This window comes from Eutrigla gurnardus (genome assembly GCF_963514095.1).
Source record: "Eutrigla gurnardus genome assembly, chromosome: 3".
In the NCBI taxonomy this organism is placed as follows: domain Eukaryota; kingdom Metazoa; phylum Chordata; class Actinopteri; order Perciformes; family Triglidae; genus Eutrigla; species Eutrigla gurnardus.
In genome coordinates, this window is record NC_139917.1 from 25,974,203 (window position 1) to 26,118,381 (window position 144,179).

The 144,179-nt window shown below is 42.7% G+C and overlaps 5 protein-coding genes across 7 annotated transcripts in view; 3 read left to right on the top strand and 2 right to left on the bottom strand.

Moving 5' to 3' along the window:
- Window positions 1-16,974: 16,974 nt before the first annotated feature.
- On the top strand, window positions 16,975-27,512 carry ednraa (endothelin receptor type Aa). Its single transcript, XM_084005751.1, has 8 exons — window positions 16,975-17,269; window positions 18,244-18,762; window positions 20,600-20,727; window positions 22,360-22,558; window positions 23,896-24,048; window positions 24,199-24,332; window positions 24,605-24,713; window positions 25,375-27,512. The coding sequence occupies exons 2-8, from the start codon at window positions 18,301-18,303 to the stop codon at window positions 25,510-25,512; spliced, it is 1,323 nt and encodes a 440-aa protein (XP_083861877.1). The 5' UTR covers window positions 16,975-17,269; window positions 18,244-18,300; the 3' UTR covers window positions 25,513-27,512.
- A 4,211-nt stretch (window positions 27,513-31,723) lies between these two features.
- tmem184c (transmembrane protein 184C) lies at window positions 31,724-37,192 on the top strand. The gene is made up of 10 exons (XM_084003176.1): window positions 31,724-32,270; window positions 33,022-33,152; window positions 33,239-33,275; window positions 33,506-33,711; window positions 34,419-34,493; window positions 34,579-34,672; window positions 34,817-34,929; window positions 35,101-35,200; window positions 35,317-35,488; window positions 35,589-37,192. Exons 1-10 carry the CDS (start codon window positions 32,154-32,156, stop codon window positions 35,897-35,899), a joined length of 1,356 nt encoding a protein of 451 aa, XP_083859302.1. The 5' UTR covers window positions 31,724-32,153; the 3' UTR covers window positions 35,900-37,192.
- A 62-nt stretch (window positions 37,193-37,254) lies between these two features.
- On the bottom strand, window positions 37,255-47,004 carry prmt9 (protein arginine methyltransferase 9). Its single transcript, XM_084003126.1, has 13 exons — window positions 46,601-47,004; window positions 46,023-46,222; window positions 45,788-45,936; window positions 45,468-45,704; window positions 45,215-45,382; window positions 45,026-45,128; window positions 44,049-44,158; window positions 43,770-43,962; window positions 42,756-42,939; window positions 40,294-40,987; window positions 40,054-40,207; window positions 38,139-38,261; window positions 37,255-37,819 (listed from the first exon to the last, which is right to left on the bottom strand). Exons 2-13 carry the CDS (start codon window positions 46,218-46,220, stop codon window positions 37,577-37,579), a joined length of 2,556 nt encoding a protein of 851 aa, XP_083859252.1. The 5' UTR covers window positions 46,221-46,222; window positions 46,601-47,004; the 3' UTR covers window positions 37,255-37,576.
- Window positions 47,005-48,707: 1,703 nt separating this feature from the next.
- arhgap10 (Rho GTPase activating protein 10) lies at window positions 48,708-95,382 on the top strand. 3 transcript variants are annotated; one of them, XM_084003144.1, is made up of 23 exons: window positions 48,708-49,278; window positions 64,266-64,361; window positions 64,608-64,669; window positions 65,843-65,908; window positions 66,027-66,128; window positions 67,069-67,179; window positions 67,343-67,447; window positions 68,068-68,197; window positions 68,595-68,701; window positions 68,866-68,960; window positions 69,658-69,739; window positions 69,934-69,976; window positions 70,101-70,169; window positions 70,534-70,608; window positions 73,841-73,925; window positions 75,510-75,568; window positions 76,981-77,086; window positions 79,296-79,455; window positions 81,723-81,864; window positions 85,222-85,387; window positions 90,464-90,541; window positions 92,048-92,139; window positions 93,895-95,382. In XM_084003144.1, exons 1-23 carry the CDS (start codon window positions 49,125-49,127, stop codon window positions 93,981-93,983), a joined length of 2,274 nt encoding a protein of 757 aa, XP_083859270.1. In that variant the 5' UTR covers window positions 48,708-49,124; the 3' UTR covers window positions 93,984-95,382. The 3 variants fall into 3 exon arrangements, with proteins under 3 accessions (XP_083859270.1, XP_083859269.1, XP_083859271.1); XM_084003143.1 differs by having other exon boundaries at window positions 48,709-49,278; window positions 65,843-65,914; XM_084003145.1 differs by lacking the exon at window positions 92,048-92,139 and having other exon boundaries at window positions 48,709-49,278; window positions 65,843-65,914.
- A 5,282-nt stretch (window positions 95,383-100,664) lies between these two features.
- nr3c2 (nuclear receptor subfamily 3, group C, member 2) overlaps window positions 100,665-144,179 on the bottom strand; it is a 67,517-nt gene continuing 24,002 nt past the window's right edge. The window contains exons 3-9 of the mRNA XM_084005729.1: window positions 127,633-127,760; window positions 119,741-119,857; window positions 115,445-115,789; window positions 113,831-113,975; window positions 109,477-109,607; window positions 103,641-103,798; window positions 100,665-102,996 (exon numbers count right to left, since the gene is read on the bottom strand). Coding sequence (XP_083861855.1) covers window positions 102,841-102,996; window positions 103,641-103,798; window positions 109,477-109,607; window positions 113,831-113,975; window positions 115,445-115,789; window positions 119,741-119,857; window positions 127,633-127,760 — 1,180 coding nt within the window. The 3' untranslated portion in view covers window positions 100,665-102,840. The remainder of the gene's footprint in view (window positions 102,997-103,640; window positions 103,799-109,476; window positions 109,608-113,830; window positions 113,976-115,444; window positions 115,790-119,740; window positions 119,858-127,632; window positions 127,761-144,179) is intronic.

Consider the following 144,179-nt stretch of genomic DNA (forward strand, 5'->3'; position numbering starts at 1 on the left):
TCAATCGTGAGTGAATTTATGTGTAAATGAACATCCTGACCTTTTAATTGCTATTTCCACATCATCTTACTTTATCTTAATAAATGCATTTCAGCAGACTTAACAGGGCTCCTCTTGTTAGACAATCAAACTGTAGGCTAGCCTTTCATATTGGATTCACTAAAATCATTAGAACAATAAGAACATTCAAGCTTCCTCGTGTGGCTAAAAGGTGAACTGCTGTTGTAGAAAGTCGCTCCCTTTGCCTTTATGGCTCCACTCGTGCTGCCGTACGAGGCGCGGCTCCTTCCCGACCATCAACTCTCCCAGGAGACACATTGCCCCCATTTGTTTTCGGGTTAACCCGGAATAAGTTGGCTCCGGTTTTCAGCTTAAGGCCTAAATTTAGTTTTGTCCTAGCTTACCTCGGAGTTCTCCCAAGAACCAGGATCTCTCCAGACGCAAACGGAGAACACTGTGAGCCTGAGCACCATCTGAGCCCGGGCCCCTCAGGCCCCCTGCCGTATCAATAATGCAGACATGACCACACTGATTGGAGGAGACAACTGATGTGTAAGAGGAGCAAACCCAAAAGAGTGATGTGTCTCCACACAAGTTAGCTGGGCTCTCCGTTGGCCGCTGATTTAGATGTAAGCTGCTGCTGCTGGAATGATTGCTCGGGCTTTGTACAAGAGCTTCACCACCATGGACTTGTATGGGCATGCACACACACACACACACACACCTAAGTACATGCACACACTCAGTCACCCAGGTGAGGGAAGGCACACACAACGCCCAGGCTTGTTGATGGGTCCATTGATTTTTGAAGGCCTCACTCCTTTTTCCTCTTTTTCTTTGATTATTAATTCACAGAAGCAAAAGAGAACTGCCCGGTGCCTTTAAATCTTAACTGCTCACTGAAGTAGCAGCTATGGGAAGGATGTGCCCTACAGTGGGTATATGTATGTGTTTGATAAGAGGTCATTTAATTCATATATATATTTATATATTATTGGAACAGGTAACATGGTATTAATTCTTACACAGGTTGGACGTATTGCTAACTATTATCAATATAAAAAATACATGTCATACATAATAAAGAGGATTAATTAGGACATGCATTTGATAAAATCATATGTCTATAGGATACATCAGCAGCAAAAGTGACTTACTTAACAGTTTCCCATTTACCAAAGTCCAGTGATGATGAAATCAAAGTGTAAGTGCTTTGAGTTCTGGCCAAAGCGTAAGAAGTGCCGGCTGTTGGAGGGAATTCAAATGTTCCCCTGGCTGAAGGGTTTTTTTGAAAGTTAGAAATGTTTTTTTAATATATCGGGAGAATATAATATTGTATATTAAGCTATTCACTTCTTTTTGTATTAACGTGTGGAAATGACTCAGAATGTCAAATAAAGGAATATATGTAGAATATAGGACAATGTGTTTGGTGACGTACAAACAATTCCTCCTTTCATGACCAAGCGTCCAGTTTCTCATTTCCAAAATTATTCACTAGAGGGAGCAAATACAAAGCAGTTGAGTCTTTCCACACTCAAAGGCAAAACGTGGCCTGCTGCTTCTTTTACTAGCAGTTTATGTCTCAAATCAAAAGTCTGTGTACAGAAAAGTACTTTCTCTGTATTCCCGTGCACTTTTTACTTCCACAAATTCTTAGTGCTGAGAGAAACTTTTTCATTTTGGACGGAGAACATTCACAAATGTCGGGAGCCACTGGATGTTTGTGCTGCTCGGAGACGATTCCGCAACGGGAGCGCGGTTCAATACTGCATGCCGGCGTTCTTTTTGATCACTTGACTTAGCGGTGTTTGTTTGTCCGATGTTGTGATGCCGCTGATTAGTGAAGGGCGGATTAATGAATCATCTTCTCTGAGGGACACCATCCATTCATCTGCGGAGAGAAGCCCGTGATGCATTTTTCACACTTTGCTGCATAATTAGACGTATTGATGAATATTAACAATTAAGTCTTTCAAATGTCTTATTTCATCTGACGCCAGATAAAGACTGCTGCTCTTAGTGAATTCAATCCTGAGACGCTCCTTGCAGAAACATCTAACATTCACCCAGAAGGCTTTGCTCGCTCGCGCCATGCTAGTTGCTCTGGGCTCCCTATACGCCCCCTCCATGCCTGCATCCCTCAACTAACACCCACCCTTCCACTCCCCCTTTTTCCCCCCCGCCATGATTTTTTTTCCCTTTTTTGCTTGTTTGATATATTTCTTTTCACCCCACCACCACCATATTCAAAGACTTATACAATATACATGCTCCATCTGGTCAAACTTGGTGAACTTTAATATACCTGTCAAGTGCAACTTTAAAGTTTCCCTCGCAACCTCTACTAAGTCTCGCCCAATCCACCAAGGCTTTAATTAAAAAGCAGCCCCAGTTCCAGGATGTGCTTCTAAATGAGGGAGTTTGTGCTGGCAGACGAGGAGCTGGGGTCTTGCAGTGGGACCCGGCTTGTGGCTTTCATCACTTCCACTCCACAGCTCTGAAGTTCCGGAGAGGCATCTGTCTGACTTGAATTGGAAAAGATGGAGAGATGCACAGTGAGAGGAATTTAGACAGAAGGAGAAATTGAAGGAGCAAGAAGGGAAAAGGGGGAGGAGGGGAGGGGGCGATGGAGAATATCATGTGGGGGCTGATACTCCTTTTGTTCTGACTGTGCAGAAGTAAAGTGAAATGTTAAAGGTAGACTTTTCTCCTACATTAATGTTTCTGTACCCATGTTTGAATGATTGCCTGTTAGTGTGACATTTTAGCTCATCCAATTATTCATAATGGGCAATAATTATTTTATTAAAATCACGGCTTTTTATATAAAAAAAAATATTTGACTAAATTCATTAAGTTTTTATGACAAAAACACAGAAAGTGTGGACATTCGTGCATTTCTACAAAGATCTAATTGTTAAGATTTTACATCAATTGTATATAAGTCTAATGAACATGCTTGATTTGGAAATATCTGAATTTTGAGCAGAAAAAAAGTCCGAACAGTGTTTTTGTCAGCAGAGCGAAGGTCTGTAAAGATTTGTTACCGAGCTGCTGGATGATCCTGAAAACCAAGCAACTATGACATCTAGTGGTCATTTCCTTAAAACACAGTGTTCCAGAGAAACAACGTGTGCTCCTTTAAACAACTAGAAATTATGAAGTTGTAAGATATTCAGCATTTAAGAAATCACATTACTGGACAAGAAAGCATAGTATAATTAAAAAAAACATGTAGATTAAAGACTCTATTCTCTTGTTTTCAATGCAAAACCAAAATATGTTTAAAGAAAGTTTATCCAATAATGAGAAAAGCTGAAGTGACCTCACACATCTAATATTCTGTAGCAAACATCCTCCAAAGAGAAGCAGTTACATCTAAAGGGTTAAGAAGACAGGAAAGATGAAAAAGCATGTTGTCTCCCAGTTTGCTTATACTTATTTTCTTTCTTTCTAAATGATAAAGAAAAGGTCAGAACAAGACAAGAAGAAGAAGAAGAAGATTGATTTTCCTTCAGGGGTCAAAAGCCAAAGATGTCAGGGACTACAAACGATAAATACTAAAAACATTATGACTTCTCTAATTCTGTAATTTGTGTCAATGCTGTTTATAGAAACTTCCCATTTACATATTAGAAACCAAAAGGCCTGAACATCATCCAGAGCTTGACGTTTCTAGGCAGCGAGCCAAACTCGACTGAACCCTGTAAAAGGTTAGTAAATTCTCACGCACGTCTGGAGCGGCTCTCCGAGCATACTTTTTTTTAAAGTCATGTGCTCCGGTTTATTTGTCACCAATAACAATAAACGATACAAGTTCATTTCCACGGGGCTTTGGGTGCATCTCGCTGTTGTGCTGCTATAATAACTTTGACGTACAAGTGGATCTGAGAGGATTATCCAAAGTACGGTTACTACAACTCCCGGGACATTACTTTAATAAATATGACGACAGACAGGATTATAAATATACCTTGAACATTTTTGTCCTTTAACACACAGACAACTGGTACACGTGCAGGCTGAATGGTTACGTATCTCCTCTATAGTGTCATTAACAGCAGCTGTTCATATCTGATGAAGGGCAGGGCTCAAATATAATATACGTTTGACTCATACAGACATGCGGAGCCATAATGCAATCAGTCTCAGTGCTACCCCTCTCTGAGTGTTTACTGGGCGACTAATGGAGGCATTTTGTAGCTTCTATGCAGCTTTATGTAGGGTCCAGCTGCTATATGATATCCACCATTCAACCCTGTGTAATCTTCTCAAATGAGGCTTTTGTTTTGATGATGTACCTTTTTCTTTTAGCTCTTTTGATGCATCATTATCTCCACATTACCAGCTTCAATGTACCAAATAATGTTTGTTTTTTTCTTCCCTTTCAGAGCTAATAAATAATCAACTCTGAATAAAAACAAATACTGTGTTTTTCGATTGGAAAAGTTCATCAATGTCACAAAATAAACTCATTACACCCAAATTAAATATTTGCAATGCCAGAGCAGCTCTGTTATGGGAGCACAGTGTTTCATATTTGATCTTTTTTTATTTTTAATCTCATGGAGTCGTGCCATTGACCTGCCAAGGGACCGTTCCATCCTTCAAGCCTTAAAAACAGTGAAGTGCTACCATATGCAGGGTTGAGGGTCCTATTGAAGCCATCACGGGCATCAAGGCATCGTTTAAGGTTTTAGTTATATTATTTTTGGAAAAGAAAACTTTTTAAGCTGAGAAAAATGTATAATAATAAATTGGTGCTGCAGAGATTAATTTTCGGGCTAAGGGAGAGAGACTTCTGCATACTTATGGATAGAAGTTATAGACTTGTCGGCACGTTCATCATCGTCTGCACTCCTCAGTCACAACGTCTGTTTTTATTTTGTATAAGCTCCAAGACTCTCCGCATGTATAATAAATCAGAACAGTCACTAGACTCACTGCTTTTTGACCGGCTGGTCAGCGTGTATGTTCTTCCAGCCATGTTTTGTGCCACTAAGTTTGTTTGCTTTCAAGAAGTTTTGTTTTGTTTTCATCCCTCACTTCGTTTTCTACCATATACACCCCTTGTTCCCCGTTTGCAGTTTTAATGTTTCTAGTTTTGCACTGGGAGGTTTTGCTGGTCAAATAGATCATGTTGAACCAAAGTGCAGCACGGGGACTACTTTGAAAACAAAGGTGTCCCAGTTGCTTTTAAAAATCTTATTCTAAATAACTGGTGGCTTCATTAGATGCATGGAGGATAGCGCCCAATACGCCTTTTAATAGGTGTGTTTGTGGGAAATGATTGGTTAGCTGTGATGCTCATTTATCACAGCCAAACATTCTTAATTATTCCATTTTGTAGGGATTTTTTTTTGTCCAACAGGTTGTAAAACCATCTGTGCCGACCTGTGTTTTTATCTTATTAATATCAAAGCTTAACAGTTTGTGAGGTAACACAACTATTCCCCTCTGTCTGTGTCACAGTGAGATACGTCCACAATTTCTTTGCAGAGTGGAGGCCGTAAAGAGAACCAACAAAAGGGGCACAGCAGTCATAAAGAGACAACGTTTTAACCAGATCAAAACCAGCTCTGATCTCATCTGGGTCCCCGGTCTCTGAAGAAAACATTTTAGAGACATGGACTGCATGGAAATTAAACAACACACGCAAGAAAGAAATAACCCGGTTCAATCATTCTCCGATGCCGTGATCTACACACACAGTTAAGCCAAGTAAGGCAAGTAAAACATCACACACACACAAGGTTTTGTGAGTGTAATTAAATCATTCCATGTTCGGCCGTTGGGATCTCCCTCGAGGATTTGGAGGCCCACACTGACAGTCCCTGCAGGTCACAGGGGTGGCTGTTTTCCTTGGACATGTTTCATGAGACGGCATGTGTTCTCTCTGGGAATTGGGTCCTTTGGAGGGAGAAAAAAAAAAAAGGCGTTTTGAAATCTGGGATTCTGGACATCGGAACAATTGCTGACCACAGACTCATCTCAGTCCTGCACCTTAACTCCACTCGAGACCCGGGTCTTTGATTGAAGAGGATCCCGGCGGGTGGCCTCGGCATCCACAGTATGCCAGAGGTCATCTCGGCTCGTCTCATGTTTGCTTTGTTTATGTTTTATTAAGGAACCCAACAACGGCAATGTTCGTAGGACACGGTGGAGTTTGGGATTACAGGAGCTCTTGATTATGGCTACCTCTTGCTCCGTGGAGGCAGGAGGAGCAGGGAGGGTGTTCCTGTTTATGATAGTCTGAGATAAACGACGATGCATCGTACTGCAGGCAGATAGATCTGAAAGAAACATCTTTTCAGATGTTTGAGTCCTTTGCTATCATCTATCACATCCTACATCAGTATTATTGTAAGACAACTTCCAGCCAGATGCAGCAGACCGGAGCACAAAGCTGTTTGTCTGCAGTCTGTGACCAAGAAAGAAAATATGCACCGTTTTACATTTTTCATAAATTGTATTGATTTCAGATTAAATCACCAATTGGATTACGTTGTTTTTCGTCAATATCATCAAAATATCATATACACGTTTCATATCAGACTCGTATCCTGTAATATTGCAGAAACGCACAAAAACACTGTTGACGTTGTGAAACAGTTTGTTAGAATACAAAACTTCTTGGTGAGGAAAACCATTGTGGTTTGTGTTTAAATAATAGTGCAACAATGCTTCAACAGAAAAGTGTGAACAACCGTGACAACCGTCAATAAACAACCACTCTGAGTAGACTCTCTTATGTAGCGTTAAGTAACAAGCATTAACAACATCACGCAAAACACTGTTATGCAAAACGACGTTATGCAAAACGACGTTACGCAAAACAACGTTATGCAAAACGACGTTACGCAAAACAACGTGACGCAAAACAACGTGAAGCAAAACAATGTTACGCAAAACAACGTTACTCACGCAAAACAACGTTGCGCAAAACAACGTTGCGCAAAACAACGTTGCGCAAAACGTTACGCAAAAAACAACATTACGCAAAAACAACATTACGCAAAAACAACATTACGCAAAAACAACATTACGCAAAAACAACGTTACGCAATACAACATTACGCAATACGTTACGCAAAACAACGTAACACAAAACAACGTAACACAAAACAAAGTAACACAAAACAAAGTAACACAAAACAAAGTAACACAAAACAACGTAACGCAAAACAACGTAACGTGAAACCACTTAAGTCACCTGACAATCGAGGAACGGTTATAGTAGGTTACACAAATACAGGGTGTTTGGTAATAATTAAGAAATTATGAAGATGAAGCTTGCATGTTGGAAGCCCAAAAACATTGCTGTAGAAAGTCATATTAATTTCTGATAAAAAGATAATTACACAATCAGAACCATAATCATACACACAGAGAGCTAAAGAAAGAAAATAGAGATGAGTCCATGAGCAGATTCTACCGCCGCTGTGAGAGATACTGAGAATGGACTTGAAGAACAGCGGACCCCCTGCCGAGGCGGGGCTCCGAGTCCGTCCTCAGGTTAGGCATATTGACGGCTAGCCCATTTGAGCAGAGAGCCAGCAGGCTCGGGTCATTAGCCTCGCTGCAGCGGCTACGACACCAGATGGAGGTGGAGGTATGGCTGTAGGCTGTACTGTGATCCAAGACTTCTAAACATGTAATCCACTCTCCTCTGAGGCTCCCTAACCGCAGGAAGCCTCTCATGCTGCTCCACTGATCTCACGGCCTCGGCGCACCTTAACATGTTTCACCAATAAATAAATATACGACATCACGTTTGATATGGCAATAAAGGCGTGGTGAAATGACTTCCAAAGCATTGGCTTCGTGTTGTTTATGATGTCTGTGCCGTTGGTTCAATATGGAAGACTGAGAGTCAGTGTATGGATTTTTTTTTATGTTGTTAGTTCAACAGGAATAGATATAATCAAATTGTCTTCAATGGGACTATGTAACATGAGAGATTTATGAGATTATGAGTATCTACGAGGAGTGTGACTCAATTGTAAACCAGACTAATCGAGAACAATTAGCTCCAAACAGGAGTTATTACTGTTTGTGTGGATGCTTTGTCCAGGTACACCCGATGTTATAATAATAATATTGTAATAATAATACATTTTATTTATACAGCACTTTTAAAAGGAACTTAAAGACACTTTACATATAATTGTAATTAGTTTGTAGTCACATGATTGTTACAAGTATCATAATTTTTAAATCCCTCCATAAAAGGGTAAAAAGAAAAAGAAAAGGTGGGAATAATTGTAAACTATGATACAGAAAACAATGGAATAATTATGAAAATAACCAAACTAAATGTTAATACTGATCCACATTATTATACACTTATCAAACGTGCATGATTTCAGGCATTACCTAATTATATTTTCCCCTCAGTTATTATAATGACCAACACATAATGGTGAATCATGTTTCCACATCGGAACTATGATGACAGTCATGATGCAGGTTTCAGGTGGTGCTGATACTTGATGTAAATGGAAACACTTTAGATTAGGGAACACATATCAACCATGAACTAGGTTCTTATTAGCTTATTCTTATTAAGTGGTTTACAACACCTCCCTAACTCACTACCAATAAGCAGTGATTAGGAAATTATTGATGGAAAACTCTCACAGTAGTTAACGGCCTAGTTGTTGCAGAATATGATCATGCAGAATAAGGCATTAGAAAGTGATTTATAATGGCTTAAAAACAGCCAATATGCTACTAAAAGAAACTTGTTCATGGTTTAATATGTGTTCCACATTTATTGCAAGACAACTGTTGTTTTCAGGACCAAACAGTTAAAGTCCAAGGATTAGAAGAATCAGTGTACTAATGTGGGCATCGTGTGTCTTTAAGCATATACTATAACAATGCTACTGTAAAGTGACAGATTCTGTGTTTATGTCCGCAATTCCCCTGAAAAATACGTGACTTATAATCCGTAGCTGATCATCACTGTTTCACACACAGCAGCCCTGTCTTCTGGAAGAACATTTCATGTAAACTAACACAGGAAATGATGATGATGCTGATGATGTCCAGACATGCTGATGGTTTTCGGGAAGCCTGCTGTTGCCGCTCAGCTGGTTTCATGTGAACTAAGTTTATGCCCTTTGCAAGTCATCTGAGGTTTGACATTTTGGCTGCCTGATCCTGGTGTGAATTGCAAAACTGTCATCATAGCATGTTGTTACATAACATTTACAGTAAGTGGAGGCTACACGGTTTTCAAATCCCCCCTCCAAATGCCAGTAAAGTAATGATATCCTTCTTAAAATTGTTTTCTCTCCAAATCTTGTATTTTTCACACAAGAACCCCGTTTAAACTGTGCACACTCGCCCGTCATCAGTTTTTCATCAACCCAGTGACCTCACAAACAGAACAAAAAAGAACATATCTTTATAAAAGCACGGAGCCTGCGGTTAATAACCCGTATCTCCAAAAACATACTGTCAGAGACTCGGTAGCCCTGCCCTGGTTGCCTGGCAGTGCCCATTTCCTCAGCTTTGATCATTAAGGGCAGGAAACACCAGCCAATGTGGGAGGCTTACGCAGTATTACTCACTCTGCACGGAGACGGATCGCACGAGCGATATGTGAAGAAGAGAACCAACTCTCTGGTGTTCTGGTAAAACAGTGGACTCAAAAGGTATAAAAGACACAGTATGTTGCATATCGATGGGTGAAAAGCAAAACCGTCTATCTAAAAAATTAAAAAAAAACGTTCTTCCAGAATGCTATTTGTTAAGATACCCGATGCATAATACACTGTTTTTGATTTTCCGATATAATGTGTTAATAAAACAGACTAGGTATTGTTAACCTTCCTTGTTCTCATCATCAATAGTGAAATCCGCTGGAAAATCCTGCAGATGGAGGTTTTGCTTTTCGGCCATCGATATGGTTCGCTATGGTCGATTTCATACGTCTGGGAATAAGTGCATTTCTACAGTAGGCAACAACTTTTAAAAGGTTTATGAAAAGTAGTTGTAAATAATGCATCAAATGACAATGTGAAACGAGAGAGGGGGTAGTGATATGAGCCTCTTAGCACTAGAGAGCATTTTAGCGCCTTTAAGCTCATCGTTTTGGTTTTACAGCGCCAAACGTGACTGTTTTACTGTTTTGAATTCACTTTCACTAATGCCATGTCCAAGATGGAATATTTAGTTTCCAGTTTTCATAACATTTGTTTGCCACTATGACATTTGCAAGTTATTCCAACTTCATGGGCGACCCTGTATTTATGTAGTTGGTGGAGGCCAAAGCAGAGCTAAAACTAAGTGAATGTTGAACCTCCATGAACAGAAACATGGTTTCAAATAAATGCTAAATGTTCTCTCTGTCTGCTGCGAAACTGAAAGAAAAACACGCTTTTACACCAAGCCATCAGGTTTTCAGTAATGTTGGAGAATATTCATGCCTTTTAAGGTTAGTGGGACCCGAGGCTTCGCAGGCAACGAGGCTTTCACTCAAATATGAACTCACAACCTGGTAATGCAAAAGTTTTTATTTATGCATTGTAACCACTTATTGCATATCGGTGAGGCATTTATAAATGATTCAATAACTCAAATAAAATAAATGTTAATTTAGTCAACGGGGAGGCAATTAAAACATTTCACCAGTATGCCTTTTTGAATCATGTATATATAAATTAGTATCTCAGATTTTCCCCATCAGATGCTGCTGCACATTACAATGATCTTCTCAGTGTTGCGTTTCAGTTTGAAAACAAGCTTCCTGTTTTAATTGTCTACACAGGTGGGCCTCTAAGTATCCTTTGACCCTCGGAGCCGAATGAGGGTCCCATTATGCAGGTCAAAAGTCAGTTTAGTGCTCGAGGCTCGGTGATCTCCGCGGCGCTTGATATCCCATGAATCACAGCAGTCACTGCTAATCAGCGTGATTATACGTGTATTTTGACATGCGAGGCCATCACAAGAATTAGCGATTTACATTTGGTGTTAACTGATTTTGAGCCTCATGCTTCATCATTAAACTGCGGGTAAAAAATGGTCACTTTGTTGAAGTCTAAATGGTAAAAACTAAGAGCAAGTTTATCTTGCAGGCCTTTATTCTTTATTAATGATCGGAAGATTAAAAAAAACAAAAAAAACAAGGCGTTCTACACACACACAGGTCACATCCACACAAATACACATTCAAGGCACATCTCCTCCGATATCTCCGCCTGTCATCACAGACAAAATCAGAGCCAGATGGGGTCAGTCTTCTCCCCCGTAACCTTTGACAACCTCGTTCTCATGAACACAGAGGGGGCAGCGATAAGGCCCGAGGAGTCGCTGCCCGCTCTGCTGGAGGAGGAATCCCCAGGAGGAGGTCATACAGTATGAGGGGGGCCAGATGAGGCCAGCAAATCCCTGTGGTCTGTTAATCAACACAGAGGAAAAACAAAATAAAAGGCAAAAGGTATTGTATCACGCCTGAGGGTCTTATGAGATAACCGCAGTCTGCAACTGACAACGTGATGATGTGATGTCAATAAACATTTAGAAACACTGATTACCACCACAGTACACAAGTCTGTGTATTCCAGAATATTGTGATGAATCTGCACAGTTTTAAAGGATAGTTCTGACATTCATTTAGATATATATATATTTTTATTGTTAACAAATCCCATGAAAAGACAAAAAAACAAAAGCGTTTTAGTTCATCTATCAATATTTAGTGATTTCTCGACTCAAGCCCATTGGTTCCTGCTAGCGACATAAAAAAAAAGCCCACAAATAGTTACATAAATAAATTAAAAAACATAGTAATTCACTTTCATTTTGAGCAAACTCAAACAGGAGTGATTCATGCATTTACACAGGACTTTCACCCGGGAGACGGCTGTTCGTGTGAAACCAAAAGCAAACGTTGTAACGCTTGTTATGTAACATTACACCATTTCCATTAGTTGCGTTGTTAGTTTATGTCATGACGCTGTTATTTGAACACAAGCCACGATGCTTGTGTAACCTGAACCAGGACGCGTTGTTGCCGAAACCAAACCAATCATTTCGGAGTGTTTACTACGTGTCATTGAGTGGTTTGATTTATGAAACTTCTTTTGGTGTTTTGCAGGAACATAAACACTTTCATTTTTACTTGTTTTCTGCCAACTGGCTTGCCAGAATTATCTTTTAACTCTTTTTTTAAGCTAAATGAGAAGAAAATGCATTTGCAAATGACAAAAAATAAGCCAACCAACATACACTCGAGCTTCCAATCAGTCAGATACTGTGACAGGTGCCAGCCATACAATGAGCATGTGTGAGTGCACAAGTGTTAAGAATAAACCTTTATTGTGATCATCTCATTATAACACAGAAATAGAACTTATCCTTATGGAGCGGCACTATAATAGTCATGATTATATTTCACTGGCGATGCAGCCAAATATGGAAGGAAGTCTGCTTCAGAAGTCGAGTAATTAAATCTGCTGGTTAATTTTATAATTTGAGGTCAAAAATAAAAGTCGCTCTCGGTGAGATGCCAAGTTTGCGATTTAGTCTTTAATGCTAAAACGGCTCACCTTGAGTTTTACACACAAATCCAACTTCATTAGCTCTTATAAATGTTAAAGTATTCATAGAAAGGAAGGCATTGTGTAGTTTCACAAGGGAGTCTCAGAGAGCAATACAAACAGGCCAAACGCTCCACATCAAAGCGGAAAGCAACACTGCAAGCAATCAAGGGAAATAAGTGGAAGGATTAAGTGTTCTGGAGGGAGGAGGGGGGGGGGGGTGGCAGGAGGTTGGGCCAATTAAAATAGCAACTGGATATGATGGACAGTTGGGAACAGATTTGGAGGAAAGCATGCAGATGGGAGTGTTCCTCCTGACAGACTGCCGTCACATGATATACACATGTCAACACATGTTGTACAAGAATGCATTTTATGAACCACTCACAGCTAAAAACAGAGCCATTTTCTTTTCTGACAAACGCGTTTGACCTCAGAGCGCCGTCATAAAATACATTCAAAACGTGTCGTCTGATAACAGATCTTTAAATCTGGTAACAAGCTCGAACGGAGCCACATCTGGAAGCTCGACAAGGAAACCCCATCAGTCTCTCTTGACTTGATTTGTTATCTTCGCTTTTTGGGCCACTTGGTTTTCACAGCTGTGTTTAGGAGTAGCACGCCACGTCCAAATTACCTACAGATGTTTTTTTTCCCCCCAAACCTACCTGAAGTAGAGACCTGAATTGATCACAGCTCCAGTGGTTAATGCTGAATATACAGAATATACACGTATACAAAACACCACCGAAACATCTGAACCTGTGCTTGCTGGTCTGACAGATACGGAGTTATAATTACGCTCCTGGCTTTTTGAGTACACACTCGTGGGCTTCCTGATAGGGGAAAGCGAAGTGTGATGGGCTCAGACTTTATCGCTGCATTTAGGGTCTGTCCGACAGGAGCCAGATTGTCAGCAGGAATGTACCACGGCTGTGTCGGCCATGTCAAAGACGCCGCTATCAGCTGCTGTGTCGTCTGAGACCTTTAGCAACAGGCATCGTGTGCTCTGTAGAAACGTTTCTTCGTCCCACGGTGTTATTGAATTATTGGCCAGTTATCAGTTCTTTTGCGCGGCAGTGTGAGCCGCCCAAACATATTAATGATATTAGTGAACAGAAAGAAAATGAAAGAAAACATGTGTATGGATTTCTCAGGAGGCCGTGCGTCAGAGAGGATATTGGAAACAGCAAGCTGATAAACCTTAACCCTAAAAATGCAGTTCTGAGATGCAAGTTAGTAAAGATTGAATGTCCTTTAAGTGCAGAATGCACCTCCAAATACCCTTCAAGACAGCTCTGACACTTCAGGTTCTAGATCTAGATTATGTGGTTGATAATCTGGATAATAAAACATGATTTATCACTTTGATTTCAGTCAGCTCTTGCAACTTGATGTGAGATGTTAGTTTTCTACTAGCGTGACATTCTCTGCAGAAACTGACCTCTGGTTGTAGCTCAAGCATAACAAAAAGAGACAGACGCAGACATTTCTGATTGATCTCACGTTTTAATTCCTATGACCTATGGTCTTGAGGAAAACAGTTCCTTATGTAATCAGCTGAGTGCTCCGAGAGCCCACAATTAGTCGTCCCTGCAGGAAGAGTTGCACAAAGAGATAACCTCCCGTCAGTTCCCATTAACCGCACACCTTCGGATGACTCCAGGCCAACGTGGAGGAAGTTGCAGGAACTTTACAGCAGCTAAATACTCCGGAATCTTCTTCCACGGGCTCTTTTCATCAGATATCATCATCGCTGCTTTCACAAGCTTCCCCCTCCTCCCTAATTAAGATAGGGCTGTTAATATTGTATTGATTGATCTCGGATGAAGTCGTGTGCGCTGGCGCTAATCAGGCTCTCGTAAGATTCACGTTTTCTTTTTTTTCTTGGATTGTGTAACTTTTTTTTGTTTGTGTGGTGGCATATGTCCCAAATTAATAAAGCCAGGCAGTAGACTGAACCCTCTTCACTCTGTCACTGCTTGTCACAGTAGAATTGGCCTCAAACTTATTCTCTCTCTCCTCTCCTCTCCTCTCCTCTCCTCTCTGTTCTCTCTGTTTTCGCACAAGTGTCCCAGTTAAGAAATTGCTTACATCCCACTCAGTCTGGGGCTGGATTGAAATTTCCCATAGGGTATGTACCAATATGCAGAGAGCACACTTCGACAGATGCCATCAGAGAACAAGCATATGAATTACCAGGCAGTCTGCCATCTTTGAGTTCAGACAGAATGGCATTAATACCTGATTACGATCCAAACAACAACACAACAACAACATGAAAGCCAAAGCAACTGGGAGCAGGTAAAGGTTTCATCATTTATATATTAATGGATTTACTAACAAAGACTCTACTACCCCCTCAAAAGTTAAAATGTCATAGAAGCTGCCAACAATCAAGGGACTTTGGAATAAAGGGGGGGGATATCAGATGCCGTCAGCAAATCACGTTCCAATAAATTAAGTATTTGCCACTGCTGACCATAACTAATTCAGAAGCCATGATAAATTCATGACTACAATTAAAGAAAACACGATCCCTTTAATTTTAAATGGCTGTAAATATTGGCATTACCCAATTAAGTCACATTTGAGTGTAGGAAAGTACCTGCAAATGAACCGTAAACACTGAACTTCTATGTTGTGGGAGGAAGCGTGAAAGTGTCATTCCAAGGCTAAGAAGAATGGGAATGGTTTCATGCAATTGTTCACTATTGTGTGTCTTTAATGCATTATAGAATATAGTAATCGTTTGGATATTACAAAATGTAAATACAAAATGTGTCCTTACATTTTTTATATAAATATAATAAAATAAATGTAATTCACTCATACTGGTTCATGTAATATGTAACCGTTATTTGGTTTAAGCTGTAATATTTATGGAAGCTCATACAATAGAGTGTAGCTGCTGAAAGGAAAAAAATGTCCTCATGAGTTAAGAAAGAAAGCGTTGGTGGTTTGTTGAAATGCAACACAATAATTTTCTGACCTCAAGTCTCTTCTGTGCGTGTGAACCTAACCAAATATTATCACAGCAGATAAGAAAACTGTGATATGAATGCGTTTTGTAATGGAGACATGCATTTTGCAATGCATTGACAAATGATGTCAGCAGACCAGGAAGTGCTCATTTATGTTCATACATGGAAATCAGTTGACAAACTGCATATTTTGTCTTTTTGTTTGACTTGGTGGAAAAGAAAGAAGCTTGTGACAAAAGGTGTTGTTTCATGTAATGAACAAATATCTCAGCGGTTAAAGAAATACATGGTTTACTCAACATGTAATATGAAATTGCTTGTAATTGTATTTGATTAGAATTGTACAATGTTTTGGTTAACTTTATTGAAGTTCGTCCCAAAAAGCCACATCATCATCACCTACATCTTGTTAACGGACATTGTTTAATGTATTTTTTACCAAATACGTTCTAAATTCTGCCAGACAGGAGTGATAGTATGTGATGATTTTTTTTTAATTGAGTGGTTTTCCCCTTTAAGCAGCTGCTGTGTCAGCTCTTTGTCGGAGGGGAAGACAGATTGTGGTGACTGTGATAGCCCTCTTCCTGCTCTCAGCGCGCATCATGATAAATGGTCCATTTTGGAATCCATAATGGACACTGATGTAGGAGCACTCTCTCTCTCCCTTGACATTGAACCGTCTTCTTCTCTCAAGCATTCAGTGATGTCCGTCCGTCCGTCTGCGTTGTTTGTTTTGTTGTTGTTTTTGTAACGCAAGGAATTTATTATCTTTTGAAGGTTTCTCTCATTTGCTTGTTCAGATGTTTGGTAATTGAAGGGAATGTCGAGACTTAATCACATTAACCACAATGTCATTATCCAACATTTTATAGTGAATATAGTATATATAATTTATAGACTATAGTTTATATATAAAGTTTTATTACAAAGCTGCAGTTGAAGTCTTGCTAGAGAGTCAGAAAGGTGGTCGGCCACCCACGCCGCGGTTAGTCTGTAAAAGTAGAGGCAGTCTGATGGTTTGCTCCCACTTCCCCTCTCTCCATAGGGGGGAAAACACACTGTTACATCACAAACATGGACACCGACTTCCCCAATGCCTTCCTTCCTTTCCGTGTAATCTCTGCTGCTGTCTGTCGTGCGAGCAGACAGTTTGCGTGAAATGTACACAAGACGTCTTGTGAGTCGGAGAGGGATCGAAAAGAGGAGGTGGGCAGGATTAAAGGGGAAAGGGGCAGATTGGAGGGCCCCTGTGTGTGTGTGTGTGTGTGTGTGTGTGTGCCTTAGAGATGACTGTCAGCAGGCGGTGCCTCTGAGAGGAGAAAAGGGGGGGTAGGTGGGTGGTGGTGGTGGGGTTTCAAAAAGGGGCCCAGTCTGTTACCAAAAGGGAGGTGGAGATTTACTATCCCACCCAGTCAAAGTGTCTCACTGGTGCTCTGACACACACACACACACACACACACACACACACACACACACACACATGCAGAGATACACACCATCTCACACACACACACACACACGCTCAGACACACTGCAAACTCTCCACAGGAAACTCTGAGCCATAATGCGAAGGCACCTCAGAGCAGACGGGTGCGTTGCTCAAACCAAGTGGGATACGCTGCGGCTTTGATAGCGCGTTAATTACTCATGTGATGTGATACAGATGTCTGGGGGCTCCAGCCGAAAGTTTGCCTGACGGTTTCCAAGGGGGCCAGGCAGACATTTTAGAAGCGGGTAGGTGAAAAACCAAAATGTATTTATTATTCATGGTTGGATCAGTTTGCATGCTGTCACCGATCCCAGCAGTGTCATGCTGATGCTAAACTGTGATGCTACGTGAAGGGCTGGCTGCTAAATAGTTCTTTGTGTACTTGGTGACAGCTGGGACTTTGAACAGGAAGAACTCCGGGCCGTAAGAGTTGCCTGCGCGGTGACATGATGAAAAGGGCTTCACTATCGATCTGACAGCTTGGAACTTTATCTGCTCTTTACTAAGAGTTTTGTGGAGTGAATGACTCTGATTTCTTTTTTTTTTGTCCAGAAAGTTTGTTGTTCTTTCCTATGCGGATGCAGTAAAGGTGAAGATGTTATAGATTTATAAGTAAACTAAGACTAAACTAAAAAAAGAGTGTTTGGTTTATATCTGGACCCTTCGTGCTTGCATTGACAGACTGATAGGAAATCAACCCTGCAGCACTTCTTTCATGTAAAGAAAAGCTCTTTGTTGTGTAACCACATGTTTAAACCCTTCTAAATTAGAAACAGAGGGAGAATGAAAAAAACGGAGGGAATCATTCAGTGGCAAAGCCCGCGCAGGAGGCGACCCTGTGAAAACAAGCTGCAGCGTTATTGACACAAAGCCGGTAACAGACAGCTCCGTCTTCCAGCGACGACGGAGAGCAAACGAGATGCCCGACGCGGCTCCCTCCGACTCCTAACGAGTCCTGGCGTCTCCCCATCTGTGCCCCCCTTGGCAACCAGCCCTTTTTCTCGAGTCTCGAAGAAGTTGTTCAACTTCCTCACGGCTTTTGACAGGACAGTAATGCCGTCTGACTCCCTCGTAACTGACTGATATTCCACTTTGGTTTGATTTCAACTGGAGGCAAAACGCAATAGAGTTGATGGAAAAGTGTGCTGTCTGAAAAAATAACCACATCCCCCCCCCCCCCCCCCCCCCCCCCCTCTTGTTTGTTTTCTGCTCTCTCCAGTGATATATCGGGACAGTCTTTCAATCAGTGAAATCAAAGCGCCGAGTGTGTTCCATAATGGCCGCCCCAGCTGTGCGTATGTTGGTGCTAATGGCCTGTATGGCAGCCAGAGGAATGTGCCAGATAAACATAGACGAAGCCGAGGAGGACTCTCTCCTGGGCTCTTACGTCCACTCCACCCTCCAGCCTCAAGGTTTCTACAGCACCGTGGGCCCCAGCACGGGGCCCGGCTTCCCCACGGTGGCCCGGGGGGCCAACGCTCAGGCCGTGGGATCTGGCAACCACACCAAGAGACCTCCGCTGTGCCACAAAGCTACGTCCATCAGCTACTACTTCAAATACATCCACACCATCATCTCCATCGTGGTGTTTGTGGTCGGCCTGGTCGGCAACGCCACCCTGCTGAGGATCATCTACCAGCACAAGTGCATGAGGAACGGGCCCAACGCCCTCATCGCCAGCCTGGCACTGGGCGACCTCATCTACATAATCATCGGCATACCCATCAATGTATACAAGGTACAGCTTACACGCTTCGTTTCCAAAGCAGAGCTTCTGAGTGACGGGTCTGTGAGGTCACATGATGAAATGCAGCAACAATGGAGGTGATACGCAGAGATAAAGTGGAATATTACAGACGGGAAAGGGGGGAGGGGGGGGAGGGGTGTAAGGGAGTGTGCAAATAGACGGGAAAGAGTAATCAGTCGGACGCCGTTATCTCCCTCGTGTGGGTAGATTAGTGATGAGAGGAGCAGGGATATGGCTGGCTTAAATAAACACGGGAATCAGACACACACACGCACACACACACACACACGCACACACACACACACACACACACACACACACACACACACACACACACACACACACACACACACACACACACACACACACACACACACACACACACACACACACACACACACACACACACACACACACAGCAGTGGCCTCGTATCGACCTGGGAGCATTAGTCACTGGCCCATATCTGGAGGGTTTTTGGGGTTGTTTTGTATGCTTGTTTACCCAGTACCCAGTCTTACTCCAGTGATACATCACTTGTGGGGTTTGGAGTTTGTTGAATGTTTTATTCACATTAAAAGTGAGATTTTTTAAAAGTTTGAAGTGTAAATAATAACACCCTGTAGTGTGCAGGCATCTCATTAGTTCATATTTGAAAAGTTAACTGTATTTATGGGGCATTCCTGGCGTAAACAAACCTTTTACAGTAACATTTAAAGTTTTTGGTTTAGTGGTTGCCTCTTATTATTTTATTAGAGTGTATTCAAAAGAGCTGTCAATCAGTCTGAGAGCAACGGCTGCTTACAATTTTGTGACACTGTTAAGATTTCGTAGCTTTTAATGATGATAAATGATGCTTCAGGCTCCTGTCTCGTGCTGATTTATACCCATAAATAGTGTCATGCTCTGTATAATAATAAAGAACCGGAGTCATCACTCAACCTGATCTTTCCGATGCGTTATGGGATGCCATTTTACAAGACAGGGAGAAAAAAAGAAGAAAGAAAAGCCACCTGGTTAGAATTAGCTCGGGACTTTGAAGGCAAAGCGACTTTGTAGTCTGAGCAGCACATGTCCGAGACAGAAACAAAACCCCAACCAAGGGAACAGTTTGTGCACAAACAAAGAAAGAGCCACGTCCACGATGTTGAAAAGCGCGTCGAAGCCTCTCGTTTCACTTCCTCGGGGGCCGTGACGCTGTTCCCAAAAATAATCAGCTACTTATACACTGAGAACAGTTTCCCCTCCGCTCTTCTGCGCTCCTGGGAAACGAACACGGCACAAGTAAACAATAGGAGGGCCAGGAAGCGCCGTGGAGTCCTTCCTATGGCTTCAGCCCGGTTAAAACCACTTTGATGGAGACAAAAGGTCCACACCTCACATGACCTTGACTTGGAAGTAATACTGCAGGTTGTGGAAATGTAGATACTCGTATCATTATTAACGTTTGGTCACACGTTTTCAGATGCTTGAAGGGTTTTGGGGATGTTTGCAGGACATGCAAAAGTTTTGCAAAAGCTTTATCGGCTGATGAGCTCCATATGGTCCGTGTCAGACTGGACTCTGACGTTAAGATGACGCAGAGAGGTCTTTCATGTGCCTCCCATCTGCATGAAAATGACCATAAATAGATATTAACGGAACAAAAGTGCGATTAACAGTCGCCTCCCTAATGACTCGTGAAGACGGATTACTTTATTTAAATACTTTGTTTGTACCGATGCGTGCGCCGAGCCAAACAGCGATACATCACGACTAATCATATCAGTGTTCAGAGTTTCATTCCGGTGGGAAAAGTGTTATTCTGACAGCTTTTTTTCCCCCCACCAGCTCCTGGCGTCACACTGGCCTTTTGACGACACGACGTTCGGCCTCTTCCTGTGTAAGATGGTGCCCTTCCTGCAGAAAGCCTCCGTGGGCATCACCGTCCTCAACCTGTGTGCCCTCAGCGTGGATAGGTCAGTGCTTTCCCACGCTAGTTTTATTAGGTCACGCCTGGAGCTTTGACATGCCAGGGAATCAAATGGCAAAAACATCCTGCTCTCTTAATGCTATAAAAAGTCACCCAAGTGCATTATTATTAGAGGTGCTAAATATGTATGATGTGGTGTTTGATTGAATATGAACGGTAAAGTAGGTTCTTAAACAATCAATTTATTCTCTAAAACGTATTTGACATTTAGCCCTTTTCTCACTCTGATGAAGATGGTTTTATTTGTGTTTTTATCATTCCGTAGAGGAAGGTTTAGGTCTTGGAAAGCCAGCCAGAAATCTGGAAGAAATGTTCCAGATATTTGTTTTCGTAGTTGAAAAAGCACAAAAAAATGAGGAGGCAGTCAAATCATTGGGGGGGAGGGAACAAACTAATTTAATCCATATTTTCTCTTAAACTTTAGCTGAATTTATCACAAATGTTTTCTGGAGACTGTCTGAGCCCTCTCACCCAAGCCATTTATCTCTGCTCTTCCATTCATTGCCTGTGTGTTCAAAACCTCTTTTATAAGATGCTCTTTACTCCTTCAATGGAATTATTACATATGCAACATTAAGTTGCATATGATCTATGCACTGTAAAATCTATATATAATGCTTATATAATAAAACATTATGTTGATTGCAAGTGTACACCAACTTTATTTTTTTATAATACCTTAATAGAAATTCCCTATTGAATAAATGATGATCGTGAAGTGCTGAAGCTCAGTGTCATCTCACTTTATGCACTAGACACAACTTCTGAGATAAGAGGCTGCTCTGAAAACGCTCCGGGGTTCAACCAGGCAAACATATTTAATGACCTCTATTATGAGAAAAGGGCTGCAGCGCCGTACAGTTGTGTTCAAGTGCAGATGCTCGCCGTTTGTTTCCAGGAAACGTGCAGCGTACCCGTTAGTGTAACTTGAATCTCTTTTGTATCTTTTCAACGTTGGCGGAAGAGAAAAAGGTGGATACATTACCACTTAGTGAAATATAAATGCCGCCATGTTGTTCGACAGAGAATTTCAAATGTGTCATGAAAAATATATTGTTTTTGCCATAAAATCTTGATGCGGGGGTTTTACTAAAACATTTCGACAAGTGGTTTCCATTAATGAAACAAACAAGCAAACAAGTCTTCGGTGCGTGAGGAGAACACGAGCCAGCACGCAGACCTCTGCCAACATGGGCCACTCTGTTTGGAGCCTTCACAAAAATATAAATATTAGATATTTAAAATAAACTATTGATCATCTCCCCCTCATTAATTTGTAACATTTTGATATTCTTTTGCTGACTGAGCAGTTAGTGTTTGGTGCGCTGCCATGCATAGATAGAGGAGATGTTGTTCCCTGTCAGTCGGGGGAGACAAAGAAAATGATGACTTTACCGATTTCCATTTAATGACGGAGCACCGACTGAAAGCAGCTGAACTCCTGCAGCCCTGGTTTCAATTAATAAATAGTAATAACATGGTTACCAATTTGTATCCCAGGAGTGCTATATCAGCTGCAGCACCTCGCCACCCCCACACCCCCCCCTCAACCTCCATATTACTTTAATCTAATAAATGTAATACGTCTCATCCATCGTGTTGTGTCTGCCCTTCTCAGGTACCGAGCCGTGGCATCCTGGAGCAGAGTTCAGGGAGTGGGCATCCCTCTGCTCACCGTCGTGGAGATTCTCTCCATCTGGTTGCTGTCGCTCTTCCTGGCCGTGCCGGAGGCCATCGGGTTCGACATCGTCCCCTTCCAATACAGGAACCAAACCCTGCGCACCTGCATGCTCAACCCCAAGGGCGACTTCATGTTGGTACGCTATCATCTCTTATCTTTTTTGTGTTTTTTGGGGATGAGAAGCAAAATAATCGACGTTAAAGTGTTTTTGTGTCCCAGTGTTTTTGCTCGCATTGAGGCCACGATGTGCCGTTTGGTGCGTGGTGTCACGGTGCTCATAGGGAGAGGGGAAGAGACAAAATATTATTGGAGTAATGAGATAGGAAAACCCACAAGCATGCGGATCAGCTTAAAGTGAAAGTGCAGCTTCAGCACAATCTTTCCATTGTCTTAAAAGCACGTGTTGTTTGGAGTGGATGAGGGCTTTTAATGGCACGCCGATGTGCTATTTTGGATAATCATATTTTTAGAGCATGAATAAAACAGTAGAGTAAACATTCTCCTGCATCAAATCATCTAAAACACAAGACAATTGAGAGAGCTCTCAAATTTAAAAGTCTGAATTTGACGCAAAAAGAATTTGAGTGGCTGTCGCTTTAAGAAATAAACTCTCCCGTGTGATTGTGGCCCCTTTCACATCCTCGGAGCACATAATTGATTGCAGGCCAAGTGCAATTACTGAGACCTGAAATCGGGGGCCTCAAGCAAAGCCACATGTGTGTCCATTTACTCCATATGTTCAAAAAAGTGGAGTCTCTCAGATATCAGCAGTGCGAACGCCGAGGTCTGAGTGAAATTGGCCTCTTGGCAGCATCATTTCAGCAACGAGCGATGATGCATTTTCCCACCATATTTTGTTTTGTTGGTAAATACGGGGCTTCACGGTGGTTTTAGCGGTTAGCCTCGCAGCGAGAGGGGGCCCGGGTTTGTTTCCTGATCCGGGTGGATGGATGAGTGGATGGGACATGAGGCCAAAGGGTGGAGCGGATCTGCAGACTTAAAATCCTTTGTTTCTGCTTTTCACAAACATTGCACAATGTTTTTTTCAGTCAAGTTTGAAGGGTTGTGAAATCGTGGCATTTTTTTAAAGAGCATACGTATGATATTTTCTTAACAACCACAGAGGGCAAACGGCCCAGAAGTGGATGTTTATTACATGCACATGTGAATTACTCACACGGCCTGCAGTGACACTGGAGTACATGGGCAGTCTGGTGGGGGTTTAGGTCCAGATAGATTCTTGTTAACAGGATAAACTTTACTTCAAATTCAACACAAATTCACCCATGATTTCTCATTTGGACCCAAAACTTGACGACAGACCCTCCCTCTACTGAAAACATGGAAGTCCAACAGGATCCACTGCTGGGAAAGTGAATAAAGTTGTATGAGATCCAGCTCAGAGGAGCGGACGACTCACTCAGTATTTCATGCATTCATTTGAGCTTGAATGTTCCTGTTTCCCGTCTGCAGTTCTACAGAGAGGCAAAGGACTGGTGGTTGTTCAGCTTCTACTTCTGTGTACCGCTGACCTGCACCGCCGTGTTCTACACTCTGATGACCTGCGAGATGCTCAACCACAGGAACGGCACCCTTCGGATAGTCCTCAGTGAGCACCTCAAACAGGTCAGACCGCACTAACAACAAGCCCTCACCTTACACACGATCAGGTGTTTATTTCACTAAAAGCACATTTGTAATGAGACAACATGTAACACGTAACATTGTTTCCTCTCTAATGGCGGATTGAAACCTGGTGTCTCTCTCTCCCTGCAGAGGAGGGAGGTGGCTCGAGCCGTCTTCTGCCTCGTCCTCATCTTTGCCCTCTGCTGGTTCCCGTTGCACCTCAGCCGCATCCTGAAGAAGATGGTTTACTGGGACGACGATAAGAAGCGCTGTGAGCTGTTGAAGTGAGTTACAAAGATGGGAGAAGGTCTCGGCAACAGAGTGTGCAAAGATACATGACATGGCACTGCTGTTGTTTGAAAATGTCAGTGCCCTTGGGCTTCCAAATACCCACTAAATAGACTTTTATTAAATGTATCCTGCTCAATATTTGTACTTCTTATTTTCCAAAAAACAAAGTGTTTACCATTGAATGCTATTGAAAAAGCACCCAAAAAGGTTTAAATGGTCTATAAAATAATTATAATCATCCTCTCTTCTCCTTTCACATTTCCAGTTTTCTGCTGGTCATGGATTACCTTGGTATCAACCTTGCAACAATCAACTCCTGCATAAACCCCATTATCCTCTACTTTGTCAGCAAGAAGTTCAAAAACTGCTTCAAGGTACAGTCCTACAACACATGGATATTAATGCGTGTAACACACTCAGTCTTTATCTCTCTCTCTCTCATACAAACACACACACACGCACACTTCAGATTTCGTCTGGCCAGTAAAGCAAACAGTGAACTCGGGCCTTTTGTCTGTGGTGGTGATGGTGACGTTCCATGAGCAACACGTGAAAAGCAGCCCGGTGATTTATGTATTCACATTGCAGGGCTGAGGTCACACATTGCAAATGTCTAACGGACCTGGGCTGAGATAAACCATGTCTCAGGTTTGCACGTTAAAGAGGGGGGGGGGGGGCAAACAAGGGAATAGCCACACGTATAGTAGAAATTGCGATGTTAAAGAGACAGTTCAACGTTCTTGCTGGATGAGAAGATCTCGATCCAGAGAAGAGCTCTCATCTCGTCTGTGGTAAATATGAACAGCCATCAGCTGCTTACGGATTAAACCAATTACATGTTAATGAGTCAGTTTTAGAGGTGCTGGTAGTCAGAATCTTATCTTTGGACACCAGATTTCAGTCTTTAGAGAAATCTGAAATCACTCAACAATCTTCTCATTTAAACCCACGACAAGAAAGCAAACAAGTGCATCTCATTATGTTGACACCCTCATTTTCTCTCCCCTTCTTCTCTCTTCACATGTGTTCTTCCAGTCATGTCTGTGCTGCTGGTGTTACTCCGACAACCAGCTGAGCAGCACCGGACCCATGAACGGTACGAGCATCCAGTGTAAAAGCCCCGAGCCCAACAACGTCCACACGGACCGCAGCATCCGGAAAGACAGCGACTGATCCCTCACCTCATCTCATCTCTATTTTTGTTTTTAAACTTTTTCCATATACCCAGCAGCTTTTAAAATACAACAAACGCATACCCTAAAAGTACACACACATATCACAAAGGGCTTTTTCCTCCTGACAATAAATGCACATCCTTAGGACCACTGAAGCAACAAATGAGCCTGGCGGGGATGAGTTAGGAAACAGGAGATTTTTAAAAAAAAGAGGAAGAAACAATGGATTTTTGACTTCCTCAGACAAACTCCTGGTGTTCCCACACCCACGGACAGTGTCGCCGTAGCGTGAGAGACGAAGGGGAGAGCGGGATGAGGCGGAGGAGGACTCCCTAACAGGATGCAGCTGAACGGTGACTATAAATTACCCTCAATCAGTAGCAAAAGCGTGCTATTCCTGTAAAAGGGCAGCACTACTGGGGAGGATGGAGCCACGGGAAGGGAAAAGAAGAGCGCCTGCTGTCAGAGGGAATGACGGGAGACGAGCTTGTGCCGTCCCCAGGAGCTCGCCGCTCATTGACGGTGGGAAAACAGGAAAGCCGACTCGAACAATAATTCATTTGCCATTAAACATGCGAGCGGTTGCACGGCGTATCGTACTCACACTCATTATTCATCCAGCTACTTTGTGGTATAATTAGAAGAATGTTTTAGAAGTTCGTTTGCTTCCTACTGCTTGACAAAAACATTATTCTGATCCATCAAGTAAAGATGGGAAACGTCTCTCAACAGAAAGAACCACAGACCTGCAAACTTCTGGTTAATCATCCCCAAAAACACAGAATCATGTCCGGTTTCAGGAAAGGACGCTGGCACAAAATCAAGAACAAGGTTGAAGGTTTTAGAGCCGATAAGGTACAACTCTATATTTCCAAGCAAAAGATAAATATGAGGTAAGGCAGGAATTATCTTCTCCAAACACTGTGAATCTGAGCAAATATAATCAACATTACTTGTGACTTTTATGCTCTTATAACCAATGGAATATATATATATATATATATGTGTGTGTGTATAGTGTCCACTTTTATAAAGTGTTATATTGCAAGTATTTTACTCAGACAACATGTTTAATGACATGGGCAAATGAGTTATAACGATGGTGGCAGACGCTAGAATTATTAAAGGAATAGTTCAACATTTTGGAAAATACCCAAAGAGTTAGCCAGTCTCATGTCTGTACAATAAACTATACAGCCAGATATGGTTAGCTTAGCTTAGCATAAAGACTGGAGATAAGGCTTGCCTGTCTCTCTGACAGCCACAAAATGCTACAATGATAAAATGTGCTAATTATTGAGCTTTAGAGCTGCCGGTGGGTTCTCCAGTTCTTTCCAGTCTTTATACTAAGCTAAGCTAAGCTGAGCTAACCGGTTGCTGCCTGTAGCTTCATGTTTAAGTCGAGCTTAAATGGAAAAATGCCCTTTTAATTGCTTTAAATTACATCCCCGGTCATATTGTGCACCTATTTAACAATAATACCCCCAAAATTAGAAATGTTTCTGTATTTTTATATCAAAATCTGATGTTTTTTCTTCCTGTAAAACAACATTTATAACAATCTAATTCCTCCCAACTTTACGTCCCGCCTGCCGATATTCTCACACTCGGAAATACTAGATACTCTTGAAATGCCGTTTCAGCTCGACTTCAGTGAACAGACATGAGAGTGATGACGATCTAGAAAATGATTTTGAAACTTTTCTTTTTACGTGGAACTCTTATTCAGCTACCAAAAATACACTGCCTTATACGATTTGATATGTGAATACATGTAAACATTTGTGTGTAAGTGTTTGACTGTGTGATAGCATGTGTGTGTGTGTGTGTGCGTGTGTGTATAATTAATGTACAGAAGAACAGGTGATATCTGTACAGTTTTTATTTTACCACTATCCATCGGCGCAGTTCCTAATAATCTTTAGAAAATGGAATTCATGACAATGTTTGTTGTTATCGACGCTGCTGCTTATACCAATAAATCAGTTTCCATCTCCACTGTAAAGGAACGAGGAGGCTTTATTTCACCTTCGTACTGGCTTTCCCCGGGAAGTCCTGGTGCCCCGTCTGTTTTTCATTTGCGTCTGTGAGAACGAGGCGTCTGGGAGTGATTTGAAGCACACTGTGACCTGCTTGGCAACCGAGCCCTTAGGGTTGCTCATGTCAGCGGAGAGGATGTGAACAGCTTGGATGGTGGGAATTTGATCCATAAAACTCACTTCTCATCTGTGTTGCCAAACGAGGGTTAAACGAAAGGAAAGTTTGTCCGGTTTTTAGTCATATATTAGCTTTGATGTGGCAAGAATGCATGTTGCTTATAATAAATGTCAGAATTGTTAATAAATAATACAAATTTAATGTGATTTAATGCAAGCACATAGTTTAGAATCTATTTTTGGTGTAAATCCATTTTTAAAAAAGCACAAGTTGGATTAAGTGTCTACTTTGCTTTGAGCAAAAGTGTCTCTAAAACCAGGATTACGCTCTCAAACCTCTCAAAAAGAGACACTTACCAGAGCCGTGCAATTCCATACGCAAAGTTGAAAAACACCCAAGACCAACAGAACACTGCAGCAGCTGAGGCCTTATCGGACATTGGTCTGTTATTTGTTTCAGTTGGCGGTAAGTCTCAGCCAGGTCATAAACTTTATGAAACTGGTTCATATTCCTCGTATGAAATCAAGCCACAGTCAGGTCGGTACGCTGAAAAACACAGATTTGCTCAAAAGGGTTAGCTGCTAACGCAAAGCAGTTGGTTTAATGAATCAGATAAATATCAGGATGAAACATATTGGAACATATTGATGCTTTTACGGGAAGAGAGAGGGAGATAAATCAGAGTGTGAGGGAGAGTGAAAGTGAGTTTTTCTGTGGAATTTGGTGGGAACCTCGTTTCTTGCCAGCGGTGAATTGAATAAAGCTCAAAAACAAATAATAAAGGCTCTCAAAGGTCCAAAGTACTTCTTCATGCAGAGCTTATTCAGATGTGATTGTTGATACAGAAAATAGGTTCAAGAGCAATCAACGTGCATGACAACGGCGATGGAAAGCTGCTTTAAGAGGCATTCTGTATTAGAAAATAAGAGAAAGCATGATTTCACATTAAGCTTTGTATTAATACTCTTTCTCAGCCAGATATTTATTATATTACAACAGTGGATCTTGTCCTGGTTATGAGGGAGCTCATAATAAAAGAGCATGCTTGTTTTCCCTTTTTTAAACTAAACTTGAAATGCAAAATATGCAACAGTAAAGCACAATATTACTCTTGAGACAGAGTCTGACTGGAGGTCCATGTGTGAAAATATTGTTATTATATTGTCACAGCTCTCAGATTGTGGCACAAACTGGAGTGTGCTAAATGAATGAATGATTGAATACAACCCACAATTTGGATAAACCCCCCGTCTAGACACCAATGGGCTGTAAGGTGTTAAACACACTTCATTAAGTCTCAATATGCACACAAAAGTCGTCGTATAAGACCCTTCATACAAACAAACAAAAGCCATGTTAAACTCACTAAGCTGCCCACGTATAACAGCAGCTGAGAGGCAGCGATTGTTACTTCTATTACAGGTAAACACACCTCCAAAACACACAAAATACACTCAGCTGTGTTGTCACGAGTGCCCCCTACTGGCCAGGTGGAGAGTAGTAAGTGAGGAGTCAGCAGGGAGTCCATGGGAGAATAAAAACAGGCAATAAAAACAGAAAGTGTGACTCATCGTAACCACGAGAGGACCTTGAGCATGCAGCCATAACAAGCCACCCAAAATATTATGCAGTTTACTGCAACAAAATGCAAGATCAGCTTTGGACGGACGGAGACGTGCACGGATATACACACACACACACACACACACACACACACACACACACACACACACACACACACACACACACACACACACACACACACACACACACACACACACACACACACAGTCATACTTTTGTCAGGAACTGTACTTGAAGACTGGAGAATTTCTCAATTTTCCTTATTGTCAACAAACCCCGTGAAAAGACAACAAACCATACGTCTCTAAAGGCTTAATAATATCTTATGAATATTAGTCAAAAAGGAGTAAATAATGTACACGTTGGGGCCTATTTTCAGGCCCAGACTTGGTACCGTGGTGGGGATTTACAGCAGCAGGACAGCGTGTTTCATACCGACTCAAAATAATCTCCGGTGCCTTACGCGACGAGTGTTCATGGTTATGTGGGAATGTGATGCTCATTGATGTATTTTTAATAGTTTTTGGACAACAATGGAGGTCCACGGCAGCACAGAGGAATCGGCTACATCAGCCTTTGGATACACAAGATCCTTTAAAGAGACTCGGAGCTGGAACTCTTGTTTTTAAATAACGACTGCAGCGCGTTATGTGAGCTTCTTTAACTCCATCCCACTTCACTTACGTTGTTGTTCAGGAACAGAAGTGAACACCCTCGGTGAGTCTGAACATTTCCTGACACAAAGGCCTATGGCAGACGTATTAAGATAAATAAGTAATTGTTGAACAATTGCAGACTTGTGTATTCCTCTGACATAGGAGGTGCACTTTGGATGATACATTATATCTCAGGAATCAGACAGTGTGTCTCCTCCTTTCTGGTGCATTGATTGTTATTATTATTCAGACCTATCCGTTCTGTTCATCCTGTCTATGTGTTTCTACTGCAAGGCACATACTGCATGACTTACTTCCACGCTACAGTTACGGCTATGATTCAGTGAGACATAACGGACGCCACATCCTTTATGCTAAAATCTGTTTTGGGTCTGATCAAACACAGCATATGTTTATCTACCCTGCCCTTACATGGCTGTACCCGGTATGCCACTTTGCATGGCAATCCCTTCAAGCTATCCACCATGGCACTCGCTTACACGACTTGTGGCGAAGACCATCTCTAATTCATAAAAGCCAAAAGGATCAATTCAAAATTTATGAACAATCTGTCCTGCTACAACCAGTGATTTCTGTGACTGTGGGGCAGTGGAGACAGGGAGCAACAGAAAGGAAAGTTCTGCCTCCCCTCATTTCACAGGAAGACACACACACACACACGCAATTATACTGAAACGTGTGCACACACACACACGAGAGAAAAAGGTAGGAAGGAGGTTCTTCTGTTATTGTGGGATGAAAATTGAACAAGAAATATTCTATAAACCTTCAACAAAAAGAGGCATTCATGAAATAAATGCTTTTCTGAAGGACACAAACAGTGGATGATGGTTATTATTGCAAACCTTGTTGTGTGGCTCTAAAAGGCCTTTCTCTCTGAAGAGACATGCCACAGTAGGAAAAGCTCAGGTGTAAAGAATAAAATGAAATTCCATTTAGCTGCTTTGGGTTTCAGGGTCCTGGTATTGTGCATGTTTAGTAACGCCTGTGCTTTTCCTCCTATAACATGTCAAAATGTGTGCTCTGGAGAAGGACTGTGTGGATGCAGGTTTACCGTCTTCAACTGGGGAAAAGTACAGGCTGTGCAAACAAAGCCAAATAGACAAGAGGTTATTTATTAAACCATATATTACATTATCTCATGTTTTTCTCTGGTGTATTCTATTTTAGTCCAATGTGGACGAGTCTCTTGTTAAAAAAAAAAAAAAAAAAAAAAATACCCCAAAAATGGTAATGATCATCCTTGTCAATAAACCCTATTTAGGTGGTCAAGTTCAAAGTCTACGGAAGCATTGAGCTGTCAGACATCATACATTGATTACTTGTTATCTTCAGGATAACTCTTGTTGCTGCTGTTTTTAAGTATGATTTAAAAATTTGTTTCAAATAGGCAGAGACTATTTGATAGGTGTCTCATTTTGATGGAAGGCCATTTGATTAATTAAAATAATATAGTTGGAAATGGATATTTAATGCCATCAGTAACCTACCGTTTGCACCAACGGAACAGACAAAGGCCTGTATGAGCCTTAATGTGATCTATAAAACAGTCTGCTACAATGGGGTTTAATCTCTGATATCTTGGTAATTGTTAATTCACATTGCCATCTGCTGGCGAAAGCACAGATCATGTGATCCAGGAAAAATGCACAGCAACCAAACTAGCCGCAAGTAACTTCAGACGTGGGTTAACGGTCTCTCTTTACCGATTGGCCAATCGTCTGCTTTCCACCAATCACATTCGAGATTGTGGGCGGACCCACGAGGCTAACACCCGGAAGTAGACAGGAACAGCATTTACTTTTTGGGGAAACTTTTAACCAGCGCAAACCTACGGCAAATACTGTTACGTGTTTATTCATGTAAATGGCCGATTGATTTATCAGAGGGACGTTTTTTTTATTACGGTAGACATTTGAGATACTTTCAGCGGTTCGGGCGGGATCATTTGCTTTGTTTACATCTGACAAGCTAACGTTAGCAACCTAGCTTGGTAAAAACAGAGTCATATGAGCTGATAATTGCCCAGCAGACGAATGCAACTTAACATTAGCGGGAAAGAGGCAACGTACCTGTGCACCGGAGGAGCGCTGTCCTGGGCCGCGGCGAGCCGTCGGGAGCGTAAACACAATGCTAAGCTAACGTTAGATGCGTCAACGTTGAGTTAAGTTGTTTGTGGTCACTGCACCTGCGGCCAGATTGGAAAGGCCTTCATGTCAAGATGCCTTGTTCCTGTGGGAACTGGAGACGATGGATCCGGCCGCTGGTCGCCGTGCTCTACATTTTGTTGCTCATAGTCGTGTTGCCTCTGTGTATCTGGGAGCTGCAGAAGTCAGCGGTGAGAGCCCTGTTGGTTTAACTGGTGAAATGTAACTAAGTACTGTAACATGGAGTACTATGACGAGCTACTCAAGTAACGTTGTATATACTCGTACTATTTGACCTTTAAAACGAAATATACAAAATAATATATGTACTAAAAATCCAAATCAGCTCCAATGCATAGTGAGGCGTTGGAGGCCTCCTATTACATATCATATACAATTGTGTTGCTTATTAAACCGGCCAATAATAATGTGTAGTGCAGCCTATAGTGCCATGTATAACAGTACTTTGTAATGATGTATGTATGCAATGCTAAGCCATTATATTTACAGAACATATTTTAATTCTACGTTGGCATTTCTACACCACTATTTCACCTCATAACATTGAATAAATAGGAAGATATCGTTTCTTAATATAGGTTGTATTCATGTTAATGTGTATTTTTGGACATATTTACATTTTTGGAAGAAATATAGCTTGGGATCCAATCATTTCAGGGACCCCCTGCATTAACTCTGTGGACCCCGTAGGGGTCACGGACCCCTTGTTGAAGACCTCTGCTCTAATGGATTTACATGTCAAAAGTGACCACTCTGCATTATTAAGTACTATTGAGCACATTTTAATGATAAACCTTTTGAGATGAAGGATCTGAATTCTGCTTCCACCCCTTCCTTTCTATTACATGTATTTAAAATGCTGGTTTCCTGGACTTGAATGCATAAATGTTAACTGTATTGTTTCCTTCCGTGTGATGACAGGTTGGCACTCATAACAAAGCTTGGTTCATCGCTGGGATATTTGTCTTCATGACCATACCCATATCATTATGGGGCATCCTCCAGCATCTAGTCCACTACACTCAGCCAGAGCTTCAGAAACCCATCATCAGGTAAAGATGTCAACGATCACGGCGTCCACGAAGAATAGTCTGAAACTGCTTTTTGATTGTTTGTGTTTTTATTGTCTCTTTTTTAGGATATTGTGGATGGTCCCGATCTACAGCTTGGACAGTGTGAGTGTGTCATATAATTACAGCCATTGTGACACATGCATAAACACATATGCATTGATGTCATATGTATGCATCTACAGAGTAACAGTTAAAAAACATATATGTTTGCTGCCATATCAGATTTCCCTTGAGAAGTTAACTGCACCATTGAGAGAATGTCTTTAAGCGTTTTGATAATTTCATATATCCTCACTTTCCATGCAATTTGTCTCTTATTATTTATCTTGCAGTGGATCGCATTAAAATACCCCCGTATAGCAATTTATGTGGACACATGCAGAGAGTGCTACGAGGCCTTCGTCATCTACAACTTCATGACCTTCCTGCTGAACTACCTGGAGAATCAGTACCCCAGCCTGGTGTCCATGCTGGAGTCCCAGGAGCAGCAGAGACATCTGCCTCCTCTTTGCTGCTGCCCGCCCTGGCCAATGGGAGAGTATGTCTCCTTTACAATGAAACCACTTTTACAATAATATAGTCGAAGTGATACCACATGTTCACCTTACTATATAACGGCCAAAAACACCACCAGCTATACATATGATTAGTCTGCATCCAACACTGGAGGAGCTTGTTGTGAACTTAATCATTATTTACTCTTTACTTCAACCCAAACATGTCAGCGTTACTAGTTATTAGCTGTACTTGGAGATCTGACTGACTTTTTTAATAATATTTGAATTTCTTTTCTTGCATAAAAGGCATGCAACGTTATCCCTTTGAGATTTAGTACTGTTTCTAATAAACAAATAAATGACAGTCATCAGCTTCGGATTAGCTCCAGTCATGCAACATCTATTAATCGGTTAACTTGCCTTCGTCTTATCCACAGCTTTTTTTTTTTTTTAACACGAGGATCCGATCAACAAATGTATAAACATTTGACTGGAGATCAGCAGCATCAGACTCATCGATTAGCTTTGTATTTCATAAAACTACCCCAGTTAAATGTTTTAATGTTTTTGCATGTGGGTGTCATAGTCCATGGTCAAATAGTTGTTGAGGAAAATTAGACAGTTCAATGTTGAAATATCATTACATTTGTTTCAAGAATCCACTCACTCAGGTAGATTTCCCTGATGTAAGCAAACTAGATGTCCAACAAATTTCAATCTTAATTCAAATCATGTATTTCCTTTGCAGGGTTTTACTGTTGAGATGCAAACTGGGGGTGTTGCAGTACACCGTTGTCAGACCCGTCACCACAGTGATCGCCTTGTAAGTGAGCCGTGCTCTTCATTTTTGATATCCATCAGCTTTTTGGTCACTATTTGTGTTGAGGTGCATTTCTTCTTCTCCGTAGGATCTGTCAGCTGTGTGGAGTGTACGATGAAGGCAATTTTAGCTCAACGAACGCATGGACGTACCTGGTCATCTTCAACAACATGTCACAGCTGGTAATACTGCTCTGGTTTCTGGAGGCTAGATATATATTTGCCTCAAGTTACAACTCATATCATCCATTAGGGCTTTCAAGCACATTAAGAGATAAGATGTTAGCCTAGTTGGAAATTGATTCTCTCCGTCTTCTCTTCATGTAGTTTGCCATGTACTGCCTGGTGCTGTTCTACAGAGCTCTCAGAGAGGAACTGAGTCCAATCAAGCCAGTGGGCAAATTCCTATGCGTGAAAATGGTGGTGTTTGTCTCGTTCTGGTAATTCTGTGTTTAAGCTTATTCGCATGACCTGGACATTAATGAAAACACACTTTGGATAAGTTGTTTTCACTTTGCTTGTATTTGTTGGTGATGATTGCTTGCAGTCTCTTGATTAACAGCGGCGTCCGATACTGTGGTAGCTTCTGAGAATGTTTCTTTTTCCTCTAGGCAAGCTGTGTTCATTGCTTTGCTGGTGAAAGTGGGCATTATCTCAGAGGAACGTACGTGGGACTGGAAAAGTGTGGAAGCTGTAGCTACTGGCTTACAGGTAAGCTAAAGAAATATATATTATGGTATGGTATTACCATATGGCCTCCTAAATGTTTCCGTTTAACCAGTATGAAACACAATCAACAATCAACCAGACTGTCATGCTTCCCTCAGGATTTCATCATCTGTGTGGAGATGTTCCTGGCAGCCATTGCCCATCACTACAGCTTCACCTACAAGCCTTACATCCAGGAGGCCGAGGAGGGTTCTTGCTTTGACTCATTCATGGCGATGTGGGACGTCTCTGATGTCAGAGCAGACATTTCCGAACAAGTCCGCAATGTCGGTATGTGCCCCCCCGACTACTGGAGTGCTTACACATGTGTGAATTGTAGATATCACCGCCATATTCTCCAACATCAACATTTTTTTGTCCTCATTTACAGGGAGAACAGTCATGGGACGTCCAAGGAAGTCCTACTTCAGTGAGGCGCAGGATGACGGCGAGCGGTCTGGCCTTCTCACTTCGGGCTCTCAAGATGCCATCGTGGAGGCGGCATCCAACCCCGTGTCACCCAATGGTCAATACCAGGGCCTGGGCAGGACCCTCACACCGCACTCTCAGTCGGCTCCCGCCGGGCTCAGCTCGGCCCCGTGGGATGAAGGATACGAGGCGGGACCTGAAGAGGATCAGGAGGAGGAAAGGGCCGAGCAAACCAAAGAACCGACCGAGGCGGATCTCATCGTGATCACCTAGCATGTTATTAAGGCTGATGTCACCGATGGACTCTACCAGATACGGTTGGGCAGGACCCAATTACAGCCTTTACTAAACTGTTATAAGAGCAAAACAAACTGTTGTTTAAAAGGGCACATCAACCGAGTCATAGAAAAATGCAAAACCAGATGGACCTCTCTGCCGGTGACAGCTCCAAGAATGTTCCGTGAAGTTATGGCACTAATTGACTTGTAGATAACGTGCATTTTATGCAGTTGGAATGTTACTGGGGTGTTCTATGGCTCAGAAGGCTCCCTGGAATGGGTTTTAATTCATTGTAATAGGGTAAGACTTCCTGTCAGCTAGGGCTGTGCAATGGGGAGAAACTCAAACATCACAATATTTTAAACCAGATACCTCGATATCGCAATGAGACGAGTCGCGTTTCTCAAGATGTGAAGTCGGAGCGATCAGCGAATGCACGTGTATCCTTTCCAATTAGGAAGTCGTTCGTTTTCTTGGTCATATCATGATCTCAGATCTGGCAGATATGAGAAATATGCAATACTTTTACAATACTAAGACATTTTCTTCACTCAATATCAGCTTTGAAATGATTTCAGAGGACATCGATTGATCGTAAATGAAAATCTTATGATATTGAAGCACATTAGATGTTCAAATTCATCTTTTTTTTTTGCGTAAGCCAGAGGGAGGGGATGGAATGGACCGAAGGACATGTTCTGGGGATGCACAAGTAAAATGTTACAGTTGGATTTTACAGCTATGCTTGCTGAATGACGTGTTTACTGTAAATACAGCCCAAGTATTAAAACAGTATACACAGTTCAGTCTGTAACAATCATACAGTCTGTTATCCATCCTGGTAACATTTCTATCAATGCTTCACTACCCCACAGTGTTGAATAGAAATGTATGAAATCGTTTTCTCAGATGCCTTGTTCTTTGTGCCGTGGGACTCGTCTGTCCACTTCATCAGTTTATTTTTATGTATATTCCTGGATCAGTTTTATGTGATGACATTTTAGCTGGATTAACTGCAGCTATGGCATCTAAGCCATTTATTTTCCCCCCATAGATCTTTTTTTTTTCATTGTGACTTTCATGAATTTGTGCAGGGATATTAATATGTTTAATGTACGGTGTAGGTTTGTCAGTAAAAAATCAAATCAACAGCAGAATCTGCTTCATGTCCAGCTAGAGAACGTTGTGTTGCCTTACATTGTTTTAACTCAAACTGACAAGATTACATCAGAGCCGATTCCACATTTTCATTCAAGTCCATCTCCTCAATAAATCGGATTAACTACATTTTCTGATGTCTTTTTTTTTCTTCTTGCATTTATTAAGAAAACGTTACTTATTATTTGAACTTCTTTTGACACCAACAAACGTCTTTTACAAAAACCATGCGCCTGTAATCATGGGACATCTATAATTATGTTATATACTTACAAATATATTTATAAATATATAAATGTCCCATGATCTTACGGCGCAATTTACAAATTAAAACATGACTTTACCAATTCTTTATCATATGATGCTCACAAAAAGGTGTGGCTCATGCTGGCTTCTACTAAAATCTCACAACAGAGATTCCTTGTGTCTGGTAAGACTTTGAAGACTGGTATTACACGTATGAAAAACACCACTGGGTAAAGGAAACTAGTTGCACAACTACAGTGCCAGAGATTATTGTTCCATTGGCCCCGGGGTATTCTCTATATGGGCCGACATGGAGATGGTGCTCTTGTGAAGCTTCACAGCGAGGCGGACCCAGTCTCCGGCACGAACCTCCACGGGCTGCTGCAGCACGGCGGCCGCCTGCTTCCAGTGAGAGTTGTGGCTGAGGGTGCTGACGCGGATCTCCTGGTCCAGGTAGATGTCGTACCAGAAGGGAATCGCAGTTATCCTGCCCGAAGACGTGGCCCGGACCTGGGAAACGGAGTACGGCTTAACCAGATATGTACGGTACCCAAGAACAGTGCATTTAATATTCATGAGTTTAGGATAAATAGCTTGAATGGGATCAAATCACACTGCACCTCATGTTAGATCGCTGTATGAATGTGGATGCCTTGTGGGGAGGAGTGTCTGTTAATATTTTAATGTATTTAAACTCAAAATAAATTCAAAAGGTGGGTTTGTCCTGAGACCAAAAATACAAAGTTAGGAGGGAAAGTAAAGTTAAAAAGTCTGTCTCAGGGAGACGTGCACAGTGTTTTTCAGTTGAATTATATAAAGTAATTATTACCTTTACGTCTCTGGTAGTGTAGTTTGCAGTAGAATTCATTAAGTCAAGGACAAAGAGCTCCACAAACTCGCTGAGGTGCCTGCACTCCAGTGTGGAAAAGTCCAAGAACACATGGACGGGTACCTGGAAGACAAAACGCAGTGTTGGAACTATAATAATATGAAAACCAATAAAAGACAATACTGAGATCTGACAGCGATGCGGCACAAAACAGGTACTCCTTAAGTTGACACTAAGTGTCCCCCAAAAAAATCAAGGCCCACTGCTTCATTTATGTCCATAATAAGTTAAAAAGACTTTATCATTGTGGCTACATGATTAAAATAAGAAAAAGAAAAGATCAAGGCTCCTTCAGCTTTATAAAATGTTGTACTTGATTTTTTGTGGGTCCATTCCCTCTCTTTGAAAAACAAAATAAATAAAAAAATAGGTTGCTCTTAGTTCTTGCTGGTACCTTTTCTTCCAAAACATTATTCATCCACATTAGGTTCTAATCTGTAGCGTCACTGGTTAATGTTGGGAAAGTAATCTTCCACCTCAAACTCTTGAAAAGTCGACACGCGGGCCGCGGCTGCAGGCCAGCCGACTTTAAAAGCTGAGGGAGGAACCAGAGCGGCGGCACCGAAAGTGTGACAGTTTCCTTGAGCGTGGAACAAAAGAAATCTTTCCTCCTCCCTGTCACAGTTGTGCAGACCTCGGAGCCGGCTGTTTGATGTGCTTGATGTAATGTATACTGATGGATTCAGGTAGGAATGTCCTGGGCCAAGCTGTGTGTTGTTGCCTCGTGTGACAGTTGTGCTAGAAAAGTGCCCTCCACCGAGGGCTTCAAAGACAACATCTGTTTAAACAAGCGACCGTCCCTTGTGGGTCCTACGAAATTAGAGCACAAACATGACGCTGGGAAAAAAGAAAAAAAGATAATTCCAGACCAAATAAAGAAAAAGAAATCAAAGAGATGTTGCCGTTTCTTGAACACCGCTGGGAAGCAGACTTCAAAGTGGAGTGCACGATAGAAAAACACAGTCCTGGACATCAGTATTGCACCTTGTTCAACAAAACACGATCCGTGCATGGCGGGAAACAAAACAACTCGTTTTGTAGTGTTGCACTATACGTCAATCATACTTAATAAAACTCACGAGCAACACATCGGCACCTAATAGGCAAACTCTAAATGGGAATGACGCAAGCTCACAAACACTGCAGACGGTATGTAAAAGCTGGTAATACTGAGTGTTGCCTCAGTAACATGACACAGAATACAAGATACGAGTGGCCTGTGATGTGCAAAAGGAAGGTTTTGCAACTTGTGTTATGCAGATGGAAAAAAGTTTCAGTGCAACAACATACCATAGTTTTAGTGTGCTTTCCTATTAATTAGTATTTAATGTCATGTTGAAATGAAAAAAAATGGCCTTTTAACCCTTTCCCATCACATCTCCGGTCTTATTGTGCACTTATTTAAATAAATAAATAATATTTATTAAAAAATGATCTTTTTGAATGATCAAAACCTTGTTAGTACGTCACGGTACAGAAGCTTCATAACCACTAATAAGTCGGATCTTATGACAAAGATTAACTTCACAAACAAACCGGAGTTAAGTTACTATAATCAGTCTTGTGTTCATGTTATTCTCAGAATCCCAATACTTTATTAATCCCTCAGGAAACAGTAAAGCTGCTCCATTACAGTTGGAAAAGAAAGAAACGTGCAGTTATTGGAGACTTCCTTAAAGATATCCTCAACTTTGGGACGTTTAAAGATGCAGTTTGTAGCATTAAGAGGTTGCTCACCCCTCCCTTTCCAAGCGTGTCAGGGAACGATTGCGACGTGAAAGGCCTTCTTCTCGTTAGTCCAAACACAGTAAATACGTGGGCCGTGATACTTGGCAGCTTACGCAGGTGTACTTACAGTGAACTGGTTGATGAAGGGAGCGATATTGAATCCCAGCGTCGGCTCTTGACCCTGGACGGCGCTTTCCAGCAGCAGCGTGTCCGACTCCACCAGCATGCCCTGAACCACAATCTTTGCAGGGAAGATCTGTCCTCCGTCCTCCAGCAGACACCTGACACACATCAGGGACAGATGTTTTATACCAAGATACATATATAGTGTGTGTGTGTGTGTGTAGATCTTCCAGCATCCCCTTACCTGGCCAGCGACGCCTTCTCCATCAACTTCTGTCTAATGAGACCACAAGTCTCCACGCAGTCCAGCATGATGGCGCTCCACAGCTTCTCTCTGGACGGCCTCTTCAGCATCCCCTGCTCGTCCTCCGTGTGGTTGAGCCAGAACTCTAGGTGCTCCTCTCGGACGTTATTGGAGCGAGCCAGTCTCCTCAGGACTTCCTGTTGCTTCTTCTTCTCCACAGAGCTGTAGGCTTTCACGCCGCCGTGGCTGGCGGCGATGAGGGAGAGCAGCGAGAAGCCCTCCGACACGTCGAGGACATACAGCAGGTCGCTGCTGTCCGTGGAGTCGGCGAGATTGGACTCGACCCCGGCTCCTTTCGCTGGGTTTTTAACCTTCAGATGGGAGATGAGTTTGGACAGCGCGGCGCAAAAACTCTGGTGGTAGTCCCGATTGTTCAGGAGCGCCATTTCTGCACATTCCAGCATGCAGAAGTCTTTCGTTTGAGTCTGGTTCGTCTGAAGACTCGCGAGCGCACTGCACAGTTCTGCCTCCGGGTTTGAACTGGAAACGGGGTTTCCAGAGTCCTGCCAGTCCGGACGCTTGTCTAGACTGATTTCATGGCCGTCTCTCAGCACGGCGAAGCTGCAGAGCCTCAGGAAGGCGTCTCGGCAGGAGACCTCAACAATCAGCTCGTCCTGCGGCTTCAGGACAAAACCTGAAAAGAATCAAAAGAAGAAGAAAACGCTGACTTGGCGTGCGAACCTCACTAAAGTGAAAAACTGGAATGGATTGAAGCGCAGACAATGGAGTACTTTCAGATTTTTTAAATCTGGTTAACCTTCTGATTTAAAATGAAAATCTTGCCAATTTTAGCCTCTTTTATTGAGGCAAAATTAAAAGAGCTAAAGCTTATTTTGCCTATCAACATTAAAAATAATGAATTATCAACAAAAAAAGTTATTTCTCAAAGTGATGCATTAAAAAAAGGCCTGCTGCTGAAAAGAAAACTAATTAAAACACAATGAAATGGACAAAATATGGGGGAAAAAATGCAGATAACTGCTTATAATGTCATGATTTTATAAATGCTAAGCTAACAGGGGTCTAAGGACAGAGGGTGTTACATGCTGTACAGATTGTTTGTGATTTTATTTAATAAATAGAAATGATTTGACAATTGAAAGACTTTTAAACAGAGAGTGTAGGAGAGGGAGAGGGAGAGCGAGCCCAACAGAGAAATGAGATTCAGGGGACCGGGTGCACAGAGGGGGGGGAAGGATTCCTACAGGAATAACATCTGCTCGTGTCTTCATGTCAGCGCGCGGTTCCTCAGAGGCATTTGGGGAAAAAAAATTGCATATTTATTGCCTATAAGAATTTCATGAACACTAAAGAGAGTCACAGGCAATCACGGAGCACACGTCACGCCGACCGGGGAAACGGATGTTGGTGATCACCGGGAAAAGGTGGCGGCTCCCTCGACGCTGCCTCCGCCAATTAGCGGCGCGGTGAAATGCCGATGAGCCCCGTCTGAGGGATGACGTACCGCGATGCCAACTGGAACATGTCACCTGGTGTCAGTAGCTGTTCAATCCACAGTGGCCCGGGATGAAAGCAGAGTCAAGAATGGTTGTTGCTTAGCTAATCAGAATTTTACTTTGGTGATAAAATGTGTTTAATATTGATTATTTACAGTTGTGGATTCCATAAACAGGTGATGTGTTTTACACACGGCATATTGTGGACTTCAATGAAAGGAATTATTAAAGATCTTTCAGGGAGCTCAATCTTTATGTACCGATAATCCTGTGATTATTATATTCACATTATCATTAAAAAAATACAGTCAGAAAACTTGATCCATAATTAACTGAAGGCTGTAGTGATGAAGTCGTGATGATTATAGGTTGAAATGTTATTTAAGACAGTTAATAATGTTGAATAGTGTATGTTGATGAGGTGTCTCAAGTCTCGAGTGCGATGATTCGGGAAATGAAGGGAAATAAATGTATTTGTGGCACATTTTTTTACATTTTGGAGCTTGGAAGTATCAAGTATTTTAAATGCTCAAGTCCGAGTGAAAACACGAAAGTCTTCCATGATTTTGTCAAGTCTAAAATCAGCAAATGTGTGACTCAAGTCCAAGTCCCGTCACTGGAGTCCACACCTCTGCTATGCTGTCTAGAAGACACACTGCCCTCATCTGATGTAACATGGAACTGCATGACAGATCGGAGTAGAGAGTACAAGCTGAGCAGAAAATAAACCGCTAAGAATGATGACGGTGGAACTAGTCCTGGCCTAACAGGTTCAACAAAGCTACCAGGAAACTCAGCACGGTGTCAATTAATTAGTCCACACACACCCACATATTTCTGAGAAGACTAACGAGCCGGACTGCGTGGATGTACAGAGACTGCAATGACAATTCCCTCCACACACACACTGTAACTGTGTCTCCCTGTATGTCCCGTGAATCTCACCCTTGGTGCTGTGGACAGGGTAGATGGCTTGCTCCCAGCAGGTGTCCTCCTGGGGTCCAGTAGACAGACTGCTCTCCTCATCCAGGTGGAGCTGGAACCACACAGCCAGAGCGTCCAGCTCCCCCTCCTCGATGACAGGCAGCCGGATCTGACGGACCTCCCTGGAGCTCAGCCCTTCCAGTTCCTACAGGTGACCAGAACAAAAGAGATCAAGGAGTTCAAGGAGTTGATACCGGGATACGGGCTAAAAGCAAAAATGCCCAAAAAGTTCATTTAAAGTTGTAAATGTTAGAGGCCTCTGAGATTTACTGGTAGCTTTTCAACCCCAACTTGCCCCAAAGCAAGAATTATGTTAAGAAATAGGTATGCATTTTTCTAATTCTAGACCCGACAGACTACATAGAACTATGATATAACACGGGATTTCTTAGGGACTTGCTTAGTAAGCTGGTAAAGTAACTGGTAATACCCAGTGTCGTAAATGTCAAGGTCTGCTTATATTCTATAGGAGAAGCTCTTTGAAGGAGAAAACTTTTGTTATTTTCACTGCGACTGATTATCCGACTGATATTCTTGGGACTCAGTCACACACTGAAGACTGGACGTGTGGATGAATATCAACCGTTGATCCTCTCAGGGAGACTAACCCGCTGTCTCCAGTCTGCCAGGTGTTCACTGTGAGCTAATAAATCAGGCAAACGACGCCCGCAGGCCTATAGCTAAATAATTTGGCCACTGATCTGCAAACCAATTTAGCCTGTGAGGCAGCCGGTCTGCTCCTTTCATGGGACCAACAGAAATATGGTCAAGTAAATTAATGATTTTTCTCAGTTACATTATTCCGCCTGACTGGAGGCGTCAAATATCCACTGAATATTATGATTTCTCACGTGGCTGCGGATCAGACACGGAAAGGACATAAACAAAACAAAAAGTTAAGTCAAAAACACATTGAATTGATTGCAGCTGAGTGAATTCAATTCAAAGAGTTTTTTCCCGCCCATTTCTGCTCACTTGCACATTGTTGAAATCTATGTTGAGGGCCGTGAAGGGCTCGGTGAGAGCTTTGTATCCCCCCGGCAGCCTGCTGAGTCTCTCTGTGGTGTACGGCTCCATGGAGTCATCCGGCTCAGGGCTGCAGCTCACCGGGCTGCAGAGCTCTCCGGCTGCAGCGATGGAGAGACTTCCCACCTCTGACACACAAAGCCTGCGTAGGACACGAACAGATCTAATGGCGCTGCCGTGCCGTCGTATTTATCTGACCCTCACAGGAACAGAGAGTCCAGCTCCTACCTGTGATGCCTGCGGATCTCCAGGCTCTCCAGAGCCATGCCGAACACCGTGGCTCCGGCCGGGATGACCCGTCCCGTCGCAGACGGATCATGGGATTCATTCTCACCTCTCTTTAGGGCAACAAACAGAGTTGAAAAGTAGTGTAAAGCTGCAGTTGGTCATTTTTATCAAACCAGGCAGCGCTGATCAAATAAGAAGTAAGATTCTGTTACTGCGTTGCTGATTTCTGGCATTAAATATGTTCAGGAACATATTTTCCTGTAGTGGCTGTGAAATGAGTTTGTGCCGATATGTTGAAAACAAGCAGCAACCGACAGTGCTGAAAAATAAAGGCTGTGTAGAAGAGCCAAAGTCTGCAGTTCCTCAAACGGCCACTGGGAGTCAAGCAAGTCAATTTCCAAAGACCCCTCGGCTCTGATTGGTTGATTTTCTGCGGGTTCAGTGGAATTAAGAGCATTGAAATAAGGCATTTTTTCTTCTTCTAAATAATTAAATAAATAATTATTCTAAATAAAGTGTTACACAGCTCTGGCATCATTATTTACATATTTAATGTTGTCTATTAATTTTCAGGAATGTTTCTTTCTTGTGGTAAAAATGAATGATTATAAGACCTTTCATAACATGCAGCTCAAAGTGTTTTCCAAAAAAAATAAATCTACCACACAGGTATTAAAACAGAAAACATACAAATATATAATATATAATAATAATATAATATATACACAGTATAATAGTAGTAGTAACACAAGTTAATAATGCGAAAAGGAAGTATCAATATTTAAAAACAGTAAAAGTGACAAATATTAGGAAAAAAAAGTGGGAATCCATGAATTAATTCATGAGATTTTCCACCCTGTATGTGGCAAACAGCAATAGACTATTATAAACATTAATATTGCACTGTGGCAACTGCAAAAATAAACTTATTGATCGTGTCATGTGTTTGTGTTTAATAAATGAATAAATGAAGTTACCCGTGGAGGCAGCAGGAGGTGGTGCCAAGCATGAATGAGACTCTCTATGATTCCCTCTCCAAACAACCCGGCATCCACCGTCTCCGTCACCACCAACGACACCCTGAGAAAAACAAGATTAAAAAAAATGACATGACAAATACTAGTAGGATCATAATGCAGGATCCATGTGAAATACTTGTGGTGCACCTCTGTGGGATGTCCTTTGGCACTTCCATCTCCAGAGACTTCATGTGGATGATCTTGATGCTGCCGTCCATGCCGTTAGCGCTCACCACCTCGCAGGCCAACTCGTACATCGTCTTCGACAGTTCGCAGGCGTACACCTCGGCAGCGCCGGCCTTCTTCGCACACATACTTCACGGAGAGAATCAGGAAATCAGGAATCGTATGTGGTACCACTACGTTTGGGTTTAAGGAGTTCTAACTACCTATATCTCACCTGAGGATCCCAGTGCCCGTTCCTATATCAAGTACCGTGTTGCAGCCGCTGTGAACGGCCTTCTGGATCGCTTGCTGGTACTTCCGGTTCCTCCCGTGGTCGTTGAGCATCAGGAAATGCCAGCGCTCCACCAGCCAGTTGGCCACGCGGTAGAAGTTCTCCCGGGCCTCTGGGTAGTCCGGTCTCAGCTTCAAGGCTTTATGGAAGTGACCCGCGGCTTCATCTCTGAAGCCCATTCTGGATCAGAAAAGGAAAACGTATAAGCATGTGATTCATAGGAATGATGTAAACTGGGTTGGAAAAAGTATGAAGGAAAATACCTGAACAAGTGTTCGCCCATGCTGTTCAGGATGACCTCATCGGCAGGAAACAGTTCCAGCGCTTGTTCGTAACAGTCAAAGAGGTCCTGAATGCGGCCCACGGAGTCCAACTCTTCTGTCCATTTGAAAAGAGTGAACCTGAAGGACTCCTAAAAAGGGAGATGTCACAACATTTTAGATTTTTCGATTTCTGCTGCGTGTGTGTGATTGCAGAAAACCGCAAAACATTCATTACCCTCGCAAAGTCCTTAAACATGGGTGCAAGGTTGAGGACCAGAAGGTAGTGCACAAACGCGGTCCCATAATCCTGGTTGAACAGGCACTGCTGGGCACTTTCTAGGGAGCTAGAGACCAGCTCGTTCCTGGCGGGGTCCTCCCTGCGGCGCCTTCGGGTCCTCCTGCCGTGTTTCGGCCTGGCGCTGGCATTAGGCATCCCTTGGACAAAAACAAAGGAGAGTCTATTAGGAAATGGTGATGTCATAATACAGTACAGATGCCACATTTAATAAGCCAATAGGTTCAATGTATGACTCTGTACTGTATGGCCTTTAGACTATGGAAACATATTTTTAAATGTGAGATAAGTACATTTTTGCATTTCTAAGTCAAACTTTTGAGCTTTGACTTTCCAAGAAATCAAAATTATGAAACATGATAAACATATTTTGGGCTTTTATACATGCCTCACTTTCGTAGAGTAATAATCGCCTTAACGTCAACATAAATGGTAAATATTACGTGTTACGTAGACTACTGTTTATATTAAAAATACAAACGTTGACAGAATGTTAGGCATGTTACATGTTGACTTACTGTATGCTGTTTTGGATGGCAGGCTGGGTATGTTACGGGTTGTATTTTCACGGATGTATACTGCTGTTTGGTTTAAGAGGCTAATTCACGGTTGTGTCCTATAAAGTCGTTAGCATCGCTGTAAGCGACGCTTCCTCCGGCTGCAGCCCAGCGGCGGATCACGTGATAAACATCTGCTCCGACGGCGGCTACGATAGGTCAAAGAAAAAGACCGCATCGGGGTTTTATATCCACGTTGAAACGGCTAGACGTTGATCACAAGAGTAAAATCACATTTCTGCTACCGTTAAAAAACACGTGTCCGCGCTCTAAACCACCCGGTCAGAAACACGTCACGAGGCGTAAAGGTTCCGCCGGCGCAATTGTAACGAAGTTTCACATGTTTGAAGTTAAAAACGGGGGATTTTAACTATGTTATTAACTGCAGAAAACATGGTGGATATTTATTCACGTATTGATTTACAAATAACGCGACAGTAATGGTTCCCGCCTCTAATCCGCCTCTAATGGGACCAACGACAGGCTGAATCCTGAAGCGCAAGCGAAGAGTAGAAAAGATCGGGATAGTTCCCACCCGTGACAACTCCTGAGGTGGACCATGACGGAAGCGGTCTTAAAAAAGGGTGTGTGTGAATGCAAAAGATTTCATGCGCCTATAGCCCATCAGTGTTGTGTGTTTTGTTTGTTATATTCTGTTAGGTTAAGCTAAGTGCGAGCCTAAATATTTGCTCATACCTCTCCACTCCAAAATGACACACTGTTGACATTGCTTTAGGCTGTGTCCCTCATTTTGGGTGTAGCTTTGTAGCCAGGGGCGTCAGCAGCATTTGATATGTTGGGGGGTTCCCACATATCGTCACCTGTTTTAATACGTCCATGATTCATGATTGTAACATCTGAAATTAAAATATGACCAATGGCCAATGGCCCCTGTTGCTGGCATCAACTCGTTGACCAAGTAGCTGCAAGAAGTAAACTTCCTTTGGTGCTTGTGTGTGCTGCGTATGTGTGTAGGAAACCAGTAAAACATGGAGTGCATTCCTATTGCTGTGGGTATTCCCCAACCCTAACGAAAATCCCAAACCCCAACGTTAACCCCAACCCCAACCCTAACAACTAACAACAACCCTAAACCTAACACCAACCCTAACAACAACAACAACCCTAAACCTAACCCCAACCCTAACAACAACAACAACCCTAAACCTAACCCCAACCCTAACAACTAACAACAACCCCAACCCTAACCCCAAACCTAACCCCAATTTTCACATATCTCGGGACGGAGGGTCGTAGAGACAGACTCGGGAGTGGGCGGCGTCTGACCTAATTCGACCCTTCAAAGTGTGTGTACGTAGTATGCAGCGCTTTGAGTGGTCAGACGACTAGAAAGGTGCTATATGATGCAGGTCCAATTTACTATAACATACTAAATAATTACCATGTATGTCCTGCCTTGTGTTTCCAGAGTTATCCTGAGCATCCAGAGACCAGTTTAACACTCAGATATTATCAAAGTGACAATATATGAGAAACACAAATTTAGCTTGAGCATAGATTTCAGGAAGTGGTGTACTCTAGTGTATTTTTGAATGCCATGTTTACTACATCTTAGAAAGAAATATTGCACTTTTCATTCTCCAACATGTATCATTTTGTTTACTTTACAAATTAAGATTTTACATACAAGAAACATATCATTACTTCTACGTTCTAACAGTCAAACGATACATACACATTAATGCATCATTAATAATGATCAACTAAAAAATATTCAATAATACAACAAAGTAACATGCTATTTACACATTAATGCATAATTCATAATGATCAACTATAAAATATTCAATAATACAAAGTACTTTTATTTTTTTAAACAGTAAAAAACATTTTTCTACCAATCCATCTGCTTATTTTCCTTCATTTAAATTATATTTTACATGTAATATTTATGTGGAATTCGTTTTGGTCCACCTCGCCCTTGAAATAACCCTAATCAGTGCTCGCTGGGCAGCGAAGCGAAGGCGGAAGTAGCCAAGAGTGAACGATCTCGCAGAAGCTACACACTCTTTGGTAGAAGTTTTGCTACACGCACACACAGATGTCAGCAGAGTTTCTCAATCTGTCACTTTGGTAGGTGGAGTACGCTTGATGGAGGAAGGAAAACTTGGATACGGCGACCGTGACTTTCCTGACAAGTCCCGTGAAACGACTTCCGATGACCACGTCGCCCGTTAGCGTATCCTCGTAACATTTTTTTTACCTGTTTACGGCTCCTTTCGCTCTTTGACAACCGGGGGAACAACACCCATGCGCGTGTGTCAGAAGTTACCATGCTAATTACCGTTAGCTGCCGCTACTTCACGTAGCTATGTTCTCTCTGCTAGCGAAAAGAGCGGTAATGTGTTTATAACGGGCTACTTTTTCCTGTAATTTATGTTTTAATAATCCAGCAAAGTAAGCGTCAAATTCGACTAGTTTTTTCCCGCCGTTGAAAAGAGAAGGCTATCAATCTGTCACAGACATGGGACTACACCCGCTGGAATTCAGTGAATGCTATCTGGACAGCCCCAGCTTCAGGGAGAAGATAAAGGCACACGAAGCGGAGCTGGACAAGACCAACAGATTTATCAAAGAGCTGTACAAAGATGGGAAGAACCTCATCAACGCGACGAAGCGTAAGTTTGCAAGAAATAGTCTGTTGGGTGGGGGTGATGATGTCATGAATTGGAAGGGGAGGGGGGCGTGGGACAGGGGAGTTGTCTCTATCTCACCTGTTTGAAGGTCTTTTCCACGGTTTTATGAGGACAGTTAGTCGTGTGTAAGCCTGAACCAAAAGGCCCTGAGCTCTTTTAATAACCCTATGCTCTAGTTGCACACACACACACACACACACACACACACACACACACACACGGGGTTAACATGATTAGATCCTTATCTATTTGAACTCTAGTCTTGTGGGCGGGGCTTGTTTGAAAGTTCCCCCAGTGCTGGGAGCCAAACTTCAACACACTGTCATTACATAAAAGCTTCTTTCATGTAATGTTGAAGTGTTGCGTTCAATCAAAGTGCTGTGAAACGTCTCCAGTCGCTGAAAGATTCACTGCAAAACCCAATTTTTTTTTAAAAGTGCATCAATACAGTAGTATCATCAATGCTGTAGTGTTGACAGAAAGGCTGTCCAGCAGCATTGTGACTCTTAATCCTCCAGACAGACTTACTTCATCGCGTATCTTAGTCACCCTGCCATGTCTTTAAATTTTGCCTCCGGCACAGCCTGAATTCTTGAAGATCCTGAGAGCTTGATCAGCAATCTCAATATTGAAGAGGTTAAAACTCCAGCAGGTATAGAGCGCGTTCAGCGTGTGACCTTCGATGGATCGAAACGGGTCGCCCTGACGATAAAGTTGACAGTAAAGTTTTTTTTTTTTCCTTCTCCTTGCACCTTGGAAGCAGGTGAAGTTGTGCCAGAAACCCCTTTCGCTGCCTTAGGAAATGTCATATTGTCATTTACTATCACATCGTGAGAATGGGATCTGTGTTATCCCTTTACAACATTGTGTTTGGTTTTGCAGGTGTTTCATTGATGGGGTGGAAAGTATACACTCAGGGTCAAAAGGTCACGAAGATGCAATGTTTAGTTGCACTGGTATTCAAATGCAGCATTGACGGAATTTAGGTGCCAAGATAACCAGATATAAACATCCAGTTTTGCTTTTACATTTCGAACAATCACATGATCACATCTGCTGTGTCTCCGTCTGCCACACTGTCCTCCTGTCCTGGGTGGATACTGTTGTGCTCGGCTGTTATTTGCATACTTGTGGTGTACTGTACCTGTTAGCTTGAATCAGTCTTGTCATTCTCCTCTGGCCTTCTCTCGTCCTGAATATTCCCCAGAGACTGCAACTTTATCACATATCTCATACACGCTCCGGAGGGCAGAGCCATGCCATCGTACCATGTGTCAGGCATTGCCTCAATTATTGCAAAAAAACAACAACCATAAGTTGATTGTGGTGAATTTCTATTTTTGGGATAATTGGAAATATCGTGACAAGCGAAGCCGGAAGTAAAAACTACAGCGTACAAAAATACATTTTCACACAGATTTGTGTCTTATCTGTGAAGCAATTAATATAATTGTTTCTTTACTAAACATAAAGTAATTCCAGTATGTTTTCCAGTCACTATTTTGATTTTTAAGCACATTTTGATGACATGAAATGTTCATATGTTCCCATTGCCTCGTCAAGGAAACGGTAATTGAGTATCCTGACCTCGTCTTCATGCTTGATATTCATATTTCATATACCTGCTCTGTCTTCTTTTTTACCAGTTGAACTTCCACAGAGCACTGTGGTGAACTCTGGTATTCACTGTTGCTCACAGATGAGTTGATATTGAGGCTCTGCTATGTTGTAAATTGACACACAGTATCCCGTTTCAGGAGGACGCTTCATGTCTTCTATTTCATGCCTTATATGACTGTGGCTGAACTATAATGTTGATTTTAAGATCATCGGACATTTGACTTATATCACACAGTATCAATATGAAGCGTGTTAACCCCCATCAGGTCTGCGTTCTTGTTTATGAGACGGTGACGGGGAATGGAGAACCCCGGTCATCCACTCCCAGCGGGAGGACTGCAACGTCAGTTCAAATTTCAGGAAGGAACTGATGGTCATGTTCTTATGCACGGACGTAAATGAAGTGCTCTCATCCTCTTTTTTTTCTTCTTTAAAATGAGGCCTGTCCTCCCTCGTCCCTTCTTCTGTCAAATGACTGTTTTTGACCTTCTTTGATAACTGTAATCTTGAGGCGTTTACTCTCATAGTAGTAATAGAGCAACTTAAATGTTATCCAACTGCCACGGCAAAATACATGACCTGGCTGTTTTTAATGTGTCCAGAAGTAAAAACAATAAACTACTATTTCTAAAAAAGGTCTTTCCTACCTCGATATTTAATTCAAGGCGAGGCCGATTCATCCAAACTGGCAGTTACTATCAACTGAATGTGCTTGACTGATAACAGTCATGTGACACGTAGAGCTGAAACATTAACTGTCAAATTCAGCTATTGATTAATGTTGAAAAAATGCCCAAGATTTTCTGCATTTTTGCTACTGTTCTTATGTCTTATATGATATTTAGATCAATATTTTTGGTTATTTGTGTTTAAACAAAAACAAACATTTTGAAGAGATGATTTGTATAATAATAGTTGGGACACTTGAGACCTTGAGAGCACAATTTAACAAGTTCTGCCTGATTAATGTAATGTGGAATTGCATAATGGGGATTGAATTTTGTAGTCATACATTTACTACAACTAATCAAATTCTTAAAGGAGGATCAGACCACACAAAGTGAAATTCTGTCACCTTTTCTCAGACTTTTTCGCAGTATTTTATGGTTCACATTCGTTTTAAATCGGTTATAAAGTGACATTATTGTTAATTTTTTAGCTCCTGCTTTGCTCTCATTACTGGGACATTACTCTGATAGTCTTGTCTCATGAGTGAGTCTGTGTTCGCGTGTCCTCATAGAGACACTGCGACATAGAGACGCAGTAATTCTTCTCCTTCCAAATCTGCCTTGTTTGTAGTTCACGGCTTTGAAGCTCAGACAGTTGTTTTTGATGTGCGGAGCTGATTCGGGGAGGTTAAGCTGTGTAATCCTCTCTGTATACGTCGGTCATGCCATAAGATCTAACACTCTGCGGTGTTGTGAGTAAATGGTTGATCTAGCACTCTGAAACTTTGACAGATTCAGGGCCAATCCCAATTCTTCGTTCTGCCGCTCACACATCGACTTCCCCCTCGGCACAGAGTTACAAGGGGCGGTGGTTGAGATCCCCTATGAAATGAGACAACCCTTTGAAATGCTGATACCCGTCCGTCGTCGGTGATGGCGTTTATGTAAACTGATGCCTCGTCATGACAGAATAGCTACCCGTGTTTCTGACTGTTTCTGAAATGTAGCATGGAAATGTGTCAAATGAGGGACTGTCATGCACAAACCAGCCATGAAACAAGGTTTTAATGTTAGCTAGCTAGATAGACACATTTTCATACTAGCAATTTTTCTTTTAAAGGTCATTAAACAACAAGAAACTAAGATGATCAAATGTTATTATCATTTTTAAACCTTTATTTACAGTGCCCCTCCGAGGTGGAATGGAAGTGGACTTTAGTATTGTTTACAAACTCATAGTAAATCCTGTGGATTATAAAGCCATATGATACAATGCTGTACTTTATGTTTGACCTCAGAACGATTCGGACTGTCAAAGACGGTTGTTGATCTCCACATCCCGTTCCCTGCTCAGCTTTTCAGTGACTGGGAGGATGTTCCACTACGGAAAGTCCTTGGTTCTGGGAGGAAACCTTATAGCGGGCCCCCCGGGCCGGAGAGCCATGACATGGAAGTGCCCACTAGAGGAGCAACGTGCAGATGTGCTTCTGTTTCAGAGGGTTTCCTACGCAGGAACTGTGTCCTGTCTGTACCCTTTCAATCACCTCTCGCTGTTGTCCTGAGCAGAACAGAGATTTAAGGGATTGTTTGTGGAAGAAAACATGAACTCTCTCCATATCTGACTGTCTTCTTCTTTCGTTAGTTTCATCGCGTTTCTTGCATGTTATGTTATTGCTGCAATCATCGGAAAAAACGTGAAGTTGGAGTTGCAGTGGGGTCAGTTCAAGTCATTTTCGCAGCTGGACTTCCTCTGGTGAATGGACCAATTGGCCCCATAAAGCAAAAATGGTTTGTAATTTTTTTTCCCCCCTTCACTTTCAGTTCCACAAACCCAGCCATGTGAAGGTCTTTTTTTTTTCTCATTGGCAGACAGGTTTAAGAGTAGCCTGCCGTGGTGTGCTTTGGCTTACTGCTGCTCTCTCTGTAATCACATTACTGATTCTGCCAAAGAGCCACATCACAATCTTTCATTAAAATCGCATTAGAACAAGACGTGAAGTCATGTGGGAGGAGCGCTTTTTTTCATCCCTCACTCCAGAGAGAACTAGACCTACTATAAAAATGACGCTTGGTGGCACAGCTATGCTTTTTGGGCTCCTTTTTTGTGTGTACAGGCAAAGTGTGGAGACCTATTTGAATCATATTTGATTGCGTGATCTACCGTGACTTTTTTGGGGATATGTGCCAATGGGAGACCCAGATGCAGATATATCTTTCATTAGCCAAGTGGTCGTTATTGACAGGATACTGCTCAGTGCAGCCTCACCCTACAGCCTTGTTTTGAGAGTCAGGAAGCGATGAATGAAGTAATGCATGCTTTGCGGGCAGGGAGCTGGGGGGGGAGAGGGATATTGTGGGAGGGGATGGGTGGGTAGGCTCTGTTGAGGGCAAAGGTGGGAGGCGAGTGTGGAGCAGGGATTTGGACTGGAAAAGATGGGAGAGTGGAACAGGAAGGACAGTGGAAAAGGCTCGATATATAAACACTGGCCGCTGTTTGAGGGCCTGGACCCTGCAAGCTCTGACCTAAGTGGCACATCTCATGAGTGCAGAAATCATAACAAGCATCGCTGCAACTGGCGCCAATGAATACACCGTGGACATCTTCAGTACCTGAACTTTGACACACGCATACCTTTTCTGGTTTGTTTTGGTGGGGAAACACCTTTTCTGCAGCAGCCAGAACATGCAAAGTTGAGATTCTTGCTTTAAGATACAGTAAGTAGAAGAAAAGGTTCAGGAAGTTAATGTCAATTATCCCAGGCTTGTAATGTTGAAATGACTATTGCATTACGACATGTTGCAAGTGATGTGAGGAAACATTGCAAAAAGGCTGACACGTATCAAATTTTATATGTAGCATTTAAAGTCCAAGCAGCCCGAGGTAGAAAAGGTAAATTCACCTCAGGAGGATTCGCAGTAAAAATAAACAACCAAGCCAGTTTTTGGGGCTTGCCAAGAGACTTACTTAATACTTTATTGCTTATGATTTTTGTGCTTTTGGGATTGAAAAAGCAGTTTCCTACAGATATGCCAAGAATTAAACGTTTTTGAACCCTTAATTATGTGGAAATAAGATTTGGTGTATTTTAACCAGTTGTTTAATGTACTTTGTATGATTTTTAAGGGGAGAATTGTCAAAAGAGCTGACCATATTATGGGCCATACTTACGTGTGTCCAATAAACCTGCAGATTTTAACGAGTGCCCCAATGTCTCTTTATTTTTTTGCATGTAATATCTTGTTAGCGTGTAGGCGTCAAGGTGGTGCAGTGGTTAGCACAGCAGCAAGAGGAATCCGGGGTCGAACCTGTGTTAGCTTAGGTTATCTCCTGGTTCTCCAACTTCCTCCCCCACTCAGATGACATTATTGTTTTATTTGACATTAATTGTTGTTTTGCATGTAGCAGTGTTGTAAAATGGCCTCATTGTGTACATGTTGTGGTACAGTTTGGTCCCAAGATCACTTTTGATCAAACTAAGTAGCTTTTAAAAAGGAAAACTAAAAGTTTTGGCCTCTTGAGTTAAGATGATGCCCTCCTTGAACCGACACCTTACCCCTCCTTGAACCGACACCTTACCCCTCCTTGAACCGACACCTTACCGTGGTGGAGTGGTTTGAGTACCTGAATGATCCTAGGAGCTATGTTGTCCGGGGCTTAATGCCCCTGGTAGGGTCTCCCAAGGCAAACAGGTCCTAGGTGACAGGTCAGACTAAGAGCGGTTCAGAAACCCCCTTATGAAGAAAAAACATAAAAGGAAGTGTACGTCGCCCGGATTGGCGTCACCGGGGCCCCACCCTGGAGCCAGGCCCGGGGTTGGGGCTCGCAGGCGAGCGTCTGGTGGCCGGGTCTGTGCCCACGGGACCCGGCCGGGCGCAGCCCGAAGGAGCGACGTGGGCCCGCCCTCCTGTAGGCCCACCACCCGCAGGAGGGTCCATAAGGGGCCGGTGCGGTGGGATTTGGGTGGCTGTCCTGGGCGGGTGCCCCGGCGACCCAATCCCCGGACGGTGACTCTAGCCATGGGGACATGGAATGTCACCTCACTGGGGGGGAAAGAGCCTGAGCTAGTGCGGGAGGTAGAGCGCTACCGGCTACAGGTAGTTGGGCTCACCTCCACGCACAGTCTGGGCTCTGGAACCCAACTCCTTGAGAGAGGCTGGACTCTCTTCTACTCTGGAGTTGCCCGCGGTGAAAGGCGCCGAGCTGGTGTGGGCTTGCTTATAGCCCCCCAGCTCAGCCGCCATGTGTTGGAGTTTTCCCCAGTGAACGAGAGGGTCGTCTCCCTGCGCCTTCGGGTCGGGGATAGGTCTCTCACTGTTGTTTCGGCCTACGGGCCAAACGGCAGTGCAGAGTACCCGGCCTTCTTGGAGTCCTTGGGAGGGGTACTTGAGAGTGCTCCAACCGGGGACTCCATTGTTTTACTGGGGGACTTCAACGCTCACGTGGGCAATGACAGTGTTACCTGGAGGGGCGTGATTGGGAGGAACGGCCTCCCCGATCAGAACCCGAGTGGGGTTCTGTTATTGGACTTCTGTGCTAGTCACAGTTTGTCCATAACGAACACCATGTTCAAGCATAAGGGTGTCCATCAGTGCACGTGGCACCAGGACACCCTAGGCCGGAGGTCAATGATCGACTTTATGGTTGTGTCATCTGACCTCCGGCCGTATGTCTTGGACACTCGGGTGAAGAGAGGGGCTGAGCTGTCAACTGATCACCACCTGGTGGTGAGTTGGATCCGCTGGCAGGGGAGGAAGCTGGACAGACTTGGCAGACCTAAACGTGTTGTGAGGGTCTGCTGGGAACATCTGGTGGAACCCCCTGTCAGGGAGGTCTTCAACTCCCACCTCCGGGAGAGCTTTGACCAGATCCCGAGGGAGGCTGGGGACATTGAGTCCGAATGGACCTTGTTCTCTGCTTCCATTGTGGACGCTGCTGTTCGAAGCTGTGGCCGTAAGGTCTCCGGTGCCTGTCGTGGTGGCAATCCCCGAACCCGGTGGTGGACACCGGAAGTAAGGGATGCTGTCAAGCTGAAGAAGGAGTCCTACCGAACCTGGTTGGCTCGGGGGACTCCCGAGGCAGCTGACGGGTACCGGCAGGCCAAGCGTGCTGCAGCGCGGGTAGTCGCTGAAGCAAAGGTTCGGGTCTGGGAAGAGTTCGGGGAGGCCATGGAGGAGGACTATCGGTCGGCCTCGAGGAAATTCTGGCAAACCATCCGGCGCCTCAGGAAGGGGAAGCAGCCCTCCACCAACACTGTTTACGGTGGAGGTGGGGAGCTGCTGACTTCGACTGGGGATATCGTCGGGCGGTGGAAGGAATACTTCGAGGATCTCCTCAACCCCACTGACACGTCTTCCATTGAGGAAGCAGAGGCTGGAGACTCGGAGGTTCATCCACCCATTACCCGGGCTGAAGTCACCGAGGTAGTTAAGAAGCTCCCCGGTGGCAAGGCACCGGGGGTGGATGAGATCCGCCCTGAGTACCTCAAGTCTCTGGATGCTGTGGGGCTGTCGTGGCTGACACGTCTCTGCAACATCGCGTGGCAGTCGGGGACAGTGCCTCTGGACTGGCAGACCGGGGTGGTGGTCCCTCTATTCAAAAAGGGGGACCGGAGGGTGTGTTCCAACTATCGGGGGATCACACTTCTCAGCCTCCCCGGGAAAGTCTATTCCAGGGTACTGGAGAGGAAAATTCGGCCGATAGTCGAACCTCAGATTCAGGAGGAACAATGCGGTTTTCGTCCTGGCCGTGGAACACTGGACCAGCTCTATACCCTCTGCAGGGTGCTCGAGGGTTCATGGGAGTTTGCCCAACCAGTCCACATGTGTTTTGTGGACTTGGAGAAGGCATTCGACCGTGTTCCTCGTGGCATTCTGTGGGAGGTACTTCGGGAGTACGGGGTCGGGGGCCCTCTGCTAAGGGCTGTTCGGTCCCTGTATGACCGGAGCAGGAGCTTGGTTCGCATTGCCGGCAGTAAGTCAGACCTGTTTCAGGTGCATGTTGGACTCCGGCAGGGCTGCCCTTTGTCACCGGTCCTGTTCATTATTTTTATGGACAGGATTTCTAGGCGCAGCTGTGGGCCGGAGGGGATCTGGTTCGGGAGCCACTGGATTTCATCCCTGCTTTTTGCAGACGATGTGGTCCTGTTGGCTCCTTCGAGCCAGGACCTCCAGCATGCCCTGGGGCGGTTTGCAGCCGAGTGTGAAGCAGCCGGGATGAGGATTAGCACCTCCAAATCTGAGGCCATGGTTCTCGACCGGAAAAAGGTGGCTTGCTCCCTCCAGGTCGGGGGGGAGTTCCTGCCTCAAGTGGAGGAGTTTAAGTATCTTGGGGTCTTGTTCACGAGTGAGGGAAGGATGGAACGTGAGATTGACAGGCGGATCGGTGCAGCGGCTGCAGTAATGCGGTCGTTGTATCGGTCCGTCGTGGTAAAGAGAGAGCTGAGCCGAAAGGCGAAGCTCTCAATTTACCGGTCAATCTACGTTCCTACCCTCACCTATGGTCATGAACTTTGGGTCATGACCGAAAGAATAAGATCCCGGATACAAGCGGCCGAAATGAGCTTCCTCCGCAGGGTGGCGGGGCGCTCCCTTAGAGATAGGGTGAGGAGCTCCGTCACACGGGAGGAGCTCGGAGTAGAGGCGCTGCTCCTCCACATCGAGAGGAGCCAGTTGAGGTGGCTCGGGCATCTGTATCGGATGCCCCCTGGACGCCTCCCTCGGGAGGTGTTCCAGGCATGTCCCACCGGGAGGAGACCCCGAGGAAGACCCAGGACACGCTGGAGTGACTATGTCACCCGGCTGGCCTGGGAACGCCTCGGGGTCCTCCCGGAGGAGCTGGGGGAAGTGTCCGGGGAGAGGGAAGTCTGGGCGTCCCTGCTCAGGCAGCTGCCCCCGCGACCCGGTCCCGGATAAAGCGGAAGAAAATGGATGGATGGATGGATGGATGGAGTTAAGATGATTTTGTCCCACACGTGTGATTTTTGCTGTCTTGTTTTGACAGTGGTCTTGTGCTTTGGTCTGTGGTGCTCCTATGATTCAGTAACCTCCCCATTGTGTCATCTTTGTTTTTCTTCCCACCTCCTCTGAACAGGGGCACAAGTGTTTATGTCACAGGGTTAGGCATTTTTCGTGTTTTTCCTATTACAGAACAATCTGGCCGGTAAGGTGGGGTCCGTATGACTCACGCTAAAATCAGTAGACTGGGGTCTCTGGCTTTCTGCAGAGAAACTAGCCAAGTTTGACGGTTCCCAGGTTTGCTCTGAAATGCCTTGCTTTAAAAGGCAAAAAGCAGGAGAAGCCTTTTGCCTTGGACTTGTGTGCCCCAGCGTGTGTGTGTGTGTGTGTGTGGTATTTCTATCTTGTGATGGTTCTTTCCTTCGGGACGGCAGCTATCGTTTCGATCTGTTATGCAGACCTCTCATCTGACACTTTTGTTTATTGCTCCGCTGATTGTATCCAGTTGATCTATGCTGTTTTAACTAGAACTGACACTGCACAGGGACACGAAGGCTGCCTTCTCTGAATGTTGCCTGCCATCGATTAACTCCGGATCTTCATGTGACCGGATAACATTCATTCTTCATGTTTTACGTAATGAAGTCCACACAGCTTGGCCTCATATATTCTCGTATTAACTGTCCACCCTGCAGTGAGTGAAACGTGCATGCAGCCTACGTAATCGGATTGTGGATGGGTGAGGTCTGTGCACCATGCGCACATGTGGCTCCAATAAAGAGCTGCAAATCTATCCCTTGACATCACTGTTCTTGCAGTACACACTAATTGTCCGTAGTGACCTGAGCCTTGATGCTGTCTTTGCTGAGACACCCTTAATCTTCTCATAACGTGCAATACTAACGCGTACAAGACCCACATTCGCTTTAGATATATCTGTGGATATTAATAAACAAAAATAGGCTGGCACATTTAATTGAAAGTATGAGATGACATAGCAATGCAACATTCAACAACCCTATTACATTCCTGCATTTATTATGCTCTGGAGTAGGACAGTAAAATCGCTGGACTCTTATCTCACCTTGAACAATGCTTTAATAGTATTGATTTTTACTCTCATAATACCATGGCCCTTCATTGTCTTTTATGATACGGTGACGTTGGAGACTGCCCCGGCTTTACGTCAGACACAATATAGTGCAGTGAGGCCTTGTAAAGGTGTGTCAAGGTTCAGCCTAATGTTGTTAAAACATGTTTTTACTATTTGGCGGAGTAGCTGAACTTTCCACTCAACATGGCACCGTGTTTTGGAATCATTTGAGCTCGGCAGTTGACTAACAGTCCATAAGGGTCGCAGATTACCCATCGGGCTTATAGAGAATTGAGGCTTAGGTTATGTGTGCATACTAATAATACTATTTTTACTAACAACAATAACAGATTATGTACTTTTTTTTTGTTTTGCATGAACACGTGCTGTGGCTGAAGCTTCATTCTTGACTGGCATGCAGGTGGAAAACGTTTGAAAGTAAAAAAGAAATAGTGCTAGCAAATACAAACACTATAAAAGACATGAGTAGTAGAGACACAGTATGAGCATAACAAAACAATATACAACCTCTAAGGGATTTAAAGATGACAGACCCTTACATTCCTCTGGCAGACCGCTTCAAACACAGAGACCTGCAGACTGCAGGATCCTGGTCACTCTTAGTTTCAAGGCTGGATGTGAGGATCATTAGAAGGCCCCCAAAAAACGATTGAGTTACAGCAATTGAACCACATGTTATATTTTCAAACTTACGCAGATGGGGTATAGTGATGGAAAACAGCAATAGTTAGCAAACAGTTGCCTAATTATACATTGAGCAGCATTGGTTTTCATTTAGAGTCGTGTTTCCGGCCACCCAACAAATGAAAGTCCAAGATACAGCATCCTTTAAGCTTTAATATCCGTCTTTGTAGCGTTTACATCCTCCGATATGTTCAATAGCTGCCTGCTGCAACTGGAATCGATGCAGATGACGGTTAAACCAAAATAATAATAATAATAATAATAATACATAAGCTGAGGTGAGCTGGTGATAATTCTCTATGCGTCGACACTACAAGGGACACCTCTTACATTACCTATAGACCTTTTGATCCACTGGAAATTAAAAATTGATTAGTGCAGCTTTAAATAAATTGGTACTAGTATTATGTCACTCAACCTCAGCCCCAGAATGCCATAATCAAAAGTGTCTCGCAGTCAGCTTAGCAGGGCTGAAGAGGTTTTTAGTTTGGCTAGATAATCTAACTAATGTGTGAGCTATAAAATCAGGTTGATAGAGGATGTGATTTGATTAAAGGTATATTTGTTTTAATATGTTATTAGTGGCTTGGTATAAGGAGCTTTCCATGCTGAGCTTGAGCAAAAAAACATAAATGAGTGATGTGGTGAGTGTTACCCAGAATCTCACCACTCAAGGACTGTATCTTGCATTTTGTTTGACAAGTGGACAATAAAAACACAAGCCGTGGTGAAATATGATCATCGTGGTACACTTGGCACTGCAGGCCTTAGGTCAAGAAATCCTGCCAATTTAAATTTAGGACAGAAGATGCTGTATCCAATAAAAAAAAATGCCTTGTCTCCATCCTGCTCACTGAAAAATTATAGTTTTTGATAGACCACATCAATATAGAATTGTTTGTGTTGTCTCCAGTCATTCCACATGCTGCAAATTAAGGACTATTGCCTTCACCAGAGTGACCAGAATCACCTTTTATAGACTTGCACACCCTGTTCTGGATTTTTGCTGTCTGTGTGGTTTGGATTCCTTCTAGATTTTACAATTAGTCACTTCAAAGAAAATTCCTATGTCCAGCATAGCAAGTGTTTGCTTTCAAAATAATAACCTGACAGGGTTATATTTGCAATACCTTTATTTTGAAAATGCCTTTAACCCGCATTAAATACTCCCACATGTTTACACCAGTTAGAAGTCACCTCTCTTGACAGAAACGTGTTGGCCAAAAACATGTGTACATTATGTACTGGTCGTGTATGAGTTATATGACTTCCAAAATGAACTGACACACGTTTATAATAAAACTTTTATACGTTAAACTGTTGTCTAATTCATTCTTCTGTCAGATCTGATTTATAAGCTGACAATAATAAGGCATCTCATAATACTCCTCCCTCCTCTGATCTCACCAAAATACTGTTAAAGATATCCCTGCTATTGTTTCTCTTAATGCTGCTTGTGCAGTGTCCTGCTTTTTGTTTACCATCTCTCTGGTATCTGAAACAAGGACCCATGCAGGCGTTCTCCGGTCTTGATTAATGATCCAAACTTAGGTCTGTGCAATGCCTTCCTGAAGTTCATGAGCCAAGAAATGAGCACTTAGGAGCCATAAACAGGTTATGAACACGTTTGTTTTGCTTACTGTATATTTGCTAGACTCCTGTGCAAAAGCTCTATCCGATATCTAATTTTAGTGAGCTTGCCTTTGTAAGCTCTTCTTTTGCCTCTTTATTTTTTTTAACAACAATTCTGTCACCCACCAGCTAAAAAAGACCATTTCCTCCCAGTGATATATTTAGACCTACTCAAAGAACAACAATTGTAAATACTTTGCTTCGCATCCTTCAGCTTCCTGTAGATTGTTGATTCAAACAAATTGGCCAAAGGAATCAGCCACAGGTTTCTGTTTGCCCATATTCCCCTGTGTGCTTTTGAGATTGGAGATTTGAGATTGAACTGAAGAGCGACCAGCAGAGGATTTCCAACTGTTTGAAATAAATTATCGAGGCAGAAGCTTTGCCCTTTGTGCCAAGCTCAAGCAGACCTTGTCCAACACCTCTCACATGTTTAGGCTTTGGGCCTGACCGTAGATTTAATCCATAGCATGTGTACACACACACACACACACACACACACACACACACTCCTCAGAGAGTGTGTAATCAGCAGGATAGACATGGATAGAAATGTGATGTGGCAAACAGCTCAATTGAATTAACAAAAACTGAAAAAATGCTGTTATCTATATTATTATTATTACTATATCAATATTAGTATTATTATTGGTATTATTGTGACATTTTATTTTTTAACTACACAAAAACAAATGTAAACCATATTTAAATGTCTAGTAAATTTGAATATCCTGAGTATCCAGGGTGTTTTCTTCAGAGACTGGACGAGTCTAATTTTGACAATTTCACACAAATGTCTAATTGGACGTGTTGACATGGATGCAAACTGCAATTTGACTAGTTGGCAGAGGCAAACAACCGTGAGGCAGTGATTCAAGTTTAGACTTAAAAACAATTTCTAATATTTTCTCGGTTATAGAATTGAATCATTAGCTGGATCCTCCACGTTCCAGCTATCTGTTGGGTGTTTTCGCAGCAGTAACAGATGCTCAGCAGAGTCAGAGCTCTATCCAATGGTGGAGCTCAGTTGATTGTTCCCTATGGAGTCGCAGCTATCTGCCAAATCTAATGACACTGCTCCTCGGTGTACTGCTCACAGCTCCGGTCTTAAAATACCCTCGCTGCATTCTGTCATGCTTCCCCCGGGGACTGCCATGGGTCAGCGCTCCCACCTCGGGGAATCTCTTCACTGTTTGGAAATAGATTTGGTTTGCTGTGTATGCTGGTGTGCAATGTGTGTAATGGAGGGTGGACTTGAATAGACTGTATATCCACCTCAAAATCTGAAATAGTTTTAATGCAGAACTAGGGAGCATTTATGCGTAAGCTATGAGTAAGTTTGCAGAGAGTAGTCACCCATCTTAGAGGTCACCTGAGGTCAGGCTTGGCCTTTTTAAACCTTATAGTTTGTCATTTATGAATGATGTTGGCATCAACAGGATTAAATGGATCTTAATTGACTTCCTATCCTTTTTGTTGAGGCGTATTTTCTTTTGAAATCAGTCTCACGACTACTTGTAACAGTTTGGCTTTTCCTCAGAGACGTATTTGTTATATTGGAGATATTGATGGTGTTTATGGGTATTAGGGCTGGGCACTACACTGGTTTACTGATTATAACTTTGCACTGCGATTGCTACATACTGTATGTATATTTACACACTGTAAATTACATATCGCACTGGTAATAGGAAGCAATATCTGGTATTAACCAAATAAGGATAGACTTAAGCCCAAACATATCAGTTTTGTTGCTCATGTTATTGTTACTTTTATCTGAATAATTTCTAAGAATTAAGACTTAACATTACATTTAATTATATTATAATATATCCTTAAAAACAGACCTGATGTTTTGCTGAGAATGAACAACTGTAGTGTCTACTGTCAGCGTGTTTCTGGGGCTATTCAGCATTTGGGCTACGATTGCTAGTACCACACTTTTTCTTTTCTCCTTATTTGTGTAAGCTATGACCGGCCCACGGATGATTAAATATAGCCGGCTCTGTTTGTATGTGCTAACCTGCGGTACCTGCCCTGCTGGTACACTAAGGTTTGATGTGTAACAGGATGTAGCAGACCATAGATCAACCGGATGTTTGCAAAGTGGTTAACTCTGTGATGTATCAGACCCACTCTTCGTGACTGCTGGCATTGTGTTATGGTTTCACAAACTCTTCCTCGGGACAGTCAAACTTATCGTTCTGAATGACCATGTCAAGCATTCTGCCCCCCTTTAAATAATAATAATAAATGCACTGCTTGTAACAATTGTTCAATTTGCCATTTTCTTTCAGAGCTTGGGATGGCGCAAAGAAAGTTTGCCCAGAGCCTGGGAGAGTTTCAGTTTGAATACGTCGGCGATGCGAAGACCGATGATGAGAAATGCATCGGTAAGTGTGGGTCTCCTCGCGTGACGGAAAACTAACCACTCGTTTTGTTACCACCACCATGCAGACTTGCACTGTAAATGTGCAGTTCTTTCTCCACCAGCAAATTAAGAGCAGCTCTGTTTTAATGTGCACCTGTGGTGGCAACAGCTGTTAATCATAATGTATTTTAAGATGCTTGTGTGTGAGAGAGTGAAGCAGAATGATTGTATTTATTACTGTTGAATTCTTTTTTTGTTTTTTTTTCAGATGAATCTTTACAAGAGTTTTCCTCATTCCTCAAAAACCTTGAAGACCAAAGGGAGCTGATGGTGAGAACAACTAGTCAGAACCTGCTTGAACGTCAGGGGAAATACCTGTGATTTTCTGTCTGTCTGTCTGTCTGTCTGTCTGTGGTGTATTATGTGTCTGCGTGCATATCCATCCAGCCTACACCTATTGCTGCCCATATTTGGTACTTGCATCTATTAATGTCTGACTCTGTCATCCGTCAGAGATCCAGACAGGCACTGGTAATATAATTTTCTCCAACATACAGCACAACCACAGCATAGAGCAGGCACGGCAAACCTATTCCGCTAAGTATTGATAGTGTTCACACAGTTTCTCCCCTTGTGCATGTCTAAGGGTCACTGTTACAGCACTTGTGCTTGGGAGTGGCTGCAGAGGGGAAGGCATACATTATATTACAGCCAAGCTTTAAATACCAGGACGGATTCACATAAGCTACTACAACATGGTCTACGACAATACATTACGACACTAGCTTCTGCACCAGGCAGCGTCGTTAAAGTCCCCATATGGAAGAAGTTACAACATTCTTAAAGGATGCATCATTTTCATGGCGACAAAGGGTTATAAACTGCTACCCTGAAGCGTTAAAAGTGATTTATTTGTGAAAGCTGTCAAGGTTATGAAATGGATATATACTAGACAAAGCTCCTCATTTGAAAGTTCATTGTAAGGCAGTTGTTTGGAAAAATACTTTCAAAATAAATGTATTCCTCTTCTTTGGACACAATTAAGTGTTTTCGACTTTCTATGAACAGCCATTCTGTTGTAATATCTGTCTGTCTGCAGTGTCTGAGGTTAGGGAGTGGGCCCATCATCATCATCATCAGCTGACTGAGCTGAGATGACTGTTTTAGAGCCTGGCTCAGATTGTAATGGTAAACACTGCTCAGCAGAGTGGGATGACATCACGGTACACAGGAAGGAAAAGTAGGATGGTCATGCAGGCACAGACATGTCCTGCAGCAGAAGCACTGGAGGAGGGACGGCAAAGACGCCGACTTTATGACTTCATAATCGGGAGACAAAGACATTTTTAGAATTATACTTTGCAGTTGTGTAATTTATCACTAATAGCCTCTCATCACTTGAGTCAGCAAACACTCAACTGGAAATTGTTGCTGTGTCATGACATATTGGGTTTGTCAGTAAGTTAAACCATAATGAAGGTTTTTTTAATGCTTTGTGTCTAGATGAGAAACATCACAGAAACCTTAATGAAACCCCTGGAGAAGTTCAGGAAAGACCATCTTGGTACAGTAAGGGTAACGTATGATGGCTTCTCAATCCCAGCATATGCTGTATTTCTCAGTTGATCTGTTTGTGTATCCTGCTCTCCTTTATGAACCTCTACTCCTTCCACTGTACCTTCTCAAGGCGGAAAGAAAGAAGTATGAGAAAGAAACGGAGAAGTACTACAGCTCTCTGGAAAAGCTTCTGAACATGTCAGCAAAGAAGAAAGAGCCACAGCTACAAGAGGTATTTATCCTTCTCCGAACTCTCCGACAGAATTGCAACATGCAGATTATAGCAGTTTATGATGACAGCGAAACGGATGGGAATGGTTATTTTGTGTAGCTTGAGAATCCCTGTTTTGGTTTTTGCCTTTGGTGCCATGAGGGGGAGGGGGAGGGGGGGAAGAGCCTTGCTGCAAAGCCTGTTGGACCATGCAAGTTTCCACTGTGTTGCAGTAACAGTTTTCCTGGCTTTGTTTGGGAAGGAAATGTGTGCTCATTTGGGCTGTACTATCAAAATAAACTATCAAAGTCAAACCTGTCTGCTGAATTTTGGGGAGAATCCATTGTACAGTACCTGGCAGGGGTATTTTATATTGTGGGGAATTTAGCAACCTCTCACTGAACAATGTTTCACTTTCATTTGTTTGCCATGTGGCCATTTAAGGCTTACTCATATGTTGTATACACCAACCAGAGAGGACACTTGAAATTGTTGACATTATGTCTGTTCTGTTCTCTGTGACCCTTGTGGTACCAACACTGATTTCTTTCAGACTCGAATGAATGGACTCAGTGATTCCTTCGCAGCCACAAGAGTCATGAACTTCATTGGTTCCTCTTATTAAGGCAACAAAAAGAACAGTATATGATGAAAAGCAGCAGTATGCAAATGTTGATCTTAATCATTGCAAAGTGAATGAAAAGTTGTCAGTAGTTGATATTTAGAAGGAAATTGTATCCGCCAGTAAAGTTATTATAGTAAGAACGTATATCACATATTACACCTACAGATGCCTTAGATGTGTTGCATTGCAGACTTTGTACACTCTCATATATGCAGCTTGGGTGTTACTTGAACTGTAGTTCTTGGACGCCAAAGTGAAAGCTTTTTTTTCTTTGTTTCGACGCATCCGTCTGTCTCTATAATCATCGTGGTGTGTCTGTGTTCTCCACCTTCGCAGGCAGACGTCCAGGTGGAAACCATGAGGCAGCACTTTCAGGAGGAGTCACTGGACTATGTGTGCAAACTGCAGGAGATCCAAGAGAGAAAGAAGTTTGAGTGTGTGGAGCCGGTGAGTCACTCACCTTAGCGACTGACTGTGGACTTTCTTTCACTTTTAATAAAGGCCAATATAAGATGTGTCTCATGGGGTTTACCGATTTATGAGTTTCTCTTTCACTTGCAGTCTCTTTAGATAACCAGCTCTAATCTGTTTTTTCCTGTTGTATTTTTAGATGCTGGCCTTCTTTCAGACGGTCTTCACCTTTTATCACCAGGGCTTTGAGCTCGCCAACGACTTTGACCATTATAAAAGAGCACTGCAGATCAATATTCAGAATGTAAGAAATATTCATGTTTCATGATTTTATTCTATTATGTTCTAACCATGGCAACATTTTCTTGTTTGCAATTTGAATGTTCTTGTTCTGCTCACGAATAGAAAACATAATGAACGTAATGGGTGGCTGAATGAAGTAACAACAAAAAAAAACAAAAAAAAAAGCTGACATCTGAAGGGCAGAAAGGCCCATGAAACAAAACCTTGATATACTGTCGATTTATGAAGTTCTCTTCTCTTTGAAAATCATTGCCTACTTTACACAGCAACTGAAGCTAAAACAGAGCATCATGGGTCGGCCTCTGTGGCTACCTATCCAATAATTACTTGCCTTTTTGTTATGATTTTGCGACCAACCTGTGAGAAAAATATCTCCCTCTGCTTCACGTTTTACTTCTTCAGCCAACTGCTTGGTTATCCTGCAGTGCCATCACGGTTTTAGCTCGGTTTCATTCTCTGTTTTGGATTACTGCCATCCATTCACTGATTTCATGGAGATAAAGCTGTTTCCGAGGGAAGCTCATACATTTTGTGTGCCTATTAGGAAGGTCTTTCTTCCTAATCACTGATTATCAAGAAGTGACTTCCTGGATCCTGTTTGATTCCTCTCCCCCCTCCCAGACAAGGAGTCGATTTGAGGGCACGCGGTCAGAAGTGCACGACCTGATGAAGAAGATCAGGGAGGCTCCTCAAGAATACAGACAGACCAGCCCTATCAGTTATGAAGGCTACCTCTATATACAGGAAAAACGTAAGACCTCTATGTAGTTCAAATGTGTTTTTTAATGGGTGTCATATTACAACCTTTTTTAACCGCTTTCTTTCGACTCCTTTCTGTACCTGAAGAACGTAGGTGACATTGTCTCAAGGGTTGCAGGAATGTTTAATCTCTATCATCTCCATTCAACTCTTCCATCCCTATTATGAACAAAACATAGAGGTTCAAATGAATTTGTGAGCAGCAGCGGCAGTGATGCACCTGCAAAAGGTTGTCGAAATACAGACTAATTGAATTGTTCTTTGTTGATGTGGCTACACTTCCTGACCCACATTTTATATGCAGATGTCTTCCAGTGCCGAGATAAGCAACACTGATTATTACAATGCGAATAGTGTTGAATATCTGCGTCACACCCTTGTTTCTCCAGGGCCACCTCCCTTTGGCTCAAGTTGGGTCAAACGCTACAGCACATTCGTGAAAGAGCAGAAGATCCTGCACATGGTGACCTTTGACCACAGATCTGGTGGAAAGATTGTGAGTAATCCTGGAACACAGAGCAGCGGGTCATCGATGCCACGCCATTATTATGACATCTCAACCACATTCTCGATGCAATCTTTTACTTTTCAGAACTATGTTTGATTTTATTATTACTTGGTTTGTACAATAAAAGCGTAATTTTTTTTTTTTATTTTCAGGGTGAGACAGATTCCGTCACGCTCAAATCCTGCCTCCGCAAAACGACAGACATGTTGGACAGAAGGTTCTGCTTAGAACTCGACATAACGGATCGGTACAACTTCACCCAACACTGTATCTCAATCACATTGTAATGATTTCACGCACACGGTTGCAGATTTCATTTCACGTTCAGTTATTTTTCAAATTGCTCCAGGACAACTCTTATATAAACATTCTCCACAGAGCCCATAGATTATCTGCCTGTGATATTCCAGGTTAACAGCTTTGCTGCAGATCTTAGCTCCAGACACTTACTGATTGCGGTTTAACATGCTGCTCTGTGTGTTTTGGGTTGTAGAGGACAGGACAGCGGGATTCGTGTTTGGAGGGCTGCCCTCACACACTTAGCTGAGAGGATTTGTCACACCCCGCTGTGCCCTGTAGTAATAGATATCTCATTTTGTCACTCAACTTAACTCTGCCCTGCCCTCCTTCTCTAGTATTAATAGAAGAGCAATACCCCAGTTTAGTTAGGAAATATGAGTCCACACATCCACCCGATTGGGGTGAGTAAGTTGATATCTATCTATGTGGTTTAGGGCTGATAAACCAGCTGGGATGACTAATAGGTCTCATGTTTGTAGTTACTGCAAATCCAAGGTGCAGGTGCCCTTAGCAGAGGGTGTTTTTTTTTTTTGTTTCAAAGATTGCGAAGCATGTTTTGTATTGACACTGACATCCCCTAATGCCGTACTGAACTGTACCTCTAAGGCTTTCCCTAGTGCTGATGTGGTATTCCTCTCTCTCAGGCCAGGCACGGTGTTTACAGTACAGGCTCTGTCAGAGGATGACCACAAGTTCTGGATGCAGGCCATGGGTGGGAAGGACCCTGTGAGTCAGCCGCCTGCACTATGTCATCATCAACCGCTCACACTTGAGTCATGTAGCACCGCTGTATTCTGTTTAACCACCATCTTATAGTGTGATATGCTTCCATACACCAGCACCGTTGCTTTATATCACAAGGTTCAACTATTCTTGATCAGTGAACTTTGAGCTTTATTTTTTACTTTTTACTCTAACAGATTAGCCACTATCTTGGAAGGTCTTATTCTAAAGAACGAGGAAGTAAGTGATCTAGCTGTACCAGACTTTTTATCTGTAAAATCATTAATCAATCAATCATTACATTTCATGAGGGTAATGCTTCACCATATTTAAAGTTGTTTTTTCTTCTTCTTTCGCTTGGCAGTTGATGCCCAGTTGGATGATGTCGGTTTGAGTTTTATGAAGAACTCCATCAGCGCCATCGAGAACAGAGGTGAGCTTCAGATATGTAAATATACAGAAGCCCAGTTGAGAGAAGGTGATTTGTTTAACATAAGAATTGATAGATCATAATGGGTAACATGGGTGCAGTGTTTTCATCTGTACACAAGGGGGCAGACTTGCTCCAACATTGAAACAAAATGCTGTCTGGCAGGTACTGCAGGCAGCATGTACTGCAGATAATACTAATGCATTTTATTGGTCTAGTCCTTCTCAACATTTCTTATTCTGGTTTGTTTGTTTGCCTTTTTATTTATCGTTTGCTTTGTCTGGTCTTTTCCCTGTTAAGTACTGTACTCTATGAAGAACAGTGCTATCCATGCCATGCAAATTTCATGATTGTTATTACCCATCAGGTATTAATGACCAAGGCCTGTACAGAGTTGTTGGGGTGAGCTCCAAGGTCCAGAAGCTCCTCTCGTTAATGATTGGTGAGTTAAAGTCTATTCTTTTATCCTTCTGCTCTTGAAATATATTTTGTCACTGGTAAGAGCCGAATGAAGTTAAAATTTTAATTTATATGCAACTGCACTATCTCTGTGATATTAGGTTCCCCCCCCCAGTTAGTTGAATGTGCTGACGCAATGGATGTGTCTGTCGGGACGATATTAAAAAGATAGTGACTGACAATCAGCCCATGACTCAGCCTATCGGCACCATGTTTCTCTGAAGTGCAACAAGTGCCGGGGTGTATCTTTGCCTCACTTCATTTCAGTGTTATATCTCCCAGACAAGCAGACAGGCTCCATCACATTCACATCCTTGCAATTTTTTTTTTGTCTGTCTTTTGCTTCATTAACACACCACTGAAACGGCGCTCACTGGCACACTTCGTCTGTCAGTCGCCTTTCTTCTTTTCCGTTTTTTGCCTCTCGCTTGTCTTAAATCCCTTTCACTAAACTTCTTCTCTATAGAGCTTGTCCTCTGTCCTTTACATCGCTCCCCGTCTGCTCTCCGGTTTCCTGCTGTCTCCAGCAGACACCAGCTCACTTTCAGATCTGTGTTCGGAATGACAACAAACTCAGGCAGCCGTCAGCCTGTCTCGACTTCCTCTCCAAAACCTTCCAGCCTCCCATCCTGCCAACTCATGCTGTGGACTCCATTAACACTCTGCTGCATCATTCTTAGAAGTTTCTTGAGAACCTGAGTCTAGTGAACGAAGCGTTCGTCTGTGGGCTTGACATTCCACGTATTATTGTGAACGAGGGAAAACTTGCATTGTTTCTGTGATTAACCATAAAAAATAGGACATTTTCATTAAGCTGCCTAGAACTTGACTGATATTTTATCCCTGGAATGAAAGAGGTAGTATTACTTCTACACAAACCAACACATTCACAACATTTCATGCATACAACAGTTCACAGTGAGTGGGTGAAGTGGAGCTTTAAACCCTTAAGAAAGACTTTGGATCCTCCCACTCCTCCTCCTTTTCATCTCTCACCCACCAACATGGCCAGCATCCAATCAGAGAGGACAGAGTGATGGAAAAACGCGTCTCCCATCATATTACAGTACAATCAAAGACAGCGGCACCTATTGAATATCAGGCAAAAAATATAACCGGAAGAAGACTGTAAAAGTGAGCCGACTCCGTCTCTGACCTCTCCCCTGTACAGTATTTGGTGTGTGGTGTTGTTCGGGATATGGCTATCACAGATGCTGAGCTAGACTTCTTACTTCTATAGATATAATTGCAGAGTGAAGCAAATCTGAGCAATTTCTAAAGATCTGCTCAAAACATTAGACATTTTTAAGGTGGAAATGACCTTTAATGGTTCCAGAGAGCTAGCTAGATGCTTAAGATGTTTGGTACTTCAACAAACTATTAAAAACAACTCAAGTCACTTCAATTATACACTTCGCACTATCAAGGACTCAAGGATAAATTCTTGTCAACGAAATTTAATTGTAGCCTATTTGCTACACAAGAAAAACAAACAAAAACAGTGGTATTCCTGTAGTGCATTTTTTAGGGAGAATGCAAACAACAGCAACAAAAACAATTATCTGGGCAGATAACAAGGCTGGCATACCTTTAAATAGTTGTGTTACACTCAGTTGTCCACATGCAAAGTGACAGAAACGGTTGCATGAAGAAAGAGCAAGAGAGATAAAGAGAAAGTTCAAACTCTGGCTCCTTTGTTCCCTCCGTACTGCTGGCCAATCACAGCGTCACGTGGGGGTGAAAGTCAGAAAGTTGAAGTCATGGCCAGACAAAGGGGCCCTTATCAGTCATTAGAAACGCACCTTAATGGGTCAGGAAATGATTTAAACGATAGGAAAGAAAAATAAGAGTGGAAGTGGTCAAAACATAGAGGAAGCAATCAGTGCAAGTAGGATTTGCTTTTTTTCGTGAGAGATCAAAATGCCAACATTTTGGAAAGCACTGCTAGGCTGGGAAAGCAGACACATTAGCCTAAGCTCTCTTCGTTTTAAAAGTTGGCATCCACTCTGCATCTTCTCCTTGTTTAAGTGTTATCCATGTATGACTTTCATTGATGATACTGCAGGTTTCCTCAATGCATGATATTCAGTTTTAAGGTTATCTGGGAACTTTCACACTGACGGGGCCAGTTTGTCAATTCGCCTCGCCCTTTTTGTTTTTTTGGAAATGTGTGATTGTCCAGGACATTCTTCTAATGTAACAGACCTTTGCCACACAAATCCATTACGCAGGAAAGTAGTTCTACATCTAAGGGTGTCATGGGAGCTGCAGTTCTGCCTGTGGCTGCTATGCTACAGTCACCACACAGCACAGTTATGTCCCCACAGCCTTAACGCAGATAGCTAATGTAACATAACAAAGAATTATGTCTGTGAACTTGCTGCTGCTTTGTGGTCAGCAATTTCACAATCAATGCTACTTCAGGTGCCAGTGCCAATCATTTTTTTTTCTTTGTGTCCTTGACCTGACCGAGTCCAAGCCCGTCTGCGCTAGAGGAAGACTACAGAGCCTGTGCAGTCCCCATTAATCTCAACACACACTTGCAGAGGCACAGCTTTGGCTACAAAGACTCTTCAAAAACATTTGCTCTCAGAAGTTGATATTGGACACATTTTGCAGACAAAGGAGGCAGAGAAACACCACCTCCTGGCTGCAGTGCTTAGATGAAATACCCTGAAGAAATCCACGTAACACACAGACCACCTACCACCCACAAAGCTGAAGTCCGCGTGTTGACCCGAGCCCTCTTCTAGTACATGTTACTGACTCGCTGACACGTTACAGCTCCACATCCTCTGTAATTCATCGGAGGATACTTAGGGCGGTGACTGTCATGATAATGTGCCACCTGAATCTTCAGCACAACACAGCCCTGGAGTCCCGGTGGAGCCACTGAAGTAGTGAGGGATTAATTAAACTTGTAATGAGTATGGAACCAGCAGCCCTCTACAGAAGCTGTAACTTCCTTCCATATCCACTGGGGCTAGACTAGACTCGACCCCCCAAGGCTAGTCGCACTGCTTTTATCCTCGCATGGCTAATTACAAGTTACATATTTATTCTACAGAATTCTGTCTTTCTAGGCTGCCCACAAAACCACACAGGATATTTGGCTGCTTAATGTGAAAATCAATGTTTATCTGGTACTTTTGTGTTAAAACCCCAGCCAATGAATGTTGCAGTAAGAGCATGTGTGACTGTTGTGATTCATTCAGATGAGAAGAGCAACGATGTGGATCTGTCTGCCACCGAGGACTGGGACGTCAAGACAATAACAAGTACACTGAAGCTTTATCTGAGGTAAGGATCGCACAAAACAATAAACAAATGTAAGCCACCTAGAGCTGTCGAATAATCAATTAGTCCATCGACAGAAAATCAATTGGCAGGTCATTTTATCATCAATTAAGTGTTTAAGTTATGATGCAAGCAAACATTCACTAATATCGACTATTTTCTGCTATTTTCTGCTGATTTTCTGACTGATATTTTCAGGGGGGTTCTTGCATTTTATCGGCAAAACAGTAGAATTGTAATAATGGAAATAATCCTTACTTCCAGCCCCCGAACAATCACGTTTGACCTTACCTTGTGAGCATTGATGATTTTGTTAATGATGTTGTGATCTTACTGTCAATCACAACCAAACTATTTGGTTAAACCTGCACATTCTGAGTAATGTGCCTAATAAACGCCTTCCGAGGTGTACGTTAAGTTGCAGTAAGTAAGTTTTAAGATGCATTCAAACAGATGACGTGACGTGACTTCCTCGGCGCATAATTGTTTTTTAGAGTTGCCATGTGTCTAAGCAAATCTACTTCTGACCTGAATCAACCCCAGCGGTTAATGGAACATTTTCTTTGCATATCTCTTTTGATGAATACGATAGAGGCTCTGTTCGCTTGCATATGAAACATTCAATCTATTGTCGTCTCTGTCTTTTATATGAAATGAGTTAATTATGCAAAGGGCCTCTGCATAATTACCTCCTTGCGAGGTCAAATTGCTTACTGTATGCCTGTTCCACATTCACCGACTCCTTCCTGGCTGAAAAATAGAGTGGGTGAAGTTCAAAGATTAAAAATTGAGTTTGGTTGCAAGAAGCTGGAGTTTTTAATTCTGCAGTTTTCATTTAAATGCCAATTTGGTTTAGTAAACATGAACAGTTAGCAACAAATTGAGTTGGCTTCACTTGGGTTTCATTTACAAACACAGTAAAAAAAAAAACTAACAAGAAGCTCATACTTATATATTTAAACAATTAACGTTTTAGACTCATCATCTTCCATTAACCTGCACAGTTAAACCGTGTTCATTTTCATTACTGTAAATATTGTTTATGATCAAACTATAGCTGTTTTTTCACTAATTGGCAGTTTAATTGACGGAGTTTAAACGCCCAATAAAGAAAAACAACATCAGAAAGGTTGATGAAATTTTCCCCTGGTGTTTGACACCTTAGGAGCTCAACTTTTATTATCAGGATGTAAATGACGAGTTCCATTCAAAGGGGTTACGGCTGTGTTTTAAGCTTTTCATCCATATTGTTATGCTACGTGAAACCATGCTAGGTGTTGCTTTGACTTGTCTTCTACTTTGTGCGTGGCCTGCTGGAATAAAGCGGGGTCAATCTCCTCGCTTTCCTCTGAGGCTAAGTACCTTTGGCCACTGGCCAGCTGCAGTGTGAAAGTACCTTCAGATGAACTTGGTTATCTCAACGTGTGCACCATCTAATTCCATCCCCTGGCTCGGCCACATTAATCATTGCTGTGTGCAGACCCTATAAAACAGTGTGCGGGCTATTTTTGTCCCCCCCCCCTCGCTCACTTCAACTCTCACTTCTCCATCCAAACCCCCCAACCTTCTCTCTCTGTCTCTTTGAAGGAGCCTTCCTGAGCCGTTGATGACCTATGGACTTTACAAGGAGTTTATCAGCCCTGCGAGTGAGTTTGACCGCGTCTTTCACCGTCACCTGAGTACAAACGACAGTGTACGCATGATTTAGGCTCTGGTTTCTAATAGTGGGAAATGGTTAAATTACGTTTAACTTTTTGTAAACTTCTGACCAATTCTTTTAAGTGGGTAATATCGGCCAATCCTCTTAAGTAAAGGACTCATAGTCTGAAAGCTATTGGTCTGCTTGTGTCTTGAATGCTGATTAGGATCTATCCACAGTTGTCCTCATCTTTAGACTTTTAAACACTTGACAGGGGTCCCAAAAAACTGTAATATGTAATCCTTGAAAGCTTTATCGTGGGACTTCCTTTAGGTTTCGCCTCCCATCCAAAAGGCTTCTCCTCCTGACTTCAGTTTTTCAGACTGTTTTCCAACACTGCGTTTCTGACATTTATTAGCCATTCAAGAATCCCATGGTAGCTTACTGCCCATCTTCATCTAATTTCTACCTGCGGCCAAATTATCCATTACATGTTAAAGCTAAAAGCTTTAAAATGATAAATATGCTGTAATTTTCATGCCCTCAAACGGTCCAGTGACTGACCTTGAACAGCAAAAAGACACCATCTTTTCCCGCCCACATAACATCATTTATGTGGGAAATGTTTTTTAAAGCAAGCCAAACTTGAATCTTATTACAACAAGTGCTATAATTGGATCAGGTTGACATTTTTATCAGGCGCTCGCAATGCCCTCATAACGAGGGGGGAAAAATGGATTAGCAACGAACATTTTTTTTTTTTTTTTTTTTGATGGATGACAGCATCCATAAGCAGCTTTTTCCATGTTTAAATCCTTGTCGTTCCCATAGTAATGATGTTTTGTGTGTCTGTGTGTGTGTTTGTGCGTGGGCGGTCAGATGCCCATGTGTGAGGAAAATGTTTAAGAGATGATCTTTGGGGGGTTTAACACAACCCTTTTATACGGTAGCAGCAGTAAGGTAAAGCTATCTCCTTCGCCAGCATAGTGGTCCCCGCTGCCAAATTCTGGGAGGCTTCAGACCATATATCACTTTCACACTCCTTCTTCGCTTATTTAAACTGGAATGCATCCTCCTCCGATCCTTACACTTGAGGGTGAAAGCCTCTGATCATTGTGTCCTTAAAGGTCCACTAACTTCTGCTCAATTTCTAGTTTTACAGAATGTATCCAAATCGCTTTTAGTGACTTTTGAAGTGGTGGATGGTTCAATTCTTCTGCTAGATTATGTGGTGTGTTTGTGCCTCAAATTCTGCTCAGTCCAACAGTATATGAAGTGTATCGTCGTCTCTTTAAATTTGCTGCTTACTAATGTTCTACAGTACTTGGGCGCAGCTGTGTTGGCTCTTTGCCACCCGAGGAGCACAGAGAAATCGTTGTAGTTTAACGCCAGTGCATGGCTGCTTCTGCGTTTGAACAGAGGGCGGTAGCCCAGAGTCTCGCATCCAAGGCGTCCACTGCCTGGTCCACAAACTACCGGAGAGGAATCGAGAAGTCCTCGGGCTGCTCATGAAGCATCTGGCCAAGTGAGTGTTCATAGTTCCTTGGTCATAGTTCAGCCAATCTCCACCCCCTCCCTCTCTCAGTTCTCTCTTTCTGCTCTTCCTGTCTGTCTCCTCATTCTCACTCCACATGCTTTCTCTCTCTCTCTCTCTCCTTCACTCCCACTCTCTTCACTCCCCCTTCCCTTCTGTCACTCCATCTCGTCTCCGTCTACTCGGTGACTGCTGGGGAAGAAATTTGACGGCGCTAGCATCTTAACATTCTTTTTCTTTTTTCCCTTTTCTCATTTTAAAATGATTAAAAAGTTGTTTAGGGGGTGATTGTGTGTGTTCAACGTGCCGTTGTGCGGCCCACCGGTGAAGTGAAATGAAATGGACCTCTCAAATTAAGCCCTCTCTTGAGATTACTCTGTACACCCCAAGGATAAACCACTATTGTGCATCACTCCATTTGTGAGATTAGATAGGAAGAAAGATTTAAGAAATAATGTTAGCTAACATTACAAGGTTTTACCCCAGCAAGCTTTTTATAAACTAAATATGAGCAAATTGAAGATAAGTAAATAATCCCTCTTCCCTGAGGCAGTGAAAGTCTGGTGGATCTTATTTCATAGAAACCCGCTGCAGAATCAGGCGCTGGTAAAAAGGCAGCGCTATTGAAATTGAATTTGGATTATCCAGCGTGAAATTCTCCAGACTGGAGAGACTCGAATATTTTTCTGAAGTTGGCGTGTGTGCATGTCCTGCAGGGGAAAGAAGCAAAGCCAGAATTTCACACTCCTATCTGAAATGGTTTCAGAGATGTTATAAATGTGAGTTGTCACCAATGTTTTTGTCTTCAAAGGCATCCTTTGAAGCTATTTAAACTGTCTCAGCTGCTCTGCTCCGTATCATCATATTTCTGAGTGTGAAATCTCTTCACCTGTCCGTGTAACTTTTTCCCCCATATTAAGGTTTTCTCTCCACTTTTACCTTTTTGAGATTCAGTTTCATCTAATGTTCCGATTTCAAAACTGATCCTAAGAAAACTCTTCGTTAGCGACATGTAAAATAATCACAATATGAAGTGCTAGTATTCATAGTTGTTGTTGGAATTGATGTGGCAAGTATTCAGTGTAGGACATGATGAAGAACAAGCTGTACCTGTCTGATAACTTAACGATTGGGTGTAGTGGCTAGGATTTTGGCTAATTTGAAATGTCATGAGATGTGCTTAAATCCCCCATTTTCAGTGTATCTTAAAAAGCAGTGGCCGCTTTACGTATTCACAGGATTAAGTGGCTCTTCGACGTGAGTCACAAAACTGTTGATACGCTTGCTCTTTGTGAAATTACCGTGTGCATTATCGGAAGAAACAATGCATACTTGAGGGTTCCCTGCAGTGCTTTTTTAGCAGAAGTGAAAGTAAAGCAAAGATCACCTCTTTTAACATCATAAGAGCAATTACATTTCATTCCAATTTCACGAAATGAAACCTTGACATTTAGGGGAAACGAGCAGAGGAGCAGTTTTACACAGAAAATGCCTCACGGTATATTTAATGATTGAGGCTGTCATCCAGAGCAGGCTTGCCACCTCTTTTAAACAGTTTTCATGGGGGAAACATCTAAGTGAAGGGTGTTTTTCAGCCAGCAGCCAGTGTTCCAACCGAATTCAGCACCGAAAATAACCTTTAATATTTTTAAAGAAGGGAAGTCAATAAATCAGTCTGATTATTGAATGTTGTTGAATCCTACAATATCCGCCGTCCACAGCTGCTTTATATTGTCTGAGATGCTTCCCCTTCAGTTCATCTCTGCAGCATCTGAAGGTTGCAGGACACACATTTTGATAAATCGGCAGCCTCTCAGAGGTGCCGCGCTACAGCGCAGAGCCGTTTTGCACAGTGTTAACCTCCAGTAAATCGCCTGAAATTACACCAGGTTGCTACAGTGTAACCACACAGACATACACACACATCAGGCTGGTCGGTTAAAACTCCATGATCTGCTTGTTTATGAACGAGGCGTCCGGTTCCCAGACTGCATTATAGCTTCTTAATAGTTATAGTTATAGTAATAACTTTCAACCAGCAAGATACTAACTTCTGGAGTACATCATCCCCGCAGCATCCTATATAATACAGCTAAAGTGTAGTAAAATTGTACCCTGTCTTATTCTTATAGTCCTATCCGTGAAGTTGAGTTAGTTGCGGTAATGTAAAGTGTTTAATGCGATGTGATATCTTCCTCAGCGTGGCGGCTCACAGCAAACACAATCTGATGACCGTGGCCAACCTGGGTGTGGTGTTTGGCCCCACATTAATGAGGCCACAGGAGGAGACGGTCGCTGCCATCATGGATCTTAAGTTCCAGAACATCGTGGTGGAGATCCTCATTGAACACAATGGAAAGGTGAGATTATTCCTGACACACAGCAGAGTATCGACTGTGCCATCGCAGAGTAACTGAACATGCTGTCTGCTCGTGGAAATCATTAGTACCATGTCTATAGGAGTAGACAGAGTTTTCTCCCAAAATATTTTTGATTGGTCAAAAATTCACTGCACCGACTCCCTTGTTATGATATATTTTGTCAGTTCAACGCTGTAAGTATAATTGCGTTTCCACGTGGAGGAAACACAAGGTATATGATGATCTGAATGAGGGGACACACAGATCCTCTAGTGTTTATCTACCTGGGTGGCATGTAATTACGAGATGCTGAGGGATAATAAATGTGCAGGCGAAGCAAAAGATCAAATACTTGGAAGTCTTGTTCTCTCTGCACTGAGCTCTTTTCTTTCCATTGTTGAGAAGTTTTGTATATTTTTCTTCTTAAGTTTCCATTTGGCAGTTTCTGTTGGCAGAGGTGCATACTGTACTGTGCGTGACACCCTGACGTAGGGACTCAATTAGGGCGGGTGTGGAGCTCCTCTCTTCTTTAGCTCTTGTTTGTTAAGACTTGTGTATACTCACACACACAAAATCACAACTAATCCACCTTAAATTCAGCTTCTTTGACCAAATGCCCCAGCAAGGAAAATCTGTCTGTTTGAATATATGTTTACTGTGTTTATTGCCTGCTTTACAAAATAACAAGCAGAAAATAAAGCTTTCAGATAATGAAACCTGCACCACGTTGAGCTTAAATCTTTGTGGCGGCATACCCTCCTCACAGTCGTTAAGGTACAGAGGAGTAAGACGGCAGTCTAATATCCAGAATATTTTATTTGGCCAATAGGGGGAGCCCCAAGTGCTCGCACCAGGATCAGAAAACATTTTCATTCCGTTCGTTTTCAGTAGGTTGATTATTCTCTACAGTTGATTATATTTGGAAGGTCCTTTGCCTGCCTAAATACATTTACTCTGCTTTTGAGTTGTTTCATAACCTGTAGTTCATGGGATCATGTAATCCCCCCCAGAATGTCATTAATCGGTGTCAATCCTCAAAGAGAGGATAATTGTCTGTGTCAAAAAGAGAAAAAGGTTTTGAGATTAGTTTTCTAATCTGTTTGGAGCTGCACTCGTAGAATCAGATGAAAACCAGGAGCTTTTAGTGTTGGGGGTTTTTTTTCGCTCCAGCTTCGTTAAATGAAATATGATGTGTCCTGTGAATTATAGCTCCTCCAAAGCTCACAAATATAAAATGGGGTGCGAGAGAGACTACAGAGGCCTGGTGGAAGCCAACGGGGGTATACAAATGTGCCTAAACAACACAGCTGCTAGTCCCTGAAACTACCCAGAGGTGCCCAACACCGTCCAGGTGATAAAGGATGTAGTGTTAGAATGCAGCAAGAGCATTTGGAAAGTACAGCGTGTTAGAGCAGGGGAAAAGTTGAGCAGACAGACAGGCAGGCATTAACTTCCCTCACAGCTTAGTCCCACTCCAGACTGTTGATACCCCCAGATACCAACAGTAGACTCTGTTTTACATTCACCTCCATCTGCAGAGAGGGAGGCAGCAGAAACTCTCAGCCATATCAGATTTCTCACTTTTTCTATCTTGCTTTCTCCTGCAAACTTTCTCTCCCATGCCCCCCTCCTCCGTGTCTGCCTCTCCCGTTCACACTGTCTCACTTTCTCTGCCACTCTCTCTCTCTCTCTCTGCTCCCTTTCCTACCTCCCTCCTCTCCTCGTCTGTGATCCTTTCTGAGGCTCTGCTGAGACTTCCTCTCCTCTGCAGCCCTATTCTCTTTTAACTCCACATCAGAAGTTTATATGTAAACACGGCCCGGTGTAAACAGGCTGCGCCAGTTGGCCGGCCCTCCTCGGGTCCAAATCCTGTTTATTTTGCTCTCCGCTCTTTCGGGGAGTGGGTCAGTTTCGCTGAGGAGAAATGTCACCTTAACCTAGACCAGATTTCTGGACGGGGATGCGATTGCGTTACATGTGGAGCTGCTCTTGTTTATTTTGGCACAAACAAAACAAAAAAAAAATCTTCTCACATGCAGTTATTAGGGGTCCAATCAGTGAGCTGCTTGGCGCTCCCTAGGAGCACATGCTGTGGCTGCAAATGGCCTCTTCCATTCATCTACCACTCCATAAAGCCTGTGAGTTTCAAAACCTGTTCACTTAGTGAGGTCAGCTGAGGACACGCTGCTCCTCCTCCTGCTGCTGCTCCACTCTCACTGTGTGTTTACTCCTGGTAGAGTCTTACTGTAATCACGTTGTGTATTCAGATCTTTGCAGACGCTCCGGATTCATGCCCTCTTTCACCTGCTGCCCCAGTATTCTCTGCTCCCACAAGGCAGTCCAAGAAGCTGAATCGACAGAATCGGCCCCTGGCTGTCTACAATCCACAAGCCCTCGACATGCAGAACGGTGAGAGACGTACACACATGCACCTGTGTATTTATAAGGGACTAAGTGAGACAAAGATCTTATTAGTTCATCATCACAGCTGAGAAAAAAGCCTTTTTAGAGGTCAACTATGATCCAAAAAATCTTGTATTTTCATTCATTCATGTGCAGAGTATCGGGGGGGTGAATTTGTTTGGTAATTTGTGCGCACTTATTCATAAATCATGTTCATAAATTAATAATTTGTTTGCCCTAACTTGTAAAATTGGTTCTTGACATCACAAAGCTAGCTAGCTATGTTTTCTTGAACCAGGCTTAAAGTATTATCACTCCAACAAACAAAACTGTATAAACTATAATGTATTAAATCCAGCTTCTCCATTTAGTTTTCTCCCCTAACCCAACAACTGTGTGTGTGTGTGTGTGTGTGTGTTTTTGTGTGTGTGTGTGTGTGTGTGTGCCGTCTTTTGTGATATTACCAGCGGGGAGCATCACCAATCCCACACATGGTGGTTTAAAAGAGAGCACAACTTTAGGGTAATTCGAGGGTATGAATTTTTTATTTGTGTACACAAGTTGTTAGATCACAACTGAGAAACATTTGTGCACTAATTATCAGAATACGCTCCGTTGCCAGTTTAATATTAGATACACCTCATTTATTTTAATAAGGGTGGTGGGCTAAATAACAGAAACATCTCTCTGTATAATGTAATACGGTTCAACAACACCGTGGAATAACTCCTCCAAAATGATCATAAAGTTGGATCAACACCTCTCTAACACGTTTACAGCGAAAACAGCGTTTACGCTTTCATAAAGGTACTGTAGTTTTAGCTAGTGATACCAAATAACCTGGCAGCTGACTGTATTTACGCCTGATTCCCGCTGGGCTCTGAATTAATGCACTCACTTATGTTTAGCCTTTCTGTTCCCACTATGAACTGTAACAGTGTCTGCAAATGACACGCTGAACTCAGTCACCTACTTTGTGGAGAGATCGGCATCTGTGACTTTGTATGTCTGCTTCTACAAAATGCTTAAAATTAACTTTGCTCTGTTACTTGATGAAATGGGAGCCAGTGATGGGGGGGGGGGGGGGGTCCTCCTGTGCATTAGTCGAGCTGATCACCTGACCCGGTGACCCAAACAATCTAGCCTCAGTCATTTCTGATCCACAGCCAGTCAAATCCCTTCCCCTCCACGCAGAGGGAATATAAATCTGCTTACCAGATTGCCTCTCTTTTACCTCCCTCGCTCCAGCTTTTAGCACGGGGTATTTTAATATCGGGGATGAAAGGCGTAATCCTTTTTTAACCTTGGTGTCTTTTATGAGTCCCGCATAATAGTTTTAAAGTAAGTTGTCTCGGTACTCAGCGGGGGAAAAGCAAATTTAAGAACAATGAAGTGGGAGAGTGTTTTTGTAAGCATGCAAGTCTTCTTGTGATGCTGCATATGTTTCTTTGTGACAACATACTGAGGGGAATGCATTCATCAGAGTTTGTCTCATGAAGCCTTCCAACAGGTACCGAGTTGGAGAAAAGACATCTGCCAGTAGATGATTTCAAATCAGTTGTGTATCTATTATTGATTTGCTTAAACCCTCGAGGGCAACAAGAAGAAACTTCGGAGTCTATACGGCGAACTTGTTGGCAAACAGTTACCTCGTTCATTTTGAATAATGTTTCTTTGTATCGGGCAAATATTCACTCTCATTAAGCTCCATTTGTGCTCTTTACCAACTTCTTACGCTGTGGAATGCTCCACTGTGTTCACCAGCTGGTCATCTGTCTGCTATTTGGTGTTGAGCAGGTAGTGTACTATGGGGTTTTTTAGAGCGTCCTCACTGAAAGCAGATGGCTGCTGCAGCGGAAAAACGATGGGAACCAAGCGATGGGAACCATGAGAGCGAACAGTAAAGATGTGGGCTGGATTGTTAAACAATGAGCTGAAACTTAAGCTCCTTAAAGATAGATAGATACTTCATTCATCCCCGTGGGGGAGCTTCAGGTAGCGGCGTAGCTCATACATCCAGGTTAAAACTAATGCATGTATAAATAAATAGAGGCAGCGGGAGCTGTAGGTTTCGGTGGAATTTTGTTACATCACTACAGGTGACTCATTCCATATTATTTCCACATTATCATAATTTACATTATTAATATATTATATATTGAAATTATAATGGTAAAGATGTGTGTGTTCCAGCAAGAGCTTCAAAGTCCCAAACAAAAGGGCCTAAAATGTAATTATTATAGCAAATGAAACATTAGGGCCGTTAATGTCCGTCTCATCACATGTTATGAACTGTGTTTGATCGGCGTCTCCCTCATCCTCCTCTTGTACCTGTAAGGGTGGGACAAATCACACCCCCATCATTCTCATTGGTTCATGAAGTTTGATGACATCACATTATCCTCAGCATTGCTCCACCGTATTAAACCTGAGCTGAGGTCTAATTAATCAACACCTCGTTCGACTAAGGTAACCACACAGTTTAAACAAAATAAAATAATCAAACATTAGACCAACGATGCCATGTTGCGTGTATGGATCTGCCATCTTGGAGGTTACCTGGCAACCATTGGGCTGCAGATACCGCATCGTGATACAAGTAGTGACGAGGACACGAGCGGAACACAAAACTAGAGCAGAATCAGTCAGGAAGGAGAAGGGGAGAGTAAAAGTATGTCGTCGCCACATCAAAACCATTGCGTTGCTTTTGCCTCCATTTGCACCTGTTGTCACTTTCATTTGCACCAAAGCAGCTGAAAAGTGATTCACAATCACGTGTGCTTCCTATATGGACAGCTTGATATCCCTGATATTGAACTGACTTGGTGTTATACTCTGATGATTAAATATTCCTGTGTATTATTACATTTGATTATAATTAGGCCAAAAGCCAGGCCGTAGTTCAATACGATGTCGATTAAATATGGACGTTTGGTGTAAGTGCTTTGATATGTGTTTGCTGGGGAAGAAAAGGGATGGCCCAAACAAACTACATTTTTAATATTAGCGGTTGCCTCCGTGCCTCCCCCATATCCCAAAAGCAGGATCTTTACTTGACAGTAAAATTGAAATAAAAGAGCTTGGATCTCCCTGGTGTTTCCTGTCTATGACTGCAGAGGTGTGTTATTATGAACAATACAAACTTGGTTGTAAGTCTCGCCTGTTTTGACAGCAGTTTGATTTATATAATCCCCCCGTTGATGCAGCATTGCCTTGCGTATTGATAAATTATTCAGCTGTTTTTTTTGTTTTGTTTTTTTTATCAGGCGAGCTATCATCAGTGAGACGGAATGGGATGAATCTTGTACAGTAGAATACAATTAATGAAAAGATGTAAGTAATTAAAATGTCTTTTCATCCAAGCGCCGCCAGTGGGAGATATTTCCAGCCTCGCTACGGATGAGACGTCCATGGGCAGCAACGAGTCGGTGTCGTCCCAGTCGTCGTCCGCCTCGGCCTCGGAGATGCCTACGGAGAAGGGCGACCACGTCCCACTAGGCACCAGCCTCAGCTCAGGCAGCAACTCCGGGTGAGTGGTTCACGACGCCGAAGTCCCAAACCAACATGTGAGGGTGCAACACTGACAATGGAGGTGTTTGTTCTGAGTCATACATGAATGGGCTGTGCACACTGTATGGAGGGCAAATGGAATTTAATATGTTTTAATATATTATTATTTTAGCATCTGTCGTTAAAGTAGCTCGGCTGCTACATCAACGCATTACTATCATTATTCTGATTATGTGAGTTAACAGTAGTACATTTGTACTCTCAGATTTGATTTATACTTCCACACACTTTTCTGTGTTGTTGAGGAAAAGTTTCAACTTTTTTTTTCACTCTGGTAAAAAAGAATTTAGCAAATAGAAGCTTTGTCATTGTTATTATTATTATTATTATTATTATTATTATTATTATTAATAACGAACAAGAATCGATTTTTCAACACAGTTAATTGACTTAGAATCGTTACAAATAAGCATCTCGATGCTCGTGTGAATCATTAAGAGTTAATCAAAATGAAATAAAAATGAAATGGGTGTGCAATTAACTTTTAGTGTCTGCCCCGATGTTAATTCTTCTTTTCTTTCTACTCTCCGCGTCTTCTTCTAATACCAGACGAAAAAAATGCTTCAAAACTGCACGGAAAGCAGTTTGCTGCTCTGCCTCTCTCTCCGGCTTCTCCTTTCTGCTCCGTCTCTCTGCTAAGTCCTTGGTCCTTTTTGTTGTTTCCAGCCCCATGACTTGTCTTGAATGCTGATGTGCGAGAGATGAATTATTGGGTTATGCTGCAGATGTTAGACTCTCGGCTGTGTCATGTCTACAGCTTCACCTTGAAATAGACTTTTTTTCCCCCTCATTCTCCGTCCCCCAGCTCATTCGCCAGATGCTGAAAAAGAGATGTTAAATAAAAACAAATCCACCTCGCAACTTGACAGAGGACAATGTGATTCCTCTTCTCACTTTGACCTCTGTGGGTATGTGCCCACCTGTGTGTGTAGGCATGTGCGTATCAAGCAGGATTAGATAGACATGGCTCTACAGTATTTTACTTATGTAACCAACTCTTTCCCACATATGTGGCATCATGGTGGAGGACGGAAGAAGCTACCGGGAGGAGGTCGTAAATCTCACCTCTTATTTGTTTGGGAGACAGGTGGCCGTGCGTTGGCCGTGTAAATCGTATTGACATTGGGGATATATTCATCTTGTTTACCCTTATAGCTGCAGCCCCTGTCCCTTTTATGAAGACTTGCGCCATATGTCACAGGGTGTCGCCCTGGCTTTGTTCACTCATAAATCTTAGCATGTGAGATGGTGGAGACCTGTTAGCACAGCACCTCTCTGGCCTGGAACGCAGGGATTCGGCTTCGCTCCGTGCCAAAAGGAGCAGTAGGGAAGGCAACTGCTAGATTACTTCCAGCCACTCTCAGAAATGTATTATCTGCACTCTGGTGTGTGCAAAAGTGCACCTGGAAAACACCTTCTTTCTCTTTTTTTAAAATTGGTTTCCTGCAGCAAAAATTGTGCCAGGTCATACACAAATGCATCCTGACTCGCTAGCTCATGCAATGACTCTTTGGTGCACTGTGGTATGATTTATCATCTCCGTCATTTTTGATGTCCCGCCTCATTTCTCCTCTTCTCCCTAAATTCAGTCACAGTTCCTCCCAGTGGTACCGTTGCCTCCAGTCCTGCCCAACGAGGTTACATTCTTTCGGCCACTTTTCCATCTATGCCCCCCCTCCATGCCTTTCTCGCTGGCAGACAGCTGTGGATCATAAAATGGCGGATCAGTGCTTATTTCCTGCCCACCCAAACGGCTTGGCTGTTAGTTTGATCCCACTTTCTACTAGAAACACCACGAAATCCCACCGCTGCCCTTCTTTCTTTGGTAGAAAGGCAGTTGATAGCCCCGCTCATCCCCCAGTTAGCTCCATTCCAGCATCAACATGGCTTGGATGCTGCGGGGTGAAATTCCAGCACTAACGAGAAGCAGCAGTCCACTCCTGTTGATGAATCTCTCCCTGCTACTAACCTGGCAACGTGGGATGATATACGATAACCCTGATGGTTAAAAGAATAAACCAAATGACCTCCAGTTGCACTTTGGAATTTAATACTTTAGATATCATCATGTGGGTTTATTTATGATATCAATTATCTTGCATATTATGACATATATATAAAAAAATCCAACTTAATAGTCTTAAAAACTCAAAATCTTGAGAGGGATTTTCATGTTGGCCTCACATACAGTGCGTTTTCACACGAGTCCCCATTTACTGTATTTAATCATGTTTGCAGAAGAAGCTTAGCTAGGCCTGTGATGGGTGAAAACAACGGATGAGCAATTCAAAGCTTGATGCTATTTTTGTTTGAAGAGAAATGGCAAACGATTTCCCTCGGTTTGGCTTAGCTATAATTGTGAAAGCAATTTTGGGATGAATCCATTTACCTCTGGTACATTTAACAAGTTTCTAGGGCAGCCATGTGGCATTCTCTGATTTTCCCCTAACTGTTTGTTCCATAATTATTTAGATAGGTTTATTTTAAAGATCTTTGCAGATCTGCATAATCCTCTTTCAACCAGAATAAGCAGTTGGATATGTTGACTTCTCGGTGGTTCGGGGTTTTCCGTCTGTATCTGAGTGAGTTCACCTGCAGGTGGGTGAAGTGTTGGTGCTCCTCTGCTCTCCCCCTTGTCTTGGCTGTGACCCAGGCAGACATTGGTCGTGCCTGGGCCCAGGTTAATGAGTGGATTTGCTGCACTGCAGCGCACTATCCCCCATGCTGATGTGGAGCAGCTGAGCACCACAGTGGCCCGACGCTGCTGCAGAGCTATAAATCACCCACAGTCAGGCCGGGCCCGAACGGAACAGCCACCGCTGGGGATGGACAAGCGCACTGAGAGCGAGGCAGGGGGAGAAACGGAGGGGAGGACGTGATGCAGAGAGTGGGATAAAAGCGTGAGCCACGTGCTCACCTGTGTCCACATAAGATCACCAACCCTCTCCCCCTTAGGGCCGTCTTGCTCTCTCGCCCATCCACCAAGCGCCAATGTAACCACTATTCACAACATCCTCTCAACATCCAGCCCCTCCCCAGCTGCTCCCTCTAATTGCCTTTATTAACGTCTCTATGGGAGCGGCAGCTAGGAGCAATTTGCTCATTATGTACTGTATTAGCACTGGCCCTGGGGCAGGCATGGAACACAGAGGGATGCCTGGCTTAGACTCCGCTCCTCTCTGCCTTTATCAGGACCCCTACCTCCATCCTGTAGGTCGACCGTAGACTCGTTGGCCTTGACGCCAGCCGGTGGAAAGTACAGCTACTACTGTAGAAGGTGACGTTGTTGGTGAGCATACAGAAGTTCTATACATTCCTGTATGAACTGAATCTATATGCATGGATGACAACCTTTCAGGAAAGCAGAGGACAACAGCCTCCAGAACACTTATTTTTCATCCGTCAAGATGTTTTTAACGGTGTTCAATATCAAGTGGCACGAGCGTAATTGTTCCGTCAGTTAGGTTTATTGTTTTGATGCCACTCTTCGTCGGGGTTTCACACAGGTTTGAATCGCAATTTTACTTCTGTTTGTTCTCAGCACAGAGGAGAAAACAACTGGCCCCGATACAAATATTCCTCCAGAATCCACGGATTCAAATTCATGACTGTTTGCACCGCTCATTTTGAATCCACCTCCTGATTGCAATCAAATATTAGTATTATTAGTAGTAGTATCTCCACCAGGGGGGTCGTGGGATCGGTTCTAACTTTGGCTAACCGCTAATAGCTAACACAACTACACACACAGCTGTACTTCGCCACAACTCTGCAGCTGCGTAGCAGGCAGACAGCTTCTTGGATTTAAGTTTCTTTCTGGCAGGATCGTGAGAAGTGTATTATACAACAACTGTGATTTATTGCATAAATCGCTGCCTGGTTTTTGGAAAATTTGTAGAAAATGTCTTCCAATCAAAGCATCTTTTATGGCGCCTAACATTTCATTGGTGTCACACTGTTGTTCAGTCACATGATCCAGCATTGGTCATTGCAGACGCACCTTGTGGAGATCTGCACTCTACTGAGTTTGTTTGTATTTAGATCCCCATTAGCTTTTTGCAAAGCAGCAGCTTTTCTTCCTGGTCATATTTCAGTGTGACAAACACAATGTAGAAATACTGTTAACTTCACACAAGTTGACGGATCGTTGTTGAGCCAGTTAATCTTCCAGAAATGTTCGTATTTGGCTTGAGACACAACAAGTTTATACAGAAGGTCAAATACATTTCTTTGTATGAGTTTTACAATTCGGGCTCTCGGATAAATATCCAAACGTTATCTTGATGATTACTTTCCAGTTAATATGGACGGCTGTCGAGAGCCCGCCTCCTGAAGAGGCTTTTTGGCAGATGGAGTTGGATGGAGAATGGATTAATTGATTTATGGAAGCCTGTTGTCCTTGTTATTGGGATGAATGTACAGGCTGCACACAATGAGAATTCAAAGTGCAACTCCCTGTGTGGAGCTGCTCCACAGTAGAATTAGATAAGATGGAACTTCTCTTCTGAACTGTGTCGTGTGTGATATATTACTCAAATATAAAACATGTTATTACCATTAAACATATTTGACTTGACAGTCACGGAGGCCACAGAATTGACGGAGCGTGCGGAGGCAGCTGCCTTAAATGATGTCCACATCTACCACTGACTTTGAAATCCCCCTCTCACAAGTGCTCTGGATTGATGTAGACACGTATTCTCACCTTGTCTCCATAACAACAGGTTGCTCAGCTGAGCCCACCTGTTGCTCTGATACCAGCACTTACAGTAGTTGCTACCAGTAGGGATCCATCATAACGGTGTGTGAGACCACAGCAGCTGTTTGTCGTGGTGAACGTCCAACCTTCTCCACTTTGCTGAAAACTCACCAGGTTCATATTATATTTTTTAACATGAGGCCACATCTTTTCTTTGATTTTTCTGACTGGAAGTCATAGTTGTAGTGCTACAGTCTGCGGGGGGGACTCGCCATGTTTTCAGTCAATAGACAACACCATGGTGACTAAGGTGTGTGTGTGTGTTTTTATCTGCAGGGCCCCTCTAACAGGAGCCTCCTGGTCCACTACTGCTTCCACCACAGCTGCCTCTGAACAAGAAAAGCCAGAGGAAAGGTAAGGCACAGCTCCCTCTCTCTGGACCGTCTGTTTTCCTCCCAACTGGATTTTGTGATTGCAGGTGGACTACTTTTTTATCTCCGTTTCATGTAGTCATTTTCACACTCACATATTTTCTAAATGTCACACTCTGTGATTCCTTCACTCTCTAAGTTTTTCCCGCTCACTTTCTCCATTACTCGCTCGCTCTCCTTATCTTGCATGTTCACTCAACAGAATCACCGGCTCCCTCACTCGTCGAACATCTACCTGCAGTCTCGCAACATCAGTATTTTTTCCTCGAACTCTCTCACATATTCACCAGCTTTGGCTTTGGTTTACCTTTTTTGAGGGGTGTGAATGCAACACAAGCCTTGGGTGTAGCAGGGGACAGCAACCTTCTCCTCCCTTTCAGTCAAACCTCACATTCACACAGAAGTGTCTGAGCCGAGCGGATGGGAATGTGTATACAGTCTGCCCATTACACTGATCTGTCGCTGCGCTTCCCTGAGACTATATGATGAATTCATTTTCAGCGCTTTCAGATGTTACCGAGGAAACTTGTAAACAGCTCGGTCGTTCTGTGGGCAATCCATTAATGTTATTTTCATAGAAATACAAATCCTCTTTTCTTTTTTTTTTCCCCAAATGCGGTTCCACGAGAGTGCTTTCTTCTGAATCTGAATTCCAGACTCGGCTGAACATTGTTGTATTGACAACTCTGTGACCACAAACTTTTTTCTTTTTTTTTTTACGTTTTTTTTTATATATATATCTTCTTTCTCCTCTCTCATCCAACATTGTTGCTGCTCTGCAGAAAGAATATGAAATATTTATCAGGGCATCGTGTGTTGAAGGCACAATTTCCACATGGTAATGTCGCTGGCATTCCAGATAACGGTTTGCAATGGCGGGCAAAACAACCTTTCTGTGGAAAAAGTTTTTTTTTTTTATGTTCTCTGGAGCGCAATTGCATAAATACGCCCTTTTTACTAGCGTTTTCAGAGCGGTGAATACGGTTCCTTTGACGGCGCCCCCTTTTACATCAAGCTGATTCAAAAATGCAGCTTCTAAGCTCACAAATGTAAAAGCTGAAGCACTGTGGAGAGAGATTTCTATTCCACCTCTGTTTGTGTGCAAACCCACTTTAGAATCCCCCCGCCACTTTTTAATTATCTCACCATAGTTGGTTGTCTGCTGAGCGGACCTGCCCTTTTTTTTCTTCTTTTTTTTTTTGGCTGCACGAAACCTGCTACAAACAGCACTGCATCTCATTGTGTTTGTGCATGCACGCAGGTGCACGTGGGTCTGTTTTGACTCGCTAGCCGGTCTAGACTGGAGATAGGAGAGGAGTGTGCAGCGGCACCGCATCTCTCTTGGTACTTTTGCTTGTACTCCAGCTTGGCCCATTTCTGCTGTTTCAGGCTAGTGAGTGAATGAACAAGCAGGCCCCGGGCCCAGATTGAACTGTGCGGTAATCCTCCCCAAAGCTCCGCCAGCTCACTGATTGCCTTCATTTTTCAGTGTCACCATCAGGAAAGCCAAGGCAGTGTACCCATGTGAGGCTGAGCACGACTCTGAGCTCTCCTTCCAGGTCGGCGCAATATTCAACGCCGGTAAGTGTTATCGCCTACACCAGTCGCTCACTCAGAACCAGCCCTGGCATATTGGATTTGGAGGAAAAACCGAAACACCCAATCTGATCTTCAATCGAACAGAGAGATGAGACGAGGAGGAGAAGGAGAGAGGGGAGGGGAGGGGGGGCAGGTTTGCTCTTCAGTGTGTCTGGAAGCTCGACTGAGCTTTAATCACTCTCAGAGGAAATGACGATTTTGTGCTTCGTATTTTTTCACCTTTTTTGTTGCGAGACGCTCTAGATGCTATAGTCTTTACTGGGAGACCTGGTGATGTCTCTGATAAGATCCTACAACACATCGCAGTTTGGTTTGTTCCTTTTTCCTTCTGCTTTAAAAGTGCAATCACCTCTTTTTAACTCTCTGCCATTTTTTGTCTCCGCTGTCCTGCAGATATAACCATCTTCCTTTAAAGATGTAATATGATCTAAACATTGAAATCTGCCATTCATGAATAAGGATCGATATGGATAGAGTCCCTCATATGTTTTATCACAAACTCCATTCCCTGTTTTTGAAGCCTGCACATGAAAGAAATCCACGTTTCACTGGTTGAACGAGTTCACGTCAGAATAAATGCCTTAAAAGGCAACATTTAATTGACTAGAAAGTAGATTTCCAACTCGTAAATATGAACTCACATTATCTAAAGAATAGTGATAAACACAAATGAATGCAGTATTGCAAATTCAAAAACTAAATTAGATTAGGTTCTAAAGGCCATTCTCTTATTCTGAAATGTTATTTGGAGCTTAACTGTTTTTTTTTTTTCTGCTGAATGATGTTTGTTTCTCTTGGATCTCAATTTAAATCTCAGAGGTGAAAAGTTTAAGTGCAGTTTGATTATATATATATATATATATATATATATATATATATATATATATATATATATATATATATATATATATATATATGAGGAGCCTTGACATTTTTTATGTTTAGCATTTGCTTATTTCTTTTTTCAAGAGGTCTGAATACTTTAACAAGCTTTTTTTTTTAAATATACATTATGTTGATGTTTCCTCAACCGTTTAACTGAAAGGTTAACTCTGCCTTACTAATCATTTCATCTCACTTGTCTTACTGACATACTGAGCCATGGATGCACCGAGCTTCGGTTCCTTCTGTTTAAACGTGTACAGTAAAGAAGTAAAGGAAAACAGGTTAGCGTGTAAAAATGTAGAATATCCAGGGGGAAAAACATTTTTGTGTTAAATAAAAAACTATTTGGCATCCTGAGGAGGGCTGAGCCACATAACTAGAAAAAGTATTGAATACGTTCATGTCTTGATTTGGCCATAGAAGTTCTCACCAGCAAATCTATCCGTGCAAATGCTGACTTGCAAGTGCACCAAAAAACTGGAAATTGCCTCACTTTGTAGGCAAATCAAGACTCCTGACAATTTTGAGAAGGCATGCTGCGGAAATGTTCTGCTCTCTGCCACATCTGTCACACGCGGCAGCTTGTGAGAGCGGTGCAGAGGCTGTGCTTGGGGGGGGAAATCTTTAGAAAAAAAAAAAGGGGGGGGAATCCAAATACAGATTTGAAATGTACAGTGGAGTTTGGTGTCACCACGTAATGACTGTATCCTCTTCAGACCTGCTCTCACACATGCTGTATACTCACCGCGAGCTCTGTGTCCTCTGTCCGTCCCCCACCCTCTCTCCCCCCCCTCCCCCGTGCTGTCCTCCCCCCCCCTCCTCCCCCCTGTGACGCCGTGTCCTCTCCTGCAGTGACCCAGTCGAGAGAGCCGGGCTGGCTGGAGGGCGAGCTGGAGGGAAAGAGGGGCCTCATCCCTGAGAACTATGTGGAGATGCTGTAGCCACATACGGGAATATTTATGGACAATCACCTCCACCGGGAGAAATATACGGAGATGCATGTGCCTCAACTCTGACATTCACCACAGAGCCTTGTTTATCCAAGTCCCTGAATATGTTATAGCTGGTGGACCATTCTTGAAACCCAAGTATGTGCATTTTTTATTTTTTTTTGCTGGCAAGTAGAACTTTTGCGACGCACCGTGCAAAAGCATCTTTGTTTGACTTTGGTCGAGTGTCCATCATGGATTTCTGCATTGTAATTACAAGAAAAGAAAAAAAGAAAATGGGTTTGCACTTATAATATTCTGCTGTATACAAAGACGCTGTAGCCTCGGAACATCCCGGTAACTTTGTAGCAGCGGCCAGTTATCCATGGTATCCATGAGCTCCCGAGTCAAAACAACGATCCTCACAAACTGTAAGAATGTAACAGCACTCAAGTCACTGTCATCAGTTTTTTTTCGACGTGTTTTTTTGAGTCCAGCGGCTTTAGACCTTCTCGACAATGATGCACAGTTTTGTTTTCAGCTTTTAAAAGATTGGAGATACTGATCTCACCGTGCCTTAACCATCAGAACGCCCAGTGCAAACGTACGTACGGGTATGTATGACGATGAGTTGGAGAGTTCCTGCTTTCACTTTTTAAAAAAAAATGTAGCTTTTTTTGACTCTCTTTGCTGTCATTTTAAGACTTTTCAAAATGAGGCCCGTCGCTGTTGTAATTTTATTTTTGTTTTATTGGCACATTGATTGCATGACTTTTGAATTTTGAATGAACTCTGTACTGTTTTGTTCTTGGTGCACTCCTTCACAGAAACACAGCGAAACGCCTCTTTGATGACTGATGAGCCTCTCGTGTTAAACGCTAGACAGAGTCGGCAGGTAAATTTAAATCAGCAGTAAGAATTGAAACCAAGTATTTTTTTTAAAGCTTATTTTTAACGGCGCTTTGTTTCCTCTGAGCAGAGAGAGATGAGACACTCCCACAAAGTTGACATTTTAGTTTAGCTTCATTTTATCTTCATCGTTGGTGGAAAAAGTGATTAGTGGTTTTATTCTCACTTGGGAAACAAAAATGCAGTAAAAGTTTTACACCCGTTCAGTGTATATAGCCTAATTATTGAAAGTTATGTTGTATGTAAGTATGTTTTACAAGTTGTGTTTAGTGATAAACAGGTTTTCATATGGATTTGTTTTTGCATGTCCCATTACGATTCATCCCTTAGCCGTTCAACAGGACTCTCTGGTTCAGCACCATGTTGTAAGTTAAGGGCCTCGACTTCTCTCACTTTTATCCCTCTGGGTCTTGATTAAGCTTAAACAAATAAAGTTTTTCCGTTTTTACTGTAATATGTATTCTTGCCATAAAATAAATGCAATGATAATTTAAAATTGGAACAGATTGGAGTCATATCACTTATTTTGACTGATTTAATTCGCAGCCGTTACTTGTGAGACATTAAGACGTTGTTTTACAAACTAAGGCACTGTCGACGAAAGAAAATTAAAGGAAAGCGCCGAAACCACTTTTATTGGCACATTTCCTTGACTGAGAGTTATAATAAGTGTCCAGTGTCCTAATGTTTTTGATGACTCATGTATTGTGTCAGTGAGAAAGCCCACGGTTTCCCACAGACTGGAGGAACGAGGAGTCATTCTGCAGCCGTGTAGCGTAACGTTAGCCTTCCTTCCACATCTGACCACAGCCAATAGGAAAGCTACCCCCCCCCCCTTCCAAAAGGGGATTAAAAAGTAGATGGATCTCTTTAATAGAGGAAAACACACAGTGGTCCACCTCTACCTCCCGGAGCCATTAACATCTCAGCCTCACGCATGTTAGATGGATGGAAATTCATCATGTGCCGTACAGGGATCGGATAAATAAACACATAACTATGACATCATCATCATCATCATCAACAGCATGCAGCAGCATCCTCACACTCACAAGCTCAGCCCTGAGTGATTCAGAGGGATGGCGTCTCATATAGCTGATGGTAGATCATTGTCATTGGCGTTTATTATCCAAAATACCATGAATTAGAAGCTGAAATAATCTCCACAAATGCATCAGAAGAGGAGCAGCATGTGTCTGACCAGGACTTTTTAGCTTCCATGTGACTATCTAAACCCTGCGGATGTTTCTTATCCATCAACATCTAATGTTACTGAATAATTATTGAGTCATATAATACTCTTCTCATTAATAGTCCTGGTTGGTGAGCGTTGTTAACCGCTTTTCTTTGTGTTCAAATGAGGACAACTGGACCGGCACCAAACCACCAAACTGATCTGCCCAGTTAATTCTTGGCCTACATCTGTGTAATTAATGAATACACCCAATGGCCGCCAGACTAAGTGCATCGGCCTCGGGAAACCTAATTGCCGTGAGTCCACCACAACACTTAGACCTCCAGTCAGTGTGCTGCTGCCTTATTTAGAAGGATAAAACACGCACGCGTCGTCCTATTTTGAGAAAATGGCAAAGGTTAAAAAGCTGCACGCGGTCGTCCACCAACATCCTGAAGCAACAGGCAGAGCTAATGAGATGGGCAAACCTCCCCCCCCCTACTATCGCCCTCAGTATACCACCATCACCATCCAACCCCGGGACCCTTCATCCTCATCTTCCCTCTGCCAGAATACTGCTGAATCATTGAGACATCCGGCCTGCCTGCCTCTCATTCTGCTTTGGACTGCCTGTCAGAGAGCGCACCATCATCCTCCATCTCTCTTGCCCTCCCCCCCCTTTTTCTTCGACCTTACCTGTCTGTGTCTCAGGAGTATTTCAAACTTTCTCTCTCCCCTCCGCTGACTTTCAACTCAGTTGGCGCTCCCTTTCCCGGCGCTCTTATTGTAATTTGCTCATGAACTCCGTTAATCTCAGTGCAATTTATCTTTCCTCCTAACTTTGGTAGAACAACCGTGGTAATGTGGTTGGCCTGAATCTCACTCCAGACCTCCCCTGCATGCATTATGCATCGGCGTCCGTCGCCGTCACCGTGGCGATTCAGACTCCATGTAGGTGTGTTTGAGTCAAAATCCAGATGGATGTTTTTATTTCTCATTAACCAGAGTCTTGGCCGCGCGCCAGCTGTCCTCTGCCTCCCCGTGACGCAGTGTCCTTCAGCCGCAAGACGTAGTCCCGCACGCCCGTGACTCAGCTCCCATCCAAGCCCACAGCAGTTTACCTCCAGGGCGATGAGCGAATTACACAAACCCGAGTGCCACGAAATGTGTCTGGATTTCCCCCAAAAAAACGTGCACGTCTGGATGTAACACAGACTTAATACATTCCTGTGTCTTCGTCTGTTTTCCTGCAGTGAGTGCAGAGCCTCTGAAATCTAATCATAATGCGACTTGATGCTGTTATTGGAGGGGGTGAAAACTGAGTGGGGAATTTGGAGGAAAGTGAATTTCAAACATAAACGAAAGAGTGTGGAGGGGAAGGTGGTGGTGGTGATGGGGGGGGAGGAGAAAAAAGGAAAAAAAAATGGGCCACAGAAGCTGCCATGTGCGCGGGCGCAGCCGTGAAATCAGCCTGATCCAATAGATTCTGTTTATCTGGCACGACTACAAGTGAAAGCAATTGGAAATCTGGGGGAGATTTGGAGAAGGCTGTGGATTCAGAGAGAGAGAGAGAGAGAGAGAACCAGCTAAAAAGTAATACTGTCTGCTCTACAGTCTGGCAGAGCAGGCGTGTTTTCAGATCAGCCTTTAACAAGGTTAATGGTGATTTTTCCTCCACAGGCACCGTTTTACTGTAAAAGCCTCATCCTCGCATGCTTTATCTCTGTCATTCTGACTCTCTTTTCCGTTTCACTTTGTTCCCTTCATCTCCCTCTCGCTGTGACTGCTCTACCTGCTGCTGCTCCACATCATTCTGTTTTCATGCTAACTGGTGTGTGTGTGTGTGTGTGTGTTTTTGTTTTTTTCCTCATTATCCTCCCCAGCCACCAAATGCTGCTGTTTTGAATTCACCCAGATCAAACAGCTCTTCTTCTTTTCTTTTTTTTAGGGCACATCTCCCTTAGCTTCTGTCTCATGGCACAACTTTCATCACACACACACACACACACACACACACACACACACACACACACACACACACACACACACAAATGACATCACAGCACATTATCAATTTAACAGTTTTATTAGAATCTTGCAATAGTTTTGCAAACACAATTATGGCAATATTTGCATCAAGATATACAGTAGTAACTGGTTTTATTGGTTTATGGTGAGGGATGTCTACTGTATGTTTGCTGGATAGTTGCTGAGAAATATTGTACAAAGCATCTTGAGTAAAAAGTCATTTTTGGAATTGGAAAAAAAAAAAGAAAAAAAAAAAAGCATTTGTATATATTTATATATTAATAAGAAATGCACTGCCATGGCTGTGGAGATATGGCTTAGTCTCTCTTCACCCCCCGGTTCATCACCGTGAACAGGAAATGGCGATGGCGGGACTCCACATAGTGTGCTGTGTAACAGCAACGCAACACATTCTGAGTCATTCGTGCCTAAAAAGGAGTTTGATCAGAGAGACGGCCGAAGATAACGTTGCTCACTTCGTTGGGGGAAAGGTGTTTTTTTTATTTATTTTGCAGTGGGTAGTGGTTAATGAGCAATAAATAATAAGAATTCCTTCATTGTGTTCTGTTAAATGAATGGTTTTCTGGGAAACACACTCCTGGCGATCGATAATAAGATTGATATCAGCTGTTCAGTAATCATGACGCTATATCCAGGTGACAGTTAGCTTAGCTTAGCATAAAGACTGGAATCAGGGGGCTTCAGCTAGCCTGGATCCGTACTAAAGCTCTAAACAAGTGACGCGTTTTATGTCATTTATGTAAAAGAGAAATTGTGAGGGATTATGGGCTGGATTATTTCTAGGCCAAACCCAGTGATTTAATAAAGTTCTGGCACATTAACCCCAAAACAACTACAATTTACTTTCTCCAGGTTTGATGAAATAAATAGTTTTAATCTTCGTGTAGAATAAGGCTACTTCTTTCCTGCTTCCAATCTGTAAATGCAGCTAACAGTCTCTTAACTGTAGATCATATTTAGTGTACAGATGTAAGCAGAAGTGTGTTTCCCAAAAAGGAAAGTTAAATGAAATAATCAAAGCCAGATAGTTCTGGAGTGCAGAAGTCACACGGGGGCTTGAGAACAGAATTATTCGTGTACACATTTTTAACATTTTCTGTTACAATTCTTTGGGTCAAATTTGTTTCTTTTTTACGATTTAAACGTATTTTAGTGCAATAAATCCAGCGACAACTGGTCCAAGACAGTCAAATTTGATTTGGCTGAACTTCACTACATCCGTCGTTTCATTCCAGTTTCCATTTTATGACCGAAAAGTCAAGAACTTTCTTTCACGTGTCCCAGTTTGAATAGAATGTGATTTTCTTGATTTTTTTTTTTTTATTGTGGTGCTCGTCAACAATACCGCCACGGGTTAGGAAATCATTTCAACAGCAACAACTCAAGGATCCATCACTTGATACATCTTGTTACAACAAAAAATAAAATAAAATACTTTTTTGATTATTATTATTTTTTTTGTTTGAGCCACTTGAACAAAGATGCAAAAAGTAAAAAAAAAAAAAATGAAATAAAAAGAGCAAAATCAAATAACTTTACTTAATAAGATAAGATAATACATGTACTCTCTCTAACATTCAGGTAGTAAGTTCCATAAGTCTCTCACAATGTATGATACATTCATTTCTCTATTTGGCCCTTTCTGGCGCCAACCCTTACTGTAAAGTCTCTCTGTGATCCAACACACAGAACATGGCGAGTGGGAAACACACATTTTTTTCTCCAATATTCCAACAAGATGGTTAAAGTAGAAATGTTTTATACTATACCCAACATAAGGACTTGCTGTATTATTTACAATATATACTGTAAAATTGTAAATCAGGTGAGATAAAAAGGCACAAGTTTCCCTTTTTTAAATACAATGTAAACATCTCATCAAAAAAAGCATGCATTAACATTTCATTTTACAAAAAGGATATCATTTTTAGACAAAGTACTTAAATATTGTTTTCCAGCAAAATATAATTCTCTCAAAAATACTTTCCCATTCATCCTATGAACCTTTAGACAGTTTTTAGTTATTCTTTAAAAAGGACACAAAAAAAAAAGGGGGGCAAAATAAAGAAACGGTGAGAGATTAGCTTAAGGGTCCTTCACAACTTGAACACAATAATGCACACCAAATACAGGCTGTGAAATCAGGCCTTTCTGACATCGGGGACGGTACCAAACGTAGGGAAAACGACTATTTTGGAGCAAAGAGCTGCTAAATGAATGGGTTTCTAAAAGCCACTGAATGAATCATCTGATAAATCATGAGAACTGATGGACTGCAATACATTTCACCCAAACACTTGATTGTGGACAGCCCTCCCTTGAGCCATAAATGACAAAAACAACCGTTTTCCAGTCATTTTGGTACAGTCCCCGACGACAATTGCGATCATGCCGCCTCCATCGTTTTTCACAACCAATCTGCACACAATTACCACCACAGAAGAGACCTCACATCGTAGCGCCGCGTCGTCATTACGAGGGCCCGGGCCACGAGTACATTACACGAATACACGTCATGTTGTCTAACTTTAGGCTGGGTGACCATGCAGAAAGCCCCCTCCCCTCCATCCTTCCTGCATCATCACAGTTGCTTATCAAAACAGACAATTCCTGCTAGCTGCACTAATGCCTCATTTCACATTGTATCTCCTCCATGCAAATCGAAATGTGGAAATGGGATATGGCTAATCCTATAACATAAATGCATAATACCCACACTGAAAAGAGCAGATCGACTATGCACATGCTTGCCAGGAAAAAAAAAAAGGGAAAACAACGCACACAGACACGCAAACTTAAGCCATTCTCGCTCCATACACAAATGTAAATACACACTCACAGGGCACCGAAAGAAAAAGACAAATAATCACACGCCCCCACTGTTTTTCCTCCCCAGTGGCTCTATCGCTTTTCAGTAGCATCGTAGCAGTGTTCCACAACCACCCAGGAACCAGTGGGGTGTGAGACGAGTTAATGGTCCAGATGACTGGGCTTGCCATACCAACAAAAAAAACAAAAACAAATAGTAGTTCTTGGCCCAAAGAGAAAGAGTAAGGAACTCAATTAGGAAAAGGTGATCAAACCCACAGTTTCTTCATCAAGCATTCGTCCACACGTACCTCAAAATATCTGTACAACCGCTGAATAAATGTGTTTTAAGAAGTTGTTAATACCTGTACACATTTTGCCTGGTTTTTTGATACATTAGCCGTTTGCTGTAAGCACTGCACTCGGATTATAATGGACTTTACAGAGTGTGTGTGTTGTTTTTGAACTGCGTGTCCACACGGTTTTTACTGTACATGTTATATGGTCTTGCCCGGCTTTGTAGAAATGAAGCACCTTAATGTAAAATGTCAAAAAACTAAACCTTTGCAACACACTTTTATAAAACGCTTTTTTAAATTTTTTTATTATTATTGTTATTATTATTATTATTATTATTATTTCTGGGAAGAGAATATAAGTGTTGGTTCACAAAGGGCTGGTTTTGCTTCATTGTGAGTAAAAACAGACATTTGGACAGCTGCTCTGGAGATAACACAAAACACAATTACTATGGATGCACCTCAGTCAAATCCATTACCAGCGGCCTCCACTGCAAATCTGTCTTTCTTTTCGTAGATGCATGATGCTTTCATTCTGCTCTCACTGACCGTTTCTGCACAAAAAGGTTAAATTGCCTTAATCCTACACCACGATGCCTAATACAGTGACTTCATGAACATGGGAGCTTCACGTGCAAGCTTTCTTTCTTTTCTTTTTTTTTAATTGATTTATTTCAAAACAGCTTTAGCTTTGGACTTTTTTTGCATATTAGTTTTGATTGTTTTACTACATATTTGATTTTAAAAAGCACTCGGTATGTGAATGTTAACGATGGCTGTCGTGAGACTGATTGAGATTCAAACTTAGGAACGTTAGATTTCATGTAATTACTCAGCTTATGATGATGCTCGTATAGCCCTTGGATTATATTCAAATAGAACTCGCCGTCTAGAATTTCTGCCTCCTCATAATGTCCTTTTTGCCCTGTTGTCTTGCAGTATGCAAAGCGAAATATTGGCATTTATATATCTTTTTTTTTCTTTTTCTTTTCCTAGTGCTATTATTTGTGAAAGACTGCATAAGCCACATTTAATATTTTGCAAAAAACTTTTCTCTCAAGATTTGTAAGGGAATCGGATTTTAGTGCATGTGGAGTGCATCTGTGCGTTTTCGTGTGAAGGCATGTGGGACAGCACGTGTGTGTGTGTGTGTGTGTGTGTGCACGCAGTGAATGTATCTAGCGCATCCTAAGAAATGTATGGCTTTATCTCCATAGAAAATACTGTTATCGTCTTTGGGGCAGGGGGGGGGGGCACACAAGGGGGCACGGAGGAGGGGGTGGGGGGGGGGGGGGGGGTACTTCTGGGATGCTTTTGTCACATTTGTCAAGTCCTTCTCGGCGTGACGTGCTCAGCTCCACGTACTATTCACAGCTCGGACCCGCTCGTGGTGACCGCAGGGTCAAATGAGTTCTCCCCTCGTATTTCTTTATTTTTTTAAACTTCTGTCACCACGTGGCGTTAACCCTTCCCATCCAGGACGAGGACGCTGGCATACGGGGGGCGACCGGGGGCGCCGGGGGGGCCAACTGGGCCGCTTCACGCACACCTTCACCTCTCCTGCCGAACTTCCTCCTCCCGTCTTTTTCCTGGTTCTTAATGCCGCTTCTTCTCCCGACCGTTAAGTGAGTCACTTCTTGTGGAAGTAGATTGTGTGAGTGAGGCCCGACTCCACCTTTGGTATCTGGTCACTGATGATCTCCACCAACATCTCGGGGAACTCCACCTTCAGGGCCTGGGACTCGCGAAAGGTGTAGAAACAGAAGTCCAACAGGTTCCCCACCAGCTGGACAACACAGACAGACAGTTTGATGAGAAACATGCTGCCAACATGGGACGTTTTTATGGCTTTATTCTGATTTTTATAGCATGACATTTCCTTATAAATGTAAGAATTTAAGTACTTTAATTTGGGACCCTTTTACAATTCCTCCCAGCTCACCACTTGGGGGCACCACCCATGTTTTTCTGGACCACCCTCCATCACAGCAGGGTCATCTGCTCAGCGATAACCCCATTCCACCCCGGGTCACTGAATTCTGGCCGTTTCTATCTCTGATCTCTCACAGCGGTCGTTATGTCACGCACCGGTTGACCCATGCGTAAAAAAAGAACAGTGACTTGGCCCATTTGCTAACGGTGACCACTGTATACTCTGCTCCAATAAACCGCCAGCTTGCATTGATCCCCTTCTGTTCCATTTACCAATACAGGCCAGTCACCGCCTCTTCCAAAATAACCATCCCCCCAGGAAGAGATTGGGATTTAATAATGTTTAGTCCGAGCCACGTCCCCCGTTGAACCCGCACGCCGCTTCCATTTGACTCAAAACATGTCCGGTGACATTATATATAGAGCCGCTGGTGTGAGGCCTACTGACAGGTTGCCAGAGGGAAGCCTGTGCTGTACTGTGGGTCGACGGGCACTTACATCATGCATGGCGTCCAGTAGCTTGGTGAGCTGGAAGAAGCGCTGCCAGGTCTGGCCAGAGTTGTTGGTTGCTTTTCCCACCGAACGCCGGAGCTCCTTAATGTAATTAACCCTCATCTCCTCGAACGCCGCCTGGCTCTTCAGACCCTCTTTGGGAACTGGGAAACGAAACAAATCCGTCTGTCACCAACTGGATTTAATGAGTGGACAACAATACGGCTTCACATGTCATGGCAATAAAAAAAACAGCTGATATGAGTCTTTTATGGATACTGTGCAGATTTATTAGAACTGACTTAAACTTAAAAGCATAAAATCATCACTATTGTCAATTATATACACATAGAGCTCTTTTTATCTTCTGTATTAAAGGACTATACTGGAAGCTTTGTATGCTTTCCAAACCTCATGTTACTGATTAATCTGGAAGACTGTGATCCATCACAATGAGCATTTAACTGGAAGGAACGGAACCATCATATCCCATATACATCACAATGTGAAATAAACAAATCATACTGTGATAAAGCATTTGATCCATTGTACCTGCTGCTAGCTGGCTGTGAGTATTACTGTGGGTTAATGGACTTAAAATCAGGGACTATTTTTAAATCTCTGTGTTGAATGTTGAATTAAAAAAAACCTCACAAGATAAAAACAGTAATTCATTTATTATTAGTTATGTTGTCTGGGTGTCAAACCTGGAGGACAAATAAATAAAAATGAACTAATTTCAAAATGTATATATTTAATGAAGGAGTTACTGCTTTGCAGCCAATAAGTAATGCTTTGAATGTAAAACAAATAGTTAGCAGCAAATAAAGGGACTTAATGCTCACTGTGTTGGTTTCGTACCATACAGAAGTATGTTGTAATGTAATGTACGGCTCACTAATGATAATGCACATCAAACACCATTTCCTGTTAATGGGCTAAGCCATGCGCGACCACCGGTATGTTCCTTTAATACAGAATCATGTGACCATAAAAGGTAATTAGAGGTGCTGAATGAATTACGCTCCGACTCCCACACGGTAGCCTTTCTTTCTTTCTTTCTTTTTACATTTTTCACATGTTTTACAATCCAAGCCTATTTAGCGACTCATTACAACCAGTTTCACCATTTCAAGAGCTAATTAGAATGCATGTGTACTGGTGTCTACTGGTTCATGAAAGTGATCCACTGGAAGGCATTGATTAAAGGTTATCTCAGTGACGGCAGGAAAAAAAAAAGGGGGAATAAAAGGGCTTATAAGTGTTAAAGAGCTTAATCGTTTTGTCCATCAAAGCTCGTTGATCAATGACCAGAGCTGTTGAATTACTGCAACCTTCGTTCACATCATCGTGACGGACGATTGGTCGGTGGCATCAATTCATTTAAAATAAAAAAAAAAGGGGAGCGTAATGGGAGAGATTTAGACAGATGTGAAGGGTAAAGATACAGTAACTGATGCATCCAAATGTCTACAGTATCCCTCTCCCTCTCTCCCTGTGCAGGGGAACAAAGTCACAGATATGGAAGTCAGCCAAAGCACTTCAATGACATTCGGCTGCTGGTCGACCGGATTAAGAGACACCTCGCTTCTCAGAGAGCACACCTCCAATCAGTCTGAGGGTCCGCCTTCGGTCGCCCTTCAGCCGACACTAAGACACCGTGATGTACAGGATCCCATCATGAGCCACACTGTGACTTTGTCAGCCGGCAAAGAGACATTGGTACCAAAGCTGCTGTAATGTAATAGCTGCGGGTGTGTGGGGCCGTCTTATGCAATCAGCTTCATGGAAATCAGATTTTAATATCGGTTCGCCCAATATTCGCACGATAGAACAAAATCCAGAAATTATCTTAGTATCGCGTATTAATTGATGATCAAAATAGCCTAAAATATTCTCAAAATAACACTTATAGCAACCATAATTAATGTCACTGAATGAGCTTTTCCTACGATGACCAGTCTGAAATAAAGAAAGTAGTGTAGTCGTCACCGAAGGCACAGCCATCAGACCCCTCTGTGTTCACAGCACAGCTAAACATGTCTCATTCCCTTTTTATAGTGTTTTTGCAACCGTACAAAAATATCTTTTACAGCAGCATGTGACATTCAGAGCCTTAATGGTTTAAAAACAACCTCCCTTTAAAAACCCAACATGTGCTTTCTTCGGTACGACTGCGTATCGCCCCGAGCGGAACAAAAAGCAGCGACTGACGGGACCTGTTTTGGGTTCCGCTGAATTAACAGCCACGAGCAAAAAATCTGCTGTTTGTCAGTTATTATTGCATCTTTTGAGCGCAGATCATTGTAAGGTCAATAAATCAGAGAACATGTCGGGTTCCAAGTCGTGCTCTTCAGCGTACGTTGAGCATACGTGATGGGAGGGCGAGGAAAGCAGGTCTGGAAACAGATTGGACCCCGGTGCTTTATTTCATGGCGGACATGATGAGAATGTGCTAAAACCCGCGGCCGCATTTGGAGCTTTTGTTTACCTCCCACTGACCCACATGCGACCTGATTACAAACTGACCTGCCATTTCAGGGTGTTATCGTGACTTGCCCCAAAAAAACACGGCGTCAGACGGTTCGCCACAGGTAAAGAGCTTCTTTTTTTTTATATTTCATGCAGCTGTATCAAAAGCCCAGGATGGCTTCTTTTTCTAATGCTCGTAACATAAAGAGGCGAACACGACTCCTGCGGCTCGGAGATGCCATCAGCATGTGTGTCGTTCAAGGACATGCAGCTTCCTGCTGTGGGTTTCTGCTGCATACCAAACTGACAGGATGGCTCTCGGTTTTAGATTTAATACCTGGGAATACCATCAAACCCCGAGCGTGACTACAGTAAGGAAAAAAACGTCAAAAATCTAAACCATCAAGGCTGTTGCATAACTAAAAAACATTTCTCTCATCTCAGCTGACATACTGTACGTTTGCTCCACCTGGAATGAGCCTGAGAACAAATGAGCGAGATAGCCTCGCAGCGCTATCTCCACGTGTGTCGAGGGGAGGCGTGGAACCGGCTTCAGAGGGGCCCCGGGTCCCGGACTAAACCCAAACGGGGTCATGTGACACCACAGGCTGTATGAAACCTTAGCCAAGGTCAGAGAGGAATAGCAGCCCTTCTCTCTTTCCTCTTTATCCCTCTCTTTCACTCACCCCTCTGTGTAACGCAACATTTTTCCCACCAGCCCAAAGGCACACACACACACACACTCGGTGACTCTGTAGTATTCTCTCTCAGCTGACAAGTTCTGACAACTCCTCTGTAAACATTTCTGCCGCTGCTCCTTCCACGAGGTCCCAGCATTACAGACTGTAACGAAGGCAGCTTTCCACAGAAAAATCCAGAGGCGGACTGCTTTAAAAAAAAGGTGCTTTTTACTGAAATGTTTGCCAAACCTGCATACAGTAAAGTACAGCTGCTCGCAGTCACAGGAGTGTCTCTGCTGCACATTAAACACTACCAACAAGAATGATTATTTCCTTCTCCATCCCTCGGATTTCACAGCTATATTTTGACGCAATCCAATAACCGGAGCAGGTTGAAGCTCCTTAAATTCCCTATTTCAATTCTGTACCCCCAGCTTCTTTTATCCGCACCCTCTCCTTTCAAAATCCCGGCTCTGGGTTTTTGAAGGAAGTAAAGAAAAAATAGCAAGTCTTGGAGAATTGCCTGGTGCTTGACTGGCCTTTATTAAGTACAGCAGGACTCTCTGGAAAACCTCCAGAGGACCAGCGAGGAGAGGAGAGGGAGGCCACAGCAACAGAAGGACCAGAGCTGCCAGCTCCCCTACCCCCTTTTGTATTCTCTTTCTTTCTCCCCATAGCTATGCACCTGTCTCTTTCTCACCAACATAAGCTCTCACTGTCAACATTTGTCTGATTTCACTCTTTGAATCTCCCCTTTTCCCCTCTTGGGTTCTCATCCTCTCCGTATTCTCTCTCTCTTCCTCATCCCCGAGTCCAGCTGGAGCTCCCCTGGTTCCAGATGACTCAACCACACCGGGTTTATGTCAGGTAAACGCACTCACTGCACCTCTGAAGCCGGACCAATCTTCTACCATTGGTCAGGGATATATTGTAGGTTCCACTACTCCTGACAGAAAATATGTAAAATAACGTTAAGGACTTAATTTGTGATGGTTTTAATAGTCGCAACTCACCAATCATTCAAATAACACCCTTTTTTAGTTATGGTTAGGGTTGGTCTGCAGGGATTTTTAAAATATATATGTTTGGGCTTCAGCATTTGAAGTCTGATCTATTATTTTTAAACTGTTTTAAAAAATGGATTTGAATTCGGGGCGATGATCGCAGACCGAGCTGGAAACGGAAACGGTTAAGTGCCTCAAACTTCATCGTAAAGGTCGTTTGATAACATCCAAAAAATCAAAATGGCATTTTAATTGCTTGTCATGCAGAACTATAAGCCGCTTCTGTGGTTGCACTCATTTTTGGATAATGGTGTCGGTTAATTGGTGAAAATGCAAATGCGAAATTGAAGAGCTCGTACGCTCCGACGAAGTTCAGTTTCCCACAGTTGTGTGTTATTTCGCCTATCGGAGCCCAGCGTTCACACACACACACCAGCCTCAGAGGCCTTAGTAACAAGGAAAAAACAAAAAATATGCCAATGAATATTTCCTCTGATTGGCACTGGTGCAGGAGTTCAAAGAGTTTGAAGTCTGGCCAGCATGCAGACTCTTCAAATAGCTCCCCTCCCACTCCCCCCCTTTATCCTCTCTCTCTAAATATCGAACACCTATTTACACAAGGAAACACACAGCGATAAGCGGCCCCACGTAGATGCACGCATAAATACATGACTGCGGCAGTCATGTGTCCCACTGCTTTCCCCCTTTCTAGTGGGTGAGGGGCTGTGAAGTGACGACACGGCTGCCATCATGGAGTCTTTAAACTGTTACTATTGAACTGACAGCAGCAGCTCACAGGGCGTTGAGGTGGTGGAAAAAAAAAAAAAAAAAAGAAACGTGCTTTCAGATTCCAACTTGGTCCAACACATCGTCTGTGTGAAGCTGCAGTGCCTGTGGGCTCGGTTTTGGAAACACGGTGGGACCTCCTTTAGTGAGTGATGGACACATTTTGTCTATCCACGGGCAATTTAAAAAATAAAACCCTTTTTTCCATTTGCATGTGCTGCGTTTTGCAGGTGCATGTGAAATCAAGTCTATTTACACGCTTGTTATGCATGTTAGGTTAAAAGGCACAATGGTGGGGTGCCAGGAAGGCGGCGAGGAACGCTGCCAAAACGCTCTCAAAGGAGGAACACGCGTCATCGTCTATACATTTCCTGCAGGTTGAGGGATGTGGCAGATGTTGCGTGGCTCAGGCCCATAAAAGGCTTCACACCTTTGGCTTGTATGTGGTGTAAAACACACAAGTCTATCTCCTGTTCACAATCAAACCCTCAGATTATCAGCAGACTTTGGACATCAGCGCCATCACCTCGAAAAAAAAGCGCCGCGTCACAGAGGATGACGATGCCGTCGGCGTGACTTTGAACGCACCTCTCAACGTTACTTTAAAAATGCTGCCTGCATGGTCTGCTTGAATGGATGCTACAGTCATTCCCATGAAACGCAGCATTAATGTTATTGTGTCGTTAGTCAGTTTAAGTTCACTTAATCCTCGCCTGGAATTTATGTAGACTACATCAGGTTGTTTTTATTTTTCAAATAAATTATTTCCAAATGACGTTTCATTATACAGTAAGTAATTTGTGCTTGCGGCATGAAAAAAAAAAAAAAAGCCCAGCGTGAGCAGGTGGTTATATAATGAATAAATCAGTGTTCTCGCCGGGCCTGGAGCTCGCTGCCTACCTGTGCTGAGAAGCAGAAGCACCTTCATGGACAGGAACTCGTCGTAGCTTAGCTGCAGTCGTAGAAACTCCTGGCTCACCTGCCTCATGCCCAGACACAGGTCGTACATGGCCGACTGCTGCATGCGGTCCCTGGAGAGAGAGAGAGAGAGAGAGGGGGGGAGGGTGAACGTCACATTTGAAGCTTCACAGAAAGTAGGGTTTCCTACAGAAATCCCTGTAGTAGTTTTGGCTACAATACATCAGTCTGATTCAATTGTCCCAATTTTCATTTCATGCAACTTGCTCATTCACTTCTACCACACAAGTTGGAACGCAGTGAAACACTCTGGGCTAAGAGCAGAATACCAAATCCCCCCAGATTGCAGAGCGTACAGTATCACAGCACAGATGCACCACTTTTCTACGGCTGAGGCAGCCTACCAGAGACTCTGTATCTAACTTATGAACTTAAGAAAGGATGTGGAAACTTCCATGTTTACGTTGACAAATATGACATATATGTACGAGATAAACACGTTTACCAAACAGGTTTATGTGTAACGCTTAAATACATCAGCGAGCGGTGTGTGCGCCAATCTTGCATGCTTGTCGTGCATAACATTTTTATCGCTCCCCTCCTCTCTCGCAAATGTTTTATCAGTGAAAATAATCTCTGGGTTACGTCACGGAGTTCACAAAAACAGGAAAGAAATATTAGGAGGGATCAAGCATGAGCCAATCAGAAATGTGCTCTGCAGATGCCACAGATTCAGGGGAATCTCTGGCTTTAGATGCCGCTTGTAAACGCATACTAAATGCTCGTGGTGTGGTTCGACCGGCAAGAGATTGGAGTTTTTTTTTAAATTTTTTTTTTACCCACAGTACTGTGGAGCCGCATCATTACGTCGGCAGCGAGGGTGGAGGCTACGCTCTGATAACAACTAGACTAAACATTTCGAGGAGCAGAAACAGCCAATTGGAGATGAGTGTATGATACTCCCAGTAACGCCAAAGGCAGATTTGACGGTATTGACTGTACATCTCTGTCTGCCGGCCGTCTAAATAACTGATAAACTGTGACAACGTCTGGGAGAGCAGACCCTGAACCCCCCACCACCACCCCACCACCCACCTCCTCCCGCTGTGGATGTGAGCCGTTTCGCAAAATGCAGCATAACATCATTTGATACAACTTTGGGCTGGAGTTTCTAAAGTCTCCACACGTTCTCTCTCTCTCTCTCTCTGTCTCTCTCTCTCTCTCTCTCTCTCTTCCTGAAATCAATTTTGCTGAATCACTGCCCAAAATGAGCTACTAGTTTTGGGGAAGGAAAGAAAAAGAAAAAAAAACTGGCAGAAATCTCTCCTTCCCACCTTCTCTCTCTCTCTCTGTCTCTCTCTCTCTCTTGCTATATATCTCTCCATCTCTGTCTCTCTATCCCTCCGTTTCTCTCTCGGTCTGGAACACAGGTTTCTATAGTAAAATATTCAGAAAGGAGCAGAGAACCGCGGAGGAAAGGAAAGTTCGCATTCACCTTTGGCTTGAAGAAGCCAACAAAAGTATCATACAAACAAGTCACTTCTAGTCTAACTGAAATCACAATTAGTCATTTCCCTTTTTTCACAGCCAAACACTGTATCCAAACAACGTAGGTATTTCTGTCATAGCCCAAAGGTGAGACGGATCAGAAATCAGCCTTCGAGCCTCTGAGTGGGCGGGCCGGTCCGTGTGTGTCTGATTGACAGCCGGGCTGACAGGTGAACGGCGACACAAAGTAAATCATCTGGTGCCGCCTAGCTGCAGTTTACAGGCCAAGGACAGTGTTTTGTTGGCAGTGTTGTTGACAAATAAGGACCAGAGCGAATAGTCTGACCTGACTGATGTTTACACCTGCGGGGGTAAAAATGTGAGCTGTTCACTGTGCTACAGCTGACTGACTAATTATCCATTTGGCCTGCAAACATTAAAAGTGCTCCTTTGAACTGCCGGCGATAGAGCAGCCGCACACTGATGTCTGCGACAGTACACTTAGTGTTCAAAACATAGATTACAATGTAGGGATTTGATTGGCTGTACAAACAAAAGTGGTCTCTATACAAACTGAGAGTGTCCTGACCGTTAAAGGCAAAAACAAGCGGGCAGCCTTGAAACAAACAAATATCAAACTTTTCTGCATTGAGTTGGTGGACAGTAGAATGATTCATTAAATTTGCCGAATGAATCACGAGTGATTGCCCACAACCTTTTAGGGAGAATAGTTTTGTTTATCTGTTTGCACATCAAAGACTTTTTTTGCAGATTCTGCAGGCTTGGTTTGTCTTTCATGTAAAATGCACATCTGTCTTTGCAGTGTTTAAGCTCAATCAATGACAGATTCCCAACAGCTGAGTGAGCAGGCCGCCTATTCAATAAACGCCTTAATGCCCTGGGGTCAATAAGCACTAAGTAGCTATGGAAACAAGCGGAAGCTGTGCAACCCGGTAAAAGACAGAGTGGACTCGGCAAAAGTTATGGACCAATTTTGTAGTGGGTCATTTTTGACTGAATTATCAATTAACTAAAGAACAGACAGACTGCAGCTACAACAAAACAGCAAGCAGCACACTGACGTGGCGTTTACACGAAGGGAAAGCCCAGATATTCACTCGGTTTGGCCTCTTATTTACAAGAAAATGCAGTTTTTATCACAGAAAACGATTATTTCTAAAAACTCCGGCCAAAGTGGAGATTCCGGATAACGTTGGTTATGTGTTGTCGTGTGGGAGAAACGGGGTTTTAGGTTCTCAAGCGTCACAGGAAGTCGATGTTGTTGATTCTGAGGATTCTGATTGGCTTGCATGGCTTTATCCTTCTCCCTACACTGCCGCCCATAGGTTTGGCATAGTTATAATGGTTATAATGATAACGGGTTGAACGATCGTTGTGTGCACGATGTTATTTTTTAAAACGGAGGGGGGGAAATATTCGTTCCTCTAAATACCCTGCTCCGTGTAAACGAGTCCTGATAAGAGACCCAAAAAGACAGCAGTGACACCCGGACCATCTCCAGCCAGTCTACATCACATCCTCCTCTGTCACGATGAATACCGGGTCCATCTGTCAATGACAGGCCTGCTGCTGTGAATGCATGACATGCAGCAACAGCAGCACGCACAGCAAAAAAACCTCTAATTATCTTTCTCTGCATTATTATACAAATGCATGTGGAATCCCAATATTTTTCTCTTTCTGTCTTCTTCATTCCAAACCGAAATTTGATTTTCTCCCAAAGCTGTTGTCATCTCGCAGAAGAAAAACAAATAATTCTTAATAAACTGTGATCCACTTGGCAGTAAATTGATTAGAGGATCAGATGATCTCTGGTGTGGCAACCTTGTGCTTTACCAAGTGCACTAAGCCCACACTGATACTACAAAGGCTTACAGAGTCTGCAGCCATGTTGCACAATGGCATTGGCTCAGCTGTTTATTTATTTGTGTATTTGGGACAAACTGACCTACTGACATTGACTTACACAAGCTATTAGTTGGAGCTTTTAAAGCTGCCCCAGACTGAACCCTCTCGTCTACAGGAGGCTGCCTACAGAGGCTGCTATTCTCATTTTTGATTCATTCAAATCATCGGCGACCAATGCAGCTCCGGCAGGCAAAAAGGCCCACATACACTTCCTCTCCACTTTCTCTCCCTTTACACATGTTAACACGGAGCTTTGATCGTCTCTGCCCGCCGCATCTTAAAGAACCATCAAAAAGTACTAAAAGTCAAGTGATAACGACTTCGTTGTAAGTAAACCACGACTTCCTGACGACGACGACGTCATCGCCGCACGCACACAATATTTTGTCCCTCTGAACAGCTTTCAGGTATGTAAATGTGACACTCAAAAATAGTACGGCAGGGAAAATATGCTCCTCATCCTCCTCAATTCCACTCGCAAATATGATGTTTATGCATACATTTGCATCCGATGAGCAGCTGAAAATAGCAGAAGCGGCTAAACACGAACACAAAGCCTGACTGTTCAACCAATTATTGTATCTGCTAATTATGTATTCTGAAAAACAAATGATTCTTTCTCTCGTCTGTAACAGGGAGGTTTGTGTGCTGGGGATCCTGCAGGACATCAGACAACATTCCATGTATTTCATATTATGTATGTTTTATTCACAGAAATGCTCTATATTGGTAAAAAAAATAAGTGAAGCGGAATGGGGGATTTATCCCCTACTCTTTGTTACATTTGTAAAATGAGATAATTGTGCATGACAGAAAATAATAGATATCTGGGCCACTGCTAGGATGTCAGGACCGATTCATCCACTTCAACAACATCGGTGTTATGTGTTGTGCTGCAGATGTGGACGTGTGCACCTACTCGTTAAAGACGAGGTCTGGGGCAAAGTAGAGCATCTGTCCGTTGGTGTGTTTGTAGGAGCGCCAGCTGAGGCAAAAGGAGGACAGACACATCCACGAGTACTGGATCAGGGTGATTTGGTCCTCAATGGGCAAGCCCCGGAAACCTAAGACACACAAGAAGAAGAAGAAGATGAGGAGGAGGAAGCAAGCAGATGATACTTACGCTTTCGTTTAAAGCACTCAAGCACCAACATAAGAGGAATTTGTTTTTCCGCTTCAGGTGTACCTGTGTGTCTGCTGACGTGGCACTTCACGCCTCCACGTCGCTATGCAGTGTGCTCATTCGTGTCAATATTTGTTTCCACATGATAAGCACCGAGTAGTATTCACCCATTCTTGTTTTTGTGCAAATCCCACAAGGCCTCCAGTTATTGGCCTGTTGTCTATGGAGCTCCAAAAATAGAGTCCAATCAGAAACTTGCCAAACTCTCAATCAAACTCTGGCAAGAAACTCCGCCTCATGCAAAACATAGGCCAACCGAGGACACACAAGTGACTTATCAAGGCTTAGGGACTATTTTAGGCAATATGCATGTCAATCTGCAAAAATACGATCATTAGAAACAATATATTTGTAGAAAAGGTTTGCCTCACTGTGATTTCACTCCTGGGTCGGCTGAGGATTGAAATATGAATATGTTGTAGATTTTGATGTCTGTAATTTTTCATTTTCTGGGCAACTTTAAAGATATAAAAGTATGTGCTAATAATGGAACTCCAATGAACAAACCGGTCTGAATTCCCTTTGAATATATTGCCAGAACTCACAATATTGTTCCATGTTGCTCTGTGTTTTAGACCTGCCACATCCAATTGTTAACTGAATGCAGGCAGTGGCATATCTGAAAGTCGAAGGTACTCATTTTGACCCTTCTGTCTGGCTCCCCTTCTATTTATACGTCCGGATATGGCAAGCAGACACCGTGGAGGTATCAAATATTTGCAATACTGCAAATTAAACAGCCTCAAAGAGCTACCTGTGAGGCATCTTTCAATTTGTCTCCCACTGACTAGCATTTTTGGGGGAACTTATTTTTTGTTTTCTTCCAGTGCTGTGATTTAAATGGAAATAGGTAAAATTAATGATATAGATATTGGATCTGTTCAACATAACATCTCACAACGACGATGCAAATGAGTTCTGTTTCAAAATCTTAATCTTGATTTGATTTAATGGTAAATCAGGATTCCTTTCCTAATCTTATTGAAGCTTCACAGAATAATTTCCTGACCTAATATTTCAAATTAAAATCGTGTACCCTGACAAAACTGGCAGCGTTGCAGTCTCAAAAAGTAGATATTCAGAGGTGAAGACGGAGGTTTGTTATCTTCATTAAAAGACAGTCCACAATTTCAGTATATACTCACGTGATTTGTTTTTATCACTTTCCATTTTCAACAAATAAAACTGAATTCCTAATGAATCAAATATAACCTTTTTCAACGTGATTCACACCTTATTTTCTTGACACGTAACCTGTGAGGACACTTTTTCCAACTCCTTTAAAGAAAAAAAGAAAACTCTCTGAAAGCAGAATTTAGGCCTCAGCCCACCGCTCCAGTGGTCACTAACCTGGAAGTACTTTGGCCCACTTCACCATGCGTACCATCTGCTTTCCGGCCAGGCGGTTGAGACTGGACAGCAGGTGGTCGGTGGTGTCAGGCTGCGTGCTGTCATAGCCGGAGTACACCTCCTCAGGCTCGATCAGCTCCAACACACTGCAGATGGAGGGCGGCAGAAAAGGTGTGACCACCCCGGGCCCGTGGGGCACCAGGGCATTGGCAGCGCTGGCAGTGAGCTCCTTCTCTGAGGACAGGTAACCGCCTCCAACGCCACCTGTGGCAGTTTGGCCATCCTTTGAGCCCGGCAGGTCCTCGCTGACCCCCTTCATTTTCCCTAACTTTTTGGACTTTCGTGCTGTGGGGGAAAAAAAAAACTCTCATTAACATTTTGTTGTTATGAAGTTGTAATTACGTGACAGATACTATACAGGTATAATAATAAAAAATAAGAAATATAGATTCATATGAAGTATCTTAATCATTAACAGTGTATTGTTAAATTATTTGTATTTAATTTCTCACTTCAATATTTAAGGTACAATTTTTGAAGGACGCCAGTGGATTGGAAATTAGAAAGTCAAATAAATGCCCATGTTTAATTTCCTTTATACAGTTTATTCATACACAGATAAATTGGGATCTGTAATATGATATACAAGCATTCAATTCAAGTCAATTTATTTAGCAATTATCTCAGCCTGTCTAGGCTGTCAACTCCATGTCCTCTGCTGCACTTCCTCACAACGCATTGTAATTTTAACAGACCCTATGCAACAAGGCCTCTTTTAAGTATTAAAATATATATTTATATATAAAAACGTTAATATATCATGTATTTTGTACACTGCTTCAGTAAAATCTCTGCTATTGATGTAGCATCTCTTCTTCTTCTTCTTCTTCTTCTTCTTCTTCTTCTTCTTCTCCAACTTCAACAAGCTAGCATGCTATTATGTGTGCTAACGTTAGCTGCTGCTGCTGCTGCTGCTGCTGCTGCTGCTGCTGTTACCGGGATCCATGAAACCCGTTTGTTGGACGTATTATTCACTGTTGTCTACAAACCGTCGACCTCGAGGGTGGAAGCTGACGGTGTCGTCTCTCCACCTACGGATGTTCCCTGCGGCTCAAAGTAAGAACCGCTCGTTAGCTAACGTGCTAAAGCTAAATGTCAATTAAGCTATTCGGCTAACGTGACTGTTGGCGGCTGTTTTTTTTCTCGCGTTTGTTGTGGCGGCTTGTTAAACAGCTTCGTTAATGAGCTGGTCACTGCGTTTGTCGGCTGCTAAGTTTCTGCAGTTATCAGGATGTCATTTGCATTTTGGTGGCTAGCTGGTGAGTGAATGAGTTGCTGCTAACGCTTTTTGTTTTTGTTTTAAATTATGCTAATCCGTTGAGTTTTACTGAACTGGTTTTACCTGGCAGGTCCAGTGGTGGAAGACATAGTCACAGCTTTTACTTAAGTGAAAAAAGAGGGTAAAACAATGTCGCTAAACACCTACATCAAGATTATCCCTCATTAAAAGTACAGTATCAACTATATACTTAAAGTGCCAAAGGTAGAAGTAGGGCCTACTCATGATGCAGGATGGTGCAGAATAATTCATATCCTCATATTACATTGTTGGATGATTTGATGTGTTCATTACAGCATGTTTTACACCTTCAATATGGATGCTTGTGTATCTATCTGCCCAGGTAGAGAGGTGTTTATTGGCAGTAAAGTAAACAACGACTTTGTCCTTTTACACAGCACATTCACTAAATCATGTTTCATTAATACTGGCTTCAAGACAAACCTGGCTTGACATACTTTTTTTATTCTTTACCATTTGGTAATCCTGCAACTCTCTTTACTCGTCTTTATATCAACATGAAATCTAAACAGCTGATCTTCTGTTTAATGGGTCAAACTGCTGCTTCTCATACATACAGCGTAAGCTTTTATTCATGACTCACATCACCTGCTGCTTCTTTTTTTTGTTTCCGTGTTTATAATAGCTTACCGGTATGTTCATAATATTGGTTAAGTCGTTAAGTGTGTATGTAATTGGCGAATGGTGGATTGTTGGGTTTTCATTTTCAATATTGGATGTGCATCGTCAGAGGATGGTGGCTGGGCCCCAGGTGTCGCTTACAGGTGTATGTAATGTTGTTTTTCATGGTTGTTTCCTGTCACTCCCTGGTCGCCTTTGTGCTGTGCTCGATGTGAGCTTTAGAGGAGTGACGGTGTTATAAACGTGTGATTGAGTGACGCCGGCCGCTCTTTTTAAAACGACTTTGTCGTGCCCACTCTTTTGCTCTGCTCTGCTGCATGCACACCGCTTCAAACTCCACTTCAGCACTGCTGCTGCTCTTATAGTTTTTCACGAGACCGCCCCTTCATTCCCAGCATGTCACTCTCCAATCTTCTCCGTGCATGAAAAATGGACTCTGTTAAAACTCTGTATTATTCACTCAATAATACATCCCTTCCACATTAGTTTTGTTGACTGAGATATATACGCAAGTCAAATTGGCCGTGAAAAAATAAGCGTTCACACATTCACAGTGCAACAAATGCATCATAAAGTGCTCTTCTGGAAGTTATTTTTCCAATCAGTGTCCATTTGTTTATTTAATGTTGTGCTATCAGAGATTGGGATTGGTTCCAGGACAAACGTGTTAGTTGTAACATTTGGAGGCACGGGCCTCGAAAAGAATGTAAAATATCCTCACTACTGGCATTTCCAGACATTTTGGCCTCATTATGAGCACTTTACTCGGTGTAATTTATGGGACTGTTGACAATAACCAAGCAATCTTACTGCTGTCTTAGAAATCCCTCCAGATAAAATACATTTTATATGGCCCCGATAATAGTAGCCCTTCCATATTTGTTTCAATGCATCATTATTGAATGTCTTTATTTTCAGTGGGCATCTGGGGTTTCTTCTGTACATGTAACCTTGCATAACAACAAGTGTTTAAATTATTATCTTGTTAAATAAAGCTAATTAACATCATCACTTCATCAGAAAAACACTTATGGGGTAAAAATAAGAAATTAGAACCACAACCATTTACTAAACCACGGTCCATAAAGGACTTGAGCCATAGAGAGCCTGATATAGGTTCGGAGCCGTTGCGGGCCTGTAAAGCCCTTTAAATATTTTATGTGATATTGGGCTAATTAAACTTGATTTGACGTGACAGCAGACAGTTCTAGTGCATTTCCACATGACAGCATTTTCATAAGCCAGTAGCCTATACTGTACAGTACTGTAGATTAGTCACAGAATCTGTCAAAAGTGCTGAAATATCCCCAAGGATGAAGATATTTAATATTCACTGCTTTTACACTTTCATCTCATTGCGTATGCAAACAGATAAAAACGCTAATAACACAAAAAATGGTTTGTTGTATCATATAGCACAGATAAAACTAACGCAAGATAATAAGGTGACAATCATTATAAAGAAATCCATTCACAGTCATTACGGTAAATGGTTTCCAGAGCAAGTAAAGGAGTCTTGCTTAGACATTACAGTGCACAGCTGTACAGCTAGTCTGGGTCTAAAGTCTGAGGACCAAAGTTTTCAGAAGCATTCATTTACTCGTCTCCCCACTACAAGAGATCCATATCATTCCATGTTTCAAAGATCTCATTCTGGTTTCATTTAGAAAACTCACAAAGAATTCACTAACAGGCATGAAGCAGACAACTCGGGCTGCTCTTTGGAACTGCAGCAGCTGAAGGGGGGCCTGTTTTTTTTCCCCCTTTCCCTTTGGCCAACTTTATTTTAGTTCATAATTTGACAGCGCTAGCAAATGTTTCCATACATTTACATTCACGTTTGAATTGAGTGTCCTGCAGGAGCATACAATTTGTAATTTCAATAACTCTAAAGGACTGAAACCCCATCAAGTATGCTTTTAGCCTCATATATGCCACTGCGACCCTGAATTGAGATAAGCCAGTGGCAATAAATGAATACATCTCATTCCACATCCTTCTCAACTACAGTGTCGTCTTTCCTCATAATACAATACTGTAACTGTTCTGCAGTTTTTGTCAGCTGGCATCGTATAGACTAGAGTAATGTCTACACCTTCGGGAGATGCATTATGCATATTGTGTTCAGATATAGGCTACTATATGCATACACATACACACAAACAATCCTATGACTCAGCATCCTCGGGCCCTTCTGTGACTACAGCCAGAACCTACTTTTCCATATCTATATTTTTTTATAAGCAGGGCCAGGCCAAATGTCACATCTGGGACACGTGACCGGGCAAATCTGTAATTGGGGTGCGACTCCTCACCTCCGAGGTTCATCCCGGCCTGGAGACACTTCCGTACGCGACACGCCGGACAGTTTTTCCTTCGGATCTTGTCGATGATGCAGTCGTTTCTCCCGGCACACAGGTAGTTGTGCTGACCTACAGAAAGACAACACATGCAGTTTGATTAAAAAACAGTAACCGTGATATTTTCAGCAGCAGCAAAGATATTAAAAAAAAGAGCAATAAAGCGGAAGAAAAGGATGCAACCCGGAATAACATTTGTGACTGTGATCACATGAAGAGAAATGAATGTTTGATTCTACTATAGAGTCTCTGTGGGTGACTGTTTTGTAATGTAGGTCAACACAGAAACCCATGAAATGTCTGACGGTATCAGAGATCTACATTTCACGATAATCACCGTGAAAATGATTGAAAATGTGATTATTCCGCTCTCACATTCTACAACGCACGGCTAATGGTGTATTTTACAGTATATGGCATGAGGGTATTAATATTTGCTGGAACCAGGACACTGGCTACAGCTAGACTATTCCTGACAGTGATGCTAACATGGCGAGAATCCCTCCTGCCTCCTGCCTAGCCCTTAGCTAAACCCAATGATCTCCCATTGCAGAGCGCTTCCTTCCGCTCCACTAGGTCTTCACTGTACAGCTCCTCTCCTCCTCCACTCTTTCTCCTTCTCTGCGCCTGCGTCTCCATCCCTCTTTTTTTCCCTTTTTTTTCTCCACACGTCCGCCAGGCTCAGAGCGCCATACGCCCACACACAGGCAGGCTCATGCTCGTGCACACATGCAGTCATTCACTCTCTCACTCCCGTGCACACACACACACACACACACACACACACACACATAAAACATGCGCACACAGTCAAAGCTGCTCCACTTGGCAATTTTTAAAAAAAAACTGCAAATGTTATATCGGCTTTAACAAACAAATACACATGCAGGGAATTCACAACCCAGATGGAGTGGTATATTGTGGTGTAGTGACCCCAATGACCCCAATGCATGGCTTAGCTCTATTAGTGTTGATGTTAAAACAGTGTGTACATCTCAGATGGTGTATATGGTTTCGCAGCAGCCGCTTACAGGTCTATGTATATGTATTTCCCTGCTTGTTCGTATTGTTTGTTTCTTTTTTGGCTTATACTTGTCTTTTAGCATGAAAGCCTGTGCGTTGTTTGCATGCTGTTTGCTCCGACATGTACATTCTGTGCATTGCGTTTGTCGCAGCTACAGTACAGTATTTGTATTTGTGTGTAGGACTGAGCAGAAGTTGTTTTCTGAGCTAGCAGGAGTAGTGCGCAGTGTGTCTGTCTGGCTGCTGCCAAAAGCCAAGGAACCAAGCTGCAGGAGGAGAGGCAGCAGCTGTAGCCCCACCACTATTTCTGGCTAAATCACATGACCGTTACATAAGCCCATTTTTCTTGCTCTAAAAAACAGTAAACTGCGACACAGGAAACACAACGCAGCCATCCCCTTCCCCACCCCCCCTTGTGCACGCAGAAACCCATGCATACACACACACACACACACACACACACACACACACACACACGCTTGGATAGGCCGGACCAATTGGTAAATTCTGAAAACTCTGTAGCCTTCCTGACAACAGTTTTGCTCATTCCCGTGAATCTTGTTAATAATTGTTGGAGTGAAATTCACTTCATGAGACAGGCAAAGTCGTAGTTCGATGGCATGTGTGTGTACGACTGTGTGTGTGTGTGTGTGATTCTGTAAATGAAGAGAAGTTGTTTATTTATGCACTGTGTGTGCATGCACTCGCATGCCCTCACACAGCATGTTTACTTCTCTGAATATGTGCATTTTCTTATCAACCCAGCACGTGGCGGACTACTGATGAATGCTACTTTTTGGCTGAAAAAACCCCCTCCTTTCATCTCTTATGAAGATAGTTCATTTATTCACACATTTTGAGTCATGTGCATTACAGCGAAAAATCTATAACTTTTTTTTTACAGTTAAAAAATCCAAATTCCCTCAAGATATTTTTTAATAATACACCATGAAGAAGATAAGATTCCTTAGATGCTGATTATACATTTGACATAATACTAAAAACTCCTGTCTGCTGGTACAATGCTCATTCTGTCCGTATTATCCATTTCATGGCAAACCTAAGAGTTTTTTAATGGAGTCCACTCACGTCCACTTTTAGCTAATGATCTCACAATTTGGCAACAACCCGCTGAGTAGTCTCTGTTGTCTGTCAGCTCCAGCTTACATCAGTTATGAGGACATCCTTCTGAAGGGAAATACTCTTTCCTAAAGGGACTCCACTTTAGGAAAAGTAATCTGTCCTGCAGTCCTCCTGCCACTGGCACAGCTACAGTGCATCTGCTTTACAAACGAAAAAGTCCGATAGACTTCAAGCCTTTACTGAAATACAGCCTTTAACTTGACATTTTCAGAGAGCCACTAGACACAAGTGGTTAGGCCTCCAATTGTGTAAAGCCTCTGAGATACCAACGTCAATATTACTTTTTTATAGTGAATGCAAATTTCTGGATTGTCCTGCAGTCGCAAGGTGGCTTGTAAGTAAAGGGTCTGCTCCAAATTACATCATTCTCATAGGTTAATGCCTTTTAATTATCCACTCTCAAAGCATTTGGTCAATTCTGTGATTTTCATTCATCTGTATTTTTTGCAACCTAAATTACATAGCCAACAAAAATACCAAATACCAAAAAAAAACAACCTTTCAACATCTTTCAAAGATGTAATTGTCGTTACCTCTTGGCCAACAGTATGCAAATCACTGGCTTGCAATAGCACTGCTACTCCATTTCTTTGGACAACTCACAAACAGCTGTGTTGGATGTGGCTCTACACAATTAACTTTCCTTGTCTGGATTATTATAATAAAAAACTAGCGGGTGCAGAAGTTAAAGTAGGATGTAAATAGAAGCTGTTATTGTGTTTACTAATCTCTCTACTTCTATAATAATCTGCTATATCTCAAACCTGTTTTCTTGTGCATTTCCTTCTCACAAAGATTTTCACCATCTGCTGCCTTTGCACATAATGCATTAAATAATTATTTAGGCCTCAATATGGTATTTGGAGGTGTCTAAGGCACAAACACAGCCACTTATGGCAGTGTGAGTTTATGATAAATGCAGTTTAAATCGACAGTCTGTCTTAAAGAACTCTGATCCACAATACATTAACGTCATTCCAGCACTACACCTACGTTAACAGTCAGATAGTAATTGGTACAAATAAAAAACATTAATATGGTCTTACAACTAGAGGTTGAAAACGCATTTGACCCTCTTCCAAATCAAATAAATCAAAGTGCGCTTGGCTGTTTTCCGATTAAGGGGTTACAACAGCATGCCCCCTCCTTTTTATACCTCATTTCTCATCAAAGCTTTTTGAAAACATTACGTCTATGTGTCTATTGAAACACTACTTGAATGCCTATTTGAAAGGCCTAACTCATAGTGTGCAAGTAATTTATTTTAATCATGTAACTAAGCATTTTTTTTCTTTCCGCTTTTGCATTTGAAGTGTGCATTTACAGAACAGTATGTAGCACTAAAAGCAATGCCACACACTCGTACAGTAGTGCTGTAACTTTTACTAACTAGTCGTCAGTGAAGACACTGATAAAGCCCATCAGATTGGCACTGCTTATTTGGTTGAACACAAAAGGTGTAACCCACTGATGCCATTCTTTTTGCATTTTTGTCAAAGAACAAAGGTATCACTAGGGAGAAGGAAGAGATGGAGGTCTGATTGTAGGAGCCATCAGGCCTGCAGGTCAGCCCAGGCCAGGGGAACTGAGGGCTCAGAGGAAGTACTGTGTCTCCATCATCAAACATGAACCAATAACGGCAGCATACCGGTTACTGAGCTTTCATATAGTCGGCACAATACTGTCAAGAATATTGTAGTGTTGGAATAATTAGTCAATTAACAATTTATTTGAAAGTATGTTAGTTATGCTAGTTAGTAAGTATGCTAGTTATTTTTCAAGCAAAACACACAATTATTTGTGTCTCTCTACTTTACGTAATTGTAAATTGAATTAATTTGTGTCAAAACAAGCAATTTTGAGAACTTACAACTTAGCTTCAGAAGAAATGTGAGGGGCATTTGTTTTAAGAATTTACTGGCTAAACATTGTATACCATTGCCCATATGTCTATTTTTAAAGCTGTTATGATGTCAAACATACACACTCACGGTGTCAGTAAGTGTATCTAGACCCTTCCTCAAGCTGCATTCTCCAACCTAAATGCCTATTAGCAATGTGGGTCACACACATATTTACAGTTAGCTTTGCTGACTGAATTTCTACCGAATGCTGTTGTGGAGCTGGGATCAAGGCAACAACGCTGCTAAATGGCTTCACTCCAGCCGTTGTTACATGAGCCTCTCACACACAACCTGAAGCATTCACTCCGGCAAAGGAGGCAGGCCTTTTATTCCCCTCAGCCTGAGCTCAGAAACATGCGAGTGGACGGCAGAGCTGCCATTCAAAGCAGAAACAGTGCGAGACGTGTCCTCGGGTGACCTCTCTCACAGAGGCGGTACGGTGGACCGGGTTTTCAGATTGACACCAGCGCCTTGGAAACCACGACCCAGTCACATCGCAGAACAAAGTGAGGCCGTAACAAGGTTGACTAATATCCCTGTAAAACCCTCTCAGTTCAATAAGAGAACGGCATAAAAAAACGGCTAGTGAGCTAAACGCAGGGCTTAGTATTATTGCAAAGAGCAGACATGCCAAGCCACTGATGACATGTGAATAATGAGCAAGCATTCAAGTCTTCAAATGCGCTCCACATGGAGCCATTTATTGAGTGCAGCTGTCTTGTATCAACAAACCAGTCTTTAGCGGAGTGGCTGCTGGAGAGAAGCACATGTGAATGCATTCAGCTATTTCCACATTTCATTAGCGGCGATAACACGTATTTATGAACTGTTGTTTTGTGTCAGAAAGCATTTTCCTGCAGTGCGGGATAAACGTTCGTACTGGATGTTCACTCATTTCAATAGAGCCTATAAATCGGCGGCATGTTTGCGCGTGACAGTTAAGTCAGCAGTGGCAATACAACTGCAAAACTTTGTGGAAGTTATCACCCTTCTTCTATGTTTGTTGACTGAATGTGCGAGTAGCTGGCATTCTGTATCAGATAAACTGGATGGCTTGTAGTGAATAGCAGAGCAGGTGGATGAATGTTTCCTTTACGATATAAGTGTGCGTGGACGTGAGCGCTTAAAGAAAGAATCGAGGGCTTTTTGAAAAGCTCACAGTCGGTACTCTGCACATTATAATCTACATACGTTTGCATGGTTATGAGCTTCAGAGTGTACAGTAGGCTGCGCCTTGCAGTTAACATAACAAGTGGAAGGAATATTTGTCCTCTTGAGGAGGACTGTAAAGATTTTGGAAGGTAAAAGACTCATGTGGCCAATAGTTATTCCAAACAGATGGTCTAAACGTAGACTTGCTTTAGAATAACCGTGCCAAGCTCCGACGGTGTAACATAAAGCTGCCTAACAATGACTTGTCTGACTCGGATAAAGGAGGAACTAGACCCTCCACAGTCCGAGGATTTCATCTCATTTGCTGATGACTCTGGAATGCTTACTAGCTCTGTAGTAAAGGGCTGTGAGCCAGTTAGTCGTCTAATGAGCTACAGCCGACTGAAAAGTTTTGTCCCCCGAGGCAGGCGGTGCCAAAGGAAATTAAGCGTGGGGCTGGATTATTCCCCTTCTACAGATGCCCACTCTCTGCGGTTGACTTTTATATCTCACATGCCAAGTCTGAGTTTTTAACTTTGAAAGAAAAGAGGAGGAGAACGAGGAGGAAATACTGGGAGAGGGGAGGAGTGAAACGTCTTCTCACGTCCTAACTTACACCTCTCCGGCGCTCGCTGCTGACACATCGTTTTCTATCCCTATCCCCGTTTCTTACTCGCTCTCCCGGCTCCTCCTCTCTTTATCTCTCTGTCTGCGTCTCTGACTTTTTCTTTGTCCTTCCCCCCCCCCTCCCTCGCTGTATCCGTTTCACTGTCCTCTACCTCTTCTTCACTTTGCAAAATCCTTCTCTCACTATTTTCACCCTTTGCCTCTCCACCTTACTGCTCTCTTTCCATCTCAGCAGCAGCAGCAGCAGCTGTGGAGGGGTCACGTAAGGTAACGGCTGGCTTTGCACATCAGAAGGGCGCACACGTCGCACGCAACCTTGGTGCCATCGCACCATTGCATGGGTTGCCCTTATTAGGCTTTCACGATTTGCACAGTTGCTGCTGCACTGGGGTGCAGAATGACAGAGGAAAGAGAGGGATGCTCCAAAAGTCCACGGCATTAAATCAGGCAACGAACAATCAATGAGCCGCTTTCTGTATAGTTATACTTTATATGTGTGGAAAATGTCAGTAGGCTAATGGCATAGTAAGATCTGAGCTCCTCAGTGTCACCTGACTAACACACAAAGTCGGATCTTCATCTTCTGCCGCCGGCTCTTTTCTAGCCGCGGTTCAAGCAAGAACAATGGCATGTCTGATTCGATAACCCCTGACACATAATCTGGTTTCAGCTCTCCGTAATGATGGTGTGTAAATATCATCAAATCACGGCAGGATTTGATTGGGAATAAGTGCAATTCCTCCAACGGACAGGAAAACACCTAGAGGGCTTGATGGCTGACTGGCAGGCTTGTTGGCTTGTTTTTTCTATGCCTGCACCGGGTCTGTAAGCGGGCGTTTTGCATTCAAACACTCATCTTAATGAGTGAGGCCAACGCCTCAGGCACAAAATGAAAAGCACATTATGGCTGCTTGTGATTTCCCCTCAGCTAAATATAACATAAAGCACTGCTGCAGGAGAATTACCTCTTGAATGATTTAAAAAAAAAATGTCTGATGCGCCACTCAGTCTATAAATGTACCAAAGGTTTTTGGGCATTTAATGATCATTTAGAAAAAATAAATATGCTGAAAGTCTGCTAAGATTACAGCAGTTTGTTGCATAAAACGATGTATTGCAAATAAAACCAACATCATCCATCGGTAAATAACTTCTGCAATAATCGTTGGTGATGTATGCTGCCTAAATGGAAAGTACGGTCTGCTTCACGTCTGCTTCGTCTGAGTAGGCTTTTCAAATCTATCAAATTTGATGATCTGAAAAATGAATCAATTTTGTGGCCATGCATTTCTCTAATTGCTTGTGTTTTCTTTGTGTTGTCAAACTGACAAATTAGTTTGATTTGCTTGCTCCTTTTGTTTGTGTAAATTGCAGCGTGTTTAAGTTGCAGTGTGTAGGATTTGGCAGCATCTGGCTATAAGGTTGCAGATTGCAACCAACTGAAACTTCTCCTCCGTGCCAAGTGTGTCGGAGAACAATGAACAGAACGGACCCAGTATCAGAACCCGTTGGCTAGCGGTCTGATGACAGATAAGCCTCAAGGCTTCCTGGGGTTCCGTTGTATCTAAGCCAAGACTTCCTTTTCTGTGTGGTGCTCATTGTTTACATTATTACAGTATAAAATTAGCAACTCGGGATGCGAGACTGGAGTCGAAGGCGAGAGACGCGTGACCAGATTGGTTCACAAGGAGCAAGTTTACAAGTTTATTTTAAACCAAGAAAAAAGCGAAACCATCATGAGACGATAGTCGTTCGGGTCTGAGATTGTGTTTAGGGCCAGTGGGTTCATCCTTTTACCCTCAACATGGACTGTTTACCTGCATTCAATCACGACCTGCTCGGACGTAATCAGTCAATACTACTCAGACCACACATGGAAACCAGCATTGCGATTGCCAAAAGTATTGTCCCATCACACCGTGCATGTGAATGCAGAATCTGTTCATAGAGATGAGAGCGGACCCGAGCAGCGATGCCTTGTTTGAGTTAATGCCATACCTTCCACGGCTCTTTTGAAGAACACTTTGCAGCTTCCACATGTCACCACGCCGTAGTGGCATCCTGATGCTTCGTCTCCACAAACCAGGCACACTTTGGCCGTTGAGGACGGTTGTCTCAGTGGCGAGCTGAAAGGACACAAACGCACGCAGGTTTTCAGACATAAATCAACAAAGAATTTTCAAAAGTCAACAACAAAGCGGGGCAGACTGTCCCCTTCCTCACAGTGTTATTGGCCCGATACACATTGTGAAACATTCTTGTGTTTTTACGACCCACTGTACAGTAGCAGCACTATGTGGCTTGCCATAAAGATGCCTGCCAACCAAGAGAGTGGGCTTTGCATTCAACTGATTTATAGCTTCAACAGGCTTACAGAGAGGCCAATGACAGAATTATAGAGGAGATTATTTAAATTCAATAAGCAGTGGGACACAGAACACGATGTCGAATTTAAGTAGGATCCAAAAGTCTTGTACCCTTCTCTGGAGTAAAAAGTGTGAGGCACTGGATATGGTATGGATCGATAGCCAAAATGAATTAAAAAAACAAACATGATAGAGCAAAGATTTGACTGAGCAATAGTGTAAATGGCACAACGTGTTCAGGGTCAAAGATCAAAGGTGAGGTGCTGATGTGTGCTGATGTGTACGTAGCATGTGATGTTTCCATTATTTACTCTGGGCAACAACCAACAGAAGGCATTGTTTACTTTGGCATCATTTAACGTTTTCACTACTGACTGACTTCTACAATTACTCTACCATTCAAGCTCAGGATTTACAATATCTTCTTACTCATGCATTGCTAAACGGGAGAATTAGTTACAGTTGGTTACAGTTTACCTATTCCTGCAAATGAGACCATGCAGGTCAGGGTAATAGGTGTCCAAGGTCGAAAGTAAATGGATGATGTCTGTCTAGTTAATCTATTAACAAAGGAGGCTCAAAGCAGGTTACTGGCAAGTCTAAGACTGAAAGGACTTAAGTGCACACAAATTAAAGATGTAACATTATTCCTTTTTTCATAATCAGTCCATGTATTTCCTCTCTCATATATATGGAAATTCCATTTAAATAAATACATATGCCGATTAAATCAATCCTAAAATAAATAAATGAGGCAATAAATGTTTAAATAAATGTAAATATAAATACATATTTATTTCTCAGGACTTTTATTTCATAAACATACATTTATTTAGTTATTTCATGGAACGTTTATTTCATTTTTAGTTTTTAATTTAACCTTTATTTACAGGTTGTCTCATTTTCAAGTGAGACCTGGTTCATAATGCCTGTTGGCCCATTAGTTGGTTAAACATCTGCTGATTATGACATTCATAACCGATAAATAATGTTTGTCAGTGCAGATTGACAATACCATTGGTTGATTTTGCTTCTTAGAGATGATGCGCAGGTAACATGAGATTGAGGGACAGAAATGCCAAAGACATAGTTTATTCTTCAAAAATGTTTAATATTGGCTTTAAAAAAATCTGAATCTGAATTAGTCAATATAGTAGTTTATAAAAGAAGTGCCTAAATAATAATGGCAAATAAGCCCTGAATAGTTAATTTTAAATTCTCAAAGAGTGTACCCTGGCCTCCTGTCATTTTGCAAAAGTGGCCCCCGAGCAAAGCTTGAGTTGAGTGTCCCTGCAGTATACTACACCCAGATTCCATGCTAAGCCATACTGTATATTAAGCTCTTTAAGCATTTATATCCAATGCGTTTCCATTGGCAGTAAGACTAAATCTATTATAAACAAGCTCTGCTAAATGGAGATGGGAGGGAGGTAGAGTGGGAGGCAGGTACATTTTAATTTTGAACATGCCACCTCGTACAGTCTGGGTCTGAAACATGACGTGGTCTCACCCGTTTGCCAGAGGAAGCATGTCCTATATGAGGCTGAATGATTATATCGTTAAGGTACTTAATGGAATGTCACTGAATCAGGCGGCTCTCACACGTAATAAAACATTTAACATACATTTCCATTCTGAGTAGGTTAAAAGCTTTGTGCATTTAAGGCTAGGTCTACACATACAGAAACATTCTGACTGATTTTTTTTTTTCATAAAACATTTCCCTTAATATGCATACACACAGAGAACACAACACGTAGATGGTACAAAGAGAGAACACCTTGTATCAAAACACTAAAAGTGGCCTCAGCTTCCCCTTCTTTTCTGTTCTAATTACTTCTCTCCCATCTCAATCAATAACATGCAAGGTGATTGTCTGGTTAACATTCTCCTTACATCCTTCATCAAACCAGCTGCCAAGCACTCTCTCCCCTCCTCTCTCCGTCACTCCGCCTCGCACGCTCTCTCATGCACACACATTTCCTCCAGGGGACGAGCTGGAAAGGGGTACAGCAACAGCACACTCAGATACAATCAGGACCACTGATCTAATTCCCGCTTGTCCATCTACACACACATTCAATTTGTTAGGACGCTTAGAGGAGTCTCTGGTGAGGTGTTTGTCTGACTAGATCTTTCTGGCACCCGGCCCCATGGTTTCAGCTAATATGAGTGTGTGTGTAGGTGTGTGTGTGCATGCACAAATCCAATCCATGTCAAGATGTGTTTTTCAGCATGTTAATCTGCTGAATACCCCCCCCCACCAAATACATTTAGACTTTTCACACCATTACAAAGCGGTGTTAACAAGAAAGCAATCCATGGCAATAAAAACAGCCCCAGAAAGTTTACAGCCAAGAACAGCACACGAGAGCTCTAAAGTATATGCTTCTAATATGCAGTCAGTGGTCCACTCTTTATTAGTGCCGCACATTAAAACCCTGTCGCTGCGTGCCTCCCTGCCTGCCCGCTGGTCCGCCAACAAGGTGACTTCCCCTCCCTCAGAGAAGTATATAGGTCATTCGCTCTCTCTGCTTATGAAACCAGAGCAGACAGGCCAGGCTGCAGTGACTGTGCACCAACGGCTGCCAGTAGCCCAAAACTAAACACAAGCTACCAGACATTCCCAAATCAGGCTGTTTCAGCAGAGATGGCAGCTGAACAGTTTGTCGGCATACAGCATGTGCACGAATGATAATGCGATGTGTTTTAATGAGCTTGAGAAAACAAGGGGAACGACGTGCGACAGAGGTTCTCCAGTCAGAATCGAAACGGGGACGCTGTGGTTCTGTGGTTGCACGTCTTTGACCACGAGGACACGATAAATAAATTTTTTCCATTCTTTTTGGCTTGTCATTCTCCTGGCTAAAAATATTCAGAGGCTGCAATTTCTGTCCGTTACAATAAAAGTTTAAATGATGATGTAGCACTGGAAGAAACAAAGATACTCAAAACACAAAGACAGACTGCAGAAGAAGCACATTTGTATTGATATTGTTAACTTGGTACAGATATTGTTTTTATAAAATTGGGATGTAAAGTACAATAAACAATAGAGAGGGTGGATATCTTAAATAGTCCGTCACAATAGCTCGAGAAATGTGGACGAAAAGCAGTTGTGTGAAGGCTAGTTCAGAACTTTTTTTCTCAACCCCCGTCTTCTCTATTTCTGGGTACAATCTCAGACTAACTCAATGGGACTGACTGCACAGATCAAAGGTCTCATTCTTCGCTCCAGTTGTTGCTTTTTTCTCTTCCTACAGAAACCCCAGGGCAGCGGTTTCATTGTTTCCAGTGTCCTTTCATCTTAAAAGATAACACACAAAGCTAACAACTGATTTAGTTGCTGTTTATTTCCCATGAGGATACAGATGAGTGCGAGTACACAAAGCCTGTTTCTTCCCACCAAAAAAACGTACCAAGCAGAAATTTGGATCTTTTACTAACACTTGCTGCCCTCTTTACTGCTCCCCCCCGCCGACATGCTGCTCAGGAAAGATATTAATGAAATGACAAAAGGAAAATAAATGTGAGAGCTTGAAACCAGACGTAGCCCACTGTGCCCACTAAAATGTGTGAGGACCAAACCACAGGACAGATGTTTGGGCTCAAAATTGCCGCAGGCTTTTTCTACAAGTAATTCGGATGCAACACTGGGAGCATTCTCCAAATGGTTCAAATATCTCCACCCTCTCTCAGCTGCAGAAGGAATGCTACATCAGCGAGTACTAAGACCCGAAAGGATGGCCAAAGAATCATCAGAATCCGGAAATATTGCACTAGATAACAACAACAGCAGTCAGTCAAAGCTGACTTCCTCTGAGGTCATAATCAATCAGGTCAATATGGGTCACGAGTAAAGGTCAGAAGTCATCCGAGCTCCGCGCATCTAGAACAATTTGTTACCATAGAAACGGAGCATGAAGTCAACGAATATGACAAATTAGAGCTACAAGGGAAGTCAAGGGGGCTGTTGTTATTGAGGTTATCAACATAACATCATTATGGGTGAATTATGGGCCGCGAGATGGCTGTATGAGGTCCCACGTGGTAAGAATGAACCCGGTGATCTGCATAAGTACATTAGCATGACGGAGTCAGTAAACAAGGGGCTGAACTATAGAGTTCTGTTCAATCTAAAAAAAAAAAAAACAAGGTCCTCCTCACGCATGTAACACACGGCATGTCTGTGTGGAAATGTCTCTAAGATACCACAGTGACGAGGATGTGGACTTAAGTGCCTTTCACACAGACTGCGACAACGGCACCACTGCAAACTGAAACCTATCATTTACAATGGCTCGCGACACACGCAGTCTATATAGCAACACTTGTCATTGCGTCGGGCAAAGCGTGGGCTCGACCAGGTTGACCTTTTCAGTGCAGCGTGCAGAACCCAGCAGCACAACCCAGGCTCTGTGTGAAAGAGCAATTATTGGCCGTCACGCTTCCACGTTTCTCTCCTCTCATCTCTTCATCTTGGACGTTTGTTTCACCGAGGGCGGAGGCGGAGCTTACACACACTGTATATGTACAGTGTGTGTGGAACTGAAAGATAGCTAGCTTGTTGCTCTTGCTACTAATATGAGCTGCTCTGTTGTCATCAGCGCTGGGCTGAAAACATTGCACGCGGGCTGAAATGCAACTGTGTTGCTGTCGGGAAATGCAGTGACGTAATAACAGTGGTAATGTTATCAGAGCTATGAGTAAGGGTTCGCCGGCTAGCCGCTAGGCTAATTCATGCAGTGGGAAATTCCATAAGCATTTTGTGCCCCGTCTTAGAGCTGGGATTTAAAACAAGGCGAACAATCACAGCTTGGCCACCAGATTCCACCAGAAAAGCAAATTTGCCATATCTGTGGTGAACTAGACTTTATTTGATGGTGAAATCACTTTATTTATCCTGTATTTAAAGTCTTTACCAATTGTGTTTTAACATAAAATACAAGGTCAATTATAAACTGTGAGACAGAGGGATTTTTTTCCTTAACCATAAGAGGCAGCCGGTCAGAGTAGATTATTCTGTAACCTTAACACAAGTGTTACACAAGCCTGACAAAGAGAAAATCTCATATTTCTGTATGCTCAGGTACTGGATGGATGGCTCGTAGCAACACTGAGGGTCACGGTCATAAGCCTTCGCCGAGTCCACAAAACACATGTATGATGATGGTCAAACTCTTATGACCCTTCCAACAGACCTGCGAGGGTAAAGAGAAGAATATGGCAATGCATAAAGTAGTAGAGTAGCCTATACAGCCGACTTTTGACAAAACTACACAGGCCAGTTTATCAGCTCCAAACCAGTTGATGGAAATGCACCTAATTTGCATTTCTTTGATGCAACATTTTAAAAGTAGTTTAAAATTTGCCTGGCAATTGGAATTGGAAACACGACGTGTCTATCACAAACAACCACACTTCTGCACTGTCCTGTGTTTACAGTGTTTTTAGAGCCAGCTGCCCACTGTGAAGATACGTGTGTGTGTGTCTGTGTGTGTGTGTGTGTGTGTGTGTGAGCAGACACACTGATTCGTTCATTCTAGAGGCTGTTATCATCGGGATCAGACAAGTACTACAGCCTCCCTGAACCTACCCCTCATGAAAGAGAAGCATCCTTGACTCTGCAGAGAAAAAAAGAAAAAAAAAGAACACAACTTCCACAGTACAGTGCGTCTCTACAGTCTGGCCTACAATATTTATGTAATACACACCTTGGCATGCTGAAAAAACTTAAGCTAGTCCAGCTCAAAGAATATTTATGTAACACACAACTTGGCCTGCCGGAAAGGTAAAGGTAGATTGGTTTAAACAAGCCCAGGGAGATGGAGAGGGAGAGAAAGAAGAGGACAAAATGGCTTACATAACCATGAGCAGACAGTATAAACATTAGGTTGACACCCACTCACCGCCTCTCAAAGGGAGAGAGGTCTTATGGGTAGTGTTGTAAAGCCACCAGGGATTTATTTTTCTGGTGAAGGTGACCCTGGCATTGGGCAGAGTACCTGAGCATACAGAAATATGAGATTTCCTCTTTGTCAGGCTTGCATTACACCTGTGTTAAGGTAACAGAATAATCTACTCTGACCGGCCGCCTCTTCTGGTTGGTTAAGAAAAAAAATATCGGAACCTTGAAATGATATGCATGAGGATCACTTTCTGTCTCACAGTTTATAATTATCCTTGTATTTTCTGTAAAAACACAATCTGTAAAGACTTTAAGTACGGGACAAATAAGGTGATTTCACCATCAAATAAAGTCTAGCAAATGGCAAATTTGCTTTCTGGTGGAATCTGGTGGCCAAGCTGTGATTGTTTGCCTTGTTTTAAATTCCAAGCTGTTGTGTTGTCTCCCATCCAAGGCTCATGCCTACAAACTTAAAGTGACCTTCCCCATAACAGTAAATCACGATAATCTGTCTCCTATAAATGTACTGTTTTGAGCGTAAACAAAGAAATGAGACAAGTCGTAGAAACATGTGTGCATGTGGACACACAGTTCATAGAGGCTCGGGCAATGAGTGGAAACAGACTACGGTATCAATGTGATCCACATCCAGTTTGTACACGTCCGAAGCTGTATCCGTCTTTGACCCTAAACTCCACAAGCCCACTCTTTTCGTCGCACTTTCACCTTTCCCTCAGTGTGCAGTCGAGGCTGAATTGCCTCGGGGTCGTATGGAGGAAGTGGATACCTTCAGGGCAGCAGGAGTGTGACCGGCTTTCAACTAAGCAGAGTTATGTGTGACAATTTTTACTTCACCTAAATCACTTACTGTCACACATGGTGAATGAAATTAATCACCTGAGATATTTTGGCTAAGTTGCAACGCATGCAGGCATGAATCTCAGGGAGATGTGGCAGGGTGTTATTATCTGTTGGGGAGGATTATACTGGCTGGAAACTCCCGTAATTCATGCCTGTCAAGGGCAGCGAGAAACCGATCACATTCACGCAGTATAAAATTAGGCATGGAAGTGGCACTGCATGCCCAAAGCTTCAGACATAGTTTCTGTGTAGCATGACATGCTTAAACTGTGTGAACTCTAATTTGCCGTTGATAAAATGCGTGCTTTTTTCATACTTTTCAAACTGCACACAAAAACTTAAGCGCAACCATATTGAAATTCTCCTTTATGCACAACGCCACAAGAAAAATGAACAGTTCCTATACAGTTTATGGGGTCAACACACCCACTCGTTGATTTCTGACTGTAAGAGGTGGGTTCATTTATACACAAAGCATGAACCAGGCCAAATATCTCCAATACTGCAAGGAACTCAATTTAGACCTTGCATGTGAGCTTTGGAAATAATGAATCTGTACAAGGTAGAGACGTGGGTGTAAATCCCACACATTTAAGGTACTGTGAGGAACTTCTTACTGATAATGGAACACTTTAAATTTAATACTAACGCCTCTATATGACCTCCATAAGTAAACGAGACAATCAGCGAGAAGACCAGGCCTCCAGGTTTGATAATGCGCAGAGTCAGACAAAATCATGCAGGTTCACCAGACTCCAGCAGGGCCTCCGGCAGCGATCAGTCCCACCAAGGACAGACACTGATCGGGTTTCGCTGCTGCCTCCAACCTGCAGTCGGGGCTCCGGCGGGAGGTGGAAAGCTCCGCACCTGTCAGCTGTGACTTCTTCTTCGGTCAGGACCAGAGGTTTGCTTCGTTGCCCCGCCAGGCCAAACCGTGACACCACGCTGCTGGAGGCGCAGACCGCATTGTTGAGCCCACCGGAGGGAAGGGAGGCATGGGAGAACCAGGACCAGGACTCCACGGGAAAGACTGTCAGACCATGCTGCAGTGAAATGAGAGGTTTTCTCAAGGGAATCTGGTGCTCAAAACACTACCTCTTCTGTCCACAGGGACCGCCAAAATCAACACAAAATAAAAAGTTCCTCATAGTTACTTTAATTTGGTTGCCTCAAAACATTTCTCCATCAAGAGAGATGTTATTCAGAGCTACAAAAAACACCAACATTGAAAATGTTGGGTAACTGTCAAACAATAACCCTGCAATAATTCACAACCTCCCACTGATCAATTTCTGATTTCAGCTCCAAGTTTCCAAGATCTTTTGCAGAAAACGGAGACACAAAAAAGCTGGTAACAAAGTTCAGCTGACATGTTGAAAAATACTTTGTTGGGCATCAGGTTGATTTCCAGGCATGGGAAATAGAGAAATTATGCAAACAAGAGGCCACTGATCAACACAATGTTAGACACATTAATAAACATGAAATACCAGACAAGTGTCTTCAATCAAAAATCCCCTCCTGAACATAAACCTACATGATAACAGCAAAAACAAGCACGGTAGTTGGATTAAATCTAACTAAATACACAAAAAGGAGCCTGTTTTTCACCACCTTTGTAAAACATGGCTCAAAATGGACTCTAATCTATCTTGCTGCCACGAACATAAACACGAGTGGACCACTTCAAAGTTATGCTGTTAAAACTGGTTTTGTTTTTGACCCAAATCCTTTGATTTCAGTGGCATGGATGAACTCTAGACCTGGACCTCCCCTGGTGTTCATGTTTCGACTCTATTTACTGCTTACTTTGCTCTCTTCCACCAGCTCCATGCTATACCTGGCTCCTTACAAATGTGTCTCTAGCCAGGTTTGGGTTATGTTGCCTGTACAGCAGGTGACCTCCAAACTCAGCTTAGAGGCCCTGGGACAAATGAGAAAAACAAATCCCTAGAGAGGGAGATTATCTTTAAGGGATCAGCCGTGACCTGAGCCACCTCCACACCACACACTCCTTATTCCTCTGTTCTCCACTTTCATGCAACAGTTAGCGCATAGCCAACTGCTGTTTTTTGTACAAGGGTCAATAAGAGCACAGAATCTATAGGATTAAGGATTACGTTGGCATCATTCTAAAAAGGTATTCATTAATTAAACAAGCATCCCAGTCCAGAGAAATTAAACATGGCAGAATCATATTCATAAGGTGGTCTTTTTCCGTTCCCATGTGATTCAAAAAGGCCTCACTCTGAATGTAGGTTAATGTACACTGGCGCTGACACATGTTGCCAGCAACCCTACGCATTAGCTGTCACATGCGATTATCCTCAACGCCCACCAGTCATTTACAATTCTACTGGGACAAACATGGAGGATGAGCAGGCAGGGAGTCCAGCGTGTGCAAAGAGGAAACACTCCTCACACAAACTATAATGTGTGTATATATATATATATATATAAGTTAGTTAAGGGGCTGCCAAGTGGATCTGCTGGGAGTGTTAATTGTATATGTAGTTTATAGTCTGGTGGCTCCCTAAATTCACGGGGGTATGAAACCACAACCTCAAGAAGTGGGCTAAGCATGACAGTCAAAGCCAAGTCTCTGGTTGGCTCCGATCCAGGTGGTTAGCACCACGGCAGCACATTCTGCATGTTAGCTCAAGAACGGCTGAGAACTGCTCCCCGGTCAGCCTCTCTGTAGTGTTTGACAGGTTCAACAGCAGAAGAGCAGTTTTATTAGTCATACACCCAGAAGTCTTGATTGCACTCAGCCACTTTGTTCAAACCGCTGCTGACAGCGGGAGTCAATCAGGTGATCAAAAATGTGCCAAACGTAAGCTATAAAGGCACAGAAATATGGATTTTTTTAGAAGCTTTCTGCTTCATATTTCCACAAATATTGTTTGAGTTCATCCTAGTCGCAGGTGGAAGAGGGGAGATTAGCCAAAGCTCCAATATCCAATTTGTAGAAATTCGTTCAATTATACGAAACAAAATATTCTGCCATTATGTGAATCCGGTGGTGCTGGATAGGAGGTGCTACCCATTAACCCAGAGCGAATACAATGAATGGTCCAACAGCATCAAGGCTGCTCACTGTAAAGCTCAACATTATTTTCCCAAAAGGTCAACTTTAAATCTGACCTCAAAAGTACAAAAGGTGCCGCACAAGCGGTACAAAATGCAAAAGAAAAAGAAGGTTAGAGGGCACGACGTGCACACACACGCACACACACTCACACACAATGTCAGGCCAGACTAAATGTGTCTGTGCAATGACCTTTTTCAAATTCAGTGTGTTCACCTCCAAAGGATTACGAGCCCAGATGGCCACTGGATGAACAATGCAACACCTGTTGAGGCACACGGCGCAATTAGGTTCTCACACAAAAATGACAGCAAAAAATGACAGCAAAAAAGACAAACTTCAATCTATCATAAGACTACTCGAACTGATTCTTACTACAACCACGGTATAATCCGACTCTTTAATCCATACTACAGTATATCGTCAGTCAATGTCTGTCCACATTGCACATAGACGTCAATGGTTTTCTCAAATGATTATTATAAGCAGTACAACATTGTATATCGCAAGAGATGGTGGTATTTTATCAATTGTTTTCAGAATAAAAACTTAAATCTCTAAAGTCCGAAACTTTCTGTGCATTCAACTTGCACTGAAATATCTGGCGTTGTGTTTGTGAAGCCGTTTCACCTTATTGTTGCTGTTATGCAGTTAAGATGTTTTTTTTTTCAACCAAGCTGTTACTGTATATCATTTGCAGAGTTGATGACATTGGCCTGCATCTACTGCGTCACGGGAACTGGTGCAACCCGACAAACCCGTTCAATTGTCCCATTTGAGACGAAGTCACGCACCCAATGAAAGTTGACCAGGTTGGCCTTAACAAAGAGGAAACGCAACCGCTGACTGGTGCCAATTAGTGCTGCTTTCTTGTAAAGGAGATGCAGGGAGCTGAATATTTCCACAAATGCTCATGAGCGCTACAGCGCGGACAGCACTCCTGCATCTCTTTCATGAGGCATGCACCATGGTAACTACACCATGCCCGGACTCTTATTGTGTCGTACAAAGAGTCATGTGCAGAAAGAATGAGACGGTGAAGGGAAGAGACACTGTGTTTACCAACTGTTGCCTCTTGCCATCATTGCACTTACATGTACCAGATATTGTAGCCTGAAACATAATTTCCTGCTCAATATGGGGGATGAAAATAACATCAGTCATCGCAACCTTGGCTCGGGTGAGAGCTTCCTCACAGGTATGACTACTGACTATTGATGTTTATTTAATAAGGTGAAAGATTTGCAGTGGTGCATGTGACTGCCCTTTCAGAGCGGGCGCCCATGTCACCCTTTTTTGGGGGGCAGGCAGTTCCAGGGATGTCAGCAGCGGTGAGGCAGACTGGGGGAGTACGTCGACTAGGGGGGGCAGAGGGCAGATGACTCGGTAATGACTCGTTTGCTGGCTGATTCCGACGGGCTTCAAAATATATGAATTATTTAAAAGAACTATGAAAAGAAGAATTCCAAATATATGCAGATCTTGCCCATATAAAACAACGAAACAGACTCGTTTTCTGAAAGTGCATCATATAATAATTGATTTCTGCATGTAAAATAGGTTAAATATGGTAAAAATGAATATAATGAATATGGAAAACGTGTCATTTTCGGCTTTAGAAAATTGTTATCGTGCGAAAATGTAATTTTCTCATGTTTTATAGACCAAACGATTAATTGGCGGATTAATAGATAATGAAAATAATCGTTAGCCGCGGCCTTAAAATTTAATTATCATTACTACTAATAACTACTTCCATGTACGTCCTCATAAAAGTTGCCTCACTTTATCACATTCACAGTATCTGAAAGGAGAATAGCAGTACACATCATGGAAATGAAATGTTGCGTTCATGCGCTATCATCTGACTGAACTGTCCTCGCCGTCGGGCGACCAGTCACATGCGCACAAATGTATTCATCAACATACAGTTCCAGGCACTGCACACACAGACACACACACACACACATATACATACTGTTTCCCACCACGTTATAATTCCCTTCACGCTGCACTTTTAATAAATCATAACATCAGGCTTTGCCGCTAAGACGCCCTGTTCAAATAAAACATTGGCCCAACCAAATACTCCCGGGGCTCAGAATATCTCCCACATTTTCCATCCGAGTGAAATACTGTCGATTCAGAGGTTTCTCTCCTTCCTCTCTGTCTCTGCTGCTCTTCCCCTCGCTGTCTTGTGTGTACACTACATCTCATTGTTTGAGGTGTAGGAAACTCTGAAGATTAGGGTAAATACATGACATCTTGAGCTTATGGCATAAATATTTTAAGAATGGGAGACAGGTCTCGGGTGGGGAAGGGAGGAGAAATAACTCATGGATGTATATTATTTGAAAGGTGTACGCATGGAAGAGGAAAAATAAAGAAATAGTATTTTCACTGACTTTTCTAGAGATCGATCTCTTTTTTTTTAAAGGAGAGACCACTCAAGGTCCAACCTGAATGGATTTTTAAAAAATATTTTAATTGCTTTTTTTTTGTGAGCAGGAGTTTAGTCTCAAGTGAGATACTGAGCTCTTAAACGCAAGGCCGTGGGGATTTACACGGTGAACAAAGGATTCCCCATTGAAATGCGGGCTCCGTACATCAGAAAAGCAGCTTGTAGCTCGACATTTTTCTATCTGTTCGCTGTTCTGCTCCGTGTTGCGAAACCCATCAGTGCTAATGAGTAGCTTCTTAAGAGGAAATAGAGCGGAATCGGGTTTTCCGAGCAATAGAAAGACTGATGTGCATCCCATAGCAATCGTATATACCTGCTACCAAGACCTGAGTGAATCCAGTCTTCTGATAACATGCAGTATACTGTGGAGCACACTGACTACGTTTGCATGCACACTCATATTCTAGTTATTCAGAATATTATTCCGATTTTGTAAATATTACTTTGAGATATTCTGAATTGTGAATTATTCTGAGCATTGTCCGTGTATGTGCCAATATTAGTTGGCTTTTAGTGGCTTTCTTTGGACATGCATTCAGCACATTTGGAAATTTACGTCTCAATTGGGTTTTTTTTTTATAGCATCGCCCGTGTACACAAACCAACCAGCCAACCGTTTTTATATTTTGACGATATACCAGGACTATACTTTTTGGATATGCACAAATATCGCACCGCCAACCTTTTAAAGAGGGTGGTTAAAGGAATGGAAGAGGGAGAGTATTTTTGCACGGTCAAACAAGTCCACCACCGATGGAAAACTTAAAAGAAAAAAAAACTGATTTTGACAAAGAAGTAGCAACGTGGCACAGGTAGCTGTTCCATGAGGATGCTGCAGCAAGCGACTCAAGTGGGCCAGATGATGCTGATACGCATAGGGAAGACAACCAATCGGAATATGCTCCATATAATGAGGAATAATATTCATTTTCGTCCGCCGTACAAACCGCTCATAATGAATATTGTCTTCTTCTGAGTTTGGTGCATGTAAACGTAGCCACTGACAGCTTCTCAATATGGCAGTGACTCCTCTTTATGTACTCTGCCCCCAGGGTCTGTCTGTCCACAGCAGCTTTATATGAGAAAGCCTGTCATAACAGCCATGTTACAGTGCGAGGCATGCCCATTTCACTGGGATCCCTGGCCAAAGCATACAAACTCTGGTTACTGTAAATTTAAAAGACGTGCCAGGCTGCTCTGAACAGATCTGTCACCACCAAATCCCCTTGGGAAACACAGAGGTCATAATTTCCATTTAGCACCTACTGCTCCTACACATACATGTGACGGTTTAAAGCCTTGCATGTGTAGAGTAAATCTAAAAGAAGCATATTTTTCTGTGTTTTATAGCTGTATGTTTTATAAAAATAATGAATCCGTATAAATCCATGAAGGCCCAAACCTGAAGCCCTGCTGCTGTGCCGTAGATGAAGGATTATCTACCGTTCTAGAAAATCAGCAACTGGCTAACACATGTCGGATGTACAACCCCCCTGAAAAAACAGGGATTTGTATGTTTTTTTTATATTCTTGGATCTTATTTGTGTCCCTGTGTTGCTGCAGAATCTAATTTAGGAACCTCTTCAGTAAACGCAAAATGCAGTCCTGTTCATAAAATCTACAAACTTGTGTTCTTGACGATATTTTGTTGACTGTAAGCACTTATTCGTAGTGTTTGAGCTCCTCCTTCTACCTTTTTCTGCTGGTTTGATTCAACCTTGCGCCACCTTTGTTTCGTGGAGGACTAACTCAGCATGCAGCTGTAAGGTCCTTACTCCAGCTGCTGCTTGCTCTTATTCCATCTTGGTCAACGCGCCTGTTTTTTCAGGAACCTCGTCAGAATTTTGTCCAATTTATGTGAATTAAAGCCGTTTGTTGCAGACGTCAAAATGTGCTACCGTGGAGCCAAATATCAACATTAACCTCATGCTGGAGACTTACATCTTCCATTGTATAACGGAGGCATTTAAAAAAATCAATACCTGTTTAGTTGAACTGTCTCTTTAAAGTCATTGCACCCCGAAGCCCTTTTGTGCCCGGGTAGAAAGGACTATTTGAAAACTTGTTTTTGTTGTGATAGCATCACTTGTTATTAACAAACGCTGCGTAAATGAATCTGTCTGAGCTCCTCGCCCTCGGCCATCAATCAGAACTAATATGCTCGCTCCTGATTGAATAGGGTTAGAATGGCTGCCATGGTGCAGTGAGGTTGTAAGGGGAACTCCTTAAAGTAACACGGGCCGTAGTTGGAAGTTGACATCACACTTGGTTCCCTCCACCAAAAATAAAAACCCATTCCATATGTTTTACATGTTTTGTTCAATGAAGATAATCTTTTAATCCACTTATAGTACAAATTACAAAATTGTACGGTTGTATAAATTCACGTCACCACCTTAAGGCGGACTTGTTGGAGCGATGATGTCACTGTTAACACCTTGTATGTTATGGGATATTTGCTGACCTATTTCCTTGTCAACAATTCGTTCAAATCTCTGGCGCTCATGTTGACCTTATTTCAGGCACCTGACCAAAAACCCATAAAAAAAACATGACTTGGACCATGGAACCGGAGGAGAAAAATTGTATGAATTAACGCGTGGCTATACTCCATCTATCGACATCCATCAGTCCACACATTTCAATATCCATCGATGATAGACAGACAGATATCACAAACACCTACAGTATCTCTCCAACCATCTATCACGGATGGAAAGAGATGGATAGATGGATATATAATATCTACGCGTACCATCTATCATCTATGTATCGATCTTTCCATCCCTGATAGATGGATGGTTAGATGAGGTATGGATGGATGTGTGGTTATCTATCATATGATATGAAGGTATGCAGATGGGTGTATCTTATCCACTACTTTAAGGTGCAATTGTTCATTTGCAGCAGAGATGTGCCTGTTGCTTTAATAAAAACAGAATGAATCCAACTCAAATATTGTTTTAATTACCCAGCCAAAATGGGTTCGGCCCTCCCCCCTCCGACGCTGTGATGCTATTTGTTAACACAGGGCCCGTTCTTGCATTCATTTGTCCTCTTTCCGTACCTGCGTTTGGAAACCAAATCATGCACGGGGGAAGAGGAGTGAGAAAGCGGTGAAAGAGTTAGCCATCCTTTGCAGTCACAGCTTATGAAGCCGCTCCAACAGTCTCGCCCCCCCGCAGGGAGCCATTCTAGTGGCCAAATCTATCCAGAGAGACAACACTGGACTAACAGTAAGCATATAGGCTGCTTCAGGTCTGCCTGTGCAGCATTAACATGTATTCCCTCGGCCTTTGGCCAGGGTAACGGGAGATTCAATCCCCCCCCCCCCCCCCCCCCCCCCCCCCCCCGTTTCTGGTCCACTGGCATCAATTGGCGCAGTTAGGAACAGCTGGGTGTGAATGATACAGACTAATTCTCTTGGAGAGGGAGGTTAATGTGAAGTGCACAAGGTCAGTGTATTTACAAAGGTAACTTTGGCTTTGCCTGCGACTTTGCCTTCTGTGACTCCCCCATCCTCCCCCTTCTGTCTTTTTCTTTCTCTCACATGAACACACACACAGCAGCAGAGTCCCTTAGTGGTTTCTTTCTCCTTCACTCGTTCACTCGCCCCCCATCTCCCTCCCCCGTCTCCCTCTCTCTCACACAGTTTCTCTCCAGCTCTCCTCCCTCTTTTTCCCAGTTTTTTACTCCCGTTTCCCTTCTCCTCTCTTCGCGCATGCCGAGTGTCTCTTTACACATCACAGGAGCTCGGTGAGAGAGAGAGAGAGAGAGAGAGAGAGAGCCGCGCTGCAATAATTGGATTATTGAGCAATCAGCAAACAAACATAAGACACAAGGCGGAGGATCAATGTGGGG

What these genes read in the sequence shown, in the direction of transcription:
- arhgap10 (XM_084003143.1), top strand. Translation starts at nt 49,125, where the DNA reads ATGGGACTACACCCGCTGGAATTCAGTGAATGCTATCTGGACAGCCCC. An exon ending in CTCATGAAGCATCTGGCCAA is followed by an intron (nt 77,087 to 79,295) that starts GTGAGTGTTCAT and finishes TATCTTCCTCAG; the next exon opens with CGTGGCGGCTCACAGCAAAC. An exon ending in TCATTGAACACAATGGAAAG is followed by an intron (nt 79,456 to 81,722) that starts GTGAGATTATTC and finishes TTGTGTATTCAG; the next exon opens with ATCTTTGCAGACGCTCCGGA.
- ednraa (XM_084005751.1), top strand. Translation starts at nt 18,301, where the DNA reads ATGGCCGCCCCAGCTGTGCGTATGTTGGTGCTAATGGCCTGTATGGCA. An exon ending in TGTGCCCTCAGCGTGGATAG is followed by an intron (nt 20,728 to 22,359) that starts GTCAGTGCTTTC and finishes TGCCCTTCTCAG; the next exon opens with GTACCGAGCCGTGGCATCCT. An exon ending in AAGCGCTGTGAGCTGTTGAA is followed by an intron (nt 24,333 to 24,604) that starts GTGAGTTACAAA and finishes TCACATTTCCAG; the next exon opens with TTTTCTGCTGGTCATGGATT.
- prmt9 (XM_084003126.1), bottom strand. Translation starts at nt 46,220, where the DNA reads ATGCCTAATGCCAGCGCCAGGCCGAAACACGGCAGGAGGACCCGAAGG. An exon ending in ACGGGCACTGGGATCCTCAG is followed by an intron (nt 45,383 to 45,467) that starts GTGAGATATAGG and finishes CTCTCCGTGAAG; the next exon opens with TATGTGTGCGAAGAAGGCCG. An exon ending in GAGATCCGCAGGCATCACAG is followed by an intron (nt 43,963 to 44,048) that starts GTAGGAGCTGGA and finishes TGTCCTACGCAG; the next exon opens with GCTTTGTGTGTCAGAGGTGG.
- tmem184c (XM_084003176.1), top strand. Translation starts at nt 32,154, where the DNA reads ATGCCTTGTTCCTGTGGGAACTGGAGACGATGGATCCGGCCGCTGGTC. An exon ending in CTTCAGAAACCCATCATCAG is followed by an intron (nt 33,153 to 33,238) that starts GTAAAGATGTCA and finishes TCTCTTTTTTAG; the next exon opens with GATATTGTGGATGGTCCCGA. An exon ending in CCGCCCTGGCCAATGGGAGA is followed by an intron (nt 33,712 to 34,418) that starts GTATGTCTCCTT and finishes TTTCCTTTGCAG; the next exon opens with GGTTTTACTGTTGAGATGCA.